This window comes from Furipterus horrens, unplaced genomic scaffold (assembly GCF_987537825.1).
Source record: "Furipterus horrens unplaced genomic scaffold, mFurHor1.1.pri manual_scaffold_3, whole genome shotgun sequence".
Taxonomy (NCBI): domain Eukaryota; kingdom Metazoa; phylum Chordata; class Mammalia; order Chiroptera; family Furipteridae; genus Furipterus; species Furipterus horrens.
Window position 1 is genome coordinate 26588670 of NW_028327173.1, and position 121896 is coordinate 26710565.

The following is a 121896-nucleotide window of genomic DNA, read 5'->3' on the forward strand; positions in this document are numbered from 1 at the left end:
TGTCTCCTCCCGTGTTGAATCGACATCTTGCGATGACGCTGGAGTGTCCTCTCCAGTGAAGTTGAAGCTACAGAGCCTGGGCAGGGTGATATGGAGGGTCTGCTGTTGCCCATGCAGCAGACCCCCCCTCTCTTCACAGCTGAAGGGTCCAAGGGAAAGACGGAGTCAATACAGCTTGGCTTCAGGTGCGCCGCAGGAGTTGTCGGTGCTGACTACAACGTCAAACCGCCTTAGGGACTCCGGCTCCGGATTTTCTGTCGGGGTTTACTCCCTTAGCCTTTCCCCTAAAGAGGTATGCCGCAAGGCAGCGGAGGTGAGGCATTATTACAGATTAGATAAATGAGGCTCAGAGAAGTTAAACAACTTGCAAAGTCACAGAGCTAGTGAGAAACAGGAGATTTAAACCCTGATGAGCCTGACTCCCAGCCCCACTTGTTAAGGACCCCAGCTATGACATTATGTCTTGCTCCTAATCAGCATGAGGATCACAGGATTACCACAAAATTTGAAGGTAGCCACCAAAAGCCAGAAGTCTCCACATGCCATAGTGCAAATGGAAGCAGCCATTACATGATGCTGAATTTTCCAACATGCTTTTTGGGCGCATGGTTAAGAGGAGGCCTGTGGTGTGGGGGGAGGACTTTAGGGCTTCCCAAGGTAGTCTCTGCTTCTGCTATGCTCATCTGAGCCCAGAAAATAATTTTTTCTGAAAGACTCTTCCATCTCTGAGAGGGTAAAAGCCAGGTGATGAAGACAGGGCCTCCATGTGATATGCCAGTGTGAGAAATGCTCACAATAAAAACTGGGACACAGGACTTGAGCAGCAAAACAAGGCGTTTATTCACGAGTCTGCAGAGTCGGGTGTACCCTCAGCCAAGAGAATGTGCGCGCCAGGTAGACAAAGAAAACTGATTTTATAGCAATGTGTTTAGCTCCCCCTCTCTAACGCAATTAGCTCCCCTCCCCTTTCCTTCTCCCCTGTTTCTCCATTACTTGTTACTCCAGAGTTACAATCTAATGTGATTATCTAAATGCCCCTTTTGTGATTTGTAAATATGCTAATGCTGTCAACTTCCTTCTCAGAGATCCTCTAATTACATTTGCCCTTTGTTACTAACAATTTTCTACTGGTTTGGGAGTCACTATTTCCTTGTTTCTTACACCAGGGCAGAGTCCTGGCCAGCCAGGGAGAGGCATCGATCAGGCGTCAGTCCCTACCCCTTCCTGTAACGCCAGGCTGTGGCTCCCGCCCAGAGTGCACCTCACCTGATCTTGTAGTTCCTGCAGCTACCAGGTAGGCTGGTCCAACCCCTGGGGCTCCCTCAGAGCTGTGCCAGGGCCTGAGATGGTGTGACTGTCTCACTGAAGGCTGACCTACACAGCTTCTTCCACTCAGTCATTCTTAATGTCTTCTCAGCAGTCAGAGTTTTCTTGGGGAGTAAGGTTGTTTCTCTCTTCTGGAAGGACCTTGAACTTTGGGGGAGTTCAGGATGAGAAGATGCAGGGACACTGGTTGGTGGGGCTGGGGTGAGGCACCAGGTGTTCCAAATGTCAAAATAAGGAACATCTGGCCCTGGCTGGGTAGCTCAGTTGGTTAGAGCATTGCCCCTAATACACCAAGGTTGCAGGTTCAATTCCTGGTTAGGGCACAGGAAAGAATCAACCAATCAATGCATATTAGTGGAACAAAAATCGATGTTTTTCTCTCTCTCTGTAAAAAAAGAAAGGAAGTGAAAGAAAGAAAGAAAGAAAGAAAAACTTTCAAACCTGTAGAGAATTTTTGAGTTTTCTGGTGCCAGACTGACAATATGTGCTGGGGAGCAAGATCTCAAATGCTCCAGAGAAGAACAGTTTTACAGCTTCTTGTATGCATTTGAAAGTCTTCTGAAATCCTCCAGAAGTCAGGATGGTAGGTCTGCCAGTTAAGGGTTGTAAGGAAGGTTGGAGAAAGCGAAATAGGGATTGGATTATAGGATGGTTAACCAGTTTATGTGCTTTCTTATGTGCTTTCTTAAGGGTGGTTAGCCTTTGAGGTATATTACTTCTGACATCTCAAAAGTGTGTTTATCTAGATGCACAAGAATAATGGACAGGTCTTGCTTAAGGCAAAAATAAACCTTTCAGTAAAAAGTCATATGCCTGGGACATGACTGCCCACCATAACCTGCCTAGTTAGGATAATCTGTGAAGTTACTTATCATAGAACCCCTTTTTCATCCACACAAGGAATCTCTGGGAACTCTTCATGTCTCTCTACCCACTGACAACCGAAGCTCAGGAGCCAGACCCATTACCCACGCATTCCTGAAGCCCAGGATAGGGGACCTCTTGTGAAGTGGCCTATAGCCTTGTGGAATAATGGATCAGCCTTGAGACCTCTCCTGCCCTACAATTGCCCAACCAACATCCAGGCAGGAACTGGCAGCCTCAGGTGACTTCAAGGGCTCTCAGCTGCTTCCCTGACAAAGAACCTCTCTTAGGATCTTCAGCAGTCCCTCCTTCCTACTTTCTGCCCTGCCTCCCTCCACAGGACAAACAAAAGGGATAATGGGAAACAGGCCGAGATATTCCCAACACAGCAGCTGTTCCAGGAAGCTCTTGTTTCAGGCACAGCCTTCCGGCCTGTACCTCTTTAACCTAGCCATTCCCTGATGTCAGCCTTAGAGTACTACCATGAAGAAAGTAAAAAACTTACCAGTGACTGCCCTGGCTAGTGTGGCTCAGTGGATTGAGTGCCAGCCTGTGAACCAAGGGTCGCTAGTTCGATTCCCAGTCAGGGCACATACCTACGTTGTAGGCCAGGTCCCCGGTTGGGGGCACACGAGATGCAACCACACACTGGTGTCTTTCTCCCTCTTTCTCCCTCCCTTCTCTCTAAAAATAAATAAATAAAATCTTAAAAAAAAAAAAAAAAACTTACCAGTGACTGCTGAGAAGCTGAGAAGCTGAGATACCTGTTGTTAGGCCATGGGCTGGGCTCCTGTTCTCCAGGAGCCAGAGTCACTGGAAGTCAGTGGTAGTAGGTCTGCCAATTATGGACTGAAGAAATCTTACCATTAGATAACAGACTGCCAGCTATTCTTGGCAACACTGGCATGTGACAACACCTTCACTTAGCAATAATTTCCTAGCACCAAACAGCCCAACAGCCCAATAGCTCTACCTGGTAATCCTGCCCTGGCAACATCAACATCGCACTCTATTAGAAATACCACCTTAAGTTCCTGTGACATAAAGCTAGCTCCTAGCCATTCATATAAAATTTTTTCTCCTCCAACTTAAGTGGTCTTATTTGGTGAGGTTTTACCTAAGGGTACTAATAATGATAATGATAATAATAAACACTTGCTTACTATGTGCCAAGCACTGTTCTAAGCACCCCACTTAATCCTCATGACAACCCTATGAGATAGGTACAATTATTATTCCCATTTGACAGGTAGGGAAAGTGAAGCTCAAAGAGATTCACTAATTTGCCCAAGAGTATACCCTAAGTAATGGCAGAGATAGGCTATGTAACCTGGTAATCCATCTCCTGGGATCTTTGCACTTAATTCTGCTGCTTTGCTTCCCAGGAAGCTCAGAGGACCTGGTGACCTCCCTCAGAGGCCTTCAGGGGAGTGTGCGAGGGCATATGAAGAACACCACAAGGCTGGGTATAGAGCCCTGTGAGGGTGCAGACACGTGGAAAGCAATAGGGGGAGCTCTGAAGTTTATTTACCCTAGGCCGTGAGACCGGGCTAGACCCAGGTAGGATCAAGGATGGCCATAAGGGTGTTCCCACCACAGAGTGGAGACCTCTTTGTCTGCTCCTCAGGAAGAAGCCCTTGTCACTGTCCTAGATGAAATGTTGCTATGAAGAATGGGCCCAGGTCTCTGCTCTAGGCTCCTGAGTTTAATAGAGCCTCAGCAAATCCCCTTGGGCTCCTGGCTTGGTGGTGTGGAGGTCAGAGGGTAGGAAAGAGAGTGACCAAGAGGGTGAATGGAGACACATGGTCAGGACTGTATGCACCTGGAGGACAACATCTCTAAGTGACAACTTTACTACTAATCCCATTGACAGAAAAAGGTGCCTGACTCTAGGGTTATAAAACTAGTCCCTGCTTCCCCTCTCTTAGCCTCAGGTTCACCATCTATAAAATGGGAGTAACAAAAACTAACCTCTCAGTGGTGTTGTGAGAAGTAAATGAGATGTTGTAAATGACAGGTGCTTGCCCAGTGCTTGCCCAGCATACAGTGAGTGCTCAATAATTGGGAACTGTTGGGCTAGCAGTGCCCTGATTAGGTTAATAGTAAGTGAGTGTTTGTAGTGATGTGTTATGGGGCTCTGTCCTGACCAACAGTATGCATGGCGGAGTTGAAGTTCCAAGGAGCAGCCTGGACCTAAACTTAGAGAGGGAAAAAAAACAGTGGGAAATACAACCAGCATTCAAAACAATTTTGGTGAAAACACAACATACAGATAATTTATTATAGATTGGTGCCTGAAACCTATATAATTTTATTAAACAATATCACCCTAATAAATTAAATAAAAATTTTAAAAAAGAATGGGGTTTTATCTAAAAAACAAAACAACAAAACAATTTTGACAGGCTGGAGTAAGCAAGATGACATTGTCCTTCTGTAGCTCCAAGACATTACACAAAACAGAGGCAGGGGGAGAGACCTGACTTGACCCCAGGCTCCAGTGAAAAGGATCTGAATGATTTAGTTGACCACAACTTGATGGGAACTAATCATGGGAGAGAAAGGCTCTGGAGCCCAGCAGCCTTAGGCTGCATTAACAATATGTTGTGTCCAGACTGGGGGAAATAATAGGCCTATTGTGCTGGCTTGGTCAGGCCATATCTGGAATCTTGCATTGCTACACTGACAGACTGGAATCGGGCCAGGAGCGGGGACCAGCCCAGCCTCAGCTCCCAGGCACTTGTGCTAAGCACTTCCTGTGCATTTTCTTATTTCATGCCATAATAACCCCATCAGGTAGTCACTCTTAATATCCCTACTTTATACACAGGGAGGTTAACTGAGAATCAAATGGAGGAGCCTGGGGCTTTTCCGAATGGGTCCCTCTTGTACTTGTACCTAAGGAAGACTGAGTATGCATCATTGAACACATGTTTATTAAGTTCCTACAGTGAGTTAGTTCACAAGCTTGTCAGTGGGAATATGGCAGCAGTGAAAAAGATGTAGTTTCTACCTTCATGGAATTCATGGTCTGGCAAGGGATCCAAATCACTTGCATTAGGTGTGATGCTATATGAGTGAACATTTTAGGGTTGGAAGGGATCATAGAATCCACCTCAGCCAATTCAAGACCAGAATGGGGAAGAGATAGACTAATGTCCCAGAACTCAGGAGGGATCTATGAGGCCAGCCTGTGCCCTTTTCACAGTACTCAGTTTCCTCTCTTTGACTGTCTTCTGCTCAGCAGCGGCTAAGAGCTGTGTGCCAAAGTGGGATCTGCTAGGGCGCATGAGGGAGCTTGGTGTGACCATACTGGGGAAAGCCAGATCTCTTATCTTCTCTTGGCAAGAAGAGATTTTACGGGGAGGAAGAAAAGGAGTGAGTGGCCTTTGAGGATCTGCCCAGCAGCCCATTCATGAGTGAACTGGTCTCCACCAGCCTCTTTGAGTGTCTGCCTGGGATGAGGTTGGCACAACAGACCAAGAGGTGAGAGAAAACAGTTTTCTGGCATCTATGTCTGGTCTCTCTTCTAGACTAATGTCCTCCCATCTTCTTTCAAGGACCAGATTACTCAGCACTCTTTTTCAAACCTTTCTTTGATTGCTTAAACCCAAAGTGCCATTGTAGCTTTGTATGCCCAGGCCTTCTTGTTCGGAAGACACATTCAGTCTTCTGGGAATTTTTGCTGAGAGGGATAGAGCAGGGCTCTTAAAATGGAAGGCTTTGGGATGGGACAAAACCTTTTGGGCCTGGTTCTGCCACATCTGTGAGTCTCCCTTTCTTTAACTGTAAAATGGAGCCCTCGTTTGGCGGTGGTGAGGGCTGAATACCATCACGTTGAGCATGGAGGAAGCTCTCCACAAAAGGCTGCTGTTATCATCACCGTGTAGCAGCAGTTGTTGTCCCGCATCTCCTTTCCACAATTTGGGAGTTCCCTGCTGGCAGGGGCACCGACTGCGGAGTGCGCTGCCTCATCTTTCTCCCCATCGCTGAGGGCCCCAAAGATGCGAATGGCAGGGAGAGGAAAAGATAGGTCTTGGAGGATGAAAGACGGACATAGGTAAGAAAATGCCAGCGCTGCATCCTACAGGTTTGCAGAGGAAGACTCAAGTGATTCCAGACTTTAAAGGGGCTTCTGACTCCCTCCCTACCTTTCCTAGGCTTGGAGGGTCCGAAGTCATGGGGTGTAGGCTGGACTCAGGGAAAACTCACTCTGGGAGACCACGGGCAGATCACTTTCAGCCTCCGGCCTCAGTTTCCCGGTGAGTGTCAGGTGGGTCTCCAGGCCTTTATCTGGGTTGCAAGATCCGGCCTTAGAGAACGTGGCTCAGGACCTCAGAGCGTCTGGGACTGGATGGGCGGGCCAGGAGGAGCCGGGGGGCCAGTGGATTGGCTGGAGGAGGGGCAGCAGGGCTCCGGGATTGGTCTACTCTGAGGGCGGGGCTCAATCTTTTAGAGGTGCGAGAGGGGAGTTGCCGGGGAGCGTTGCTTGGCCAGCCTGTGTGCAGGGTTTACTAGTGTGCGGCGACTGTGGCGGCGCCTGTGGCTGCTGCGGTTACGACTTGATCCCGGACGGAGCGGAGGCCGGCGGAAGAGCATCCCGGCATCCCGGTACCAGGCGGCGTGGCCCGCGGGTCATGGCCAAAGGAGAGGGCGCTGAGGGCGGCTCTGCAGCGGGGCTGCTGCCTACAAGCATCCTCCAAGGTGGTGAACGCCCAGGCCAGGTGAAGGTGAGAACCCGGCAACCAGGGTGGAGGGCAAAGGGCAGGGGTTGGGAGATACAGACTGGTGGGGCAGTTGAACGATAAGCCTGGCTCTGGAACATCTTGGGCTATCCGGTAACAGGCGGGCCCAGGGTCAGAAGAGAGCCCAGATTTGCCGTGGGGGCTCGGGGGGTGGGGAATGCAGTGTAGATGCCGGCGCCCCCTTTTGTCCACCCTGTTTCCGAATCTCTGCGGAGCTCCCTGCCGGCAGCTCCACGTGGTGCCCGGCTCTGGCTAGCTGTTTTTCGTTCTTCTGTGACCAGCGGCTTAGAAGCCAGAAAGACTCTAGAAGTTAGATAGACCCCAGAAATCTGGGAAAGGTCCCTTGGTTCCCCATCTCTTACCCTCTACTCCCCATCCCCACAGGCCTACCTATGCTTTGCCTCAACTCTGTGTGAGGGCCGGCCGCTCAAGTTCATTCATAAGAACAAGGACTCCACTCTTAAAGGAGCCGCATTCTTCAGGCGGTTGTGTGTGTTGGGGGGGGGGGGGGAGGGAGGCGGGTGTAGGGGCTTATGCCCGTACTTTGTGCATCTTGATATTCGGCACCATTCCCAGCTCTCTGGATGGACATAATGAAGGACCCAATGAAATCAGGTGGCCCCAGGGAGGGATCCCAGGCAATAGATTTCTGCCTGGAAAGTGACTGCCTTTTTCTTTTAATTTTATCATTTGATTCTTGGGAAGAGCAGGGGTGAGCAATTAAGTTGCCGCTGTGTATGAGTAATCATTGCTTTCCCCTGGGCAAACTCAACCTCCCTGATGGCACACCCAGAGAGCCCAGCCCTGCTTTTCCTCCCCTCTAAGGTCCCCTAGGAGCCAAGTAAGGGTAGGACAGCTCCTAGGTTTGCCTGAAACTCTGGCTGCCCACCGGGGCCAGGGATGCTCTGGGACAGATGGAAGGAACAGCTGTGCCCCTATAGCTCTCTAGAGCCTTTACCCAGTAGGCAAGTGGGTCCTGGACTCTGAGCCAGAGCAGGAGCTGGGACTAGGCTTAGGCAGCTCTTGGCAGCAAGAGGATTTTCAGGTTGTGGCAGTTGGTGCTGGGTAGAGACAGGTCCTCTGATGAAGCATGTTCCCCTTCTAATCTGGAAAGAAGCATGACTGAGACCTTGGGGAATTTTTTAGGGATGGTGGGCTGATAAGAACCTGGGGGTGGAGTTGGGTAGGTAGGATAGGGTGGTTTAGGGGAATCTTCCTCAGTATTGGTTCCCCTTTTTCAGGTTCCTAAGGACAGAGAATACTTTTCTTGTGAGAAGTGCTATCTCTAGCTGGGTGGAATTAGGTCAAGACCAACTTGTTCCTCCTGGAAGAAGTGGCTAGAAGGATGTCCTGCCTCTGGAAACTTTTAGGATAGAGGCCAGGATCTTGGGTCTCTTTTCATGTTTTTCTCTTCCTCCTAAAAGGAACCAAAGAAGAAACAACAATTGTCCATTTGCAACAAGCTTTGCTATGCAGTTGGAGGGGCCCCCTACCAGGTGACAGGCTGTGCCCTGGGGTTCTTCCTGCAGATCTACCTGTTGGATGTGGCTCAGGTGAGTGGACTGAGACCATCAGGGCTCCTGCAGTATCCCAAAGTTTTCCCCATCTGTAAAATGGGACTGGGAATCCCTACTTTGCTGCCTGTCAGAGTCACCATGGATGAGAAATAAGAAGGCTTTAGAAAGTTCTGGAATGGGAGTCTATCTGCCCCAGGAGTCTTAGCTGGCAAGGTCAGGCAACTCCTCCTTGTCTGGCAAGAGCAACAGAGTCTGGAGGAGTAAGCAGTGGTGTGAGGGAGACCGGAGCCTGCTGGTGACACTGTTCTTAGAAGAGACTGGCACACCATGTCCCCAGCTGGACAGCAAGCAGTCAGCTGGCTTGGCTCTGGGATTGGTGGATAATGCCAGGCATGTGGATGAGGTGCATCTCATTTTCACCTGAGGAATAGAGCCATGTCAGGGACCCTCAAGTGTTGGACTGAGTTGGGGTTCCCCAAGACAGGGTCTTTGACTAGGAGGGATACTTAGGGTGAAGCAGGGTTCCTCTGTGCTTTAAGAAGCATTGGCCAGAAGCCTGGCATCCTGAGAATTCACCTTGTCTGGATGGGAGAGTGGGAGGCTGAACAACCATGGCTCTCAGGGCTCCCACACTGACCATCTTTTCAATGTAATATCTGACTTTGCAAGCAGGGCGTCTTAGTTGTATCCATTTATAGGTCAGGAACACTGAGCCCCAGAAAAAACAAATGACATCAGGGCTGGGCCCTGAATGGGGTGCAAATATGAGAAACCTACAGCTAAAGTGTAAAACTATATTGTAGCAAGTGTTAAAGTTGGAATAGTGAGATTAGGGAGACTGCCAGTGGGAGAGGCCACCAGTTTTCCAGCTTCCTGGAGTAATAGTAACATTAAGGCCTTGATGGGTAAGAAAGGGCCCAGAGGAGCTGCCTGTTCAGACCTAGAAAGTTTGGGGGGAGGGAATAGCTTAAGTGGGTTGTGACAGGCCACTTTCTAAAAGCATCTCTGAGTTCCTTTTTCTCTGTCCTTGAACCATAAGATAGGGGTCATAATTCCAGTCCTGTAATATAGGGATCATAACTCCCATTATACAGATGGGGAAATTGAGGCCCACTGGTCAAGCAGCAAATGCTAACTCTGGTATTTGGTGGTTAGAAGCTCAGGGCTGTGAAAAGGAGGCAAGGAAATGATTCTGGATTCATTCTCATTAATGGGAGGTTTTCAAAGGTGGCAGTGAAGGGGAGGACACACAGTGCTACTGCTAACAGAAAACTGTTATTGTCATTATTACCAAGGCCAGTGAAGATGGTTAAGGCCTGAATAGGAGCAGCACAGACTGCCAGGGACTTGGCTGAGGTGGGGAGAGAGCCCTCTGCTTTTGCCTACCAGTGAGGGTTGAGGTAGGTAGGAAGATGAAAGGGTTGTCTTTTGCCTTTCCTCATTCCAGGTGGACCCATTTTCTGCCTCCGTTATCCTATTTGTGGGCCGAGCCTGGGATGCCTTCACAGACCCCCTGGTGGGCTACTGCATTAGCAAATCCTCCTGGACTGGGCTGGGCCGCCTTATGCCCTGGTGAGTAGAAGGGGCTCCTTCAAGGTGGCAGAAGGCAGACCTGGAAGGTCTACTACCCTTCAGTTTTTCCATGTGCTTTGTCACAGGCTGAGGGGTGAGGAGAAGGAATGACACAACAACCCTAGTGTTGAAATTCCAGCTGAGGTCAGTTACCCCAGACATAGGCCCTGGGGTGCCCTGCCAGTTCATTCCCAGGTTGGCCAGATTGCCAGATTGAGCAAGTCCCCTGCCTCTCCACCAAACCTTATTGCTTCCCAAGGTCCATTCCCTTCATTGAAGCTGGAATCCTAACTCTCCCCACTCAGTCATTTCCCACAGTGGGAGAAGTAGTACTAGGTAGTGGTTGAGAGGTTACACTCTGGAGCCAGCCTGCCTCATTTTGAAATCCAGCTTCACCACTTACAGCTGTGCAACCTTGAACAAGTCACTTAACATCTCTGAGTCTCATGTTTCTTCATCTGTAAAATGGGGATCATAATATGCTTATCTTACGAGGGTGTGGTACGGATTAAATGTGCATGTGTGTTTTTTAAATATTTTATTTATTTTTAGAGAGAGGGGAAGAAAGGGAGAAAGAGAGGGAAAGAGACATCAATGTGAGAGAGAAACATCGATTGGTTGCCTATCGCATGCACCCCAACCGGGTACTGAATCTGCAACCAAGGCATGTGCCCTGACTGAGAATCAAACCAGCAACCTTTTAGTTTATAGGATGACACCCAACCAACTGAGCCATACTGGTCAGGGCTGTTCTTTCTTTCTTTTTTTTTTTTTTTTGTAAAGTACTTAGAATAGTGCCTGGCACATATTAAGTAATACATAATTTGGCACCCCTTCAGAATGTATCCTGGTGGGTGGAAAGCAGTAGTACTAAGCAAGGGGATATCAGACCCGTAACCTCTGGCTCCTTGGTACAAAACCTGCAGTACTCAGCCTCAGGCTATCTGGTAAGGTGGGGGTGGTGGTTCTACAGATCAGACAGCAAAGGGAGACACATAGGACAGCCTGACAGGCTGGAGCTTTGGTTCCCTCCAGGACATCCTGCTTGGTAGTGGTGGGAGGGACATTTCCTTTCATCTCCAGCCCATCCATACTCAAGTGGGCGCCTTCCTGCCCCAGGGGTGTCCATACCTGGTCTCTGGCCTTCAGCCTTCAAAGCTCTTCCCAGAGCCCCTGCCTCTCCCCGACAGCTTCCTTTCTCACGAGGCCCCCCTCCTCCCACCGCAATCCTGCCAGCCCCTGGCTAAGGCCCAGGTTGGGGCCTTTGATCCAGACTTCAGGGCTAGAGGGCAGGGACAGCTTGCCTTACCTGTGCAGGCTGCTCGGAGCTCTAGCCACCTGGGAAGCTAGGCCCTGTGCCCGCCTCCCTGGCAGCTGCTGGAAGGCGGGGCTCTGCTGCCTCATCTCATGAGGCCCTGCCAACGAGAGGCAGGCGCTCTGGCCAGCGCAAAGCCCTAGCAGCCTGGGTTATTCTCAGTCACATTCGGTTCCTCGTCAGCTGCTCAGCTGCCCATGAGAAGAGGATGGAGTGTTTGACCAAAGCTGACGCCCTCGTTCTCTGAGGAGACATGTGGATTCGGGAAGGGTGAAGGAGGGCAGGGAGGGAGAACAGGGCCGGCCCTCCCTGTGGCCTCTCCCTGGACAGGTGCGGCAGCCAGCTGGGTGAAGTTGCTGAGGCCCTTCAGCTGGCCTCCGACTCAGTGCACGTCCTCACGTGTCTGGGTGATACCTCTTGAGTGGTACCACCACCTTTGTCTGAGGGCACACTGGACCACTCCTGGGCTGAAGGGCTGCCTTGTAGTGTATGTGACTTCCTCCCTATCCATACCACAGTTAGCACCTGGTTCCCTCCTCAGGCCTAGGACCCGACACCCCTTCTGTCAGTAAGGGAAGAGGCTGGGCCTTTCTGGGGTCGTGAGCACTGTGGCCCATTCCGCATTGGTTTTAGACCAGATCTGCCCTCAGCCACTATTTAAATCCACCCTTCGGATCAAGAAGACTTCGGCAGACACTTTCCCTGGAGTTCCCGAGGCCACCCTATGAGAGGCGGGATGTCAGCGGGGTCACATGGGGAGACTGGGATGCAGCAGGGCCGGACCTGAAGTCTCCGCATCCCAGTGGTCTCCACAGCTCCCTGGCTGTGGGCCTCTACTATCCCCCTGGGCTTTCCTGGTGTGATAATCACAGCAAACACTTACTGTATCCCAAGCACTGTTCTACATTTAAATACCAACTTATTTGTCTCAAAACTGCTTCAACCCTAGGAAATAGAACCATGGTTCTTACACTGGCCTGTATGGCCCTACATGACCTGGTGTCCCATTTCCTCTCCAAACTCATGTCCTAGTTGCATCTCCCGTACTCACTGTACTCCAGCTCCACTGGCTTTATACCTGCTGGGTCCTGCCTGAGGATGTTTGCACTAACTTCCCCTTGCCCAGCACACTCTTGCCTCAGACATCTGCAAGGTCAACTCCCTCCTTTCATTCAAGTCTTGGCATAAGTGTCACATCCTCCAGGAAGGCTACCCTGAATTGTGTGAATTGCACCCCATTCTTCTAATCCCTATTTAACCTGCATTATTTCTTTAACCCATAGTAATTAATCACCTTATAATATGTTTTTTTTAAGATATTTTTATTTTTTGAGGGAGAAAGGGAAACATCAATGTGGGAGAGAAACATTGACTGATTGTTTTCAGTACACGCCCCACAACCCAGGCATGTGCCCTAACTGGGAATAGAACTGGCAACCTGGTTTGTGGGACGATGCTCAACCAACTGAGTCACATCACATAGTATGTTTATATGACTTCTGTGGTAAAATGTAAAAAAATTAACCATCTTAACAATTTTTAAGTGTACAATTCAGTGGCATTAAGTATATTCTCACTGTTGTGTGACTATTATCACCATCCAGCTCCAGAACTTTTTCAGCTTTCCATACTAAAACTATACCATCAAGCAGTAACTATGCACTCCTTCTCCCCAGCCCCTGACAACCACCATTCTACTTTTTGTCTCTGAGCTTGACTATATAAAAATATAGTACAGCATTTGTCCTTTTGTGTCCAGCTTATTTCACTTAGCATCAGGTCTCAGGGTTTATCTGTGTTGTAGCATGTATCAGAATTTCATTCCTTTGCTCCTTTATTTTTTTTTTTACCTTAAAAAATATATACTTATTTTTAGAGAGAAGGGAAGGGAGGGAAAAAGAGAGGGAGAGAAACATCAATGTGTGGCTGCCTCTCATGCGCCCCCAAATGGGGACCTGGCCCACAACCCAGGTATGTACCCTGACCGGGAATCAAACTGGTGATCCTTTTGTTTGCAAGCCTATGCTCAATTCACTGAGCCACACCAGCCAGGGCCTTTTTTTTTTTCTTTCTTTAAACATTTTATTTATTTTTAGAGAGGTGAATGGAGGGAGAAGGAGAGGGAGAGAAACATCCATGTTAGAGAGAAACATCAACCTGTTGCTCCTTGCAGGCCCCCAGCCAAGGACCTGGACTGCAACCCAGGCATGTGCCCTGACCAGGAATCTTAACTGGTGGCAACCTTTAGGTTTGCAGGACGACACCCAACCCATTGGGCCGCACCAGTCAGGGCAGAATTTTATTCCTTTTTAAGGCCGAATATATATGTATAATATGTATCCTCCCCTCCCTCAGGATCATCTTCTCCACACCCCTGGCCATCATTGCCTACTTCCTCATCTGGTTTGTGCCTGACTTCCTATCAGGCCAGGTCCTATGGTACCTGCTTTTCTATTGCCTGTTTGAGACACTGGTCACGGTAAGTGTGGGCACCTCCCCTGGTTGTCAGGGCAGGGGTGAGGGCAGTCCCCTGGCACCTGCAGGATTGGTGCCCAAAGCCACACCTGCCTGTCCATCGTCTGACTGGCCGAGGGCCTCTCTTCCATGACAGTGTTTCCACGTTCCCTACTCAGCTCTCACCATGTTCATCAGCACAGAACAGAGTGAGCGGGATTCGGCCACTGCCTACCGTAAGTCTCCCTAGCCCACTGACTGCACCCACCAGGAATCCTGGGTCCCCTGCTCCCTGACCCTCCTGCCTCCTTTCTTCCCTTGCTGGGAGTGGGTATGAAACCATCTTAAAAGTAACTCAATCCCCTTATGGCTCTGGTAAGACCAGAGAGACACAGGGACTAGCCAGAGGTCACACACAACAAGGCCATGAGTTAAGGCCAATGTGCCATCTGCCCCACCATCCTACAGCCATCCTACTTGGAGCTGCTACCATCATCTGGGGCTAGAACTGGGCCTCTACTCATCTGACCTATCTTCCTGGGGGTCCACAAGCCTGGGTCCCCTCCAAAGGAGTTCCTTTTCACTGCCCAGGGATGACTGTGGAGGTCCTGGGCACAGTACTGGGCACAGCGATCCAAGGGCAAATCATAGGCCAAGCGGATATGCCTTGTCTTCTGGACCCCAATGGTTCAGCAGTGGCGTCGGAAGGTGCCAACCACACACACAGCAGCACCTCGCTCAGAGAAACGGTGAGGCCCCTGTCAGGGCAGGGGTTTGGGGAGATGAGGAACCATGGGATGGTTTGCAGTCATCCTCAAAATGCTAATAATAGCTAGTGTTTGTTAAATGTTGGGCATTTGATATATAAACTATTACTGTGCCCATTTTGTAGATAAGGAAATTGAAGCATAGAGAGGCTAAATAATTTTCCCAGGGTGACAGCTAGGGAGTTGTACAAACCAGATTTGGGGAGATTTAACTGGCTTCTCAGACTCCACAGCTGGGCTCCTTTAACATTTTGTTCCACTGGACTTTGCCCAGCCCGAGGAAACAGCAGCAGGCTCAGGACAATGCTCCCATTTCACAGAAGGAGACAGTGAGACCTCAGAGTAGAAGGGACAGGTCCAGGGTCATTGAGTGGAGGTGCTGAATTGGGATGAGACCAGACTGACTGTCTCTCTCTGTTGCCTTTATCCTCCTTCGTAGAAAAATGCATACATGCTGGCGGCAGGGGTCATTGCCTCTATCTATGTCATCTGTGCAATTATTCTGGTCTTGGGCGTGAAGGAGCAGAGAGGTAAGAAGCCCCAAGGGAGGAGTGGGGTGCACGCCCCAGCACAGGATGACCTTGTCCCTCTGCCTGGGCCTCAGGCTTTGGGAGGGGCTTCTGCTCCTTCTTTACGGTCCCCTCTGGCCCCCAGAACCCTATGAGACTCAACAGGCTGAGCCAATGTCCTTCTTTCGGGGTCTCCGGCTGGTCATGAGCCATGGCCCGTATGTCAAGCTTATTGCCGCCTTCCTCTTCACCTCCCTGGCTTTCATGGTGAGTGGGGGCCTGACGCGTTCAGCCTAGGGGGGTGGGGTTGGCGAAGGACTCAGGCTGTGACAAGCTTGAGAGAGGTGGAATTGGGGGATGTGGGTAAGCAGAGGTTCCCTGGAGCTTAGGAAATGTCTTGGGGAGGCTCAGCCCCAATATCACATCCTTCCTTGTGTTTCCTCCTCCCTCTCTTGCCCCATCTCCCAGCTGGTGGAGGGTAACTTTGCCTTGTTTTGCACCTACACCTTGGGCTTCCGCAACGAATTCCAGAACCTGCTCCTGGCCATCATGGTGCGTGTGGGGCCCCGAGGGTGGGTAGGCAGCCTGGGCTGAAGTGGCATAGACTGCAAGATGGCTCTTAGGAGAGTCAGAGGATATTTTCCAGACTGACCCAAGATCATGAAGAGATGAGGGAGATTTCTCAAAATCATTTGGTTGGATCTGACCTACAATGGCTTAGGTTGGAATATACAAGTTTGGGTGCATCTTTCAAATCATTAAACTACTAATATGATGTTATATGCCAATTATATCTCAATAACACTGGGAGAAAAAAAAGAAAGTTTGGGGTTAAGTGTTCAAGTAGAGAAGATGACGAGCAAAGAGGTAGAAGCGAGGAGCTTGGGAAACCTTGGCTCAGTTGTGCTCAGAGAAGGCAGGAGATGAGATTGGGACCTGCTCTCGGAACCCCCTGGTAGCCATAAAAAATGCCAGTCAACTTCCTCACTGCTCAGATGATGTCATCTGGTTGCTCTCAGGCAGGGCTGGGAAGGGCAGGAGGGGTTCCATGCCTCTAACCCACCTCCCTCACCCTTTTCCGTCTACAGCTCTCGGCCACATTCACCATTCCCATCTGGCAGTGGTTTCTCACCCGGTTTGGCAAGAAGACGGCTGTATACATTGGGATCTCAGTGAGTGGGACTGAAGGGGTAGTGCGTGGGCTGGCGGTTGTAGGTGGGAGCTTCCCAGCTGACTCGCCTTTCTGCACCCCCTTCCCTAGTCAGCAGTACCATTTCTCATCCTGGTGGTCTTCCAGAAGAGTAACCTGATTGTCACATATGTGGTAGCTGTGGCAGCTGGCATCAGTGTAGCAGCCGCCTTCTTACTACCCTGGTAAGTATATAGGCCCACCCGGGTATGTTCCCCAGTCCCCTGCCCCCCACTTCTGAAGCTCCTGTGGGAGAATTCTGTGGATCCAGGTTGGGAGTATGGGAGAGTCTTCCCATACAGTTGTACAGGAAAGAACACCTAATCAGGGTGGAAAATGGGAGCTTAAGTCTGGTCTGCATGCTACTTGCCCAGTGGAGCATCTGGAGGAGTGGGGTTAATTCACCATGGAGGAGGAGGCCTTAATCACATGAAGTTGCCATCTCCTCACCGAGCTTGTCCATGGGGCTGCAAGCTCCCAGAGGTGCCAGATGGGCTAGTAGGGGCCTGCGGTTGCCAGGTGAGTGGGTCCTCACGGCTGGCACTCTGTACAGGTCCATGCTGCCTGATGTCATCGATGACTTCCACCTGAAGCAGCCCCACGCCCATGGAACTGAGCCCATCTTCTTCTCCTTCTACGTCTTCTTCACCAAGTTCGCCTCTGGAGTCTCACTGGGCATCTCTACCCTCAGCCTGGAGTGAGTGGGTTGAGGGCCTGGGGCAGTGCTGGACAGGTACAGGCCCCAGATGCTCCATCCTCACCACTCACCTTCCCACTGGGTCCCACAGCTTTGCCGGGTACCAGACCGGTGGCTGCTCCCAGCCAGCACGTGTCAGGTTTACATTGAAGATGCTGGTGACAATGGCTCCCATAGTCCTCATCCTGCTAGGCCTGCTGCTCTTCAGGCTGTACCCCATTGACGAGGAGAAGCGGCGGCAGAACAAGAAGGCCCTGCAGGCTCTGAGGTGAGAGCGGTAGGGGACAGGGAGGTGGAGGAGAGGCATCATTTAGTGCTTAGTCCTCAGACTGTGCCTCCTGTAGCCATGTCCAGACTTCCTCTTGCACACCTTCCCTGGACGGCTCCTCCTCCACCCCTTCCCTCTGCCAATTTGTAAGTGGCAGCTGATATTTCTTGAACACAAAGTTCCGTGTCAAGTGGTTTTACATTTATTCATTCAGCAAACGCTTATTGGAAGCCTACTCTGTGGCAGGCATCACTCTAGTGAATGAAATAAACAGAAGTTCCTGCCCTCATGGAGTGTATGTTTTAGAGAATGTGTATTCATGATCTTCTGTAGTCCTCCAACAACCCTAGGTGTCACAGAGTTCTATGATTCCCACCCTGTAGATGAAGAAACTAAGGCTTAACCTGGGAAGAGGGACTGGCCTGGCTGATAAACGGTAGAGCTACATTTGAGGCGTGGAGTTCTGACTCCATGCCCTGCAATCTTCACAGTACTCCTGACATGGAGTACTCAGGTGTGGCCTGAGACCTACCCTTTGGGAGACTAGAGGGTAGGGTGGAGTAAGGCCTGCCAGCTCATCAGCCAGCCTAGGCAATAGCATAGTCCTTGGGCTTGTGGTGCCTTGTGTGTAGCAAGAACAGTGAACGGACCAACCAGCAGTTTCTGGGCTGAGATGCTGAGTGTTTTAGACTTGCCCAACAGCTGGCTAAGACTGCAGGGCTAAGATTAGGAGAGGACCAGGGCATGTGTGGGCAGGGGAGGGGTAAGGATGATTCTTCTAACTTATCTCCTTTGGCTCTTGCAGGGAAGAGGCCAGCAGCTCGGGCTGCTCTGACACAGACTCTACAGAGCTAGCCAGCATCCTCTAGGACTTGATGTGTTGCCTGAAGTCACCAAGCAGAAGGCCTGAGTCACCAGGCCACATGAGGAATCTGGGTCTGCTTGCCTGCTCACTTGACAGCTGGTCTCCAAGTGCCAGGAAGGGAGCCAAAGACGAGAGTATGCAGCCCAGGACACCTCCTATGCCCACCTTGGGGCAGGCTATTCATACAGCCATCTGCTCCCCTCTTCCCGCCCATGGGGCCGAGCCCTGGGGCTGCTACTGTGAATATGCCAAGGACTGATCTGGCCTAGCCCAGGATACTAATGTATCAACATTTTATACAGAGACTAATTAATAACTTAATGACTGTGTACATAGCAGTGTGTGTGTGTGTGTGTGTGTGTGTGTGTGTATGTCTGTGAACTATTAATGTTATTAATGTCCATAAAAGCTGGAAAACAGAGCTGCCTGTTTCTTTCTTTGTCTTTTGCCACTCACTGAGCCCTTCTGTGCCAAAATTCAGATAGAGAGGGAACAGTGAGCTGAAGTGGCTCTGGGCAGGGAGAGTGAGCCTGGAGTTGTGATAGTAGCATTAGCTAACATTTATTAAGCACCTATGTACCAGGCATGGTGTGGAGGCTTTACATTCACTTAGCTGGTATTCTCACTTAAACCTGGAAACTATCTTGCTAAGTTCAAATTTGTCCCTGTTTTAAAGGTGAGGAAACTGATCCTCAGTGTTGAGGGACTTGGCTAACATCACCTAGCCAAGAGGACCTAACTGGAATCTCATCTTAGATCTGTGAGATTCCAGCATGTTCACCACCAACCTCAGCTCCAACCCTACTGTTAGATGGTGGCTCTGCCTAGACCAACACTGTATTTCGCACCCTGTTTGTGCCTGAGTGTGTTCGCCTGGCTGTGCTGGGACAGATTCTGTGTGACTGGGGCCCTGTGGGTCCTAGGGACCTGTGATCCTTTCTTCACAATTGTTAATGACAGTGTTGAAAGGTGAGAGCGTACCTGGCTGGGTATATGTGTCAGGTAAAAAGTGGTCTCACAGGTGCACTAGTGACAATCACCTCTGGCTGGGAGGAGGTTGGTGTGAGGGAAGGCCTAGTTTGAAGAATTTGCCTATTTTCATGGTGTAAATACTCCCACTATAGCCAATTTCAAGTTATCAACCATTGTACTATCTTGCAAAATTCCTGAAAATTTAACAATTGGCTCTTGCAGATGGGTAGGAACCTGCCTTGACACATTACTGGGCTTTATTATATTTTATTTTTTCAAGTTTAATAAAGTTTTAACATAAATTAAGCTTTTCCCTTTTATATATACTTACCCAGTGGACCCTTATTTAATGAAGTGTCATAATTAAACCTTAAGTCATACCTCACTCCAAATAATTGGCCCCTAAATGACCACTTCTGAGCTAGGCTGCCTCCCATTCTTTCCTTGGAGTCTATTTACCTCTGACCATTTAGCCCCCATCCCAACTCTCTGTTCCTCATTTTATTCTTACAATGGTTAGAAAGAACTTTAAAAAAAAAACAATTTTTTTGTTTCAAAACCAAAAACAAAAGAGGTAATAAAAAATTAGTGTATTGAGGATTTCTGGCCAAGATGAAGGCATAGGTAGACATGCTTCTCCACCCTCTACAACAATAAGAAGAAATACAGCTACTTCAAAACTAAAAACCACTAGAGCTACCAGAAAACTGAATTGCATGGAAGTCCAACAAACAAAGATATAAAGAAGTAATATTGATCCAGACAGGTAGGAGGGGCAGAAAAGGGGTGGAGAGGATGCGGTTTGGTGGTGGTGGCGGCAGTGGCGGTGGCAGCAAGGCAGTGGCTGTAGCTGGGTGGCGAAAAGTGCAGTCACACATTTTAAAACTTGGGAGGGATACCTGGAGAGTGATCCCAGTCCCAGACCAGGTCAAAGAGCTCATGGCTCCAGCGCTGGGGAAAATAAAGCCTCATTGCTTCTGACTGTGAAAACCAGTGGTGGTTGGGGTGGAGGAAGAAACTGCAGGTCTCTCAGCAGAGTCCGCTTGTTTAAAGGGCCCCCACAGTCCTAGAACATTCACAAACCCACTAACTCTGGAAACCATGGCCAGGGCAACCGCTAGAGGGGTGCCAGTCCCACATGGGAAGTGGGAGAAATGCCTGGAAGAGGGGCAAATGCTGTGTAAGTGGCATTGTTGTCTCTCAGACCCATTACTGGGTTTTATACACTTAAACCAAGTTCCAAAAATCAAAAAAAGCAAAGCTGTCAAGATCAGGAGCTATCAGTCCAATCTCTTTATTTTATAGATGGATAAGTGAGTCCCAGAGAAGAGAAGCACTTAAGACTCTTTAGGCTTGTTTTTCTTTTTTTTTTAATTGATTTGAACCCCGGTTTCCTTCTCTTCATCATTGGTTTTGCGTGAATTTTTCCTTTGTTTCACTTATCATAGCCTTCACTTCTTCCCTTATGCATCTGCCATACTCAAGCATGTCTGTCAAGCCTGTGACCATCTTTATCACCAGTGTTTTGAATCCTGCATCTATTAGGTTGTCTATTTCCTCATCTGTGAGGTTGGCTATCTCCTCGTTGCTTAGTTCTCCCACTGGAACCTTGGTCCGTTCCCCCTTTTGGGCCATACTTCTCTGTCTCCTCATTCTGACAGGCTCCTGTGTTTGTGTGCCTCCGCGTCCCAGGAAGTGCTGTCACTCCTGTTACGTTGTAAGGGGTGGAACCTTAGGAATTCGTCAATACAGGGCGACCTGTTTCACCACGTTGTGGTGCTGTATTGGGGGAGGGGTCAGAGAGGGAACAATGGCACCTGACCAGCACTCCTTTTCCCAGCACCTCTCCCACTTCCGCACCAGACTGGTGCCCCTCTAGCTGCTGCCCTGGCTGTCATTCCCAGAGTGAGTGGGTCTGCGGATGTTCTAGGACCGTGGGGGCCCTTTAAACAAGCGGACTCTGCTGAAAGCCCAGCAGTTTCTGCCTCCACCCCAACCCCCACTGGTCTGCACAGTCAGAAGCAATGAGGCTTGATTTTCCATGGTGCTGGGACCGTGAGCTTTGAGGCCCAGTGAGGAGCTGGGAACATTCCCCAGGTGTCCCTCCTGACTTTTTAAAACGTGTGACTGCGCTTTCCGCTGGCTTACTGCTGCCGCCACTGCCGCCACCACCACACCGAATCCTTTCCGCCCCGGCTCCGCCCCTCCTACCTGTCTGGATGAGTATTTCTCCTTTATATCTTTGTTTGCTGGACTTCCATGCAGCTTCATTTTCTGGAACTTCTGGTTGTCTCTAGTTTTGAGGTAGTTGTGTTGCTTCTTAGTTGTGGAGGGAGATGCAGCGTGTCTGTCTACACCTCCATCTTCTAGGCTTGGTTTTAACTTTGGGTGTGTGGCTCCAGTTTTTGCTAATGAAGTTCTGCCAAGTCACTTATAAATTTATAAAATGATACTAATAGGCACTTAATAAAGATCAGTTCAATTAATTAATTATAACCACCAAGTACTGTTTTTTAAGATATTTAATTTCCTAAATCATTCACTTGCTTCTTTCCCATCCCTACAGTTACTCATCAGGTATTATTTTCTCCTCTTTCCCATCCCTGCAATTACTTATCAGGATGATTAAACCAGCATTCTCATTGATCTTTGTCTCTGATTTGATCTCACACTCCCTCTGCAAACTATCCAAGATAACCAAGTGACTCTCCCATTCAGAAACCCTTCTGTGAGTCCCTGTTGCCTTCAGGAGGAAGTTCGAGACTCCTTCTGACCTCACCAGCTCCAGATATAGATACAGCCCTTTTTGCAGGCCAGCTGCTCAGCTGGGGAATACATCTGGCTTCTAGTCCTCCTGGCAGATATTGGTCCAATGTGTCTGGGCTTCAGCCTGCCTCTCTAAAGCCATTTCTGCTTCCCTACCCCTAGGGACAGCTCTGAGAGTTCCATGCCCAACTTCACTGTGGTCTCCGGCAGGAGACCAGGGCCCAGGCAGAGTGGGATGGGGTTTGTGGAGCTAAATAAACATGAGCTATGACTAGAGGGCTTTGTGAGCCAGCCCTGATTCCTACTGACCCACTATGATGCTTCTCTCTTGGCTTCAGCTTCCCCCAACTATATGGTTGGGATTTTGAATGGAAAACCCTTGCCTCTCTAGTATCATGCTTTCCCCCACTCTTTTATTTTGTTTGTTCATTTTTTGTTTGCGTTTTGTTCTCCTTTTCAAGGACCTGCTGACTGGGGGATGATTTGGTACAGGTGGGAGAAGCGAGGATGCAGCCTGAGATGTCAGTACCCCCTTGGGTAAACTGACTACTCCAGGTTCCTCTGGACAGCTCATATCTACTCATCCTTGGGGAGAAGTGTTATCTTGACTTTCTTTACGCTTGGATCCAGCATTATTACAAAAAAACCCCTTGCCTCTTCCCTTTTGATTCTATCCTGCTGTCCTCAGCCAATCCACCCCGCCTTCTCCACCCCACATTCCTGCTAAAGACCAGCTGTGGCTTTGGCTCCACCTGTTGGAAGAAAGGGCAACATCTTTCAACATTGCAAAGAAGGAATTCCAGATCTGTCATTGACTGGCTTTGTGATATTGGCTATCCATTTATGGAACAAATATTTATAATGGGTCTACTATGTGTTGTGCAGTGGCTACACTCTGAAAATAGAGTGTCAAACAAAATAGAGCTTACATTCTCACTGGGGACCAATGACGAATGAATGGACATATAAATAAGTTCAGATTGTGATAAGCGCCATGAAAGAAAGAAGCAGGGAGATGGAATAGAGGGAACTGTGTGGAGGTTATTATTTTTTTAATCCTCACTCTAGGACACTTTTTTTTTCATTACTTTCAGAGACAGAGAGGAAGGGAGAGAGAGAGAGAAATATTGATGTGAGAGAGAAGCATCAACAGATTGGCTTCCTCAAACGCCCAGACCAAGAACTGAACCCACAACCTAGGTATGTGTCCTGACCAAGAATCAAACCTGCAACCTTTTGGTGTACAGGATGACACTCCAACCAACTGAGCTACACCAGCCAGGGCTATGGAGGTTATTTTAAATTGAGGGAACTAATGTTTGTCTTGAAGCACAAAGGAGGAGAATTAGCAGACATTTGAAGAGCTTCCAGAAAAGCATTCCATGTGGAGGAGACAGCTAGTACAAAGACCCTGAGGTAGCAAAGAGCTTGGTGTATTTCCAGTACTGAAAGGAAATAGTGTGGCCAGAATTTAGTAAATGAGAGGGCAGGTGGTATGAGGTGATTTTGGAGAAGTATACAGGAACTAGATCATCCAGGACCTTGTAGCCAACAGTGAGAGTTCAAATTTTATTTTGAGAACAGCCAAAGAACTGTTAAAGAGGTTTAAACAAAAATGATTTACATTATTTGAAAAATGAAGGCAGAGGCAGATGGCATAGGGCTTTGTAGGCCATATTAAGCATTTTGATCTTTATCCTAAGAGCAGAAAGAAGCCGTTGATGAGTTTTTAAGTAGAAGAGTCATATGCTAGATCATGATGTGGACAAAAAAGGGGATCTGTAATAAATGTGAAGAAAACTAGCCTTACTGGGTAACCTGATCATAAAATTCCTAACTGGGCAAGTCAGGGTGGGTAGTCAAGGGCCAGGCATATGAAAAGGTTAATCTTATTCTGACTGGTGTGGCTCAGTGGATTGAGTGCCGGCCTGTGAACCAAAAGGTCACAGGTCTGATTCCTGGTAAGGGCACATGCCTGGGTTGCGGGCCAGGTCCCCAGTGGGGGTGTGTGAGAGGCAACCAGTTGATGTTTCTCTCTCATATGGATTTTTTTTCTCCCTCTTTCTTTCCTCTCCCTGTTCCTCTCTCTTAAAAATAAATAAATAAAAACTTTTAAGCAAATCTGAGGAACAAAGCCTCATGTCTATCGATCACAGAGACAGAGTTTTGGTCAAATTAGAGATAACATCTAGGCCTCAGTGGTGTTTCAGCTCCAGGCCCAGAGGAGCAGGAAGGCCAGGCAGGGCAACACCACAGCTGACATCAGGACCAGCTGCAATGACTAATGACCCCCTACCCTAGTGCTGGCCAATCAGTAGAAACCACAACCCTTAAAGGATACACCTACAAAGCCAAGGACTATTCTATTGAGATCTTCCCCTGAGACCTCCCCAAAAGTCCTCACCTTTGGAAACCAGGTAAAAGCCTTTAAGACGAAGGACCCAGAGTGGTTCGCTCTCTCTGGAGCATGCCTGACCCTTTTCCCTTCTCCTTTCCCCAGGCCTGTTTTCTCTGCCTTTCTTTCTCTGAAACTCCAAGGGCCCTTCTTTTGCCTCTGTAACTTGTTTCCTGGGTCCACACAGCCCACCTGGCCCATTCTTCTATGGCTCACTTCTATCTCTGTGATTTTCTTTTTTCCTTCCTACTCTAAGGCTCCTGTCTGACAGGAAAGTCCACATTAGTCATTGTCAAAGCCTCATTTCCTGCCCCCACCAAGGACCCCCAGAACCCAAGTGCCTAAAAAGTTAGGGTGGCATCTAGTCTTCTATTCATGCAGACATATCATTTTCCAAAAGCCCAGTGGAAGAAACAGTGGCTGGGCTCTGTTACTGGAAAGGAACTGAGCCCTGCGCAGGTCTGCCTAGGGCCAGCTGGTTGTGTGTGGGTTCCTGACTTCGTGAAGGAAAGATTTCACAACACAAGTCCAGGTGATTTTGAGAGTATTATTAAAATACTGGGGACATGAAACAAGGAAGGGCTTAGGATAGAAGGAAGAACGGGAGAGAGCCTAGGTAGGGCTGCTTTAGTTCTCTAGAAATGTTACAGGAAAGAAATGAGCCAGGGTGGGGCTGCTTTGGCTCACTGAGAAGTAAGTCACAGTGACAGAAGTGAGTCAAGGCAGGGCTGCTATTGGCTCACTGGAGTCAGAGAGCCAGTATGACAGAGAGGTAATGAGCCAGAGAATGCGTTTTGGACTAGATCCAGGGCTTTCTTCCCCTTTTCCTCCAGGGTAGTTGGGCAGGGGAGGGTGGAGATCAAATCTCCAGGACAATCAAGGAAGTCCCTGATTTCTGTGGCCTGGGGCCCTTTCTGGGTGTCACTCTAAAGAGGTGCAGCCCAGAGTTAACTCTGATTGCACACCTTCCAGGAAATTGCCTCTAGTCTGGCAGAGATCTCACTGAAATGGGCCTAGGTTGGGTGGACTGTGTCCTCCCTCCAACGTTTTCCAAAATGACCTGAATAGCTTGGGGGGAGTCTGGGATGACTTGGGGTGACCTAGAGTCAGAAAAGCAGGGTCAGGGAGAATTATCTGCCTTTCTAGTGGTTCATTAGAGATGGGGAAAATGCAACCTAGACCCTCTACTGTCTCCCACTACAGTCATGACAGTCACTCATCCCAATACCTTCCTCTTTGGGGGTACCCTGCAGCCTCAAAGGATGCCTGTATTTGGGAAGGCAGGGGAAAACCCAGTCTAGCCCCCAGGCTCAGAGAGGACAAGGGATTTGCAGAAGGTACACAGGCATAGGCAGAAAAGGATAGAATCTAGGTCTCACTACCAAGCCCCGAGGTATATTTTTCCCCACCAAATTATCTTCCCCTCCCCCTTCACTTCCACCAGGGCCCAGATTCCATAGTTAGTTCCCCAGTAGTCTGTGGCTACCAGGTCATGGGCTTGGTCATAAATGGTAACACCAAGGGACAGTGCAGTGTCTGAGAGGATCTATGCCCCACTTTTCTTAAAGGGACCCAGTTGCAGATGCCACAAGGGAAGAGATATAGGTTTTCTAATACAATCCCCACCTGATGCTTGAATGCTGTCTACAACATTCCTGCCTTGTGGCTAACAGCTTTCTGCTCCCACTTGCCACTATTGGCAGACAGCTCATTATGGTTTAAGTCAGCCTGTTTCATTTCTGGAGAAAGGTCTTGTAACCAGGCAGCATGGGGTCCAGCTGCTTGTCACCGTTTACACACATAACACAAAGATTGGTGTGGAAGGCGATGGGTTTTTCTTTTTTTTTTTTTAAGAAACTATTTTTTAAAATTTATTGATCTGTTTGTTTATTTTTTAGAGAGAGGGGAAAGGAGAAAGGGAGGGAGAGAAACATCACTGTGTGGTTGCATCTCACTCGCACCCCCAATTGGGGACCTGATGTGCAACCTAGTAATGTGCCCTGACTGGGAATCGAACCAGCGACACTTGGCTCGCAGGAGCGATGGGTTTTTATTAACAGGGGTCCTAGTTTGAGGGGTCTGGGAGATTCTTGCTCTGAATCATTTTCTTTTGCAAGACATAGGACCTCCTTTACTCCCCCAAAGTATTGCAAACCAAAGCCACACCCAGAAGCTCCCCATTATTGCTTACCTGTCCTTTTGGAGCTTAAGCTGGCCCTGCAAACAGGTCTCCATGCTCTCCGGGATTTGTACTTGTGGGTTTTAGAGTCGCCACCATCTTGCAGCAGCTCTCTCTCTCTCTCAGGGTTTGGGGAGTGTTGCCAGATCACTCCAGATGGTCATTCAAGGGAAGCTCCATTTGTGGGGATCTTCCCAGCTCATGCCTCCATGTGTTGCTCTCAGTTTCCATGCCCTGCTCTCAGGGCGAGAGAAAGGAAGGTGTCCAGGAGCCATATGCCATGCTACACTGGGTCATAGCATCCCAAAGGCTGGAGCCTGGCAAGACATGAATCCCAGCATGGGATCCTGTCTACAGGGATCTGGCTTCCAACTGTGTGGGGCCTAAGTCCTAGGTGGGCCTGGCCTCTGCCAGTGTCATGAGTGCTCCCATCTGTGCGTGACAAAGGAAGAGCCCAGGAAGCCAAGAAGCCAAGAGAGCAAGAGACTCCGAGCAAAGAGGGTGAGCTTCTGCGCATCTTCTGTTTAAAAGTCCTCTTCTAGAATTCTATACATAAGGGGGTGTCAGGTTTTTCCCAAGGTGCATCAGTGTCCACCATTTTTGTGAGCTTCTTACTGTCTTCAACCCTCTTCAAGCTGCTATTTTGTGCAAAGGAGAAGTTTCCCAGCTGTGCACAGACGCACAGCATCTGCTTGCCCAGGGTGGGGCGTCCAACCCTCACATCTCAAGCAGGTGCTATATGAGCTCCCTCCCAGCTATGTGAAAGTAGCTCAGGTATGGCACTTTCGCACAACCACATGGCTGTCGTTTATTGTTTGGTTCCAGGGTGTAAGAAGGCTGTCACATGGTTTTGGTTGCAATTTCAATTCAGGGGGCTTCTGGTGCTTCCTGCAACCATAGAGCCCTGCAACTTCCTCCCTTCTGGGGGGAGGGGCTGGCCCTGACAGATCTAGGTTCCCCAGGGCTGGGGTCTAGCCCAGCTCCCAGCGATTTCTGGACAGACCTGCTGTTAGGGACCCCAGACTTGCAGAAATCCCCTGGTGTTGCGGATGAAATGAAGACTTCCCAGGCAGCTTGTGCTAGGGAAGAGAAGGTCGGCAAATGTCTGAGAGACAAATGCCTCAACTGCCTTCCTCCAAGGTTTTTATTGAGTGCAGTAAGCTTAAGGGCACATAGCATGCACGTAAGGCTCATCAACCAATGTTAAACAGTGCTGATTACAGAAAACAGATATTGTTCAGGGATAACAACTGAAGGAACACAAGATCTCCCTCGAGTCAGGGTGTGTCAGACACACAGACTTCAGATGGCTGTAAAATAGGGAGGGTAAGTTCATTTTGAGTTAAAGTTAAAACCTCTGCTGCTGGTATGATAAAGCGATCAAGAGAGGTTAAAGAACACGGCAAGCTTCAAAGGACATAAAGGATTTTCTCATGACCCAATTCCCATGGGGGCCCACTGGTTATATAGCATCGAGGAATGTATGCACCCAGCTTTCCTGGTTTTCTGGTCAGGTCTTACAGATTTCATTTTCTTTGCCTGGACTGCACAGGGCTCCAAGGCTCAATACTTTCCCACCTACCAATAGTTTCTGACAGCTACCCCATTACAGTCTTTCTTATCGTGAATGCAAACTATGTCCTTATGGCTTGCCCCCATAGATTCCGCACCCACCCTTTGTTAGCTGCACAAAACACCTCCTTCCTCTATCCCATTTCATACATACAGGAAGTTAAAGGTAGACTCATGTCCCCAGAAATGGATTTAAGGCTTTGTTTAATTCTTCTAGTTAAAATTGTTTTAATTTCCTGTAAAAAGCATGAATTTGTTTTTGTAATTAAAAAAGAAAATCATTTTAAAATATTTTATTGAGGTATAATTTTATATAGAAAAATGTACAAATCTTAACTATATAGTTTGACTCTTCTGTATGTAAGCAATTGGATTCAAGCAACCAGGACCTGAAAATACTGGAAAAAAATGTTGCATTGTTGCTGATGTGTACTATGTAGTTATGCACAGACTTTTTTCTTGTCATGATTCCCTAAACAATTCAGCATAACAACTACTTATGTAACATTTACATTGTATTAGGTATTATAAGTAATCTAGAGATCATTTAAAGTATGTGAAAGGATGTTCATGGGTTATATGCAAATACTATGCCATTTTATTTAAGGGACTTGAGTATCCTTGGATCTTGGTATCCATGAGGGTCCTGGAATCAATCCCCTGTGAATATTAAGAAACAATTGTACAGCCATTTAACCTCTACCTAGTTCTAGATAGTGAACATTTCTATCTCCCTGAAAGGTTCCTTGTGCTCCATTTAATCAATACCCATTCCACCAGTGTAACCACTACAGTAGACTCCCTTATTTGCAGAGGATATATTTCAAGACCCCCACTGGATGCCTGAAATCATGGACAGTACTAAACCCTATATATAGTACTAAACCCATTCCACCAGTGTAACCACTACAGTAGACTCCCTTATTTGCAGAGGATATATTTCAAGACCCCCACTGGATGCCTGAAATCATGGACAGTACTAAACCCTATATATAGTATTTTTTTCTATACGTACATACCTATGATAAGGTTTAATTTATAAATTAGGCACAGTAACAGATGAACAACAATAGCTAGTAATAAGATACAATAATTATAATATCATAATATACTGTAATAAAAGTCATGTCATCTCTTTCAAAATATCTTATTGTAAAGTATTCACCTTTTCACTTTTCACTTAAAGCACTTTACAGCTTCTCTTTGGAATATCTGAATTTCCAGCATCACAATTCTTGCACTTTGGGGTCATTACTAAGTAAAATAAGTGTTACTTGAACACAAGCACTAGGATATCGTGACAGTCAATCTGATAACCAAGACAGCTACAAAGTGACTAACAGAAGGGGAGTGTATACACTGGATAAAGGGATGATTCATGTACTCGGAAGGATGAAGTGGGATGGTTTGAGATGTCATCATGCTACTCAGAACAGCACATGTGCAATTTAATATTTATCAATTTTTTATTTCTGGAATTTCCCACTTAATGTTCTCTGACCACAAATGACCATGGGTAACAGACTGCAGAAAGCAGAACTGCAGAAAAGAGGGGACTACTGTATTCTGAGTTCTATCATTATAGATTAATTTTGCTCATTTTTAAACTTTTTATAAATGGAATCATATATTATGTATTCTTTTGAGTCTGGCTTCTTTCTCTTAGTACAATGTTTCTGAGATGCATCTGCATTGTCCTGTGTATTAGTATTTTTTCATTTTGAGTATTGCTGGTAATATTCCATTTTATGAATACATCACAAACTGTTTCATTCTCCTGTTGATGGATATTTGGATTTTGCCTAATTTTTGGCTAATATGAATAAAGCTGCTATGGACATTCTGTACAAGCCTCTTATGAACATGTGAACTAATCTTTCTTAGGTATATGCCTGGGTGTACAAGGTCTATCCAGAAAGTATTCAGCCAGCCATGTACTATGAAAAATAGACATTTATTAAAGAACATACAAGAAACATTGCATATAGGACAACGATGCCTTAGTCCCTTTCAAAGAAGGCACCTTGGGACCTCACACAGTTGTCCCAGTGTCTCTTCCACTGTTTAAAATACTGAAATATTCTCTGTTGGAATCGCCATCAGCTACCCTATCATATTTTCCTGAATCTCATCAATGGTTCTGAAATCTCTTCCCTTTCAGAGGTGTTTTTAGTTTTAGGAAAAGCCAGAAGTAGCAGGGTGCCAAATCTGGGCTGTAGGGGGGCTGAGTCACCTGGGTAATTTGATGTTTCGCCAAAAAACTCTGCACAAGATGTGATACATGAACAGGTGTGTTGTGGTGATGAAGCTGCCAATCACCAGTTGCCCATAGTTGTGGCTGTTTTCATCGTATTGCCTCAATGAAGGACACTGAAGAACATTGAGGTAGTGCTCCTCATTAATTGTTTGGCTTGGAGGGGTGTACTCATGATGGACCACACCTTCCCAATCAAAAACACAATTAACATGGTCTTGATCTTGCTGCAACTTTCTTTGGGCATGGAGAACCAGGCAACTTCCACTGGGATGACTGAGCCATTGTTTCTGAATCAAAGCCATACCCATGATTTATCTCCAGTTATGACCTTCTTGAGGAAATTTGGGTCATTGGTAGCGGTTTGAATCAAGTCATTAGCAACTGCAGTGCAATATTCCTTCTGCTCTGGCAGTCCATACACGTTCAACATTCTCAAGTGTTCTGCTTGTTGCAAGCTTTCCAGAACATGGGTCACTTTCAACAGATTCTCAATCATCTTTGAGGTGTTTGTGTTACACACTTTTTTCTTTTCTTTTTTAAAAAAGATTTTATTTAGTTATTTTTAGAGAGATGGGAAGGGAGGGAGAGAGGCAGAGAAACATTAATATGTGATTGCCTCTTTTGCAACCTCAATCAGGGCCCTGGTCCTCAACCCAATGAATCCTCTGGTTCACAGGCTGGTGCTCAATCCACTGAACCACACCAGCCAGGACTGTGCTACACTTTTATTTTCATTGCACTCTTTGCATTGTCCCCGAAAGCCTTCTGAATCATCCGAATTGTTTCCGTGGAGGAATGTTCAAGCTTAATGCGAAATCTGATGCAGATTCGGTGTTCTACTTGCTCAGTCATTTTGAACAGGCAGCCACACAGTACACATGCTCACTCAACAGGTGTCTACTGCTCCCTCTGACTTAGTACAGTGAAGTACTACCTCATTGTTCATGCATGCGCATTCCAGTCCACTCTCCTTGGCTGCCAGGTTACATTGACGTTGCTCAAATCATTCTCGGTGTATTAACAATGGCTTGACTTTTCCTCGACAGACCTCATATATTTAGCTTTATAAGAAATTGCCAAATAATAACATATGAGAGTTCCAGTTACTCCACATCCTCAGCAATCCTTAATAATGAGTTCTTTTTTTAAAAAAAGCTCTTCTGCTGAATATATTAAGTATCTTATGGTTTTCATTTGTGTTTTTTTATGAGATTATTTTAAGTACTCTCTCATATGTTTATTGGCTATTTATGTCCTTTTGTGCACTGCTTAAGTCTTTTGCTTTTTTTGAATTGAATATTTGTCTTTTTCTTAGTGATTTGTGGGAGTTTTTTGTATATTCTGGATATGATTTCGTTATTAGTCTATACCTTGCCTATTTGCTTTCTTAATGATATTGATACCAACATGGTGTCTGGAGTGAGAAAGGGGCTGCAGGAAACCCCTGAGGCAGCTCAGCAGAGGCTGCATGCTCCAGGTAAAGGGTAAAAAAGCCAGTGCTGCACATGGCAACAGATTTCCCTACCCACTGGGGGGAGATGTGGCAGGAGACCTTGCACAGAGTCTGCACAAGGATAGCAAGGGTGATTGTTGGAGGAGAAAAGCCCTCCTACACCCTTCCAAGATAGGGCAGCAGGGGGAGGTGCTAACTGCCAGTCTAGCTGGTAAAAGGATGGAATTGCCTAGGGAACCTGGATGCTTCCAGAGTGCACAGAATTTGGGATCCCAAGAGATTTACAATGGAGGGAGGGCAGGGACTCATTCACCCTGGCGACGGCCCACAGGACCCTGTGGCATCTTTCACACTTTGTGGATGGACTCGGACTGCATTGTTCTCTTCCTCTGAGATCTGCACATGGAAGTGTGGGCTGGAGTGCTCACCAGCCCCAGGTGCCAAGCCCACGGACAAAGCTGCTGCATGACCGGCTGCAGTGGTTGGCAGCACCTTCAGACCTTGGCATGGGAAGCAGCTGCAGTGTGGCGATGGCAGTGCTGGCCCCAGGCTCATGCACTCCAGGGTGGGGAGCCTGAAGCTAACAGCAGTCTGCATAGCAGCCTCATGCTCCAGAATGACAAGATAATAATGAAGCGGGATCTCTGGGCATGGTCTTGGGTTTCAGTCTTTTTGGGATTTCTGTGTTTTGAGGAAGAGAGGAGTCCCTCTCCTCTCTCAAATTGTGCAACCTTTTAACAAAGACCTTTTTCCTTCCCCATCAACCTTTGTTTTATGCCCTTGTTTGGCAGTGGGCAGTCAAACCCCATTTTTGTTCAGTAACAATATCTTTTGCTGATCAGACGTTTTTAATTTTAATTATACACAGTTCATCAATTTTTTAAAGTTTAGTGCATTTTCTGATTTGATGGAGAAATCTTTACCTACCCTGATGTCAAAAAAGTCTTCTATGTTTTATTTACAAGTTTGTATAACTTTGACCTATATACAAATTAATTTTTGTGTATAGTTTGAGTTAAGGGTCAGTGTTTGTTTCTATCCCTACATTTGCAATTGTTCCAACATCATTTATTAAAAGGTCATCCTGGGGAGGGGGGTGCTGGGTGGAGGGGAGCAAGGGGGAGAAAATTGGAACTGTTGTAACAATATAATCAATAAAAAACATTAAAAAAAAAAAAAAGGTCATCCTTTCCCTACTTAATTATAGTGACACCTTTGCTGCAAATCAAGAGAGTACATATGCATGAGTTCATTTCCGGACTCTTTTTTCTGTTACAGGGATCTATTTGTCTATCATTGCTCCAAAAGTGTCCTGTATTAATTACTATAGTTTTATAGTTAATCTTGAAATCTGGTGATAAGTCCTTCAACTTTTTTTCTTTCTTTTTTTTTTTACTGTGTGGTTGCCTTTCATTCATGCCCCTAACTGGGGACCTGATGTGCAACCTAGTAATGTGCCCTGACTGGGAATCGAACCAGTGACACTTGGCTCGCAGGCCGATGCTCAACCCACTGAGCCACAGCAGCCAGGGCTTTTTCAACTTTTTTTCATCAGAACAGTTCTTTGAGCCCTGGCCAGTGTGGATCAGTTGGTTGGAGGGTCATCCTGTAACTGAAAAGTAGGGGGTTCAATTCCTGGTCAGGGCACATAACTAGGTTGTGGGTTCGATCCCTGGTCTGGGTATGAATGATCCCTGGTCCAGGTGCATATGGAAGGCAATCAGTTGGTGCTTCTCTCTTGCATTGATGTTTCCTCTCCCTTCCTTACTCTCTAAAAGCAGTGAAAAAATGTCCTTGGGGGAGGATAAGTAAGAGTTCTTGGGTATTCTAGGTCCTTTAATTATTATATAAGTCAACTTGTCAATTTACACACACACACACACACACACACATACACAGCTTACTGACTTTTGATTGGATTGCATTGAACCTATAGACCAGTTTGGAAAAAAACTGATATCTTAACTATTAAATCTTGCAACTCATGAGCATGAAATACTTGTCCATATCCTGAGGTTATCTTTAATTTCTCTCAGAAATGTTTTGTAGTTTTCACTCTTGAGGTCTTACACACCTTTCAGCAGAATTATTCCTAGGTATTTAATATTCTCACGTAGTTATCAATGGTGTTTTGTAAGTTTCATTTTCCAATTGTTTTTTGCTAGTATATAGAAATACATTTGTTTCCAATAGTGACCTTGTATCCAGTCTCATAAAATTCAGTTATTAATTTTATGAAATACCCACATATTTAATTTAAGAAACATTTTCATTGATCTTAAAGTTCAAGTTAGTATTCTGATTGTTTTTAAGCATCCCCATTCTTTAACCATCACCACTTATTTTTCTGGCTCACTCTCTTTAGTATCCTAAATCCAATAACTTTTCAACCTCTTCAGGACATCCAGTCTGTTGACCCTACCACCTTTTTATTGCCCTTTACCTTGCTCACCTACCTATCTTAGGGCCCATGATTTCATCATTATTATTACTTTTTTGCTCCCTTTCTTGGATATACTTCTGTTTAAATCCAAATCTCAGGCACACTTTAAATGGGCCTATACTGCTACTCATTACCCTAGTCCATTTGTTTTCCCATTCTTAACCAACTATTTCACCCCCTCCGCCTCCTCAAACCTCCAAAACCTCTCCATTCTCATTTTCAACTGATGATCTTGCTTCTTATTTCATCAGAAAAATCAATCGAAAGGGAACCTCTACATTCTACTATCACCACATCAAACTATCCTCCAGCATCTCTCTGCCCCTATTCAAGCACATTCCTTCTACAATTATTTTATTTTTCTTTCTTGCATTTTCCATTTTTCCCTCTTTACTGATTCATTCTCAGCAACTTTCAAACATGCTGTTATCTCCTATCTTAAAAGCCAAATCCCTTCTCTGACAGCACACTTTTCTATCACCTCACTTCTCTAATCCACTTTATAGTAAAATATCTTGAAAATTTGATTCTATCCTTTTCCCTTTCTCTACTCTCCTTCTCTCCTGAACTCACTGCAATCCACTTACCATAGCCACAGGGAGTGCAGCAAGGGAGCAAAGAAAAGGGACAGTATCTAAAGAGATGGATGATGGATTTAATTCAATCAGGCTTTGTCCTCACCATTACACCAAAACTGCTCTTTTCAAAGTCACCAGTGACCTCCATGTTGCTGAATCCAATGGTCAGTTTTCAGCTGCCCTCTTTCTTGCATCATCCACAGCCCAAATGATCACTTCTTCCTTGAAGCACTCACTTGATCTCTTAGGGACACCCTTCTCTCTTTGTTTTCTTCTTCCCTCAGTGGATTTTCTTTCTTTAAAACATGTTTTAATTTATTGAGAGAAAGGGAGAGGGAGGAAGAGAGAGAGAGAGACATTGATTTGTTTTTCCACTCATTTGTGCATTCATTGGTTGATTCTTGTATGTGCCCTGACAGGCACAACCCACAACCTTGGCACGTCGGGACAACGCTCTAACTGACTGAGTTACACAGCCAGAGCCCCCTCAGTGGCTTTTTCTCCCATCTTCCCAACCTCTACCTAGAGTGCCCAGGAACCAGTCTTTTTTTTTTTTAAAGATTTTATTTATCTATTTTTTAGAGAGAGGGGAAGGGAGGGAGAAGAAGGGAGAAAATCATCAATGTGAGAGAGAAACATCAATTGGCTGCCTCTTGCACACCCCCAAGGGGGGATCTGGCCCGCAACCCAGGCATGGGTTTGATTAGTTTATGCCTCTAGTCAAAACTCTGCAAGGGTTCCTCATTTCACTTAGAGTCAGAGCTGAAGGCTTTGCCATGGCTGCCCAAGTCCTAGGCCAGCGGGTCCTCTTAGATCTGTGAGCTCGATTTCACTACCTTCCATATCTCTCGCATCTGTCCCCTTCCCTGTGTCCTCAGTGCCACCATTCTAGTCCAGATCTTCAACATCTCTGACCTGAGTCAGTACTATAGTTTCCTCAAAGTCTTGTTAAAGAAACAAAATTCAACTGAGTAACTTTAAAGATCAAATTGGCTTTATTCAACAATTCATGAATTGGGCATTATCCCATCTAGCAATAGAAGGGAGTGCCAAAGAGCTGTACAAAAATGGAAGGCTTTAATAGGCAGAAAGGGGACAAGACATGTCAGGCAACAAGAGGCCTTTTTTTGCAGAAGCAGAATGGACTTCAACCACATGTGCCATTACCTTTATAGATTCTGTTGCTGCTGCTTTTGCAAGAAAGTCAGCTAGGGCCTTTCCCTGATACGCAGGTTCAGCCTTTTTAGTGTGTGCCTCAAACTGATGATAGCAAATTCATAAGGCAAGAGAATAGCAGTAAAAATGTTGTTTACTTGTTGCCCATTTTTGACTGAGGTCCTAGTTGACATAAGAAAACTGCTTGTTTCCATCCCCTAATCATGGATGACCCCAAAAGCATATCAGCTACTAGTATACATACTATTTGTTCTTTTAATAACTAGCATGCTCTGGTAAGGGAATGGAGCTCTGCTTGTTGGGTTGATTTAGCTTGCGGGGGACTTTCCCTCTCAAGTAGTTCATATTGGGTAATAATAGCATAACCAGTTAAAGGATTGTCTTGTAAATCAGGGTGCAGTGTCATGAAATGAGATGTTATTATCTCATAGTCATGGGGTTCACCTTTGTCAAGCAGGAATAGTAGCAGTATTAAGAATGTTGTGATGTTTAAGAAGCAGATTAGGTGGTGAATGCAGAAGGATCTCATGGGAGGTTAGTCAGCTTGCAGAGTATTCAGTCAATTCAGAGTTAAGAAGACTCTGGGTGGAGTTTGTAAGTAAAAGTCATGTTCTTGCATGAGCATACCTGGAGCTTGGTCATCTCTTTCATGCACAAAAATGTGAGAAGTTTTGAATAGTTAGGTAGCCTTAGGGCAGGTGGTTCTTGCAACCCTTGTTTAATCTTCTGAAGGCCTGCTCATTGTATTATTATTATTTTTTATTTATTTTTAGAGAGAGTGGACAGGAGGGAGAAAGAGAGGAAGAGAAACATCAGGAGAACACTGATCAATTGCCTCTCACATATCCCCAGTGGGGGGCCTGGCCTGCAACCCAGGCATGTGCCCTGACCAGGAATTGAACAGGTCACCTTTTGGTTTGTGGGGACAACACCCAACCCACTGAGCCACACCAGTCAGGGCAGGCCTGCTTATTTTATTTTCTTAAGAATTTTAAGGACTGAAATTTTATTAAGTTCAGAGTGGAGAAGCCAATAAAGAAAAATTAGGAACTCATAGTCTGCAACAGCCAGACAGACCTAGAAATCCACAAAACTGTCACTTGGTTGTGGGCCTAGGAAATTCTTGGATTAGTTTAATTCTTTTTGGAGATAGCTGGATTCCTTGAGTGCTTCTATGACCTAGGTAATGAACAGTGTCTAGAGATAGCTATAATTTTTACTTAGATACTTTATGTCTCTTTTCAGCTCATTCTTGTAGCAAATAAAATCCTTTATGGACAGCTCTTTGGTAAATGAGCACAGCAAGAGATCATCTACATATGGTAAAGGGTTGATTTCTCAAGGAACTAGAGGATGCTTAAATCTTAGCAGAGTACTTGGGAGAAATAAGAAGGGTCCTCGGTGAACCCTTGAGGCATAACTTTCCAGGTATATTGTTGATTGTTCCAAGTAAAGGCAAGTACATACTGGCTGTTAGGGTCTCCAGGGATACTGAAAAAGGCTGGACAGAGGTCTACAACAGTTAACCATCTTGAATCTGGTGGAACTTATGACAAAAAAGGTGTTCAAGTTTAGAATAACTGGAAAACGGGGGATAACTACCTTGTTAATAGCTCTCATCTTGGACAAATCTCTATCCTTGCCCCTTAGATTTTTGGACTGGCAAGGTCATCCCAGCTTTTTGTTCCACATGACAGGCAGAAGATGGACAGCCCATAGTGCCCAAGGATACATCTCCTCTGTTCAAGCAACCCTCCCAGATTGGATTGAATTGGACACTCCTTGTTCTAATTACAGATGAGAGACAGAAAGAGACAGAGACACACACACCCTATACTTGGTACACAGAGCTGCCCAACTTGGGGGTGAGGGAAGCAGACACTTCAGGTGGTTCTTTAGTTACTTTAGCTCTCTTTTGACTATAGGGATATTTAGGTCCTATACAGTATATATCACCTGCTGAAGGATAGAGATATGTCTCTCTCCTTACGGGAAAATCTCTTTCTACTCTACTGGCAGCCAATCTCAACCTTCCATGGACAGCTCAGCCAATGTGGAAAGAGCATTATTTGCCATCTGAAGTCCAGGGATGGGATGGACCTCCAACTCACCACTGTTAGGAATAAAGAAGCAAGCCAGTGACTCTCAAACCACTAGGAGATAATTAATAGACGCATCATGGAAAGGGGGCAAGGAAATGACATTCTGCAGCTCCTTACACATATCTCTGGGATCAAAAGGAGGGAGATTGTTATCACCAGACACAGAGAAATGGCAAGATGTAGCTAGATAACTTTACAAATAAATTGGAGATAGACCTATAACTAGATTACCCTTAGTCACACCCTTAGTTAAGTAGTCAATCGTGTTAGATTGTGAACCCGGATTAACCAGTAATGGGGAAAGGGGGCAGAAGGAGAGGGGAGGTGGGGGGGGAGCTAATCGCATTAGTATAAAATCAGTTTTCTTTGTCTACTACACATGCACATGCTCCTGGCTGGCGGTGTGCCTGACTCTGCAGACTCGTGAATAAATGCCTCGCTTTGCTGCTCAAGTCCTGTGTCCCGGTGGTTTATTGTGAGTGTTTCTCACACCACTTACTAGCTGTGTGACCTTGGGCAAATTATATAACCTCCCTGAGCCTCTGTGTGCTCATTTCAGAAAAATCAGAAAATGCTAACAATTGTAACTAGTAAAAGGAAACCACACTCTTTGTCCCATTCTTTCTCCCTTTCACCGGGCGCCTTTTTATGTGACACACACAAGCACAGCCTAAATGAGTTTAAGGGTTTAGTTTCAAAGCTTTGGCACAGCCTTTGTGTCTTTGTGGTGAAAAGGGAGAAGCCATTAAGAGGTACCTGACTCTTCAATAGGCCTGCTCATTATTCCCAGCAGGCCTAAGAGAACACAGTTTAAAAGGCCAAGGATCAAAGAAATAAATACAACTGTTTTGCATTGCAAATAGAAGTCCTAAATCCACTGTGGGAGAGGCAGCTTTGCAGATTATGGGGGTAGAGGGAATGAGGTAGCTAAATTTAGTGAAACCCAAGAGTGGAGAATTGTATAAACCTCCAGGGGAAGATTAGGTGAGGAAGTGTTATATAGGACAGGTATGGGAGGCGTAGGTTTCTCCTTCCTGTTCTGACACAGCCAGTGGCAGCAGGGCTACCTCTATCCCACAGGGACCCTTAGAGGAAATTAATAAACAGTGCCCCCTCTCTGAGCAGAGGCAGCTCTGTGCCAGCATACAGAATCTGGTGCATGGAGTGTAGGCTATGCTCAGTGGCCCTGAGTGCCAGCCCTCACTGTAGACCAGTGGGGCTGCAAGGAAGATCTGCTGACAAGAGTGGACCCAAATGGAGACAGAACCAAGGTGATGCCCAGGATTCTTCCACATTTCAAGACATACCTTGTAGGATGAGAAAAGGAGAGGCCAAACACACAGATTTTATATGTAGCTCAGCTCCCTAACCTCTCAGATTACTTAAAATTGCCTCTAACAACCAATCCCAAAGCGTATGGAGAAAATATGCAGATTCCTTCAGAATCTTGTTAATTCCCAGGGATTACATTTTCAGGTCATCCCTCCGGGTTCCTGATTCCTTTCATATGTATGATTTTCCCTCTTTCTGCAAGTTTTGCAAAAGCTACTCTACCATACTTGCCCTGGCTGGTTTAGCTCAGTGGATTGAGCGTCGGCCTGCGAGCTAAGTGTCGCTGGTTCGATCTTCCAGTCAGGGTACATCAGAGAAGGAAAACTCTGACTCCAAAAAACCTCCACTGCCTTGCGGCATACCTCTTCAGGGGAAAGGCTAAGGGAGTAAACCCCGACAGAAAATCCGGAGCCGGAGTCCCTAAGGCGGTTTGACGTTGTAGTCAACACCGGCAACTCCTGCGGCGCACCTGAACCCAAGCTGTATCGACTCCGTCTTTCCCTTGGACCCTTCAGCTGCGAAGAGAGGGGGGGGTCTGCTGCATGGGCAACAGCAGACCCTCCATATTACCCTGCCCAGGCTCTGTAGCTTCAGCGTCATCGCAAGATGTCGATTCAACACGGGAGGAGACAGATACCATGTCACTCCCGAGTCGGACTGCACAGCCATTCTTGGCGGTGCAGATAGACTCTGAAGAAGCTACACCATCGTCTCTCGAGACGGACGGCTGCCGACGACGACGACGACGACTCTACCATACTAAGCATTCATGTGAGTATTAGGTATTATAGAAAATTGGGGGCAGGCAGGGAGAAAATGAAGGACGTGTTTACATTACAGTGATGTACACTTAAACTTTGTATAAGGGAAAATGCCAGCCTTAAAATTCTTTTCAGTTATCCTGCCATTCTCCAGGTTTCTCACCAACATTTAATTCCATGTACACCCAACCCTCCAGAATTTTGCTGGCTCCCATCTCTCTCCCTTGTCTACTTCCTCCTCCTTCTAGAATTGCCTTCTATACTCCAAACTTCTCTTCCTTTATTATGCAGACCAATTTAGCTCTCTCTGACTCTGAATCAGTAACCGAGCAAACTGGGGCCCAGCCATGTGGCTCCTTGATACGTGACCCAACAATTAGTGTTGAAGGAAACGGGTTTTTATTAACAGGGTTCCAACCCTGTAGGGGCTGAGAGCACTCCTGCTCAGATCCCTGTTCTCCCACAAGACCCAGCACTTCCCTTGCTTCCAACCAAGCTTCAAGCCAAAATCATGTCCAGAAGTTCCCCATATCCTTATCTGTTCTGAAGCTGACTGTGCAAACAGGTCTCTATCCCCTCTGGAATGTGTATTTGTGGGTTTCAGAGTTGCCATCCTCTCGCAGTAGCTCTCTCCTTCAGGATCTGGGGTACGTTGTCCTCAGCCTCCATATAGTAGTTTAGGGAAACATGTGCCATGTTACACTGGATCATGGTGGAGTCCAGGGAGGAGTGAATTCTCTGCATATCCTTCAGAGAAGCTGAAGTCTGTGCTTCAGCATTCCTGGTCACAGTTCAGTTCAGCTCCAAGCATCTCCCATAAACCCACGCTTGGTTAGGCAGGTCCCCACACAGCTCCATCAGCTCTCTCCTTACACCCTTTCCACCTGCATGGTTTCTTCCTCCTCTCTTTCAAACCTAATGGCAGAATCCCACTACTGACACCATGGCTGATGCTTCCTTTCTGCACCAGGCCAGGTGAAATCCCTACACCACAGATCCGTGTCTGCTTCCTCGGAGAAGCAGAATAGCGCCTCTCTCACTACACACAGCATGGCGGAATTCCCTTCTCTTTCCATCCACCCTTATTTAAATGCTCAGCCCGGAACTTCCGATGTGACCTTCTATGATGTGCTACTTTTGCCAGTTTCCTCGTATTTTTTACCTTCTTTTGGCTGCCATCTATAGTCAAGGCAAGAGTTCCCAGTGATATATGGACATATGAGGTGGGCATCCATCTCTCCTGGCTATGTCACGAGTCACTATAAGCTCTTAAAGTCAAGCAAGCACCTTTTTGCCATGGCAGCAGTCTGCTTCCCTTCAGGAAAGGCTCAGCTATAAACCTGATTAATTTGTCATTGTTATGCAAAGTATATTAAACACCATATTGTCCACTTCCCCATTCCCCCAACCAAGGAATGTGGGGAATATTTCAGGGGACCACCCCCACTCTGCACCCCATTACAAATCTGCAACATATATCTAAATCCAGCAAGTGGGGGGGGGGGCTTATATTTAAGAGCCCATCCTTCTTATAATACCATTATATATGATATTGTTGTAAGAACCTAAGGGAAAAAATGTTAGCTTTGTTCAACCATGAAATTTGCTGGTGAATCTCCTTAGTAATATGATATTTAATAAGTAGGAGGCACAGAATATTAGGTTAAATTAGAAGTTGAGTGATTTTTTTTCTTTTTTTTTAGCCAAGCTGAAAACTTCAGTTTTCACTTTGCACTTCACGTTTCTGGGAGATGTGGAATATTCTGCATATATAGTCGACTCAGGAATATATTGATCTTTTATTAACTTGATCTGTAAGTAGAAATTAAGGTCTCTCAATAGTGAAATCTTTGATTTGCCACTCCCTGAAGTACAAAAGAGACAAAGTTGGGTCATGTGGGGTCTGAGGATTATAAAGTTTCATGGGATGCTTTTTATAATGGTGGTTCTTAAACATTAAAAAAATTATTATTGAAAATGTAATCTTACCTAATATAAGAAACTAATGAACAAAACAAACAAACGAGCAAAATAGAACCAAAGACATGTAAACAGGGAACAGACTGACAGTGACCAGAGGGGCAGGGGGAGGGTGAAAAGGGGGAAAAGAAGGGGAAGGGCCTAGTCAAGGAACTAAAATGAATGATCCATAGACATGGATAACTAAATGGGGATGCACTGTGGGAGAGGGGGAGGTGGGTGGAGCAGGGGAGAGCGAATGGGGAAAAATGGGACAACTGTAATAGAAAAACAATAAAAAATGAATTCAAAAAAATAGTATTTAAAACACCTTAAAAAAAGAAAAGAAAAAGAAAAGGTAAACCCTGGTAGGGAGTTCATTTGGTTAGAGCATTGTCCCAATACGCTAAGGTTGCAGGTTTGATCCCAGGTCAGGGCACATACCAGAGTCAACCACTGAATGCATAAATAAGTGGAACAACAGATCAATGTTTCTCTCTCTCTCTCTTCCTTCCTCTCTCTCTCTCTAAAATCAATAAGTTAAAAAACAAACAAACAATAAAATTGTAAATCATTGAGACTTCAAAGTCCTGCTTTGGCAATGATGAAGAGGAGGGGCACTATACCTGGGAAGTGCTAAGACTAGTTCAGTTACTTTGTGAAATTTTGTGTAAAGACAGAGCTACCAAAGCAAATAAAAGTCTAGAGTGTTTTGATCGTCCATAACTTGGGTGCGGAGATCAAAGCACAAGGTCTTACTTCTAGTTAAGTTTAATAAGTCAGAGAGTCTGCTGTTCCAAGAAATTCAAATACATCCTGTCTGGACTTCAGTGAATCACAGCTCATATCTTAGATGGTAGAGAGGAAGGCCAAGTGGAACTACCTATATACTACAAAGTGGTGAAGAAATTATCAAGCTGACACAGTTTCATAATCAAGATACTTAAGATTATTTTTATCAATAAAATCTCACAAATTTCTACACAACTAGCAATATGCCAGGATTCTTGGGAAGGTGATTGCTGAGTTAAGGGTGTAGATGTTGAGCAAGTTGGAATGTTAGGACAGAAGTTTCTTAAGAAGTTAGGAAGAGAGAAGGTCACAGGGAAACACCATTTGCTGCTCTTTCCCTCCAGCTCCTCATATTATCAATATCCTGAATCTCCTTTTCTTGGCACTTATAGAAAACCTGGTAAAAGGGGTTGTAAAGTTGGTTGCACATAGGTGGGGTCTTTTTAAAAAAAAAAATGTAAATGTATGAATACAAAATTATGTACACAGGCCTTGGAAGGCTCTCATGAAAGGAAGGGGTCCTAAATCTTAAGTTTCATGATCTTTACAGTAAGTATGTTTCTCTTTCTGCTTGATATTTAGAAAACTTCTTTCTGTCTAGTATATTTCTGACCATTGGTACTTTGGGAAGGCATTGTGACAAAGGACTGAAATGCACCATATTAATTCCTGCTAAGTGATGGCATAACATCAGAGCAGCAACCCTGAGTCATCAGAGGAACCAGCTTTTCACTAGCTCACCATTGGTCAACTTTGTCATGAGAGAAGCAAGTAGAACTGCGGCAACCTATCTGGAAAACATTGGGTTATTATTATTATTATTATTATTATTATTATATTTTATTGATTATGTTGTTACAGTTGTCCCAATTTCTTTTCCCTTTGCTCCCCCCTGCCCAGTATCCCCCTTCCCTCCAGCAATCCCCCCACCTTAGTTCATGTCAATGGGTCATACATATAAATTCTTCGGCTTCACCCTTTCCTATATTATTCTTAACTTCCCCCTATTTTGTACCAACCAATTATGCTTCTTAATCTCTGCACCATTTCTCCATTTCTCCCCTTTCCCCCTCCCAGCTGATAACCCTCCAGATGATTCCCATACACATGATTCTGTTCCTATTCTGGTTTGTTTAGTTGGATTTTGTTTTTATTTTTTAGATTCAGTTGTTGACAGTTGTGACTTTGTTGTCATTTTAGTGTTCACAGTTTTGATCTTCTTTTTCTTAAATAACTCCTTTTAACATTTTATATAATAATGGCTTGGTGATGATGAACTCCTTTAGCTTTACCTTGTTTGGGAAGCACTTCAACTGCCCTTCCATTCTAAATGATAGCTTTGCTGGATAGAGTAATCTAGGTTGTAGGTTCTTGCTTTTCATCACATTGAATACTTCTTGCCAATCCCTTCTTGCCTGCAAAGTTTCTTTTGAGAAATCAACTCATAGTCTTATACGCACCCTTTGTAGGTAACTCATTCTTTTCTCTTGCTGTTTTTAAGATTCTCTTTTTATCTTGAAACTTTGGCATTTTAATTATGATGTGTCTTGGTGTGGTCCTCTTTGGGTCTAGCCTTTTTGGGACTCTCTGTGCTTCCTGAACTTGTATGTCTATTTCCTTAGCCAGATTTGGGAAGTTTTTCTTCATTTTTTTTTCACATAAGCTTTCAATTTGTTGCTGTTCCTCTTCTCCTTCTGGCACCCCTATGATTCGGATGTTGGCACATTTAAAGTTGTCCCAGAGTTCCTAAGCCTCTCCTAATTTTTTCCAATTCTTGTTTCCTCATTCTGTACTGGTTGTTTTATGTTCCAAATCATTGATTTGAACCCTGGTTTCCTTCCCTTCACCGTTGGTTTTGTGTGGATTTTCCTCCAATTCTTTAGCATAGCCTTCACTTCTTCCCTTATGCGTTTGTCATACTTAAGAATATTTGTCAAGTCTGTGAGCATCTTTATCACCAGTGTTTTGAACTCTACATCTGTTAGGTTGGCTATCTCCTCGTCGCTTAGTTCTCCCACTGGAACCTTGATTTGTTCCCTCTTTTGCGCCATACTTCTCTGTCTCCACATCTTGACAGGCTCCTGTGTTTGTTCGCCTCTGTGTCTTAGGTAGAGCTGTCACACCTGTTACATTGTAAGGGGCAGAGCCTTAGGTATTTGTCAGTATTGGCAACCCATTTCACCACGTTCTGGTGTAGTATTGGGGGGAGGGGTCTGAGAGGGAACAATGCCGCTTGCTCAGTACTTGCCCTTTTCCAGGCACTTCTTCCACTTCTGTATGGGACTGGCACTTCTCTAGCTGTTGCCCTGGCCATCGTTCCAGAGTATTTCTGGATGAGTATTTCTTCTTCTTTATATCTTTGTTGGACTTCCATGAAGCTTGATTTTCTGAAACTTCTGGTTGTCCCTAGTTTTGAGGTAGTTGCATTCCTTCTTAATTGTGGAGGGAGATTCAGCATGTCTATCTAGGCCTCCATCTTGGCTGGTAGTCAGGTTATTATTTATGACTATTTTTCCAGCATCCTTACACTGAATGCTCAGAGGTTGTTTGTGCTAGCTGCACAATGAAATTGAAGAAGAACAAGGTGATTAGGCTAACCTCTGCTATTTATAACTTCCCCCAGCAGGAACACCTTTCTCCTTTTTTTTTTTAATTTGCTAATGATGGAACATCACACCATTTCTATGAGATAGTCCCTGGTTTCCTATCGTGTGGCAGGGATGACACAGGAGATTATGTTTTCCAGTTATTTTTTAAATTGGCCCAGCACTATACATCTGATATGATCTGATTTATAGTTTGAAAAGTTCCCTCTAGCTGTTGTGTGGAGAGCTAACAGTGGGGACAAGAGTGATAACAAGTTCCTGGATGAGTAGCTTGGTTCGTTGTGGATCTTGTCCCTGGCCAGGGCACATACAAGAGTGACAGCAGGCAGATGAGTTAGGGGGCTATTGCAGTAGGTTAAGCAAGAGAAGATGGGAGTTTGGGCTTGGTAGGTAGGACTTCAGAAAAGAGGTTAGACTCTTGAGATCTTCTGAAAGAAGAGTCAACAGGATTGCTAATGAATTGGATAATTGGATATGAGGTGAGGACTAGGGATAAGGAACAAAAGAGAATGCAAAGTTGATTCCGAGGGTTTTGGCCTGAACTACTAGATAAAATTCAGAAAAGGGGGAGATGGGGGCAGGTACAAATTTGGAAAAAGAAAGTCAAAGAATTCTCTTTTGATCATGAAATTGACCAAGTCAAACTCCATAGACTATGGGACACCTATTCTAAACAATGCAAATGCTCTCTAAAATATTCACCCATTAAAGAACAAGCTCTAGCCCTGGCTGATGTGGCTTAGTGAATTGAGCGCTGGCCTGCAAACCAAAAGGGCACTGGTTTGATTCCCACTCAGGGCACATGGCTGGGTTGCAGGCCAGGTCCCGGGCTGGGAATGCATGAGAGGCAACCAATCAATGTATCTCTGGCACAACCATGTTTCTCTTTCTCCCTTCCCCTCTCTCTAAAAAAAAAAAGAAAAAAATTAAAAAAAAAGAACAAGCTCTATAAGTACCAATGCAAATAATATATTTACATAAATAAAATTTGTTTCTTTTGCCCTGACATAGAAATGTCCATGTCCTGTTAGTATTATACCTAGGTCAGCCTAACCAAATTCCACTTCCATCTACTTAAAAGAGTAAATACAAGAAGTAAATTCAAATAACCACCATGTGTGTCTAGCAGCAGTGTGGGTCTTCAGTAGACTACATGGGTTCCAAAAGACTAAGCTTTAATATAAAACAGAAACTGGCCTTTGTTTTGGCCTTGCTGAAGACATGGTTGGACTTTTTCCATGGTGAGACAAATGGGGATGGGACATTGGAAATCCAGGGGCAGATTTCACCTGAGTAAGCCTTTCATACCACAATCTCCTATGTGTGGGTCCATGAAATGCTTTTCTCACCATCCTGTGGAGAGCCTGATTTCCACTGGCAATAATTGTGGGAACCTTCAATTTATAGTTGGCTGGTCAGAAACACAAGTGACAAACTGGACTTGCAATTGGTGTCTAAAGGGGGTGGCAGTCTTGTAGGACTGAGCCCTGAACCTGTGGAATCTGACACTATCTCTAGGTAGATAGTATTTTAATCGAGTTAAATAGTAGGGCACCCAGCTAGTGTCATAGAGACTTGCTTGTTGGGAAAGAGGGAGCACACCTGGTGTCAGAAGTGTGACTGTAGGAGTAAAGGAGAAACACTAAGTTTTTTCTTCTCAAACTTATTTACGTACAGTAATATGAAGAAAGTCAGACATATTTAAGAGTAATTATCCTTCTCTTTCTTTTTCTCTTCCCCTAGAATTGCATATGGTGTAGGTTGGTGATAGTTAAGTTTGTCCTTTTGTCCACAAATTTTACAATATGCAAGGGGATCCTGATGGAACCAGGGGAGGAATGGGTGCTATAACTGGGCCTGGGTTATCTTCTTTTGGAAGGAGTTGAATGTATTTTTTGTTTGCATGTCAGGTAATTGTATTGTTGGACAAAGGCATTTAAAAAATTGTGTATGTTACAAAAAAAAAAAAAAGTGGGAGGATGTTGCTTGGCAACCCATGACTGGAATGCAGAAAACATCTGTTGTTTTTCTCTATTAGTATTCTATCCCTTCTCTTGTAGACTGCCTCCTCCTCCACTGCACACTGGCTTGATGGGCTGTCAGTCATAGTTCTCTGCCTTTCCCTAGTCAAAGAATGGCATCTAATCTCTACTAGGACAATTGGAAGTGGGAGAGAGGAGGACAGAAAACTCTTGAAGTAGATTCATGCTGGGGCAGCATCCTGAAAAGACTTCATTCATTTCTGTTACTTACATAGCCAGAACTTCCTTGAATTCTAGCTGCTCAGATTGTCTTTTGACTTTATTAATGTTCATATTTTACTTCAAGAAATTCCTCCAATTTCCCCTTAAGTTATCCAGAGTAGGTTCCTGTTGTTTGTAGCCAGAGGACTTTATTTTTCATTTTTTAAAAAGATTTTATTTATTTACTTTTAGAGAGAGGGGAAGGGAAGGAGAAAGAGAGGGAGAAAGGTATCTATCAGTTGCCTCTTTCATGTGCCCCGACTGGGAGCTGAACCTGCAGCTTAGGCAGTGCCCTGACCAGGAATCAAACTGGTGACCTTTTGCTTTGCAGAATGATGCCCAAACAACTGAGCCACACTGGTCAGGGTTGGTCCCTTAGCATTAAGCTCGATTAGCAGGATTTTATAGCAAAAGAACAATAAACTCAGAAGAATACCATAGATAGCAAAGAGGATCCCCAAATGAGATGATATTTAATGATCCAACTCTTTCAACATATTCATATAGCAGTTTTCTCCCCAGACCTACCACCACAGTGTCTGGATTGGAAAGGTTTCAGAAAGCGTCCCAGTAGTTACTGATATATTGTATTCAGAACCACTACCTACATATGGTTTTACAGGTTTTGTACTATAAAAAACTCCAGGAACTGCTATTCACATAGATGATGATGAGAACAGCGTCTTTGGTGTTGTATAGCGCATTGACCTGTTACTCCCCTCTCATAGTCCCTTTTGCTGGATTTGGTATCTTGTGACAGCCTTATGTAACCTCCTTATTCTCTTGAATTTTCCCTCAAGTGCACAGTTGAGCTTCCCTGAAATCAGTCAGGGTAATACCAGTCCATCAGATGGGCTTTTATGTGTCAGAATCAAATAGTGGACATAGATCAAGACTTTGTTTCTCAGGAGGTTCCTGGGAAATCAACTTATACACTTAATGTTTGTGTCCCCCTCCAGATTCATATGTTGAAGTCCCAACCCCCAGTGTGGCTGTATTTGGGATATTGTCTCTAAGGAAATAATTAAGGTTAAATGCAGTCAGGAGGGTGGGTCCCTGATCTGATAGTATGAGTGTCCTTATAGGAAAAGACACCAGAGCCCTGACCAGTGTGGCTCAGTTGGTTGGGCATCATTCTGCAAAGTGAAAGGCTGCCAGCTGATTCCCAGTCAGGACACATGCCTGGGTTGCAGGTTTGGTCCCCAGCTGGGGTGTGTGTGTGAGAAGCAACGGTTCAATGTTTCTCTCCTACGAGAGGCAACTGATCGATGTTTCTCTCTCACATCAATGTTTCTCTTCCTCTCTTTCTCCCTCCTTTCCCCTCTCTCTAAAAATAAATAAATAGAAAGAGACACCAGAGGCACACTCCTGGGAGCACACCTGTGTCTTTCCTTTCCCCTCTTCTTCCCTCACAGGCACTCATCTCTCAAATTCTAAGGGACCCCACAAGACTTTCAACCAGGGGGGCAATGGGCAGCAGCAGCTCATCCTGGATTAACCCCTGAACATGTCTTCAAGGCCCCCTTTTCTCTGACTCTCCAGTGAGCTGACAGCAGCCCTGCCTTGGCTCATTTCTTTCCCATAACATTTCTAGAGAGCCAAAACAGCCCCACCTAGTCTCTCTCCTGTTGCTTCTTCTATCCTGAGTCTCTCCTTGTTTCACTGTACTCAGTTATAATAAATGTTTAAAAAAAAACAGGCACCAGGAAACTCTTATTCTCCCTCTCTCCCTCTCCCTGTCTTCACACACATGCACTGAGGAAAGTCCACGTGAGGACATAGCAAGAAGGTGGTTGTCTGCAAGCCAGAAAGAATGTTTTCACCAGAAACTGAACTGGCCAGCACCTTTATGTAGACTTTCTAGCCTCTATAAGCCTGGGAAAATTAATTTCTGTTTTTTAAGCCACCCAGTCTCTCATATTTTGTTCTGGCAGCTGAAACTGACTAAGACAGATTTAAATAGAGAAGTGGAGATGGCAAGAAGGGTATTAATGAATTTCACTCATCAGGAGCACTGACTGCCAAGCTGTGTCCAATCTAGTCACCTTGCTACAGGTGTTCGTTGTGAGAACAGATGAATGAAAAATTGGGGAGAGAAGAGACCAACTCTTTTTATGTTTTGTGTTTTTCAATATATAATCCATAAATATCTGGTCACTATAGCAAAGTAATTATCACACCACCACCACCACACACACAAACACACACAAAAATTAAAACAAAAATCATATTAATTATTAGGGAAATACAAATCAAAATCACAACAAAATACCACTTCACACCTACAAGGATTGCTATAATCAAAAAGACAAAGACTATACTTTCAGGGATCATTTCTATAGTTTATTACTAGAGGAGTTTTTCTAAATGTATAGAGCACCTGAAACCATGAGGAGGAGATGCAGCATCCTTTCCTGAATGTTAAGCCAGCTTTTGGTGTTGGTTTTGCAACTGCTATTGGCCATTGATGATCATTCTTCTCTTCCTCTGGGAGAGTAAGAGGGAGAGGATGCCATCTTAGTGGTTTCTGTTTTTTTTTAAAAAGACAAAAACAAGTGTTAGAATGTGGAGAAATTGGAACCTTGAAATACTGCTGGTGGGTATGTAAATGGTGCAGCTACTGTGGGAAATAGTTTGGCAGTTCCTCAAAAAGTTGAACACAGAGTTGCCATATAACCCAGCAATTCTACTTCCAGGTATATATATATCCAAGAGAACTGAAAACATATATTCATACAAAAACTTGAACCTGAGTGTTCATAGCAGCATGACTCATATTGGCTGAAAATTGGAAACAACCTAAATGTTCAATACCTGATGAATAATAAACAAAATGTGGTATATCCATAAATTAAATAGTATTCAGCCATAAGAAGAATAAAAGAATAATATATGCTGCAGCATGGATGAACCTTGAAAACATTCTGCTTAATGAAAGAAACCAGACATAAGAGGTCACATACTGTATTATTTCATTTATGTGAAATGCACAGAATAGGCAAATCCATAGCGATAGGAAGTAGATTAATGGCCGTCAGGTGCTGCGTGGGGGATGGGGAAATGACTGCTAATAGGAATGGGGCTTCTCTTTGGGGGTGATAAAAGTATTCTGGAATTAGATGGTACTGATGGTTGCATAACCTCCCACGCATACTAAAAACAACTGTACTGTACACTTAGGGGAGTGAATTTTATGGTATGTCAATTATATCTCAACAAGGAAAACTAGAAAGGATAACAAGCTGACTACTGTGTTTATAGACCTTGAACAGACTTTTGATAACACCACCAACTTTAAATTTTCTACCAAAATGCTAAGCAAGAAACAATCACTCAGAGAACAAGGAGAAAGAGTTGATTATAAATTATGAAATGTTAATTTTAAAAAATCTATATTGGATATAAGGCTAATAGTAAATGCAAAACAAAGTTTTACAAAATGCAAGCAATACCCAAGTGCATAATGTAAAGTCAAAGTCTCCTCTAACCTTATTGTATGAGCTAATATATGTTATCAGTTTAACAAATCCTGACATCTCAAATGCCTAATAAAACAAAAGTTTATTTTTCACTTCTGAAGTCCAAAACAAGATTTCATCACTCATCAATAAACTGCTCTCCTCTAAGCAATGATTCAGGGACTGTGACTCCTTTCATCTTGTGTCCTCATTTTGATTAAACAAAGAGCTTCCAAAGTTGATACAGAAGGAGAAACAGCATGGAGAATTGTCCACAATTCCATCGGTCAGATCTCAGGCACATGGCTATAGCTATCTGCAAGGGAGGCTGAGAAATGCAGTGAATGCCCAGTAGAAAGAAGGAAAAGATGTATTGAGTTGTTGACCAGTCTGCTACACCCACCCCAAGGATAACTCTGTCGACAGTTTACAGCAAAGTCCTATAACCTTTTTTGTATGTAAATATTCATATAATAGTACTTAAAATATTTTTTTAACCTCACGCAAGGACATTTTTTTTTTCCATTGCTTTAAAGAGAGAGAGGAGGAGAGAGATAAACATCAATGTGAGCGAGAAGCATTGATTGGTTGCCTCCTGTATGTGACTGGACCAGGGATTGTACCCACCTGGAGGGGGATGGACCCAGCAACCTAGGTATGTGCCCTGACCAGGAATCGAATCTGCAACCTTTTGGTTACAGGATGACATTCCAACCAACTGAGACACCCAGCCAGAGCTAATAGTCCTTTTTAATGAAAATTGAATCATTCTATGCATACTGTGCATGAGTAGGCTGATTCAGATATAACTTACACTTATTTGTCATCCCTATACATTCAGAATTCTGAATACACTGATTCAAACCTTGGTTACCTCAAACAGACAATACTCACTGTTATTCAAATGTTTTTCATGCTGACTTGGGTGCTGCTCAGCACACCCTTTCACAGGCTAGCCTGTGCAGATGGCTAATCCCAAGCAGGAAGAATTGAATGGGGGGTTTCACAGCTCTGCTGAGGTTCATTTCCCTAGAGAGTTGCCTTCTTTACCCCTTCAAAAGAAAAATTTATATTCATATGTTATTTTTATTTTAAGCTCTGATGCAGTTAATTATTCTTTTCATGGCACACTGTCATCATTAATCTGTGCACCAATGTTCTCTCTCTCTTTCTCTCTCTCCATATACAGGGTGTCCCCCCAAAAATGTATACACACTTTAAATAATTATAAAATTGGTGTTTATTAAAATACATTTCATTTTCAAAATGTAATAGAACCTACAGATATTATTTAATTGTTTTGTCAACACCTGTTTTCAAACTGACGTCCGTTCTGGTCCAGGCACTGCTGACAACGTGAAGCAATGGAATCGCAAACATCACGAAACAGCAAGACGGGGCACACCCACACTACCATCACTATGTTAGATCCTACCTTGATGAGATCTTGCCAAACAGGTGGACTGGATGAAGGGGTTTCATAGAATACCCCGCGTGTTCACCAGACCTCACACCACTAGACTTTTTTTATGGGGATACTTAAAAGACAAAGTCTGTGCTATGAAACCTGCAACAGTCACTGAATTGAGAGCAGCCATTGAACAAGAATGCTCACAAATACCAAACGAAATGTTTCGTGATGTTTGCGATTTCATTGCTTCGCATTGTCAGCAGTGCCTGGACCAGAACGGACGTCAGTTTGAAAACAGGCATTGACAAAACAATTAAATAATGTCTGTAGAGTCTATTACATTTTGAAAACGAAATGTATTTTAATAAACACCAACTTTATAATTATTTAAATTGTGTATACATTTTTTTGGGACACCCTGTATGTATGAACTTTGTGGTATGTGAATTATACTGTCTGTCCATCTGTCTATCTATAGAGAGACATATAATTTAATTCCATAACACACTTCCTTTCCGACCCCTTAGAAAACCACTGTATTGCACTTAATACTATCTTTGTGTTTGTATTCTTGCAAAATGTATTGTTTTATGTCCATAAGTTTTAAATTTGCTTAAGTGATTTGTATTTATAACTTATTCTCACCTTTAAAAATCAGCACTGTTGGTAGAATGTTCAAAGTACCAACTGGTTTCTCCTAGTTGTCAATGGTAACAAAAAGGAAGAGAGAAGCTAAATAGGGAAGTGTTCAGCTTTCTAGGAGAATTTAGAGGACACGTGAAGGGCTCAGACAGTCTTTCTAGCTGTCAAAAGTTTTTCAAAGGAAGAATACTCTTAAGATAAAGATGAAGTAAAGAGTGCATTGTCAGACTCTTTGTTAAGACTTTAGGCCCTGGCTGGTATAGCTCAGTGGATTGACTGCCAGCCTGCAACCCGAGGGGTCACTGATTCAATTCCCTGTTAGGGCACATGTCTAAGTTGTGGACCAGGTCCCCAGTTGGGAGTGTGTGAGAGGCAACCGATTGATGTTTCTCTTACACATCGATGTTTCTCTCTTTCTTTTTCTCCCTCCCTTTTCCTCTCTCTGAAAATAAATAAAAATCTTAAAAAAAAGACTTTAGAAAGTATTAAGTGCATGTTTCATAGAGCTGTTCTCTTCTAAGATTGCTAGAATGCCCCTTAGACTCTTTTTCTTACTAGACAAGAGAGCTTTTAAGAGTCTTAAGGGTGTTTCTTATAGCATACTGAATCTCGGACCAAGGTAGAGAGAGGCCTATCTTAAAGACATTTGTGGGTGTGGTTTTTTGAGAACCTAAATAAAAGTCATAGGAAACACAAAAATTTAGGAGAACTGCATTTGTAGAAGCACCACCAACATCAAATAAAAAAGTTCAAAATAAAAAGATCCCTTAGAACTACCCACTTTCTATGGGCAATAAGCAGGCTGTAAAAGCTACACAGCAGCAAATATGAGCCACTTCTTATGGAAAAGAACAAAAAAAGAATGGCTCAAAATGAAGAACCAAGAGTGCAGAAGGCAGAGATAAGAGCCACAAAGAGACTTCTGGACAAGATGGAGGCATAGATAGATATGCTTCACTAACCTCTACAACAATGAGAAAAAGTAAAACGACCTCAAAACTAAAAACAACTAGAACTACCAGAAAATTGAACTGCATGCAAGTCCAACAAACAAAGACATAAAGAAGCATTCTAATCCAGACAGGTAGGAGGGGCAGAGCTGGGGGTGAGAGGACACAGTATGGTGGCAGTGGCAGTGGTGGTGGTGGCAGTGGCAGCCATGGCAACAAGGCAGTGGCTGTGGCTGGTCAGCAGAAAGATCAGTCACAGATTGTAACAGTAGGGAGGGACTTCCAGCCAAGATGGAGGCCTAGGTAGACACCCTGCGTCTCCCTCCACATCTAAGAAAGAATACAACCAGCTCAAAACTAGAGACAACCAGAAGTTCCAGGAAATTGAGCTGCATGGAATCCCAACAAAGATATAAAGAAGAAATATTCATCCAGACAGGTAGGAGGGGCGGAGCCAGGGCAGAAAGGATGCGTTGTGGTGGTGGCAGCAGCGGTGGCAGTGGCAGGCCAGTGGAAAGCTCAGTCACGTCTTAAAAAGTAGGGAGGGATACCTGGGGAGCGCTCTCAGCACAGGCCAGACTGCACAGCTCATGGTCCCAGTGCCGAAGAAAATAAAGCCTCATTGCTTCTGACTATGAAAACCAGCGGGGGCTGGGGCAGAGGAAGAACCTTCTGGTCTCTCAGCAGTCTGCTTGTTTAAAGGGCCTCCATGGTCCTAGAACGTCTGCAGACCCACCCACTCTGGGAATGACGACCAGGGCAACAGCTAGAGAGGTGCCAGTCCCATACAGAAGTGGGAGAAATGCCTGGAAAAGGGGTGAGTGCTGAGCAAGCAGCATTGTCCCCTCTCAGACCCCACCCCCACATACAGCGCCACAACATGGTGAAATGGGTCACCCTGTACTGACAAATAGCTAAGACTCCACTCCTTACAATGTAACAGGTGCAACAGCTCTACCTAAGACACAGAGGCAAACACAGGAGCCTGTCAAGATGTGTAGACAGAGAAGTATGGCCCAAAAGAGGGAACAGATGAAGTTTTCATTGATACAACTAAGTGATGAGGAGATAGATGACCTAACAGATGAGGAGATAGCCAACCTCACAGATATAGAGTTCAAAACACTGGTGATAAAAATGCTTACAGGCTTGACAGATATTCTTAAGTAAGGCAAATGCACAAAGAAAGAAGTAAAGGCTATGCTGACTGAAATGAAGGAAAATTCACACAAAACCAGCGGTGAAGGGAAGAAAACCAGGGTTCAAATCAATGATGTGGAACATAAAACAACCAGTACAGAATGAGGAAACAAGAATTGAAAAAAATGAGAAGAGGCTTAGGAACCTCTGGGACAACTTTAAACATGCCAACATCCGAATCACAGGAGTGCCAGAAGAAGAGGAACAGCAACAAATTGAAAGCTTATGTGAAAAAATAATGAAGGAAAACTTCCCAAATTTGGCGAAGGAAATAGACATACAAGTCCAGGAAGCACAGAGAGTCCCAAAAAGGCTAGGCCCAAAGAGGACCACACCAAGACACATCATAATTAAAATGCCAAAGTTTCAAGATAAAGAGAGAATCTTAAAAGTAGCAAGAGAAAAGGGCAGACGAAGTGCTCTCTAGACAAGGTAGAGCTAAAGGAGTTCATTATCTTCCTTTTTTAACAGAAGCACTCAAGGTTGGTACATCCCACCAGTTTCAGTATATAGTATTTTTAAAGTCACTCAGTTTTAAGTATTTTCTGATTTCCTGTGTAATGCCTTCCTTTGATCAGTTTAGCAGTATGCTTTAAAATTTTCCAAACATACAAGGTTTTTTAGTTGTTACTGTTATTGTCCTCCAATTATAATGTAGACATTCAATATGGTAAGTATAATACTGTTCCTTTGCTATTAGAGACTTGTTTTTCTTTTTCTTTTTTAAATTGAATTTATTGGGGTTATACTGGTTAATAAAATTATTTAGGTTTCAGGTGTACAATTCTATAATACATCATCTGTATATTGTGTTGTGTGTTCACTACCCCAAGTCAAGTCTCCTTCGATCACCGTGTATCCTTCTTTACCCTCTTCTACCTCCCCCCACCTCCCTTTGACTCTGGCAATCATCGTACTGTCGTCTGTGTCCATGATGTTTTCATTTTTTTCTTTGCTCAAACCCTGCATCCTTCTCACTCAGCTCCTAACACCCTTCCCTTGGACAGCTGTCAGTCTGATCTCTGTATGGATGAGACTTTGAAAGCTTAAAGCATCAAAGCATATAATTGATATTAAAAATTTTTGTTCACACTGAGTTACTGTGTACACAAAATGCCTTACTTTTCTTTTTTAAAATAGATTTTCTTTCTCTCCTTTTATAGAGAGAGGAAAGGAGGGAGAAATAGAGGGAGAGAAACATTGATTGGTTGCCTCCCTCATGCCCCAAATGGGGACCTGTCCTGCAACCCAGGCATGTACCCTGACTGGGAATCTAATTGGCAACCTTTGGATCTGCAGGCTGGTGCTCAATCCACTGGACCACATGGGCCAGGGCAAAATGCCTTACTTATTTTTTTTAAAAATGTGTATGATACTAATCTCTCTTTAAAAAAATTAAAACCAGTCCTGGCTGGTGTGGCTTGGTGGATTGAGCGCTAGTCTGTGAACCAAAAGGTCACCGGTTTGATTCCCAGTCAGGGCACATGCCTGGGTTGTGGGCCAGGTCCCCATTTGGGGGCATGTGAGAGGCAGCTGATGGATGTATCTCTCATACATGGACGTTTCTTCCCTCTCTTTCTCCCTCCTTTCCCTTCTCTCTAAAAACAAATCTTAAAATAAATAAATAAATAAAACCAACCATGCTTTTAGCATGATAAAATTATAGAATTAAATCTAGGGTTTCCATTCATGTAGAATGTTACTGTTAAAACTTTTTCCCTACCATCTTTAAAACTTGAGAATATTTTTAATATCTTTTACTTCTTTTGCCAGAATCATGATGTCATGCATATACGTATTATTAGTATATTAAAGAAAAAAGTGAATATGTGTTTGTATGAATGCTTAGCTGGAAATGTTCAGAGTTGACTAATTTATATTCACTTTCTATTGTATATAAACTTCTAATATTTTCAGTGTTGTATCATTTAAGTTTTCTTCATTTGAGTAAATTTACTCAATATTTCCCCAAATGTGCAACAATGTAGGAATGGCTTCATATGTTTCTCCAGTAGTTTAAAAGTATTGTCTAATATAGCTTTTATTTTTTTCCTTTTCAAATTGAACCTTGCATGTGCCTCAGTATGTAAAATCCATTAAAGTGCTGCTATTCTAGTTGAGTGGGGATGGGACAGAGCTTGATCTCTTAGGTTTCCCCAGCTTTTCCTTCCCCTTTCTCCTCCCCCATTTTTCTGTCCCTCCTCTCCTCCACAAATCTTGAAGGCTTTTCAGTTCTTGGCTTTATTCTCTCTCCTAAATCCAGGGCATTGTTTCTACTTAGGTTTCCATGAGTCACTCCCAAATGTTTTGCTGTGCTCCTGTTAAGCTGGCTCAAGTTGTCTTTTTGTTACTTTCAATTAAAAAACAAAAACAAAAACCTTAAATAATACTGTTGCAGTTTGAGATTCACTTATGTAATGGAAAGAGACTTTGGAGTAAGAATGTTGATTTCAAATCTAGGTCTTGACTTCGAGCAAGTTAACCATTTTCAACTCAATTTTCTCATTTGCAAAGGGGATTATACTTAACTTTTGTGACTATTAAAAATGCTAATATATTGAAAGACCTGGTATTGAGTCTTAACAAATGTTATATTAATAATATTAAAGTCTTATTAGGAGTCACTCTTACCCCCTCCAACTTGAAGGAGTAGATTTGGTGTAGCCAAATTAGAAAGGCTGCCATCTTGTGGTGATTTACTGACACACTATTCAAAGTTATTTAGCATATTTGGGGAATTTCTTGAGGTGTTTATTTTATTTTATTTTTTTCCATTATCATTTAGTCCCCTTATAACCCCCTCTACCTCCCCCCACAGTCACTACACTGTTGTTCATGTCCATGAGTTGTTTCCCTTTGTGTTCAATCCCTCCACCCCCTACCCTACCCCACCCCTCTTAGCTGTCATCCTGCTGTTTATGAGTCTTTCTCCATTTTGCTTGAGTTTATTAGATTCCACATATAAATGAAATCATACAATATTTGTCTTTTTCTGAAGAAAACATAAGCAGCAAAATCTCGGACATAGCTCGCAGCAATATTTTATCAGGTATACCTCCTCAAGTAAGGGAAACAAAAGAAAAAAATAAACAAATGGGATTACATCAAACTAAAAAGTGTTTGCACAGCAAAGGAAAACATCAACAAAATAAAAAGACAACCCACAGAATGGGAGAACATATTCACCAATACATCTGATAAGGGGTTAATATCCAAAATTTGTAAAGAACTTACAAAACTCAATACTAAAAACCAAACAACCAATTTAAAAAATGGACAAAGGACCTGAATAGGCACTTCTCCAAAGAGGACAACAATAAGTGCTGGTGAGGATATCGAGAAAGGGGAACCCTTTTGCACTGTTGATGGAAATACAGATTGGTGCAGCCACTGTGGAAAGCAGTATGGAGATACATACCTCAAAAAATTAAAAATGGACGTGCCTTTTGACCCAGCAATGGGTATATGAAGGTCTGTTCAGAAGTTATCCAGTCATGTAATATGAAAAATAGAGACATTTATTGAAGGAGATACAAGATACAAGATACAAGAAATGTTATACGTAGGACAATGGGATCTCAGTCCCCTTCAAAGTAGGCGCCTTGGGACCTCACACAGTTCTCCCAGTCACCATCAGTTGCCCCATCGTATTTTCCTGAATCTCATCGACGGTCTGAAATCTCTTCCCTTTCAAAGATGACTTTAGTTTTAGGAAAAGCCAGAAGTTGCAGAGCACCAAATCTGGGCCGTAGGGCAGCTGAATTACCTGGGTAATTTGATGTTTCACCAAAAAGCTCTGCACGAGATGGGATATACAAGGGGGAACATTGTTGTGATGAAGCTGCCAATCACGAGTTGCCCATAGCTGCAGCCTTTTGAATCATCCAAATAGTTTCCATGGAGGAATGGTTCAGGCTTAACACAAAATTTGATGTAGATTCATTGTTCTACTCACTAAGTCATTTTGAATGCAATGGCCATACAGTACACATGCTCACTCAATGGAGTCTACCATCCCCACTGACTAGTACAGTGAAGTTGTCATTGTTCACCCATGTGCATTCCAGTCCACTCTCCTTGGCTGACAGATTACATCGATGTAATGCAAACTGTTATCATTATATTAACAATGGCCGGCCTTTTTCTGGACAGACCTCATATATCTGAAGGAACCCAAAACACGAATTCAAAAGAACTAAAGCACCCTTATGTTCATTGCAGCATTATTTACAATTGCCAAGATATGGAAGCAGCCTGAGTGTCCATCAGTAGATGAGCAAATAAAACAACTATGGGATATTTACACAATGGAATACTACTCAGCCATAAAAAAGAGGAAAATGTTATCCTTTGTGACAGTATGGATGGACCTGGAGAACATTATGCTAAGTGAAATAAGCCAGTCATTTACACATTTAACACAAGATATTCAAGAACCTAAAGCTACATGAAAGAATGGTAGACACACCAGAAAGCCACTGGGATGAAGGTATGTAATAACTAAAGACATGAGACAAAGCTAATTCATCATAGGAAAGCATAAGAAATAAAGAACCTAAGACTGAACTTTTAGAAACTGTAACATGCAGCAGAGGAGTCAGGAAAAGGGACAAAATAAGTGACTTATGAAGGAGAAGTAAACAAGTAGTTCAGTGTATCACTCAAGCCAGGGTTGACATATATATTTGTGTTGAAAGCTAACCTGGTCCTGTCTTTTGTTTTTTAAGACTTCAACAGCCATTAACAAAAGCTAACTGACCCCATAATCCTTGTAATACCTACCATTGTCCAGGCTATTCAAATGCTACCCTTACTCTTATATCAATGTTTCACCCTCCTTTTATATCTTATTACAATGGTATATAGTAATAGTAATTATGAGGCTACTGCATGTCAAGGATTATCATCACTCCATTTATTAGCAAGATGGGGTCCTCAATGCTGTCTGATCCAGTTTCAGAATCCCATCCTGACATTCTGCTTTTTAAGGTCACTTGTACTACCAAATCTTTTAAACTTAATTTCCCCCCAAAGTAAAGCCTGAGACAAGGACTTGCACACAAGTATTTTATTTTCAGAAGTGATCTCAAGGAACATGAGTCAAAGACTAGGAAGAGCAAAACAGGTAAGCCAGAAAAGCCAGTCTAAGGATGAGTGATCTATGTCACTGCTTTGGGCATATGGGGGTCTATTTCTCTGGATATATTCTGAGGCCATGTAGAATGTGCCTCTCAACTGTCCAACCAAGGTAAGGAAGAAGGAAGTATTCATTCACCAGCCCCTGTCTTCACTGATCAACTTGCACTTTCAATTTCGCACTTTCATGGTGACACATGAGTCACATGGCTGTACAAGTTCTCATGGGCATCCCATGAGGTGAATGTGAAGCCCTGAGGCAGAAAGCAAGACATATTTGGAGAAAGAAGTTGAAGTTTTGAACTGTCAGGTCACACATGCATGCACCTGGTAGCCACAAAAATGGCTGGAGTAGAAAGGGAAGCAAAGAAGCATAAAAGTGCCCATATATGACCAAAAGTAAGAGACAATACCTTGCTAGATTGAAATTCTAGCCTATATGATGCACTATAAGTTCTGAACCAGTAACTAATGTGTGGTGGTGTTTCACTCATAGCCAAAATATAGAGCCCAGAAGAAAAAGAGTAGATGTGGAGTGGTAATTCTATTATACTAAATTGACTACTTTTAAAATGTTTATTTACATGTCTATGTGATTCTGAGCACGGCTAGTCATGTGGGGTTTTTAAAAACTTTTTAGTCATATATTTTATTAACTTCTGGAGAAATGCTTCCACCAGAGGACATAAAAATAGTTTTATTGGATTGGAAACTAAGGATGGCAAATGCTGTTTTGGGCTTTCATACCAATAGATGGAGGGGGGGAAAAAGTGAATTAAATGGTGTGCTAGAGGCATATATAGACTTACAAGAGTTGACTTTGTGCACCTATTAGTTTTGTTGTTTCTATAACAAATTACCCCAAATTTAGTGCTTAAAAACAACACAAATTCACAATTTTTTTTTTCTGATACAGTTCTGCAGATCAGAAATCCAAAATGAGCTAAAATCAAGGTATCAACAGAGCTGAGTTCCTTTTGGAGGCTCTAGGGGAAAATCTGTTCCTTGTCTTTTCCAGCTTCTAGAGGCTGCCCACATGCCTTTGTCACACCACTATGACTTCTGTTTTCAACGTCTCTTTTTCTGACTCTGCTTCTCCTGCTTCCTTCTTTCCCTTATAAGCATCCATGTGATTGCATTGGGCCTACCTGGATAATCCAGGATAATCTCCCCCTCTCAAGATCCTTAATTTAATCACATCTTCAAAGTCCTTTTTGCCATGTAAAACAACATATTCACAGATGTTCAAGAGATTAAGATGTGGACATCTTTGGGGGGACATTATTCCATATACCACAGTGCATTTTTCTCAATTCTGTATTCAGTGATATAACATTCATTGGTACTTTAAAATGGGCCCTGGTGGGAATATTTACATAGTAGGTGCTGGTTGAAAATAGAGAGTATGGACTGGGTAGTGGATATGTTAAGTCAAAACTATCAACTAAGCCCTTGTAATCAGCTATAGAAAGGTTTATTGCCATGTCAGTTCAACAGTTACATACTATATAACTAGTATTCTTCTCCTTTCCTTTCCATCCCCACATAAGTAGGGTGTGGAATGTTGTGGTCGTTGAAGTGGTTGACTTTCAAGTTCAATTTATAGACTGAAGAACACTGAAGCAGGATCATTATGGAACTGGAGGAAGAATAAACATTATTCAGTAATCCTGGACTTGAAGCAGGATCGTGTAATTGATGAGGATTCAGTTGATTCAATTTGGGGGTGGAAGATGAGTGTAATGATGACAATTTAGGTGAAAAAGGAGGGATGTTTTAGGTAGGAGTTCTGTTTAATATTTTTGAAGTGTAAGTATAGAAAGAAGGTTATGTGTTGATGTTGGCCAGTTCCAGGGGTTTACTACTGTGGACTTCTATCATTCTTATTGGACATCAGCATCTGCGTCCCCTTCATATACTTGGGCAATATCCCAAACACAGAGAGACTGCACCTTATGCTATTAAAGATGACACCGCTCACTGTCACTTTCCTAGTATCACAGACCCAGCCAATCCTATCCTCTTTAGTTTGGATTCCCTGAGGCAAGTAAAGTGGGGAAAAGAGAAAAGCTAATCAAAGTTCATTAATGAGCAGTTACTGCTGTGGATAACCGGTGGCTGACTGAGTCCCTATGGGACTTTCAGAAAGTGTGAAATGAAAACCCTGAAAGTGTCCCTCTGAATAACAAGGAAACTGAAATGTTTGTTGACTGTTGCTTCTGGCTATCTGGCTATGAGACAGAAAGCAGGATATGGTTTGTGGAGTTCCTCAGAAAATTTAGCTTTCTAGTTTCAGATATTGTGCCTTCCCCTTCCTCTTTCCTTAACATGATATGATGGCTTGGTTACAACAGCCAACTTGCAACTGTAAGTCAAACTACATCACAGAAATACCAACTCTGATATTACTGAGCCAGTAAAACTGTCTACCTCCATTCTTCTTGTGTAGGAGAAAAATATACTTTGTTTTAAATGTCACCAGTCAAGTTTTCTGTAATCTGCCACCAAAACATTCAGATTCCTAACTGATTTATCTAGTCTTACTTGCATCCAAGGCACACGCCACAACTTGGAATCAAAAGGCAATGATATAAAGAAGCAGACATTGTGGGCAAACTTTCTTGTTATGGGACAGTAGTGGCAGTGCTTAATGGTGGTACCATCCCTTGTGTTGATACTTCAGACCTTATTTTGCTTCCAGGTGGTCTTCTCCAGGGACACAGACAATGGACTCTATGTAGTGAATAATAATTTGTTACTATTCCTTGAGTATTTACCTTGAACCAAGTATTTTGTAAATTTTCTCTCCTAATCATCATATCAACCATTCAAGATGGATATTAATATTCTTTGAGGTTAACTGACTTGATCAAGATTACAGTTAGCAAGTGGCAGAGTTGGGATTCAGGTTCAGGTCAGAGTGACACCAAAGCCGATCTTAACCACTACATTATATTGCCAGTATTTCTTTTGCCAACTTGTAATTTTTGGACTTGAGACCCTAAGACAGGCTGGAGCCTGGGGCCCAGCCTAGGAGGGGAAGCATGATAGACTTGCATAGATTATTGTCTGTCATCAGCCCCTTCTGGCAGGGGGATATAGGATCTGCCCAAATACAGACAGGCTCTGAGCCAGGCTGCACAGATGCAGGCAATCCTCTGCGCCAGGCCGGGAAACACTCCAGATGAACCGCCAGACTTCTGTGTCTGAAATTCTGAGAGATAAAGAAGAATCCTGGGTGGTACTCTCAAAGACAAAGCAATTCTGCAGGCTTAGAAATGTGCTGAAATCTAGGCAAAATGAGAAAATGGCAAAGTACATTACCAGGGGCAAGTTGAGAGTCAATCAACTCTGTTGTCAATTCTTGTTTAAAAAAGGATTACAGTAACTGCATTCCTTTCTCCCTGTCTTCTTCCCAAGGCTGGATTTTGAAATCTGAGGCTCAAAACCCTAAAACCCTGATCCAGTCTTCCTCCCGCCTGCCATTCACCCATGCTCCAAGCCTCAGAGCCACCTTGGCCCCTCTCACCCTTTTTATGCAGTCAGCATTTCCCATAAATATCTACTGAGTATCAATTTTAAGCCAGAGAGGCAAAGACACTAGCCTACAGGTACTTACAGAGAAATAAAACATTCTAATTGTGCAAGTAATTAATTTGGATTGTGAGACCTGCCAGGAAGGAAAAGTAGTATTAAATGGGAGTATATCCTAGGCAACTAGATCTAGACTGAAGGTTCAGTCAAATCATTCCCTTTGTCTTACTTCTTAACTTCCTCACTATTCTCTTTATAAGAATGGTGTCTTTTGCATTGTCCCTTCTCCTCCATCCTCATATCATAGCCTTGATTCAGGCCCTTGATACATTTTTGTACCTGCTTTCTAACAGGTCTCCCTGCCCACCCCCTCCTTTCTTTTGCCTACTCAAGCCCCTGCTCTACACCACAGCTGGAGTTGTATTTCCAAATGAAATCTGACCAGCTCTTCCTTGCTTTCACATTAAGGTTTCACCTCTCCTGCCTGGCACAGCTTGTTCAACCTCTCCCCAACTGCCCCCCAAGCCTTATGTATTCCTCTCCTACAGGAATCTCTTACCTCAGCCAGTCACAGACTGTCATCTCCACTCATGTTTGCTCTGCAATGTTCTACCCATCTTTCTCAGCCCAGTAAATGATTATTCCAAATTCAAGGGTCTCACTTATCATGTACTTGATGAGAACCCAACGTGGATGAGGCATTGGGTACTGGGCACTGGGTAAGATCAGAGAGGAGGAAAAGGCTGGAAGCCAGTAGTCAGTCCATGTTCTGATAACCACCCTAGATGGCAATACCTGTTTCCACAATAGACTGGAAACTCCATGAGGGCAGTGACAAGGACTGAGTTGTCCACTGCTGTTAAGCTACTTGTGCCTGGCACAAAGTAGAAGGGTGCCTAGCAGAGGAAGAACTCAACAATTTTTTTCTGTGTATAAATAAATGAATGAATGAGTAAAAGTGACAGATACTCTTAAACTGCCTCCCATTAGAATTATAAGTGTATATGTTTGGTCCTTAAAAGATTAAGTTTCTTCGGGGCAGGCGTTGTGCCCACTCATGTGTGCACTGTTAACAAGAACAAAAATCACTTAATTTTTAATATTTACAATTTTATTTATTTATTTTTAGAGAGAGGGGAAAGGAGAAAGAGAGGGAGAGAAACATCACTGTGTGGTTGCCTCTCACACGCCCCCAACTGGGGACCTGACATGCCACCTAGTCATATGCCCTGTCTGGGAATCGAACCAGCGACACTTGGTTCGCAGGCTGACGCTCAATCCATTGAGCCACTGCAGCTAGGGAAAAAATCACTTTATAAAGTGGTTTCACATAGGCTATTGCTTGTTTCTCATTACAACCTTATGGATTAATATCCCAATTTTATAGTTGAAGAAACTTTCTTCCTTCCTTTCCTCCTTCTGTTTCCTCCCTGCTCTCCTCTTTCTTAAGATGTATATGTGGTCTAGGTATTTCCTGTCTCTGAGATTTAGAAAGGCTAAATGTAGAGGTGATTACAATGAAGGCCAGGGAGGCTATTTGCTCTGGGTTGCACATACATGAAGCAAATATAACCTTTTGATGTTATGTCTGAATAAAGTCAAAGTATGTGTGTATATGCTGGTGACAGTGTTTTCTGTTAAATGTAAATATTTTAAATATACAATGACAAAAATATTTTATTTATTTAATTTTTTAGAGAAAGGGTAAGCGGGAAAGAGAGGGAGAGAAACATCAATATGTGGTTGCCTTTCAGGTGCCCCCACCTGGGGACCTGGTCCCCAACCCAGGCATGTTCCCTGACTGGGAATCGAACCGGTGACCCTTTGGCTCGCAGGCCGGCGCTCAATCCACTGAGCCACACCAGCCAGGAAAATATACAATTTTTATACAATATTTTATCTTGTCATTTTTCTTTTAAACATACCAGGAGTCATAAAACTGAGAAGAGGCCCAGGTTCAGAGAAATTTGGTAACCTGATTAAAGTTTGACCCCTAGTTAAGGGCTTAAACCGGGACTAAAACCCAGGATGTCTCCTTACCCAGAGAAGCAACACTACCTCAAAACAGCCTCAGATGATTTCAGGATGGTCTATATAGAGAGGTTAAGCTCATGGGATTTAGTCAAATGAGTTCCTTTCAAAGGTACAACAGTTACTTTGTGGTCTTGGCAAATAATTCAGCTTCTCATTATAAAACTGGAGGCCATAATTGTACCTACCGCAGAGTGTTCCTATTAGGATTAAATGAAAATGCATTTGAAGCATTCAGTACAGGCCTGGCATGTATTCAGTGTGAAGTAAATGGCAGTTCTCTTAAGTGTGTCTGTTGTATGAATGACTGGCATATAACGCTCGCATTCAACTTGAAGCTTGGAACTATCACAGTTCAGCTGAAGGGCTGGGAACTATAGTACTCGTCTTTTTTTTTTTTCCTGGAAATAAATCTTTGTGGGAGGATAATCACTGGTTGGAAAAATGTGAGCCTTAAGGGAACAAAGCTCTGATCCCCAGGCCAGAGGAGCAAGAAAGTCAAGCCTCCCCTGGGGAGTCACAGTGCAGAACCTCTGCTGAACTGAGTGGCGGCTGGCTGGGCACGCCCAGCCTGGGGAGAGGCTGCTTCAGAGGCCGGGTTGTAGTGGAGTGGAGCAGTGTCTCCTATAATTCCGCTCATCTTATTCTCAGAGACCAAACCCTACGCGCCGGAGGAAGGACTCCAAAACCGCAGGGCGGAGGCTTCCGCGAGGACCCAGACCTGACCATCTATGGTCAAAGAGCGCACCGAACAAACAGGAAGTGGGGCGAGCTTCCACCTTCCCCGCTCAGGCAGAGCTACCGAGGCAGCGGCGGGCACGCCCAGAAAACCGGGGCAGAGCCCACCACGCTCACTCATCCTTTCCCCACACCCAGCTTCTGCAGACCCACCCAGAACACTGTCCGAGGCCCATGGCCTCCCGACGTCACAAAAGGGGAAACCAAGTTATGCATGCCCAGAGAAAGGCAGAGTTTAGCCTCCATCACCACGCACAGCTGACAGCCGCCGCGAACTCTGGCCCTCTGAAAAACGTACCTAGCCTCCAAGACCCCTTTCGAACCGCTGTAAAAAGGAACCAGACTTTACCATTGGGCCCAAACTGATGGGAGAGGTAGCCACTCACCTATCCTCCTTTTCCGGAGGTGGAGCTTAACCAGTAACTTCTTCCCTTCATTAGTCCTACTGGTTGCGGTAGCTACAGTTGAAAGGAGTGGCTAACCTAGGGCACGCCTCCAAGGTAGCTTCCGCGCTGGGGGCGGGGCTATTTTGCATGCGCCGTCCCGGCTAGCGAATAGTCTCCCGGGCGTGGTGAATAGAGGGTGGAGTCACGAGCGGGGCAACCAGACTTTCTCCCCGGCCCTCCTCTAGGCAGCTATTTCAGCCGGCCGTTCATTTCCGGTGGGGGTGCCGCGCCCAGTGAGGGCCCGGAAGTGGGTCGCGCGGAGATTGCTGGGCGGTTCTTGCCGGAAGTGGAGAGCGGCTGCTCGCAGTCCTGAGGTGAGGCAGAGCTCTGAGGTGAGGGTGCGCGGCCGGGTAGGGACTAGGGTCCCCTCAGCGCCGCACAAACTCCTAGTGTGGTTAATGGCCTATGTTTCTCGCCTATTCTCGCGTGGTGAATCCTGCTGAGGGGGCTGGGGCGGAGGCCCTCAGGCCGACCTGGGATCTTGGGCGCTGTCTCTTGAGGTGGGGCCGGGTGACCAACTGAACCGGGGTGTCCTGGGGAGGACCTTCCGCTGGATTTCTCAGTCCCGGTCATCAGCCTCAGCGGAGGCCTGATTCCTAAGGTGTTCTAACTGGAAGGAATCTCCGAGACCTCAGTAATCTTCCTTATCCCCATCTCGGTCCCAGTACACAGATGGGTAAATTGATCCCAGAGAGAAGAGGCTGGTCTACGATCACATAACGAATGAGGGAAGGAATTGGAATCATCACCTCAGTTTCTTAAATCTAAGCTGCAGATCCTTCCCTCATTCATTTCCCGGGAACCCCTTTCTGTCTTGGAGTGGTCTTTCGGTTGGTGTCCTCTCTTGGGCAACTGCAAGTTAAAGGCCACAATATAAAGGCTGCTTGGAACTTTAAAAAAATTTTTGTAATGCAGCGTGTTTGGAATGCCTGGAGAAAAGAGAGAGGGGCAGGTGGGGCAGGTTCTTGTATTTGCACTCAGATAGCCTTCCCTTCTACCTAGTCTGTTGCTCTTATTCTGAATAGCCGAGTTAACTTTATTGAAGTTGTTGCATACCCCTGGTCCTGAAATCAGATGGCTCAGGTTTGGTCTTACCTTACTGCTAAGTTTATCTGTGGCTATAGAGGCCTTGTTTAACTTATTTTTAAGTCATTTAAAAAAAATCTTTTTAAGAGGAGATCTCTATTCACCTCACAGGATTAAATTTAGTACAAGTTGTGTTTATTCTGTCTCAGGCACTCTGCCACATCCAGGGAATGCAGTTTTGAAACAAAAAACCAGCTAGAGCCTGCCATCACGGAGCTAACAGTGTTTGCAGGGATGTTTAAGAAGTAGTTTATAGCCCTGACTGGTGTAGCTTAGTTGGTTGGGCATCATCCCACAAAGCAAAAGGTCACAGGTTAATTCCTGGTCAGTGCACATGCCTGGGTTGCAGGCCAGGTCCCATTTGGGGCATATGCGAGAGGCAACCAGTCGATGTTTCTCTCGATTTCTTTCTCCCTCCCTTCTCTAAGAGTAAATAAATAAAACCTTTTTAAAAAAAGTAGTTATAAATGCAATGAGTATTAGGAAAGAACAACAAGGTACTATGGAAGTATGGAACACAGCTCAGGAAAATCTCTTCTGCAGAAGAAAAGTTTAAGGTGAGTTTTGAAGGATGAATAGGAATAAACTCGAAGAGAGGATGGCACCCTTTTAAGGCAGAGGTTAGTATCAGAACTGTTGTCAGCTGAAGTTTTTTGTAGGGATCCCTGTTAAAGTGAAAAATGGCACAGCCAAGCACATTTGTCATTCAATTATTTCTTGAGCCTTTAATATGTGTGAGGCACATATTAAATGAGGCTCTTGGCCCTGGTTGCTAAGAATGCAGTTCTCATCGAGTGGAGGAGGGTTCAGACAAGTAAAGCAGGGATGGCTTACACTGTTAGAGTGAGCACAGGGTTATGAGACAACAGGGGAGTAATATCTGAGCCAGGTTTTCAGGCTTTGAGGAAGAAAGGGAGGCTACGTCTTAGCCATGTGGTGAATCTGGAAAAGGGATATCCATGCAAAGAGCACAAGTGCAGGGACATGGAGATCTGGACAGATGAAAGACATGAGTAGTTCAATGTGACTGGAATTCTAGTAATGCTTGGAGGAGTGGAGGAAATGGGAAGTGGTGGGGGTCAAATATTAAGATCTTGTAAACCATGCTAAGGTATTTGGATCTGACCCTGAAAACTATGGAGAGGCTTTGAAGGGTTTTGTGTAGGAAAATGATGGGATCAGATTTATGTTTTAGAAAGTTCAGTCTGTTAAGTGGGAAGAGATATGATAAGGAAGTAGACCAGTGTTTGGAAGCTGTTGCCATGATATTGACTTGAACTAAGACAATGACAGTGGGAAGAAGAGGAATCAGATTTGAGCAATATTAAAAAGATGGGATCCATAGAACTGGAAGCTGATTGTTTATAGGATCGAGGAAATAAAAATAGTCTAGGATGATTGCCTGGTTTTATGGCTTACGGAACTGGGTGGTACCGTTTACCAAGGTAGGTAACGTGAGAGGGAGAGGTGAGTTTGGGAGGTAGCATGGAAAGAAAATAATTTTGGACATACTGAGTTCAAGGTGTTTGCAGCACATCCAAGCAAAGATGACTAATAAAGTATCCCAACTAGTGGAAACAGAGCAAAGATGTGGAGGCAAGAGAGGGCTTATGTTCAGAGAAGTACTGGAACCTGGAGTTTGTGGCAGAAGATAAGACCAGAAAAAAGGTAGATGCCTGCCAGCTTATGAATGGCTTCTGATGCCTTATTTGAATGCATTTGTATTTTATTCTGTGGTTGGCAGTTTGCTTATTGTTTGAGTTGCTGCAGTCCAGCATGAAGAAATTTCTGTAGGAATTTCCTGCCCTGGCTGGATAGCTCAGTTGGTTAGAGCTATCCCCATATGCCAAGGTTGTATGTTTGATCCTCCGCCAGGGCACATACAAGAAGCAACCAACAAATGCATGAGTAAGTGGAACAAAGTCGATGTTTCTCTCTCTCTCTCTGCCCCACCCCACCCCTGCCTCTCTCCCTTCCTTTCTCTAAAAATCAATTTAAAAAAAAAAAAGGACGAAGGAATTTCCTGCCTTTTTCATCCTCTGAAAAACTTTATCAATCAGGTGGACATAATTTATGTCTCAGAGAAGTTTAAATAAAATAGTAGTAGTGAAAGTACTTTGTCCAGTACAACTAGTCACGCAAACTGAAATGGTGGTGTTAAGATTTGTAGAGTGTGTTTTTGCCTTGAAGAGGTTAGCTGCTTAGTTTGTAAAATGTTTTGTTTCCAACCTGAGGGAGTGATCTTTATGCTCATCTTTTTTCTTGGTTATACATACATTTGTTTAGTAGCAATTATTTTTTTAACCAGGGACTAAGCCTTTTAAAAGTGACTTCCTCACCCTGGCTGCTATAGCTCAGTGAGTTGAGCGCCAATCTGTGAACCGAAAGGTCGCCGATTTGATTCCCCTCTCTAAAAGTAAGTAAATAAAATCTTTTAAACAGTGACTTCCTCATTTCAGTTTTCTGTGAAGCATTGTGAATCAAAGATGCATTTTACTTAAATGAGCAAATGCAAAGTGTCATTGGAAGTTGAACCCTCTGGTTTGAAATTTAATCCTGAGATTCAAAATCTGAGGATTCTCAAGCCATATCTTCCCGAGTTCTGATTATTTCTTTGAATTGTCACCATCAGTTTCTTTCTTTGTTTTTTACTAACCTGCTTTCATACCTATACTTCCAACTTCTCTACCACAACCAAACCAAACTAACCTTAAAAAGAACCATTTTCATCTTAGTACCCTTCACTGGCTTCATATCTCCAAAGAATCCAGTCTAAACTGTTGTTTGGTTTACAAAATTCTCCACAATCAGAACTTTATCTTAATTAGTTTTCATTGGGTGTTGCAGATTGCCATTCTAATTTAGAAATTACTAAACTGCCACATTAGTATTTTATTTGTACCTGTAGCACTTCCTTTTTGCTCCTCATTACATTAGGACAGTTTCTCAACCTTGGCACAGTTGACATTTTGGGCTGAATAATTTTTTGCTGTGGGGTTGTCCTGTGCCTTGTAGGATTTTAGCCGTATCTCTGGAGTCTACCTATTGGATGCCAGTAGCACTCCCTGAACTGTGACAATCAAAAATGTTTCCTAGAGGACAGAATTGTCTGTGATTGAGAACCACTGCATTAAAATGTATCATAGCTGTGATTGTGCAATGTCTTATCCAACTAATTTCTCTGAGAACAGGCTCCATGGCCATGCTTAGCACAGTGTATGGCACATGAGAAGCACTGGATACCTTGCAGTAAATGAATCGCGTGTTTCATTGAGACGTCAAGAATTAGTGTTTATTCAAAGAATTCCTGGGTGATCCTTGAAGGACTTGCTTTTTTGTTTTGTTTTTTCATCAGGGGATGTAATCTTAATAGAGAAATGCTACTGATTTAGGCACTTACTAGTAGAAAGCTTTGTGTTAACTGACAGTGAAAGTTGGGAGATTTATGCAGGATGGGGAAATTATTGTATTATTTTTCATACAAACAGCTGTAAACCTATATTTGCCCCACCCTGTATATCCTCTATATTGGGAAATATATAAATTCCTGTTTTGTTCATGTTGTCTACAGTTAGACAGCTTGGTTTAGTGGACAGAGATTATAATTTATTTTAAATTTCATATAGTTTATGATTTATTCAGTGTTTATTTTTATTAAGTCATTTTAGTTTTATCTTTAATGCAGCTACAGCATCCACTGTAAAATTATTTCTTCTTGATACACTATCATGTAAACCCCATAAAAAGAATTGTAGCTCTGAAAATATTCCTCATGTACAATGCAGCTTTGTTTGCCTTGTGTTACCAAACCTGTTGTGTCAAACTTTTCCATCCGACTGGAAAATAGTTATAGTTGAAATGCTTTATGGAAGGAATGAGCTTGCTTTTCTTGTTTGTTTTTTCTTTTTTTCTCTAGAGGTCATAAGAATTCCTGTACTTAAGTTAATTATAGACTTATAGTCACAGACCTTTTCATACATTTAATTGTAGCTGAATCATGGCTAGGGGCAAATGGCATCCTTGAATCTATCTTTATACATGAGAATGGGAAATGCTGTTCTGTTTAAAGCAATTGCCCAGTTGAAATCAGCCAATGCAGTTTTTCCTTATACAATGTCAAAGATGCCTGCTCAATGCTCTCATGCAGTTAGTCTTCGTAATCCTTTAATGTAAGACAGAAAGAGAGAGGAACCCATTGCCACACAAAATTATCTGCCCCAGACCATTGAAACAGCTAGTTCTCAAGTCTGACTTCAGCTTGTACACTATTACTAGCTTTGCTTACTCCTGGAGTTTCAGATAGAGGACCATGTTAAAGAGGGAACAGGAGACTAGTGCTGATATTGAATTGGATTCTTTCCCTCCCTAGAAGATAGGCCTTTCTTTCTCTTAATCTAAGCCTTAGGTGGCAATGACTCAGACACTAAATGTCATTGGTTTCATCAGTGAAACCAAATGCTTGGGGAAGAACAGTGGCTCCTGATTTGGGTTAGATTTAGACGGCATCTTTACTGGGGCAAAGTGGTGTCTGTTCTTTGGTTTCTGGGTTAAAACAGCCAACTTGTAAGTATCTCTTATTGGCATGTCTAAGTTTTGCTTTGTGACATGTTAGAGCCTAGTGATGAGAATTTCTATATTGTTAAGAGTAGAACTAACTAATGCCTTATAGCTCAGTGGTAGTTTAAGAGATAAGCCCTGGCTGGTTTGGCTCGGTGGATTGAGCGTCGGCCTGCGAGCTAAGTGTCGCTGGTTCGATCTTCCAGTCAGGGCACGTCAGAGAAGGAAAACTCTGACTCCAAAAAACCTCTGCTGCCTTGCGGCATACCTCTTCAGGGGAAAGGCTAAGGGAGTAAACCCTGACAGAAAATCCGGAGCCGGAGTCCCTAAGGCGGTTTGACATTGTAGTCAACACCGGCAACTCCTGCAGCGCACCTGAAGCCAAGCTGTATTGACTCCGTCTTTCCCTTGGACCCTTCAGCTGCGAAGAGAGGGGGGGTCTGCTGCATGGGCAACAGCAGACCCTCCATATCACCCTGCCCAGGCTCTGTAGCTTCAGCTTCACTGGAGAGGACACTCCAGCGTCATCGCAAGATGTCGATTCAACACGGGAGGAGACAGATACCGTGTCACTCCCAAGTCGGACTGCACAACCATTCTCGGCGGTGCAGATAGACTCTTAAGAAGCTACACCATCGTCTCTCGAGACGGACGGCTGCCGACGACGACGACGGAAAGTAGGGGACAAATTTTCTGTTGTGACAAATACTTTAAATTTTGTTTTCTTCAAGTTTTTTTGTTCAGTGCATTTAGCTATCATGCTCTTATCAGAAGTCTAAGCTAACCTTGTAGTGAACATCTTCCCACCTATCATTTTTCCCACATTAGGATTATTTTCTTAGGATAACATCTCAGGAAGAGAATTACAAAGCCAAGGCCAAGAGAGGCATTTTGAAGCAGATCAGTTGTGCTACCGTTGCATATAAAGCTGACTTGTATAGTTTCTTTCTTTTCATTTTCACTTAAGGTTATGATTTAGAGGAACAACTACCAGACAAAGTAGAAAACATCTATTCTAGTAGAAATTCATACAACTGGCTTAATTACCTGATGAGATGAGAAAAGAACTGCAGGAGTAATCTGGTTCTACTTACTTCTGAATAACTTCCTTGAAGAGGCAGAAAGAATTGGGTTGCTTGAATTGTTAGAATGATGAGAGTATGAAGCAGCCTTGACAGGTATCACTAGCCATTTATGATTTATCTTGGTTTCAGACCACAAAAGAAATTGCTGGAGAACCAAGGTTCTAGGAATTTTTTTTTGCTCCACATGATATCCCTCCAAGAGTTTATTCATTTCTTTGCTGATGACTTGCAGACATTGATCTCCAGCCTTGTTCTTCCCCAAGCGTTATTCCTCCTTACTGGAAATTTCTATTAGAAGCTTCGTCTCTTCACACTCTATACATCCAAAACCTACCTCATCTTTTTGCCCTAATTGGAACATTGCAGAACATGTATCTGCTTATAGTGTCATCATTCCCTTAGGCTACTGGGTTTGCAACTCTGGAGTCATCTTGGACTCCCTTCTCTGTTTATTTATTTATTTATTTTTAGAGAGAGGGGAAAGGAGAAAGAGAGGGAGAGAAACATCACTGTGTGGTTGCCTCTCACTCGCGCCCCCAACTGGGGACCTGACGTGCAACCTAGTCATGTGCCCTGACTGGGAATCGTACCAGCGACACTTGTCTCGCAGGCCAATGCTCAATCCACTGAGCCACAGCAGCCAGGGCCTTGGATTCCCTTCTCTGAATGCTACTGTACTTGGTAGTCAGTGCTACACAGTTATTACTTGTTCTGTGTTTAATGCACACTTGTTTTGTGTGACCTCCAAGGGCGAACCAAGATCAGTGGGTGGAAGTTGCAGGGAAGCCAATTTTGTCTCCATATAAGGAAGAACTTTTAAATGCTTGAGCTGTCGGAGTGGAATGGGCTGCTCCAGAAGTCTTGGGCTCTCCACACTGAAGGTATTTGAACAGAGGCTACCTGACTAACTGCTGGGAATGTTGAAAGGACTGTTCCGGCATCAGATGGTGTTTTTTACAAGATTATTTCTACACTCCTTATTAATTCTGAGAGCCAGTGATTCAATGGAAGGTAGCTTTGTTTCTCCTGCTAGGCTCCTTTAGGGTAGAAAAACTGTTTTACCATTCGTTATATTTTTATAGCACTTAATTCAGGTGCTGGTCTCTTAGTTGCCTAAAACTGGTTATTTGTAGATTAATTGATTCTTTTCATTTGGTTTCTAATATCTGGTTAGATGCTAGATGTTGTGGATTTTTAACTTTGGAATATAAAAAATATTTTTTGTAGTAGCTTTCTTCTGTTACAGCAAGCTTTCAGGGTTAGACCCTTGTATCTTCCCCTTTTTTCCAAATCCCATTCTGGTTATTAGAGACTATTTGTAAAATTTTACTTTCATTGTATTATTCCTTCACTCAGAATTCTTGAATGGCTTAAGATTTATCACAACCTCAAGTTCAAATACTGCCTGGCTTTCACTGCCCTCTATAACTTATCCAGCCTTACTTCCCATGGTACTTGATGCTGCATGATCTATGCGGGCTAACTTACTTGTACTTTCTGTACATAGCCTCCTTGTTCTCTCTTTGCTTCTGATTGCTCTGGACTATCTTCCCTTTGTTCTTTTACCTTTTTTAGCAAGATGTCCCACTTCCCTCCATTGATTTCTTCTGAGCTCTCCAACCACCTAGTCATTTACACTATATAATTCAGAACTGTACAACATTCTTCAAAGAAAAAGTTTTAGTATGAAGTCTGATATTTTAACGTTCCCTGATCCAGGTGAAATTGGATAATCTAACAAAACTTTAAAAAATATAGTCTTCAGTATTTGTTACATTGACATTTCATCTGCATTGTCCTTCCCAATAAGAATAAAAGCTTCTTCTATTTCTTCAGTAGCTGCCACAGTGCTAAGCACTTTGATTTTATGAGCATTTTCTGTGTGCCAGGTTCTTTTAGATGCTACAAATGAATGGGGTTGGAGGAAGAGAATGGATAAATATCCCTCGTCCTGGAGGCCTATATTCTAGCACACAGTATGCAGTGTTAACATTTTACATTTGAAGGCTCTCAAAGTAACTATTCATCTATAAAATGTACTCCTTTCATCCTTACCTCTCTGTGTGCTAGGTGAGGATCCCTTATATGACTGCCCTAAAGTAATACAGTTAATATATGGCAGAGTTGGGACTCAGACCTTGGTCTCCTGAATCCTAGTTTTATTTAGATTTGTGAAATTAGGACCATGTCTCTTTCTGAAGCTTTTATCATAAGTGCTTAAATAGTTGAGAATCTGTACATTCATTTATGTAGCTTACATATAGTTCTTGGCTTTTGCTAATCAGAAATTGCAAGGAGCAATATTAGGTAGTCTTTTTTGCTCTGGCAATTATGTATTTTTTTTTTGGAAAACCCTTATTTAAACATTTGCCTTCCAAACATGTGTCATCTAGCCTAAATGTGAAAAATATTGGCCTCCATGGAAAAAATTGAAAGCTGCTAATAATATAACTAAAGACACCATGAAGAGGCTTTGAATTCACTGTACTGTGCTCAGCAAACAGAGGGGACTGGATGCTCTGATGAACCCCATAGTCACTTGACTGCTTAAAAGCCATGTGGGGTGGTAGGAAGAGCCTCAGACTAGGATTCAGAAAATTTGTGCTTCAATACCTAGGTTCTCTGCCCACTGGTTGGTTGATATCTGGTAAGCTTTTTCACTTCTGTCAGTTTCTTCATTCTAAAAATGGGGATCAATTACTTCACAATATGCCTCATAGAATTGTCTTTTTAAAAAATGAAGTCTTGAAGCAACAGATTGGTGATATAAAGCATATCAATAAGGGAGTATTATTTTAAATTGATGTTACATAATCTAATAAACAAGCTTATTTTTCTATAGAATTGGTCTGAAAATCTCTATAGCAATGTTATTTTTTTGCCCAGGAAGGCAGAATTTATTTGAAAGATCAGGGTGTTGGTAAGATGCTAAAGCAGACAAACAAACAAGAAAGAAAGGGAGAAAAACCACTTCTCCCCAGATTTGTCAGGGAGAGAAGGCAGCTAAACTTGTGTTGAGGGTAGAGGCTATTATTATTATTATTATTCCCACCCGCTACCCCCCCAAGGACCCTTAGACCAACCACAGTATTTATAGTGCCTAGTACATTTGTAGTACTGTACTGGAATTACAAAGACAAGACATGGTTCCTGTCCTAGGGCGGCTAATTGCCCGTTGACTATTAAATAAGTGATTTTAAACCTATGTGTTCCATGTGTGGTAGAGATAAGTGCACAGTGTTTTGAGAGCACATACTGGCAATGCTTCTTGGGGAGGTGATACCTTAGCTAAGGCATAATGAACGACAGGAGTTGTGGAAAGGGGGAAAAGCATGCCAAACTGGAAAAGCTTCTTGGAGAAGGTAACACCTCAGGTGAGTCTTAAAAGGCAGTAGGAGTTCTGAGACAGGGCAGATTGGGAAGGAAAGCAACCAGGCAAAGAGGATAGCATTATAAAGGCTCAGAAGTGAGAGAAAGCACGACTCTTTCTGGAAAATGCAAGTACAGTAGTCCCTCTCTGTATCGCGGTTCACTTATCACGGCCTCACTGTATCGTGGGATTTTTAAATATATTTAATCATTTACCGCGAATTTTTCTCTATCGCGGGATTTTGCGGTACTTTATACATATATTGTTAAAGTTACATAGGTTTAAGAGTGTAGAATATGTTTAAGAACATAAGTAGTGTTTATAAAAGTGTGGAAAAGGTTAATAAGGGAGTGGGAAAGGTTAATAAGGGACTGGGAACAGCTTATAAGTGTGTGGGAAGGGTTTATAAAGCCTTAAAAATATTTAAAAATACTAAAATAAATGTAAGGTTCCTACTTCGCGCATTTTCACCTCTTGGGGGGAGGAGGGAGGGGCGTCCAGAACGTAATACCCGCAAAAAGTGAGGGAATACTGCAGTTTTGGATTCCCGTGGTGTGCTGAGAAAAGGTGTGGCAAGAGATAAAACGGGAGGAGAAGGATTCAATAAAGCAGGGCCAGATTGTGGAAACCTTGTTTGGACTTTACTCTGCATAGTTTAAATAAAAGCCTATCATTTACATTTGCATTTAAGAAGGATCACTGTGGTACAATAATATGGAGACTGGATAAAGAGAGTGTATTACTGGAATTAGGGGAGACTGGCAAGGAGGTTATTGCAGTAATCTAGGCAAAGTCATAAAAAATTAATTTTTATCAGTCAGGATGAAGGCAAGAGGTAATTCTTTAAGAGATATGCAAGATGGAGCCTGTGGATTTTGATGACTGATTAGATTTGGGAAGTGGAGAAGAAGGTAATTTAGTTAACATTTCTGGAATTCTTGCTATTCTTTCTGACTGAGCCAAGTACCTCTACATGTATTTCTTGTTGATTCTCACTGCAGCCCCTTGAATTTTGTATTTTTGTTCCAATTACACAGATAAGGAAACTGAGGCTCAGAAAATTTGTTAACAGTCATAGTCACAGAGCCAGTGAGTGCTGTTATTCAAACCCCCATCTGTCTGACTTCTCTAAGGGCAATGCTCTTAACCCACTATACTGCCTAACGGTTCCCTGGTTACTAGCTTGGTCAGTCAGGTGATTGATGATAATGCTGGATTACTGAGACAATGCCCTGGCTGGTTTAGCTCAGTGGATTGAGGGTCGGCCTGCGAGCTAAGTGTCGCTGGTTCGATCTTCCAGTCAGGGTACATCAGAGAAGGAAAACTCTGACTCCAAAAAACCTCCGCTGCCTTGCGGCATACCTCTTCAGGGGAAAGGCTAAGGGAGTAAACCCCGACAGAAAATCCGGAGCCGGAGTCCCTAAGGCGGTTTGACGTTGTAGTCAACACCGGCAACTCCTGCGGCGCACCTGAACCCAAGCTGTATCGACTCCGTCTTTCCCTTGGACCCTTCAGCTGCGAAGAGAGGGGGGGTCTGCTGCATGGGCAACAGCAGACCCTCCATATTACCCTGCCCAGGCTCTGTAGCTTCAGCGTCATCACAAGATGTCTATTCAACACGGGAGGAGACAGATACCATGTCACTCCCGAGTCGGACTGCACAGCCATTCTCGGCGGTGCAGATAGACTCTTAAGAAGCTACACCATCGTCTCTCGAGACGGACGGCTGCCGACGACGACTGAGACAATGGGGCGGGGGGTGGAAGGTGATGAATTCTTTTCTGGACATTTCAGCTGGAGATGCCTTTGGGACCTCCAGGTATAGATATCTAGGAAGATGCTGGATCTAAAATTCTGAATCCTCGAAGAGTGGCCGACACTGGATTTGCTGCTCTGGGAGTTGTTAGTCCATAGGTGGTTGTGGTGGTATCAGTCGGCAAGCAGGCTGGATGATACTACCATTATGATAGGAGAAGGTTTGGGAGCGGACAAGCCCAACCACCTAAAGAATGTGAATGTGTGCGTAAAGAGACAGGCATGTCTTTTGGTTCCTTTAATTCTGGACATTCTTTCCCATATCATCTCACATTTCATCCCACCCCTGCCAAGAACAAAAAAGCAGCTACTGTTCTATACAGTAGTCCCTCTCTATATCATGGTTCACTTATTGTGGCCTCGTTGTATTGTGGGATTAAAAAAAATATGATATGTAATTATTTATCATGGATTTTTTGCTTTATCGCGGGATTTTGTGGTACTGTATACGTATGTTGTTAGAGTTACGTAGGTTTAAAAGTGTAGAATATGTTTAAGAACATAAGTAGTGTTTATAAAAGTATGGAAAAGGTTAAGGGAGTGGGAAAGGTTAACAAGGGACTGGGAACGGTTTATAAGTGTGTGGGAAGGGTTTATAAAGTCTTAAAAATTATATAAATACTAAAATAAATGTAAGGTTGCTACTTCGCAGATTTTCACCTATCGTGGGGGCGTCTAGAACATAATACCCACGATAAGTGAGGGAATACTGTATTTGGTTAGTGGTACAATGAGATTAGCTATAAATGATAGTCATATTGCCCTTTTCATTTTGCTTAAGTTAGCAGAACTGTAGCTCATTTAGCAATTAAAACTTATAAGTGAAATAGGGAAGAAAAGGGAGCCAAAATCCTATGAAGCTATATTAAACTCCTAAGATTGGTAAGTATTTACCAACCCTGGCAGTCCCTAGAGACATTTGTACTGTGTTTCCACGTTAACACTGGTCTCAACCTATAGCATCCATTGTGTATGAAGAGAACGTGTTTTAGAATAGGTGGTATCTGTTAATGGAAGATAGCTTGGTAGTTTATTGCAGTTGCTGCCTTTTCTCCTGGGATTTATCAAGTATGGTAAATTACATGTGAGTTTGTCCCTGGACAGTATGCAGAATGTGTAGCATAACATAAGGGAGAATATATTGGCTGTTCCTATATAGTTGTCTCCATTTGTGAGTGGAGCAGAGAGTTGGAGGCTTCTGCTGCATCTCCAGCCCAAGGGAATGGAAAAGTTTATTTGGTTCACATTCTCATTTTTTTTCTTTGATTCTCTTTTAAACAACATTCTCTGGCAAGTTGCAGAGCCCAGAGAGACCAGAGCACATACACAGAAGAGAATGAACTGGATACTTTATTCTGTGAGCTGCTTATATCTTCCACATTGAGGCCAGTGTGTTAAGTTGAGATATTCTGGCATGTCACCTTTGGGGGAACTGTAATTGCGATGGTCATTTTACGTAGAGTCCAAGGAGTTGAGCTGATTTGGCTTCAGTTACCTGAACTAATTAATGCTTTGAAATGGAATATCTCCAAGTCATGGCTTTGATTGAAATTTCACTGATATTCATGAGATTACTTATGGTCTCAAGCATTTTGTGTATATTGATAACATTTAACACTTATTTATATATATATATAATATGGGCAGCTTTCAGAACACTTGTCCCTTTGGAGTTTTGGGTTGCTATACTTCAGGTTCATTAATTTCATAAATGTTTATTGAACACCTTCTGCCTGTCAGGTAGTGTCTAGATGGTAAAGCATAATAGGGAACAAGTCAGAGAAGGTCCCTTCCCTGGTGGAGCATACTGTCTTGAGGATAGTAGACACTTAATGAGACTATTTCAGATAAAATAGTACTTATGAAAGATCTGTAAGTGGCTCTCCTGGATGTATATTCTTCCCTATTTCATATCCAGACCCCACCCACTCTTATTTGAAGCCTGGCTCAAATGGTAGCCTCTCCATGCTGTGCTTATCTGATCATTTCAGCTGTTAGTTTCTTCCCCATAAATTCTGTTATTCTTAGGTCACCTTCATTTTTTAAATTTATAGTTGTTAGTTAAGGTACATGGTAAGTCTCATGTATTAGATTATAAGTTATTCAGGGCATGATAACTATCATACTCATCTTGGTTTTGGGCATTCACATGCAGGCAGCAAGATGTAGGAAAAAAAACTGAACTTTGAGACAGACTTGAATTTGAGTACTGGCTTCCCTGTTATCTAGTCATGTGACTGACTATAGGCAAGTCATTTAACTTCACCAATATTAAGTTTCCTATCTTTAAGAGTGTAATAATTTTCCTTCTATCCCTGAATAGTTTTTGGAAGGCACAAACTAAGATAATAAATGTGACTATACTTTGTAAATTCTAAATTCCAAATTTTGTGGCATCATAAAAATTCAGTAAGTCTTTGAGTGAGTAAACATTTGCTTTCAGTAAATACCTTTTCCTGGATAGTTTTCTTATTTAATGAAGTTTTTATGATTTTGCAGATATGCTAGACTAATCTGCAAGACTACTTTTCCATCTTATTTTATTATTAAATGATTCTGTTCCTCAGAATTGGCATCCTCTTCACCCCAAATAGTTATCTGTCTTTTCTCCTTAGGTAGGTACTATGTAATGTTAAAACAACAAATGACATTTGTCCTATTTCAGCAGGTGGTACGTTATGGCTGACATGCAAAATCTGGTAGAAAGACTGGAGAGGGTTGTGGGCCGCCTGGAGGCAGTATCTCACCCCTCCGACATGCACTGTGGGTATGGAGACAGTGCTCCAAAAGGTAAGCAATGCACAGCCCAGAAGAGTGCTCTGAGTGAAGACTCAGTGTCTTGCCCTGAAATTTTCTCTCACAGTGTATTCTATCTTTTGGAGCTAGCTTCCCAAAGTGCTTAATCTAGAAAGTTCATTGCCTGTAATTTCTATTGCTGTGAACAGATAAAGGAGGAAGAGACTTGTGCAGGGAGGCCTGTGGTTAAGTTATTTTAACGCAAGAACTTCCTGCTTGTGTGCTATTTCCTGTTCTTTCTTTAGCAGGATGACTCCAGTGTAAGACAAATGCCAAGTGCTATTAAACTTTTCTCTCTTAAAATGATGGGCAAATGGGCGATTTTGCATATGCCCCAACTGAATCATAGAATGTTGGAACTGAAAGGAACATTTTGTTTATTTTCATTTTATACATAAAAGTAAGCTCAGAGAGGAAAAAAGTCTTAGTCAAGGGAACACAACCAGTAGTGCTGGTATTGAAACTGGAACCTAGGTTTCTTGACTCATGTTCTAGTATTATGTTTACTGGGTAGCCTTGCCTTTTAATAAAAATTGAGTTTCGGATGTATAACTGATTATTTGTGGTGGGTCTGTCTGCAGCTGGAGCAGTTCCCTATGTGCAAGCATTTGACTCCCTGCTTGCTGGTCCTGTGGCAGAGTACCTGAAGATCAGTAAAGAGATTGGAGGAGATGTACAAAAACACGTAAGGATGTTTTGCCCATTTTTCCCGCTTTTATTTTTATTTTTTTAAAGATTTTATTTATTTTTAGAGAGAGGGGAAAGGAGGGAGACAGAGAGGAAGAGAAACATCAATGTGTGGTGGTTTCTCACACACCCCCAACCAGGGACCTGGCCCACAACCCAGGCATGAGCCCTGAGTGGGAACTGAACCAGCGACCCTTTGGTTTGCAGGCTGGTGCTCAATTTTCTGAGCCACACCAGCCAGGGCTTTTCCTCTTTTAAAAAGGACTGATGGCTTTCTTCAAATTCTATTCGTCCTTGGTTTAAGAGCCTCTTGCGAGACTCCTGGCTCCTTTCTAGCCAACTCCTGCCTGGAGTTCAGTCCAGGCACTGGAACCGTTCCTCAGATTTTTCTAGGCCCCCTGCTTTTATCACATAATCTGTGTGGGCTTCTTTTATACAGATAACTTGCTTGGTGCATAAAATATAGCTCCGTTCATCTTTTTAGTGAGAACTTCATCCCAATGTGTTATGTAACCAAACTTAGGGTGGCTTATTCAAGAGAGTCATTATCATGACTTAGCATTTATGAAACTATGTTTTATAGTTATTGGTTATGCTAATATGAGTTATTTTCATACTTATCACACAGCAAGAATATGAAGTAGGCAGTGACAGGTGCCACTCCACCCACCTCCCTTCATGTACTGTTGCCTCTACCCACTTCCCTTCATGTGCTGCCATCAGCCTTGTCACCACCACCCCACACTCACATATATATTTATTCTCTCTTTGGGACCCAAAATCCTATTGCTAGTCTTCTGAGTGATTCATTGTAAGCAACAACCATGTTTAGGATCTTCCTTGACCCTTCAGCAGGACCGCTTGCTTGATCTTTGAAAGCTCTGTTTTGAACCTCTTAGATACTATGTGTTGGCAGTAGTGTTAACTCTAGAGAGTGGAACTGGGACTTAAATAGGAGTGTTGGAGGCTTGCATTTTTACTTTATACAGTCTATAATGTTTGAAAAAAATTAAAAACATGTATCACTTTTATATTTTAAATCCAGAAGAAACAGGTTAACTTACTCGAATTTTTATATTTTAATAGTGCTCATAGCCCATGTTTCTTAAACTTTTTTTGACCATGACCCTAAATAAGAAAATACATATGTATAACAGATATGTTTCACAAAATAGTGCTTATAGTACCTGTACTGCACTTTTTTGGGGAAAATAATTTCAAGTTGATGTACTGCACTTATTACTGTTTTATTTTGATTATTTTATTTAATAATGTGCAGGTTATGGCTCACTAAGTTGATTTGATTAATTGCCTGTGAATGGATCGTGACCTGAACATTTGAAAAATAGCTAAAGGAATAAATACCTTGAGAATTCTAGGCATAAATGTAGGTCTTTGCCTTTATCGTTCTCTCTGTTTTTTGGTGATGAGATGCAGGAGGGGTTTTTCAGTGAACTTCATATCACACTGCATGTGCACTTGCTAATTTGATTTCATCTAAGGCTAGCCCTGATTATCTTGATTTCCTGAATAGGCGTCCCTGACTAGTTCCAACAGGAACAGTTGTATATGTAATTCTGCTATCAGTCCTGGGATCTGAAATACCTGAGGAAAGCAACATGGAGTGCCTAGGTTGCTACCAAAGTCCATGGAAGTGGAGGTTTCAGGTTATTCTTATCAGTACCTCTCCAGCTGTAATGTGTCATTGAGAGCTGATTTTCTCTTTTCTGGCAGGCGGAGATGGTCCATACAGGTCTGAAGTTGGAGCGAGCTCTGTTGGTTACAGCCTCTCAGTGCCAGCAACCAGCAGGTGTAAGTTCACTACTAGTTGGGTTCATTTTGGTTTGATGGTCAGGAGAAGTTAAGAGGTTTCTGCTGTACTGTCACAACATGCTTTTAAAATAAGCCTACCAGCCTCATGTATGAACGCAGCAATTTCCAGAAGTAGAGCAAGACTTAACCATTCTGGGCATGTGCCATTGAGTATTTATTGGGATCTACTATCCTTTCATTTTACTTAGGATTGTAGTTACCTTTGGGACTTTGCTGCTTCTCTCTCTCTTCCTCTCTCTCTCTTTTTTAAGAGAAAGTTTATTTAGAAAGTCACAGAGGTAGAAGAAGTGAACTGTAGAAAAAATGGGCTCAGAAAACAAGTTACAAGGCGAAAGAAGGGCCCTTGGAGCTTAGGAGAGAGAGACAAGGAAAATTTGCCTGGGGGAGGGGATGGGGAAAGGTGTGGGTGGGTGTGCTTCATAGAGAGGGCCTTGCTGCTTTTCTTAATAGACAGCCTCTTTTTAGCCTCTTGATCAAGGCTAATGTCATCATACTATTCCCTAAGCCCTTTTGGTTATAGAGAGTGGTTCCCTTGCTTTAATGTGAAGTGGGCTCTAATAATGCTATGGAGATCCTAAAACTTCTCAAGTACTGCTTCTCTCCTTTAACTACTTCTACCTCAAAATTTTATGCTGCCTAGGCGTAAAAGTGAATTGGAGAAAGTTTAGATTTTTCTTGGAGCCAAAGCTTTTAGTTTTGTTTTTTCTTTTGGCATTTGGCTTTCCTAGGCAGAGGGGTAGTAAAACTCCTGCCAATGCTGTATTAAAACCTTTGACTCCAGTGGGGGGAAAATGGGACAACTGTAATTGAAAAAACAAAAAAAAAAAAACCTTTGACTCTTGGCATGCCTAAATGATGTAAAAAATAGCAGAAGATAATGTTAAATATGTTAGACTCTAATTTTTAATTTGTCTTGAGTGGTTAAAGCATTTTGTTTAAACCTTTTCTCTAAAACAAAAGAGGCAGCTGAGACACTATTATTTCCCTTGCTTTAGACTAGGGATTGGTGAACAACAGCCTGCAGGCTAAATCTGGCCTTCCACCTATTTTGTAAATAAATTTTTTTTTTGGAACACAGCCATGTCCATTTTTTTAAGTGTTCTCCATTGCTGCTTTATGCACTATGTACAATGGTAGGGTTGAGAAATTTCAACAGAGACTGTATGTATGGCCTACAAAGCCTGAAATGTTTACTGTCTGGCTTTTTACAGGAAGTTTGCTGACTCCTGCTTTAGGCTGTTGTCATGCTAAGAGCTGGTAATTGAGATGTTCAGGAAACTGAGCTTTGGAGAAAGGATAAGAACACAGAAACACAATATTCCTTTTTCTTTTTTTTCTCTAAGCTGCCTGTTCAAATGTCAAACCCCCTAATTACATTTGTTCAATAGATCTCTACTCAGCTAGCAATGTGTTGAAGGCTATAAGGATTATAAAAGAAGTCTAAGACAAAGCCCTTGTTTTTGAAGAATTAATGAGGAGGGAAAAACATATTCACGGGGGTTCGTTAATAGTTTGTGCTAGTGTGTGATACGGTGCCAAAACTGGGTATGCTGACAATAAATGCTCTAGGAGGACACTGTGTCTGGAGCTGGAGGGGCTGTTCCTCACGAAGTGTGAAGAACATTTGGATAGACCATCATGAGTAAAAGCCCAGGAATGAACTAGTATCTCCTATTTAGTAGGACAAAAAGAGACTGAAGAGGTAGAATTTTGTGATATAGTCAGAGTGTGAGTCCTGATCACGAGGAACCATAAAACCCAGCCTGAGGGGTTGGAACCTATGAGGAGAAAAAGATGATGAGCAGTATTTTAGCCACATGACTGTGGAGGAGGAATACAAAGTTTATATGGATGCTCATTGTAGTCCATAAAGAATTCTTGCCTTCAGGATCAGAGCTGATCAACCTATAAAGCTTTTATGGAAAGACTAACATGAATCTTTCCCTTCATTTCTTCCTAGAATAAGCTTTCTGATTTGTTGGCTCCCATCTCAGAGCAGATCCAAGAAGTGATAACCTTTCGGGAGAAGAACCGAGGCAGCAAGTTGTTCAATCACCTGTCAGCTGTCAGCGAAAGTATCCAGGCCTTGGGTTGGGTGGCTATGGTGAGCAGAACAGCTTCTATGGGAGGGAGGGAAAGGATGAGAAAGGTAAAGAGATAGGGCTGGAGAGGCTCTGAGTCATTGACAGCTTCTCTTCCTCTAGGCTCCCAAGCCTGGTCCTTATGTGAAAGAAATGAACGATGCTGCCATGTTTTATACAAACCGAGTCCTCAAGGAGTACAAAGATGTGTAAGTCCAGCTGTTCCTCAAGGGATAAAGGATAAACCCAGCCAGATACTTGCTAGAATAGTGCTTTGGGATTAAGGCAGCCCTTGACTGCTGTGTTGGGTCTCCTATCTCAGGGCTGCTTTCTGGAAAGTGGAAAGTGTGGCAGATATTGGCTTATAGAAGGGGCACTCGCCAGCAGCAAGTGTTTCTCCTTCCACTTCTGCTGCTTCTCCAGGCTTTGTAAAGACCCATTTAGTCTTCTAATGCATACCCTTCCAGGTTTAGGAGGTTTTGCTGGAGATAAAATGGACTCATGCCTTTTCATTAGCCTCTTTAGATGAGATTTTATTCCTTTGTGGAGGATTTCCATCTGGCCCAGTGGCAAAATTTTCAGTAAGATTTACTAGGAAATTACCCTGACAATTGATGTGGTCAGGTAAAGAGAGAAAGCGGCTACCTGGCCAATGCAGGTATTAAGTAAGGGGAGTCATTGTATGGAGTGACTATAGGTAGCTATTACTTAGCTGCATAGCTACCCACACCCTTTCTTTTGTTCATCGTCAGTCAGCCAACATTTGTTGAGTAAGTACTGTGAAGGAGTAAGCCTTCATGTGTGTGAAGTATGTTCCAGAACACCAGGCACCTCCTTAATTCTTCCAGGAATCTGGAATTAAGCATCACATGTTTTTATTATACCCCCACACCTACAGTTGAGAAAATTAGGTCTTACACTAAATAACCATAAAGTAAGTCTTCCAGCTCATATATAAGGAGAGGAGACTTGAACTGTACTGCAGGACTATTTCTATCATTTAATGCTGATTATTTCCTCCTAAATGGAAGTTTTTTGGGGAGGAGGGGCATATTTTGATATAAGGCACTGTGCTGTAGCCTTGGGAGTCCTGGAGTTCCACAGCGATGTTCGAGAAATCACCTCTACCGTGGCTTTGTGCACAGAATGACTGCTTTTATCAGTTTTATGTATTAGGTTCTTCCTAAGGTCTACTGTGAAAAAACAGTTTGCTACTTAAAAAAAAGGTTTGAAGAATACTGTTATAAGAAAGAGAGATGATCTGAAGTCCCTATCCTCATGGCCTTTGGTCTAATTAGGGAATAGCTTTAAAAAAGAAGAAAAGCTCAGTGATGATAGAAAAGCTGCTATTGAGCATAGCCTAAGTAACACCAGGCAGGGGGATGTGAGCTCACAGATAGGAGGGGTTCTGGAATCACTGTTGTAATGTACCCTGCCTGCCTGTGATGAGTTCTTTAATTTTTCCAGGGATAAGAAGCATGTGGACTGGGTCAAAACTTATTTGAGTATATGGACAGAGCTGCAGGCTTACATTAAAGAGTTCCATACCACTGGACTGGCCTGGAGCAAAACGGTCAGTGAATCTGCCCTCTTTCCTTTTGTCCTTCCAGAATGGGGCCCACAGGTTTCTTAGACTTTGGTACTACCAAGATCCAAGAGGAATGCTAGTCTTTTCAGTGGAGTGTAGAAAGAAAAAGGAGAGAAGGAAAGGGAAACAAGAAAGACTAAAGAAAGCAAGGGTCAGAGAAGGAATATTCATTTCTGTTCAATTTAAGTAAATGTGGGACAGGGACAGTGATTGGGCTGTAGGAGAGACAGCTGAATGAGTTACATTATCCCAGCACTCTTGAAGCTTAAAAATATAGATACAAAACCACAATATAAATGACCAAGCTAACTGCTATAATAAAGATACACTGCAGAGTATGAGGAAGAGGAGTGAATATCACTGGGACAGATTGTACTGAAGGGATATACTATGATCTGAGACTTTTTGCAAGTATAAGGCAGTGAGAAGTGGGAGAAATGGGGATACTAGCAAACAGCACAGCTTAAACAAAGTAAACGCAGAGTAAATGTAAGATAGGTCACCTCTGGCTTCAATAAGGAGAGATAATCAGACTTTCAGGAGAAAAGGCAGAGAAAGAAGGTAGGTTGAGACTTTCAGACTTTATAGTAGACGATAACTATCATAGGTATTTGAGCAAGAAAGTGAAAGTGATCAGATTTGTCCTTAAGAGAGTCTCAGTTTATAGGTTAGGAATAAGGGTGCATGCTCAGACTATGGAAGTGCTCATGGAGCTAGGGGCTGATACAAAAGAATCTGTAGGACATATAATCAAAATAAAAGAAAGATTTGATGAGATTGAGGGGGTTGAAAGACTCAGACAAGATGAATAGTTCTAAGCTTGGGCGCTGATTTGTTTCACTGAAATAGAGACAAGGGGGTGATTGTACAGGTAGAGGAGTGGGCAGGAGATGAATTCAGTCTTGGACATTTGAGTCAGATACTGCTGACACATGTAAGTAGATTTTTAGAAGTATGGATTTAGAGCTGGAATTATGTAGAGGCCAAAGGAAAAATGTGAAGGTTGAAAAGAGTTGAGTTGGATCCTTGGGAAATGGTGAGAAGGAATAAAATCAAGCTTTATTGGATAGGTAGCTACAGTGGGTACCCTGTGTACCTTAGACACATGTAGGACACAATTGGAAATTGTACAGAGTGGAAGAGAGGATGACTGTGTTGTCTGCACTTATTTTTCCAGGGGCCTGTGGCAAAAGAACTGAGTGGATTGCCATCTGGACCCTCTGCTGGATCAGGTCCTCCTCCCCCACCACCAGGCCCACCTCCCCCACCAATGCCTACCAGTTCAGGGTCAGATGACACTGCTTCACGCTCAGCACTGTTTGCGCAGATTAATCAGGGAGAGAGCATCACACATGGTAGGTGAATACTATGGCAAGAATTGATATAGTAAGTTGCTTGTTTGGGTCTGACTTTACCAGCTAGAGACTGGATAGCCTGTAAACCAGAATTCTGGTTTGTGGAAGGGATAATTAATTTGAGGTGTCATATTACTTTACGTTGCCCGAAAGGACAGCAAAGTTGGCTTAAATGAAAATTGAAATTGGGGAATTGTAGTTGAAGGAAGTCCTCTACCTCATAGGTATGTTATGCCAAGGCATGGTGCCAGCAGTTTTTCCTAGAGCTTTTTGCATGTCACTACATGGTCCCTTTGGGACATCATTGTGTTAGGGGTTAACTTCCTCAGAGGATATATAATAGTCATGGAAATTTTGCCTAAGATTTACTTAATGTTAGTATAGAGAAAGTAGGTACCCTCATATATAGCAGGTGGCAGTCTAAACTATACAGCCTTCTTTTAGGGATCTACCAATAAAAATATCTGAAATAAAGAACAAGTTTATAATATTTATGGTAGCTAAAAATGGTGTAACAACCTAAATATCCAACAGTAAGGAAATGGTTAACTGTAGTGTGTCCTCTTGGTCAAATGCTATGTAGCCATTAAGTATCGTTCTATCGGGAACCAAATAGTGTTTAAGAAAAATCTACCAGAATTGGTAGAGCTAAAAAAGTCACTCAGTGTTGGTTATATAGTATGTTGGGCCATGTCCAGGAGCAGGAGCAAGGAATGGGTCAATCTGCTCAAGGTAATAATGGAATCTTTTCCCTAAAATTAAAAAAAGAAAGAAAGAAAGAAAAGAAAAAAAGATACTTTTAGAAACTATAACATGAAAATTTTTTATTAAAGTGTCAACTGGTTAAACCAAATTTAACAGTGTATGGCTATAACTACAAAAAGCAACTATTCAATAGAAAAAATTATTGAAAGGAGAGTCCCAAATGTTAACACTGATTTGGAGGGGCAGTAGGTTAGCTGTGGGCAAGTTTTGTGGGGTTTTTTTTTTTTTTTACTTATTTTCTTTACTGTTACATGTTACTTTTTCTTCTTTTTTGCTTTAAAAACTACATATTTATTTTTTTAGTCCTCATCCAAGGACATGCGTATTGATTTTTAAACAGGGGAAGGGAGGGAGAGAGAGAGAGAGGGAAAAAATCATGAAAGAGAAACATCAACCAGTTGCCTCTTGGACACTCCCTGACCGGGGATGGGACCAAACCTGCAACCTGCGCATGTGCCCTGACCAGGAATCAAACCTGCAACCTTTCGGTTTACAGGACAGTGCTCCAGCCAACTGAGTCACATTGACCAGGGCTATATCTTTTTTGAGTATATTTTTGGTATATGTCTTTCTAGGTCTTTTTCCGTGTTTACATACTCATTATCCCATTCATACACATATACCATGTTTCTTTTATTTTTTTGTAAGAACTATATGTTAATCTTGAGGTAAAAGAGAAATTATGAAAGTGCTTCTTTAAAATTGCTTTTGAGAAAACATCTCAAAGGCTCTAGTTTTTGCTTTGACATTTTCGTTAGGATCAGTCTAACTTCTCATAGCAGAAGTTAGTTATTGCCTCAGCCCAAAGCCCTGATATGAAGGACAGAAACATGGCAGCTCATTTTTATTACAGCCCTGAAACATGTATCTGATGACATGAAGACTCACAAGAACCCTGCCCTGAAGTCTCAGAGTGGTCCCGTACGAAGTGGCCCCAAACCATTCTCTGCACCTAAACCAGGAGTGAGCCCATCCCCTAAACCAGCCACAAAGAAAGAGCCAGCTCTACTTGAACTGGAGGGCAAGAAGTGGAGAGTGGTGAGTAAATAATGCCGGGACTTGGGAAACAAGGAGCGGACAGGGTTTCAACAGAGCACAGCCAAGTGAATGCAGCATTCTGGCTTAGACTGCAAGGAGGAAAGTTTGGGATAACCTGTTTTGGGGGTGGTGTGTGCTTGGTGATGAGATTGCTGAAAGGGGTGTCTCTTTAACAGGAAAATCAGGAGAATGTTTCCAACCTGGTGATTGATGACACAGAACTGAAACAAGTGGCTTACATATACAAATGTGTCAACACGACATTGCAAATCAAGGGCAAAATTAACTCTATTACAGTAGGTGAGTTTTTGTTGTCCTAGGCAGGCTCTGTTTTAGAGCCTGAGTTCCTAAGATTCTTAAATATATTACTTTCCTTTAAAGTTACACTGTTGACTTGCTCCCTTCCTTCTAGATAACTGTAAGAAACTCGGTCTGGTGTTCGATGACGTGGTGGGCATTGTGGAGATAATCAATAGTAGGGATGTCAAAGTTCAGGTAACTTGGTATCTTGGCTCCTTTCTTTGGTCCCTGAGGAATTAATTGAGAGAGAGACACAGCCGACCCACAGATGTTGCTGTGGTGGGAATCTGATTCTACAAAGTCTGTAAGCTGAGCTGCTTTGGATGCGGCAGGAGAGGAGTTGGCTCTAAGAGTGAGCTCTCTCCAGCATCCATCCCAGCCTGCCCTCGGTATCCAATATCTGCTGTGCACCTGTGAGCTTTTCATGTAGTTGCTGAATCATGTGAAACAGTGAAAGCTTTCCCTGCAAATTACTGTTGTTCTCCCCAGCTGCTGGGACTTAGTGTTTTTGGTGTTCTCTGCAGGTAATGGGTAAAGTGCCAACTATTTCCATCAACAAAACAGATGGCTGCCATGTTTACCTGAGCAAGAATTCCCTGGACTGTGAGATAGTCAGTGCCAAATCTTCTGAGATGAATGTCCTCATTCCTACAGAAGGCGGTGACTTTGTAAGTTTCTTGCTCTTTTTAGTAGTATGATCTAAAAACAAGTGACTGAAAACCTCATACATTAGACAAAGGTAGTTGATGGGTATTCTGCACTGAGCGGGTCAAACCCAGCAACACGCACTTCAAGCACAGAGAAGTGTGAGGTAGTCCCACAAAGGAGCGCTCCAGAGGAGGGTGGTGTCTGCCTTTCTTGGGTTGAGCAGCTGCTCAGGGTAGTAAAAAGGAAAGGAATTGAGTCATAGCACCCTACTGAGTTGGTGCCATGAGGCCATACATTCTCATCTCTGCCTCATAGGCTTAACAGTCTGTCCAAGATCACTGGTCAGTGAACAGTAGGGAACGGATTCACACCTACACCTGTCTGGCTTTGGAGCTTTTGTTCTCATTCCTACACTGCCCTGCTCCTTTGTTGTGCTGGTGGGAGGGGAGGTGGTAGTGGGCGATGTGGCACTGCCACTGACATAGCCATGCTTTTTCAGGTGGGTTCAGTTTCTCACTACAACCTACCTGCTCTCGGAGCTTAATGGATGCAAGAATTGGAAGAAAAGTCTAAGATTGAACCCCAGCTTATTTTTTAGCTCACATTTAAACATGTTTCTTCTTTATTTGCAGAATGAGTTTCCTGTCCCTGAGCAGTTCAAGACCCAATGGAATGGGAAGAAGTTGGTCACCACAGTGACAGAAATTGCTGGATAAGCGAAGTGCCACTGGGTTCTTTGCCCTCTCCCCTCACACCATGGGATAAATCTGTATCAAGACGGTTCTTTTCTAGATTTCCTCTACCTTTCTGCTCTTAAATTGCTTCTCTGCTTTGAGAAGCACAGCTACCTGCCTTCACTGAAATATACCTCAGGCTGAGATTTGGGTGGGATAGCAGGTCAGTTGATCTTCTGCAGGAAGGTGCAGCTTTTCTGTATCCACTCAGCCACACTGCCAGTCCATTCTTAAGGAACTGCAAACCAGGACTGGTGTGTTTTAGCTCTCAGCCTTTGGGTTTACTCCAACAACAACAACAACAAAAACAGTTTGGGGGGAAGGATAAAGCAGTCCCCAGGAATTAACAGCTCAGAAAGTTCACACAATTTAATCTTTTCCTAACAGTGAGTATGAAGGTAACAGAAGCTGGTGTGATTCCAGCTGGTTATTCTAACCAGACTAATTTTTTGCTGTTGGCAACTGAGGCAAGGGTTGCACTGGACCAAAGGCTGAGGCTTGGCCATCTAGCATTCCAAGCAAAATTGTTTCCTCTAAGTATTCCTTTCATTCTGCATTCCATCCTGGCTCCATCTGAACCTGAGACAGTGGGGCTTTCCTGTAGTGGCTTCTGTGGCAGTGCCCTGCACCAGGCCAGTTACAGGAGTCTTGGGCCCTTTCTTTCTTTGGGATGCGTGCCTTGCACCTCCCTACAGAGATGACTTAAAAAGAAAAGAAAGAAGAAACACCACACCATTCCAAGGAATCTGGCATTCCTTCCTCCTTCCATGATGGGTGTCTGTCATCCATCTTCACTGTCTCCTTTGCCTTGTCATGCTCAACAGCTTTTGGCTTCTGTCCAGGCACCTGAACAAAGGACTAAAATCTCAACTGCAGGCTGGTTTTAGGTCTGTCTTATGTAAGAATCTTGCACAGCATTGCTAATATAATTCTCCCCCTAGGACAAACAGACCAAAATATGCAACTTTTCTTGATGGGAAGAGAGATTGTCCTGTGACTTCTACCCATTTCCTGAGGCCTGTAGAAATAAACCTTTATGTACTTAAAGTTATACAGAAAATAGAATAAAATTAATACCAAACTTGCTTAGTATTTACCTATATTTGCTATACAGAGATATTAAGAATATTGAAAACATGACGCCAAGGATAAGAAGCTACTCTTTATTTTAGACAACCTCATACAATTCTTTTCATATTCCCCCCACCTCACCCCCGACTTCTTGCCTGTACACCTCATCTTTTAGTTGAAAAGGTTTGAGAGGTGAAGGAAAAAATCATAAAGAGCAAACTTTACAGTACTAACAAGGTACTTCTCTCATGCATAGCTAGTCAGTTCCTCAAACTGGCATTCTGTACAAGTCTTACAAAAAGTGATAGGTTTTCATAGGTGGGGTGTGGGGGCTAAGATGTCTGCTCAAATAGTATGGCAAATTCTCAAGAGTCCCTAATATTCTAATATGGGTTGATCTCCAAGAGGAGAAAAGGGGTATGCAGCATTCTCCCAGCTTTTTGAATAAACAATCTTTTTCACAGAACACATCAGAAACAAGTTTGGAGTGTGCTGGTAAAATAGGATTTCTTCACATTTTTCCTCCCATTCCCTGCTAATGCCCATAACAGTGACTTAGAATCAAGACCACTAGTCATATTAAGAAAAGACAAGTTAATCAGGGATGGAATGAAAAAAACCAGCCAACACCTCATTTTTCATTTCCAATTCTACATTTTCCACCACCACCACCACCCCGCCCACCCCCATCTAAGTTAAGCAATATGTTCACTTCCTCACTTCCTCCCTTAAGCAATCCAATTGGGTGTTACTTCCCCCACTTTTGTGACAGAGCAACTAGTTTATCACTACCTGAAGAGACAAAAAGTACTACTGAAGCAACATGGTGGGCTAGTGGAATTGCTAAGATACCACAGAAGACACCAAACTCAAAGAGGAGGGCAGCCTCAGGTTATGCAGCAACATCCAAGGGACATTTTCCGTGCACTGCTTAAATCCCCATCAGCAAAACCGTATTGAATACCTCAGGCCTGGATATTGGCCGCCTCTTGGCTTGGAACGTGGCTAGATTTTTGTGAGAGAGATGTTTGTCCGTAGAATCTATGTCATTGCTTTAGTCTGTTCAGTCTTTTCTGGCCCTGGGCATGGTCTTGGCACTGACTTGCAGCAGACTGATTCCTAAGACAGTCTGACTACATCAAATGGTTGTAAAATAATCTCCATGGTTATTAACTAATTAAATTTGCATTCAACACCATATGCTGATAGAATGAGACAAAGGATAAGATTTGGATCTTAGATCTTTCCGAGCAGGGCATGTTAGATGATGACTAGAGAGAAGGGTTAGTTGCAAGTTGGATCAGAGCTCAGGCTTGGGCATGAAGGGAACAGTCTTACTGGTTTGGAAGCGCTTGGGGGCTCCCTGAGCTCTGGTGCAAATTGCAAAGGTTTCACTCAAGGAAGGGTATGATGTGGGCATAAAACCATTCTTCAGACAGTTGAAGATGGTCCCCTTCTAGAGCCAGGAATACTAGTTGTCCTGCATTGTCCATTTCTTTTAGTCCTAGGCGGTCCTGGGGAGAGGAAGGCCTTAATTAATCAAAGGGCTTAATGAAAAGGTTTGGAGTAAAATAAATAAATAGAATGTTAACCTGAGATATGCAAAATGCAATCTTCCCTAAGTATTGAAATTTAGGTGTATTGTCTAAAATGCCAAAAAGGATACCCCTCTTATTATCCCCCCCAAGCATTAAAAATATATGTAGTTGAGGTTATTCTGTAGTTTTATACTCCGCTTTCTCAAGTTTCCCAAAGCTACTGGAGGAACACACTCCCTTAAAATGTCAGTTAAGTGGAACTGATCCAAAGACAGGAGAGTACGAGCTTGAGAACTTAAAACATCCAACCTTTAGATACCAATCTGGGACACTTTTGTCATACCTTGCAGTTGAAAATGTCATTACCCATAGCCTGTGTGTCACAGAACAAATATGGTGGGAAGATGAGCAGTTATGACAGTGCCGGATCAGGTTGAGTTCCATGAGTCCTTAGTTGTAACTTCCAAAACTTAACAGACCCTAGCTTCCTTTTTACCTCACCCAAGAGGAGTACCAAATGCAAGAGAAAAGCCAAGAGAAGAGATGATAGGCTTCTGAAATTTGAAGAAATTCTGGCAGAAAGTTGGTTCAGGCATGGGTAACACTTGTGCATTTTTGGGAATCTATCACCAATGTAAAATCTTCAGTGTGGAACTGGAGGGGGTGAAATGCAGCCAGCTCTGCTTGAGAAACCATTACTGCTAAAAAAAAAATTAACTCTAGTCCCATTCACTCCTGTGGGGGGGAGCTCCTAGTAGATGCATACTTTAAAAACAGAACTTCCACATCTAACACCATCTCTATTTTCCTTATGTCTGGGGGCTTCTTGGATTTAATCCAGTCTGCACCTCAGCAAAGGAAGCCAGTTCTAAACCTTTTTATCAGAAGAAAGGAGTGAGAGATGATGTGTCCCTTGGGTATGCTTGAAAACCATGAGGTACAGGTCCTTTGACCTTAAGGATGTAGATTTCTGTAAACCAGCACCTAACAGACTAGTGCCACCAGTGAGCAGCCTACCCAGCCTCTCCCCTAGCAGACGTGGGTCAGACACCTCATGTGCGCTCACTGCTCTGGAGTGTACAGGACAGAGTCTGTCACCTAAGAACCCAGCAGCTTCAAGAGCTGGGAGCTGAAAAGGACAGCACCTCTTCCCACCCAGTTACCTGTGTGTACAGAGTGGTCTTCTGTAAAGGAATAGTTTCCTTGTCTTGGCCACTTCTGTAAAATCCAAACCACTGTAGGAAAGGAGGAAGAAATATGCAGATCAGACACATGGCACATACTGCCAACTAATTTAAGACTGGCTGGAAGCTAAGACTACCAACAAACTAAACATCATGAAGCTGTAATAAGGAGGAAAAATAGAGTATGTCTTGAGTCATCTCTTTTTTTAAGGGTAGATCTTGAGAGATGAGTTAATTTTTCCAAAGAGCTTTCCAGTTTCCCGAAATTTCTGCTTCCTATGATTATGGAGCAGCTACCTTGTGAAAATCCTTGTGCTGAACTCTAGAAGACATTCAAAGATGAATATATATGGTCACTGTTCAAAAAGCTCTAGTCTCATGAAGTACAAAAACAACTAATTGTTTAGCAGGGGGTCACCAAACTTCTATAAAGGTCAGATACAAAATATGTTCAGATGCACATGGTTGCATCTACTCAGTGCTGCCATTGTAACGCAAAAGCAGCCGCAGACAGTATTTTTAAAAAGCGTATGGCTGTGTTCCCCTGGAACTTTATTTATGGATACCAAAATCTGAATTTCATATAATTTTCACGTCATCAAAAAAATTTTTTCAAATATTTAAAAATGTAGAAACCATTTTTAGTTCAGGGGCTGTATGAAAACAAGTGGCAGGCTGGATTTGGCTCGTAGGCCGTGGTTTGCTGGTCCCTGGTTGTCTGATGTGATGAGTGTGATAATAGAGGCTGATTGGTTCTAGAAAAGGAAGCAAATTCTACTTGAAATAGGGAAAGCATCCATAATGGAGGAAGTGATTTGAGTTTGGCCTTGGAAGGTGAATAGGAGCTTGTCGTGTGGAGAAGCCCAGGGAAGGACATTCTAAAAGACCAAAAAGCTTGAACAAAGGCATGCAAGAGAAAAAGCATACGCCAAGTTTGGGGCATTTCAAGCGGTACAATATGACTTGATCAGAGAGTATGAAGTGGATAGTGAAGAGAGATTAGGTTGGAGAAACAGGTTGAAGCCAGGTCAAGGCAGACCTTCAATGTCAACCTTAGGGATTTACAGACTTCAGGCTGGTGGTTCTGAACTTTTTGTTGGGTCACAGGTCTCTGAAAATCTAATCAGAATTATAGACCCTGCCCCAGAGAATGCAGCTATATCGTTTTGCACACAATTCTGAGTAATGGGGGTTTACAACCTTCAGCGTCCCACTTACAGACCTCAGAGGAAGAACCCCTGCCCTACACCAAAGTTGGTGGGAGGCACTAAGGATTTTTCCCCAACAGGTAACTGTATTTTAATGCCATTTACTCCTCTGGTCTCCTGGCATGTGGTGGCCTGCCCAAGCATTGCCTCACCTCAGAATCCACAGGGTCCACAATGGAATCGTTGAGGAATTTCACCATTACAAACTTCTTCAGGGCCATCAGGTTTTTCTTGTAGGACTCATTAATACCCTAGAGGGAAAGTGGCAGTATTTCAGAGACATCACCACCAGGTTCCAGCAGGGGGAATGAAGACTTTCAGGGCCCTGGTCTCCCTGACCCTAGACCATCATGTTTCTTCCCCATGATACGGGCTGCTTTTTCAGCTTCTGGTCCAATGTATACCTTGTACAGTCTCTTCTTACCATCCTCTCTGCTGACTAAAATGTCCCTACCAACCATGGTGCCACCATTAATCTGTCACCGCACTCCACGGCACCCCTCATACAAGTTAAAGACATCTAGCCAGAGAATGCCAAGGCAAAGTAAGAACCTGCAATTTCTGAGTGGTTTTGTTATACAATTGTTTTATCCCCCTTTCAAAAAAAAAGTGTTTTAAAAAACCTCCAGATAATTACAATATAAACTGAGCCATCTACTTTACCAGGATCTCCCAAACGACACTTGTGTTTGGGACACAGTCTCCTTTGCAGTCTCTCATCTAAGTAAAATCCTTTTCTGAGAAAATCTGACCCAAAAGGGACCCACCAAGAAGGCTTCCCTGAGTAAGACAGCAGCTGTGAAGTCCCACGTAAGCCAGCCAGCAACCCACTGAGCTGACCGTGTTTCCACCCTAGGAAAGGGAAAGGACCCAAGGGAAGAAAGCCAAATGGATTTCAGCCTCCCTAAAAGGAACTGAATCTCAGAAGCACTGGCTCCCCCACCAAAAACAGCACTCTTGTTTCCCAGATTCTGCCTGGGATGTTTTGGTATATAGTCACTGCTGATCTTTTGATAAATGCCCCAAATAGAAAAATGAAAGCATGACTACGGGAAACTGGGTTGGGTGCTTACTCTCTCCTGATTAATATCTGCCAAGAAGATGCTGTGGTTGCGGTACATGTCTTCGTTTATGGGGTCATGCCAGTATTCAGCTTGCACCAGGCTGTAGGAAGAAAAAGGAATCAAGGTGACGAAGCTGCGTATCAGCATGTCCCGGAGCATAGGTCACCAAGAGACTTCAAAAGGACAAAGACCGGAGCCTTCTAATAGGGAAGACAAGATTTCCACCTACCAAACAGTTCATCACCTAGACGCCAGAGGCAAGGATATGCTACTTAACAAAGTACAGAAAATGCTAAAGCTTAGGAAAAGGGCTCATCAGCGTGCTTCCCCTGTGGCATTGAGCTTTATCACACTTATGCTTCTAGGTCACAACGGCACATGTTGTCCCCTCCCACAACCCCATTCCTTCACCCCACTTTACTTCCTACTTATCCTTCAAGACTCAGCTCAAATCCCACCACCTCTGGCCCCTCTTCACCCGTCTATCTCCTCTTCATCCACCTTGCCATCTTCAGATTGGGAATGGAGGTCTGATCTTTCAATCACAAAGCAGTTATATTATTGAGTGATGATACTAGTTTTCACGATTCAGGTACGTCATGTAATTTTTAAGGACAAGAGGCAGATATTTGGTGGTTATAACACTATGATTTTAGACACAGATTAGCAGTTCTTGTCACACTTTTTTTACTTTCCAGTCTATCTCCACTTCCCCTTCCCTCCCCCATCAAAACTAACACCTTTACCCTAAATCCTTCTAGCAGCTAGTTCCCACTTAGTTCCTGCATCCACACAGCAGCATTGCAGCTGGGAAAAAGGCTGAGCATGGACATAAAGGGAGAAGTCCTCTGGGGAAAGGGAGGAATTAAAACAAGTGTGGGACTCAATGCCAGTTTGGCAGGAAAAGAAATCAAAACTTCTACAACAGGAGCCCCCAGCCAGAGTGGGAGAGCTGCCCACTGGAGCTAGCATGTGACATCAGAGATGATAGCAGCTCCTCACGCCCAGGAGCAGACAGGACGGAGGTTAAAGGAGGCAGCAGTCGGACTGTCAGCAGTCAGTGTGACATTCTGTAATCTGTTTTTAAATGTACTTGAAAGCTTCTAAATGTTTAGTTTCTCCAATTTAAAAAAAAATGTAATGAGCTCTGAACACTTATAAAATACTAGTATTAGTAGTGGTCTTATTTTGTTTTAGCATTGCTGTCGCTTACTGTGTGAGAGTATTGGTCCCTGTCTCCCCTCCAAGACTATAAGGTCCTCAGCAGTGACTGTCTGTCTGGCAGAGGGCAGATGCTCAGTAGTAAGAGGTTGCCAAATGAAACAGCATGGTGTTGGGATTTCAGACAAGCTATGAAAGAAACAGGCTTGGCTGCAATGGAAGGGCAGGATTTAGGGATATGACTGGAGTAGAGTTAGAAGAACAAGGGAAGAAAAAGCCTCAGGAGTGGGTGGTCAAGTTTCAAGTGCTGAGAAATGATGAGCACTGAGCACACATAGGAGGCCAGTCAAGTTTCTTCAGAAAACGTAAGTGAAGTAATACAATGCTCTTTGGATCTTGCCAGGCCAGGTTCTGGTGACTCAGGATGGCAGTGGGGAGGCCTAATGGCTAAGGATAAAAGAAGGAATGAAGGCAGTAGTCATAGGTCATCTTTTTGTGTGAAAAGGAAACAGAGCTAAGAAGGGACAACAGGAAGAAATGAAAGACATTTTGTTTTGTAAGAAGCCTGGTGCACATGGGACAAACCGAGGGGAAGGACATGAGGAACAGAAGCTGGAAGTGCTACAACAGGTGGGGTGGTTGGGGAGGAGGTGAACAGAGAAGAAACACAGGTTTGTACTATTACCTCCTTTTTACCATGGAGGGGCCAGATTCAAAAAGGCTAAGTAAATCTCCCAAAGCTACATAGCATTAGAAAAGGCAAGATATGAGCCTAAATCTGTCTGAGTCTGCACTCTTTCCAGTGCAGCATGCGAAGAGGCAGGAAAGAACAGCTCCAAAGCCAGCACTTCCCAATCACAGGCCATCCTTGTTAAGATAAGCCTCCACCCTCTGAGGCTTTAGCCATCATAGCTTAGAGATAATAATAGTAACACATAGCACTTACCATATACCAGGCCTATACTTTATATACATTAACCTATTTAATCCTTACAATAATTCCACAGGGTAAGTACTATTATTATACTCATGTTTACAGATGAGTCAACCATACTCAAAGTGATTAATTAAGTAGTTTTCCCAAGGTCAAAGTCAAAGTGTTAGTAGTAATGGAGCCAGAACACAGGAGGGGAATACTGGGCTTTTCAACACAATGTTCTCTGAAAGTTGTTTGTTATAATGAGGAACTGGAAATGATGAAATGTTTGCAACATGGAATCAATAACCTATGAAGTCATATAATAAAACGCCATGCAACAATTAAGATGAATCAGCTTCATGTCTGAGATATAACATGTTTATATCTCAAAAACATAATATTGAGTGAAAAAAATCATTTGTAGAATGAAATATACAATAAAATGTCCATTACATAAAATTTGAAATATATAGTGTAACACTACATATTGATTGATTATGGATAGATATGTACCATATATAATATAAAATTTTTAATGGACAAAAAAGCAGTTTTTGTCTGATTTTTTGGCAGTGGTTATCACTGTGGAGGGAGGACAAAGAATGGAACCTGTGAGAGATATGTAGAAAAATTCAATTTTATCTGAAATGTTTCTGTTCTTAAAAATATCTGAGGAGAGCCCTGGTTGGTGTGGCTCGTGGACTGAGTGCCAGCCTGAGAACCAAAGGGTCACCAGTTCAATTCCCAGTCAGAGCACATGCCTGGGTTGCGGGCCAGGTCCCCAGTTGGCAGCACACGAGAGGCAACTATACATTGATGCTTCTCTCCCTCTCTCTCTCCCTTCCCCTCTCTCTAAAAAATAAATAAATAGACATTTAAGAAATAAATAAAGTTAGAAATTCCCTTTGAAAAAAGAAAAAGAGGATCAAAACTTATGAACATTAAAATGACAACAAACTAACAACTATCAAAACAGAAGATAAAAAAAATATATATCTGAGGCGAAATATATATATCTGGGCAAAGTGGACAACTGAAGAAAAGGACTCTGAGAGCCATGGACCAAGGAGAGGGTCAGCTGGGAGAGCAGAGCTGGCACAGGGGAAGACGAGAGGCCAAGGCCGGGGTGACACTGGGGCGTGGGGGATGGCAGGGAGAAAATGAGGAAGGAGATATCAGCAACAGCTACCAGAGGGGAACTAGAGAGCAGATTTCACAGTCAGAAGATGAGGGGGTGTTATTATTACACTCACCATTACTCATTGTCCTCACTGTGCCTGGCCAGGGCCTGGAGTTTGAAAACACTTCCTCACTGGCTACTCAGGGTATTAAGACATCAAATCTACTTTGCTACAGTTAAATTATTTGAACAGTGTAGAAGACACCTTCTGGGGTCTCTGCCTAAATTAAAACCATTGTTTCTTGTGTGGGAACTGCATTCTTCCTGCCCCCATCTACCAGTTACAGGGGCAGGTTTGGTTGGCCAGCTAATGAGAAGTGGGAACCTGACCTGAGCTGGGGCCTGGTCCCTTTCCCAGTAATTTGAATTGGGCCCTGGCTGGTGTGGCTCAGTGGATTGAGTGCCAGACTGTAAACCAAAGGTCACCGGTTCAATTCCCAGTCAGGGCACATGTCTGGGTTGTGGGCCAGGTCCCCCGTTGGTGGTGTGTGAGAGGCAACCAATCAATGCATTTCTTGCACATCAATGTTTCTCCCCTTCTCTTTCTCCCTCCCTTCACCTCTCCTTGAAAATAAATAAATAAAATCTTAAAAAAGAAAAGAATTGGAATTGGAACGGAGTGTCTAGCCTCAGAGATAATCCCCTAAACAAGCTGTGCCAGGTCACCTCTCACCACGACAAGAGAGGCTGGTCTGCATGGAGAGAAAAAGAACTAGTCCCTGACCAATGTGGCTCAGTTGGTTGGGCATTGCCCCCAAAAATGAAAGGTTGAAGGTTCCATTTCCAGTCATGGGGTCAGGGCACATGCCTGGGGTGTGCATTTAGCTCCCCACCCACTTCTCCAGGTGCTTAGGAGAGGTAACCAATTGATGTTTCCCTCCCTCTCTTTCTCCCTTCCCCTCTAAAAATAAATTTTAAAAACCTTTGTAAAAAAAGAATGATAAAGTGTATAGAGGCCATAGATATCCATGAGAACAAGAAATATGTAGGACATAAATGCAATGGTTTGAGCTGCTTGAGAGGAAAGATGGAAATATAAAGTATCTCAGTTTCCTTCACTGACCATCAGGTGGTACTATGGACCTAAGAGCTTTATGACTGTCAGTATAGCAAATGGAAGAAAAGGAAGAGATTGTTTCTCTATGTGAGTCATTCACAAGGCTATACCTTGGAAAATTGCTTCAAAGAAGTGTTGTGTTGAAGTTATTATTAGAAAAGAATGATGTACTTGGAAAACTCATAGAATAGATACCATAAACATACTAGTTGATCCCAAATCTCAGTTATCACCTAAAATACTCTAGACCTACTGACTCTGAATTTCTAGGAATGGAGCCCTAGAATCCATTTTTAATGAATTTCTCAGGGGGTTCTTATGTATATTTTAGTTTAGAAACAGCTGAACAAGAACACATTCCAAAAGTGATTCTGTAGGCTTTTCAATACCCCAACACACACACACGAGAGAGAGAGAGAGAGAGAGAGAGAGAGAGAGAGAGAGAGAGAGAGAGAGAGAGAGAGAGAGAGAGAGAGAGAGAGAGAATAAATAAATACCCAAACACATTTGAGTAGTCAGGGCCACTGATATAGGAGACTAACCTCTCATTGCTGACAACAGAAAGAATCTGTCTCCAATATTAATAACACTTCCTTGAGCTCGGTACTTTGAAGGCTTTTCTGTTTATTTGTTTGTTTGTTTGTTTTTAGAGAGAGGGAAAAGAAGGGAGAAAGAAAGGGATAAAAACATCAATGTGTGGTTGCCTCCCACATGCCCCGAATGGGGGACCTGGCCTGCAACTCAGGCATGTGTCCTGACTGGGAACCAACCGGTGACCCTTTGGTTCGCAGGCCAGTGCTCAATCCACTGAACCACACCAGCCAGGGCTGTTTGTTTGTTCTTAAGATGAATGTTTATTCTATTTAAATTACATTCTTCCTATAAAAAAATATGCCCTTCCATTTTTAATTTTTTTAAAGATTTCATTTATTTATATTTAGAGAGTGGGGAAGGAAGGGAGATAGTGGGAGAGAAACACCAATGTGAGAGAGAAACATGAATTGGTTGCCTCTTGTATGTGCTCACTGACCAGGGACAAACCTGCAACCCAGGCATGTACCCTGACCAGGAATGGAACCGAAGACCTTTCATTTTGCGGAACATGCCCAATCAACTGAGCCACAATGGTCAGAGCTGCCCTCCTTTTCTTTTTAAAATTAGTATTAAAGCAGTTTTAGGTTTATAATAAAACTAAGCAGATAGTACAGAGATACTTATGAAAAAAGCTCATTTGAAGATTACGAGCAACTATTCCTGGAATCACTGTTAGCATGAAAGTCAGCATGATATTCCCATGCAGTGACACTTGTGTTCTTTTCAGCTAACCATACATACCGTTCTTGAATAGCTTTGTTGTAAGCCCCAGCATTCAGTGTTTTTCTGATCAAGTCACAGATGTGAGAGCTCTGTCCTGGGCACCGTGGGAGTCCAAAAACACCTAGAGTAGTAGAAGACAATTATCCATTCCTACAACACCTACGTATTGGATACCTACTATGTACAAAGCACTAAGAGAAACAAGAACAGAAAGAAACCACAGCTTAACTCTGATTTCATTCATGTATTCTTCAAGAAAATAATGTATTGAGGACTAGTGCTATAACCAGCTACTTCCTGATATGCCCACACTCTTTTCTGCATGAGGACCGATGCACCTGTTCCTCCCTGGAGGATATAAAGGCATACCTCAGATCACTGCAATAAAGCAAATATCGCAATGAGTCATTCAGATTTTCTGGTTTCCCAGTGCATATAAAAGTTATGTTCACACTATTTTTGTAGTCTCTCAAGTGTGCAACAGCCTTAGGTCTAAAAACATAATGCATATACCTTAATTTAAAAATATTTTATTGCACCCTGGCTGGTGTGGCTCAGTGGATTGAACACCGGCCTGCGAACCAAAGGGTCGCTGGTTCAATTCCCAGTCTGGGCACATACCTGGGTTGTGGGCCAGGTCTCCAGTTGGGGGTTAGCAAGAGGCAACCACACATTGATGTTTCTCTCCTTCTCTTTCTCCCTCCCTTACCCTCTGCCTAAAAATAAATAAATAAATAATCTTAAAAAAAATATTTTATTGCTAAAAAATGCTAACCATCATCTGAAACTTCAGTGAGCTGTAATTTTTTTGCTGGTGGAGGTTGTTACCCAGATGTTGATGAAAATGCAGTATTTGTGAAGCACAATAAATAAAGTGCAATAAAACACGGTATGCCTGTTGGTATACCTGTCCTTCCCCTGCTGCTTCAATGGCTGGACTCACTTGCATCTCACAGATCTTAGCTTAGAGAAGTCATATCCAACTACCCTAACTCAAGTAGCAACCAACCCTATCTCCTTCTCCTCTTCCAGTTACACTTTCATCCTCATTATCTTCCTCAATTAACATTTTTTGGGGTACCAGGCATAGTTCTGAACACATGTTGACAATAACTAATTTAATCCTTACAATCACCCTGTGGAGTAGAAATCATTATTTGCCCCATATTACATATATGAAACTTTAAAACAGAGGGTTCAATATTTTGTCCAAGGTTAGATGTAAGTGATACAGCCAAATGAACACAGGTAATTCTTGCTCCAGAGCTCACACTTTTAACTGATATGACCACAATTCTATCAAGTAGTAACCCATTTTTTTTCCTCCTCTTAGTTACCACCGTCTGTATTTATTTGTTCAATGTCTATTCTCACGCTGCCCCCGCCCAACTAGAATGGAAGTTCCATGATGGCAGGGACCTTATCTGTCTTCTTTCTAGGTTTTCAATGAGTAGTTTTTGAATGAATAAATGATAAAGCTGTTTTTACCAATTTGCACTTGAATAATATTTGCACCTTTAGAAATTATTTTCCTACCTATTACTTCACTTCATCCTTTGAAAAATTCCTGCAAGAACAGCAGGGCCTTATTTTTGTTTACTTCATCTGTGAAAGAGACCTAAGATACCAAATTACTTGCCCATCAGTAATAGTTAATTGGGCGAATCCTGTTTCCTGATTATAAGGTGACTCCTTCCACCCCTACACTATACTTCCTAATAGCTATACTTATTAGAACAGAGATAAAGTTCTATTCCAAAGACATATCCTTCCTCAAACTCTATAATTCTGTCTAAACAGAAAACTTTGTTCTTCAAAGGATTTAATCACTACTGTTCATGTTATAGACAATAAAAGCTTAGACATTATTCTTTGCCTAAACCTAAATTCACTAGACATCGCCAATGTCAGAAAACAGAAAAAGTTGTTAGACTTTCCTAATTCCTTAACCTGACCACTTGCTATGTGGCTGCAACCATCTCACCTCCAGGAAATCATGTCAATTAAACTAGACAAGTAGATGGCAACTTAATGATTCGCCTGTGTTCAGGCCTATGGAACTCTAAGTCTCTTCCTGTCTCTTCAGGAATGCTGGCTAGTTTGTTATAAGCTGGGAAAACAGAATTTTGCACAAATAGAGCTGCTAGAATTTTGGTTTTTTTTAATCAAGCAGTCATGTGGGTTAGAACATAGAAAAAAGGAGGCAAAGAGGCCAAAGTTACCTTGCTGTTGTCCCCCAACTGAGATCAGATTGCTCATGGGAGGCGAGGGACATCTCTGAGCCACTGCTCTCCTAAAGGGGTGGGAAAAAGATTATCAGCTCCGACTGTCAGATGGAAATGTATCACCAATATGCAACTTCCCAGATTAAGATACTTAATTCTCTGCAGTTCTCCAAAGCCACAGAGTTTCAGGATTTTCCTCTGATATGACCAAACACATATCTTTATTCTTCCATAAAAAGTAAGTTCCACAGCCCTGGCCAGGAAGGGAAGGGAAGAAAAGTTCCATAATGCTCATTCGTGGAACTGTTTTAGAATCACTTCCAGGCGGCTCTCTGTGGAGGACACTCAAACCTTTCCCCACCCTCTCCTCCTAGACAGGTTTTCCTTCTCTCTCTGCTCCTAAGCTCCAAGGGCCCTGCTTTTGCCTCTGTAACTTGTTGCCCGAGCCCATTTCTTTTACAGCTCACTTCTGCCTCTCTGAGTTTCCAAATAGACTTTCTCTTACCGTTTGAAATTAAGAAAATAATTTTTTCCCTCCCAGAATAGATGAAAATCCAAAAAGAACTAGAGGAGCCCTGGAGAGTGTGGCTCAGTTGTTGGAGAGTCATCTCATAAGCCAAAAGGTCACAGGTTCAATTCCTAGTCAGGGCACATGCCTAGGTTGTGGGTTTGGTTCTGGGTTGGGGTGTGTATGAGAGGCAATGGATCAATGTTTCTCTCTCACATCCATATTTCTCTTCCTCTCTCTCCCTCCCTTTCCCTCTCCCTAAAATCAATAAGCATGTCCTTGGGTAAGGACAGGGAAAAAAAAAAAAAAAGAAGAAGAACTAGAGAGTGTATCTATCTAAATAAGAGAAAAAGAAATCAATTCTATGTAATTGGTATAACAGAAGGAAACTCACAGAAATTGGCCTCCCTGGGAGAATCCCATAGCATTGTAGCCTTGCTGCAATTTAGGATCTTTAGCAAGAATCTGACACGCTGTTGTTACTTGGGTATTGACATTCAAGAAGAAGCTGTTCTCCACATCCTAAAAGAGGACCCACAGAGAAGTGAAAAGATGGACTGAAAACAAACACTGTTGTCTTCTCTAAGAGGTGAACTGGTTTAGGTTGGTGTCCTCACATAAGCCACTCAAGAGTTAACAATGTCCTTGGATGAATGCTGCTAAAAATACAAGGTAAAGCATTTTAATAGTACATTCAATGAAATTAGTCAGCAAACATTCAAAGGAACAGAGCTATAAAGAGCCTTACCTCTATCAGGGTCTTCCCAATCTCTAGAGATAAGACATAAATTCCAGGTATTTTCTTCTCAACCATTTTTTTGATAGCACCCATGCTTAAGGGATTACAACAGCTGTCTCCTAGACAATAAAGACATTGATGAGAACTCATGAATCACAACATTATTTTTTAAAAACTTATGTGCTTCAGGGGATCTGCTCAGAGGAATGGTGCTATTGGATGAGGATTAGACTTCCAGTCAAGATAGAGGCATAGGTAAATGCTCCCACCTCCTTGTACAACTACAGAAAAATTACAACTAGAGTACAAAACAAATACCACCCAGAAACATCAGAAAATCGAGCTGTATGGAAGCCTGACAACCAAGGATTTAAAGAGGCCACATTCATCCACATGGGTAAGCTTTTCTACAATAGGCCACGCTACTAGGACAGGGAGTCAAAGCAGCTCTACCTAATACACAGAAACAAACACAGGGTGGCTGCCAATATGAGGAGACAAAGAAATATGGCCCAAATGAAAGAACAGAACAAAACCCCAGAAAAAGAACTAAAAGAAATGAAGATAGCCAACCTATCAGATGCAGAGTTCAATACACTGGTTATCAGGATGCTCAAAGAACTCATTGGGTACTTCAACAGCATAAAAAAGACCCAGGCAGAAATGAAGATTACATTAAGTAAAATAAAAATCTACAGGGAACTAACAGTGGAGGGGATGAAGCCAAGAATCAAATCAATGATTTGGAACACAAGGAAGAAAAGAACATTCAATCAGAACAGCAAGAAGAAAAAGGAATAAAAAAAAAAAATGAGGAAAGGCTAAGGAGTCTCTGGACCATATTGAAACGCATGAACATCTGAATCATAAAGGTGCCAGAAAGAGAAGAGGAAAAGCAACAGATTGAAAACTTATTTAAAAATATATTGAAAGAAAACTTCCCTAATTTAGTGAATAAAATAGACATGCAAATCCAGGAAACAGAGAGAGCCCCAAAGAAGATGGACCTACAGAGGACCACACCAAGACATAACAGAATTAAAATGCCAAAGGTTCAAGATAAAGAGAGAATCTTAAAAGTAGGAAGAGAAAAGAAGAGTTACCTACAAAGGGGTTCCCATAAGACTGTCAGCTGATTTCTCAAAAGAAACTTTGCAGGCAAGAAGGAACTGGCAAGAAGTATTCAAAGTGATGAAGAGAAAGGACCCACAACTTAGATTACTTTATCCAGCAAAGCTATCATTTAGAATGGAAGGTCAGATAAAGTGCTTCCCAAACAAGGTAAAGCTAAAGGGGTTCATCATCACCAAGCCATTATTATATGAAATGTTAAAGGGAATTATATTTAAAAAAAGAAAATGAAAACTACGAACATTAAATGGCAATAAATTCACAACTATCAACAACTGAATCTAAAAAACAAACTAAGCAAAAAAGCATAACAGAAATAGAATCATAGATATGAGGATCATCTGGAGGGTTATCAGTTGGGAGGGGGAAGGGGGAGAATGAGGGAAAAGGTGCAGGGATTAAGAAGCATAATTGGTAGGTACAAAATAGACACGGGGATGTTAAGAACAGTATAGGAAATGGAGAAGCCAAGGAACTTATATGCATGACCCATGGACATGAACTAAGAGGGGATGACTGCTGGAGGGAATGGGGGTACCGGTTGAGGGGGGCAAAGGGAAAAATCGGGACAACTGTAATAGCATAATCAGTAAAACATATTTTAAAAAAACTTTTGTGCTTCAAAGGGCATCATCAAGAAGTGAAAAGACAACACAGCATGGGAGAGAATATTTGCAAAATATGTATTTGATGAAGGTTTAATATCCAGAATATACAAAGAACTCCTGCAACTCAATGACAATAAGAAACCTAATAAAAGCTTTTGTTTATGGGAAAAACATGGCAGATCAGCTTATGCCGCTGCAGGATGCCGTGAACTTGCTTGCAGATCAGTTTTGTAATGCCATTGGCATGTTGCAGCAGTGTGGGTCTCCTTTAGTAATACTCAGACCACAATTAACAAAGATCAGCCAGCTAATCCTACAGAAGAATATGCCCAGCTTTTTGCAGCACTGATTGCACGAACAGCAAAAGACACTGATGTTTTGATAGATTCTTTGCCAAGTGAAGAATCTACAGCTGCTTTACAGGCTGCTAGCTTGTATAAGTTAGGAAAAGAAAACCACGGAGCTGTTACATGACTGGAAGATGTTGCTTATCGAGGGGACGTTCTCCTGGAAGAGATACAGAGTGCACTTGCTGATATTGCGCAGTCACAGCTGAAGACAAGAAGTGGTACCCATAGCCAGTCCCTTCCATACTCATAGTACCCACATATACCATGTGGCTGAGAAAAGAACTATTTCAGAGCCAGCAGGAATTTTGCATCAGATTTACATGTAAGCCTTATCCACAGTTAACAGAAACATTAAGCACTATAACACATGTTCTCTTTTTAGCTATTTGTAATAGTCTTCTATTTTCACTCTTGATAAATTAACTTGTAAAATTGTGATTGAACCAGCTTTAAATCATTATACCATCATTTTTTATTATCTGAATGAACTTGAGGAAGCTATTGCATTAATGGTTATAAGATAATTAAACAAATGTACTATTTTTTTAAAAAAAGGGGAACAAAAGGAACTCTAATAAAAATTGGGGGGAAAAAAACCCTGGCTGGTGTGGCTCAGTGAATAGAGCACTGGACTGAGAACCAAAGGGTTGCCAGTTTGATTCCCAGTCAGGGCACATGCCTGGGTTGCAAGCCAGGTCCCCAGCTGAGGGCATGCAAGAGGCAAACTGATCCATATATCTCGTGCACATCGATGTTTCTCTCTCTGTCTTCCCTCTCTCTAAAATTAAATAAATAAAATCTTTAAAGAAAAAAAAAGGACTCAACCAATAAATGCATAAATAAGTGGAACAAAATCAATGTTTCTTTCTTTCTTCCTCTCTCTCCCTTCCTCTCTCTAAAATCAATAAATAAAAGTTAAAAAAAATTACAATGAGGTACTACTTCACATCTACTAGGATGGCTTTAATGAATAATTTTATGTATTTATTTATTCATTTATTTTTAGAGAGAGGGGAAAGGAGAAAGAGAGGAAGAGAAACATCACTGTGGGGTTGCCTCTCATGCGCCCCCAGCTGGGGACCTGACGTGCAACCTAATAATGTGCTCTGACTGGGAATCGAACTGGCAACACTTGGTCCGCAGGCCAATGCTCAATCCACTGAGCCACAGCTGCCAGGGCTTGAATAATTTATTAATTAAGTTTAAAAAGGGAAAATAACTTTTGGCAGGATATTGAGAAATGGGAATCCTTGTACACTGCTGGTGGAAATGTAATGCTATACAACTATTGTGAAAACAGGTTGATAGTTTTTCAAAAAGTTAAATATATGGTTATCATATGACCCAGCCATTTCACTTCCAGATACATGAGGTCTGTCCAGAAGGTATACAGTCATGTAATATGAAAAATAGAGATACTTATTGAAGATACAAGATACAAGAAACATTGTACATAGAACAATGACGCCACAATCCCATTCAAAGTAGGCACCTTGGGACCTCACACAGTTCTCCCAATCACCATCAGCTGCCCTGCTGTATTTTGCTGAATTTCCTTGATGGTCTGAAATCTCTTCCCTTAGTTTTGAGAAAAGCCAGAAGTTGCAGGGCATCAAATCTGGGCTGTTAGAGGGGTGAGTCACCTGGGTGATTTGGTGTTTCGCCAAAAAACTGTGTAAGAGGTGATGCATGAGTGGGCCGTTGTCATGATGAAGCTGCTAATCACCAGTTGCTCATAGCTGCGGCCTCTGAATCATCTAATAGCTTCCGCGGAGGAACGTTCAAGCTTAATGCAAAATCTGATACAGATTTGTTGCTCTACTCGCTCGGTCGTGTTAAATGCGATGGCCACACAGTACACATGCTCACTCAATAGCATCTACCACTGACTAGCACAGTAACATCGTCATTGTTCACACACGTGCACTCCAGTGCACTTTCCTTGGCTGCCAGGTTACATCTATGTCATGCAAACAGTTCTCTTTATATTAACAATGGCTGGACTTTATCTGGACAAATCTCATCGCATACCCAAGAGAAATAAAAACATATGGCCATACAGAGATGTGTACATGAATGTTTATAGCAGCATTATTTGTAATAGTCAAAAGGTAGATATGATCCAAATGTCCATCAATGAATGAATGAATGGATAAACAAAATGTTATGTATACTCATATATATATATAGAACAGAATAGTACTCAGTCGTAAAAAGGAATGATGTACTGACACATGCTACAATGTGGATGAACCTAGAAAACATTACAAGTGAAATAAGCCAGATACAAAAGGTCACATATTGTATGATTCCTTTTACATGAACTATCTAGAAAAGGCAAATCTGTATAGACAGAAAGCAGACTGAACATTTTCAGGGGGTTGTGGGAGAAGGGAAATGAAGAATGATTGTTTAGTGTGTACTGGTGTTTTCTGGGGTGATAAAAGAACATTTTGAAACTAGAGAGAAGTGGCCCTGGCTGAGTGGCTTAGTTGGTTGGAGAGTCGTCCCATACAGCAAAGGGTCGTGGATTTGATCCCAGGTCAGGGCACATACATAGGTTGCTGGTTTGATCCCCAGTTGGGGCATGTACTGGATCCAGTCGATGTTTCTCTCTCTTTCTTTCTCCCTCCCTTTCTCTCTAAAATGATAAACACATCTTTTTTTTAAGTATATTTTATTGATTATGTTGTTACAGTAGTCCCAATTATTTTCCCCTGTCCTCCCCTCTGCCCAGTACCCCCCTTCTCTCCAGCAATCCCACCCATCTTAGTTCATGTTCATGGGTCGTGCATATAAGTTCTTTGGCTTCACCCTTTCCTATATTATTCTTAACTTCCCCCTATCTGTTTTGTACCAACTGATCATGCTTCCTAGTCCCTGCACCACTTCCCCATTTCTCTCCCTTCCCTCTCCCAGCTGATAATCCTTCATATGATTCCTGTACCTATGATTCTGTTCCTAGTCTGGGATAAACATGTCCTTGAGTGAAGATTTAAAATATATATACATAGAGAGAAAAGTGGTGGTTGCACAACACTATAAGTACACTAAATTCCACTGAACTATATACTTTATTAAGGTTAATTGTATGCTACATTAATTTCACCTCAATGAAAAAAAAAGTTTGTGCTTAGCCAATGTTTATCAAATAATAAACTTCAAAAGCCCATACAATATAATTGGGATACCAAATTTACAAATGAAAAATAAGCAGAGGTGCAAATTCCCATTCTTTATCATTAGGAACATTTTGGGTTAATGGACTTGAAAGTGCTTTGGAACTGAATTTCTCTTTAAGCCAGGACTAGGGTAAGACAAGTAAGCACCTAGGACTCAAAATTTAAGATTCACTCTTAGGTTCATGAACTTGTACATACTAGAGTGTTTCTTTAAATCTTACACTCTAGGGCAGTGGATTTTCAACTGGTGTGTTGAGGCATGCACTCTGGTGTGCCACAAGAATTTTTAAAACACGCAATACCTGACTATTTAGTCAGGGGCACTGACCTCTTTTCCCTTAGATTGTCAAATTAAAAAATGACAACAGCCAACACAACAATAGCCATCTGATGTGAATGAATCAAAATTATAGCTATTTTTTTTGTCAAATAGGCAAAAAACATATTTTTTGATGTGCCACAGAATTTTAGTAATTAGTTTTTGTGAGCCATGAGATGAAAAAGGTTGAAAAATCACTGCCTAGGGACTTCCTTATTTCACCCAAGGCCCAGCCCTGTTTCTTTTCCTGTTTTAAGGAACCAGAACTAAGAATGGGAAACAAAGTGACTGGCCACTGAGTAGGAGAAGTGGGCTGAGATCATTCTCCATTTTAATTTAATCATCCAGTTGTCAACCTGAGAGGGAGCTTAAGAATTAGTTTTTACAGAAGAAAAAGCTAAGGACCACAGTATCTTCAATTTCTCCCGTAAAAACATTCGCCACACTGAACTGTAACTGTTGGTTACTTCCTTGCCTCCTTACGGATTGACTGCTCTGGGAGGACATGGAGCACCTTGTGTTTTTAACTCCACTGTAGCAGCCCCAGGACCTGGCACAAAGCCCTGAAGGAACTATCTGTATTTGCTGACTCTTAATTCCTCTCTGAACACTTTCCTGCAACCCATTCCAGAAAGGCTCTCCCTCCCACCATTTTGTCTAGGTCTTTAGTGATATTCAGATTGCTAAATGCAAGGACCAGTTCTCTGCCTTTATCTTGCTTGACCTGTCAACAACATTCCACACAATTGATTACTCCCTTCCTCTTGAAACTTTTTCATCTACTCCCCAGGACATTGTACTCCCCTGACTTTCCTCCACCTCCCTGGTTGTTCCATCACTGTCCTCTGCTCGTTCCTCCTCATCTCCTCAACCAACCTCCATATGTGGGGCTCATTCCTCAGATCTCTTCCCTCTTCTGTGTACACTCCCTAGGTTATACCTCACCCAGTCTCGTGGCTTTAAATACCAGTTATATGTTGAAGGCTTCCCCAACTTAAATCTTCAGCCTCTATCTCTCTTCTAGACTCCACACTCCAAATGCCTCTACAACATCTCCTGTATGTCTAACAAGCATCTCAAATGTAGTAAGTTCCAAAGCAGAACCTTGGTCTTCTCCCCACTCCAAATGTGCTCCCCCACAGGCTTCCCCACTTTGGTAAAACAACTTCACCCTTCTAATTGTTCAGGCCAAAACCCAGAGAATCATCCTTGATTCCCTTCTTTCTCTCTTATCCTGCATCTCATCTGATAGCAAATCCCATTGGTTCCACCTTCAAAATACACCAGACTTTGACCACCTCTCCAGATTACTATACTGCTTCAAGTCATCATCATCTCTTGTTTAAATTACTGTAATAGCTTCTTAACTTGTTTCCCGGCATATCTCCATGACCTCCACAATCTATTATCAACTACAATGGTCCTTTTAAAATGTAAGTTAAGATCATGTCACTCATCTCAACTCTCCCGTCCAAGGGTTTCCCATGTCATTCCAGCCAAAGTCCCTACCGTAGCCTTAGTAGGCCTAAAAACATTTGCAGCCCCTAGCCCTTGACCTAAACCCCTATTTTCTTCTTGCTCATGCAGTTCCTACCACACTGACCTGCATATAGTCTCCTTTTTCTTTTTTTTTAAATGTTTTATTTATTTATTTTTAGAGAACGGGGAAGAGAGGAAGAGAGGGAGTGAAACATCCACGTAAGAGAGAAACACTGATCAGCTGCCTCTGACATTTGCCCTGACCAGGAATCGAAACCCACGACCTTTTCATTTTGTGATAATACCTAACCAACTGACCAATACCAGGCAGGGTGAATGCAATTTCTTAAACATAATGGACATACTTTTGCCTTAGGGACTTTGCATTTACTGTTCCTTCTACCAGACAGCCACATGGCATCTTCCTTGTCCACTTCAGGTCTTCATTCAGATGTCACTTTCTCAGTGAATTTTTTCCTAATCTTGCCCTATAAAATTGCAAGCTTCTGTCTTTGGTTTCTATACTCCTCTCTGTTTTATTTTTTCCACCTCACCTATCACTATTTGACATACTATATGCTTTACTTAGTTATTTCTTTATAATCTGTCTCTCCCATTGGGAAGTAAGTTCCAATAGAGCAAAGAATTTGTTGTGCTCACTACTGTATCCTCTGCATCTACAGGTGCTCAATAACTATGTGTTAAATGTATAAATAAACTATAGGTGCCTAACAAATCTCTGTCCAATGTGTGAATGAATAAAAGGATGGATGCCTGGGTCACGCAGCCACAGCCCAGCTCTCCTTGAGAGCAAGCGCCAGATGCTGCATCCTGACGCCAGTGCTGTGAGGATTAAAGTTGTTCAGCACGTGAAACCTGTATGCAGTGCCTAGGCCTCTGTGAGCGCCCACCAAAGGACAGATTCTGGCCCTTCTCCCTCCCCAGTGCAGAGAACCCCCAAATCCTAACGTTGGGCCAGCCGGCTGCCGCGTGCTCACGGTCCTCGCCCTTCGCACTCGCACTTGGCAGACGCGAACCCAGGCTGAAAGAGGGAGAGTCCCCAAACCCTTTGGATCCTCCTCTCACTCACTCACCCATCCCATGCCAGATCACCAGCGGCAGCGGCGCGGGCGGGTCGATATGTCCCAGCTCCAGGGCAGTGCCGGACGCCCGCAGGAGGGTGACAGCCAAGAGCCACAACGAGCTGGGCGACGCCATCTTGGCCCAATCACGTGAGCGCGCTCGCGAGCCGGGAGCAGGTCCTGCGCGCTGCGCTTACTCCTCGCCTTCGCCAGGGCCGCCCCCACCGTGCGGGCATCTGCTCTGGCGTGATGTTGTAGTAGGCTGCTCGCTAGGGTGAGTCAAAATGAATTATAGCATTTATGCAGCACCTACTTCATATCAAACATCCTTCTAAGTGTTTTAAATCTCTTCCCTGATTTATCCTCATAACAACTGTATATACTTCTCCCCATTTTATAATCAGGACACTGAGGCACTGAGAATTTGGGTAAGGTCCCAAGGTTGCAGAGATAGCAAATGGGAGGTTCCAAAGTCGTTGCTTTTAACCACTGCACTGTACTGCCTTTGGAATAAAAATACTTTGAGGAAAGAAGAATGGAAGGGAGAATTTAGCTGTCTATTAGAAATGGAAGGGGAGGGATAATTTCCAGCCAGGGCCAATCAAGGCAGGGTGTGCTGTAGCTATTAAGGATCTTGAAGGAAAGGTATAGTGTCAGCAAGCAAAGACAAAATGTGGGAGAAAGATTGGAATGAGCTAAGGGAGAGAGGAGGAAAAGTATAGTGTGTGTTCAGGAACTATCAGGGCTTCCCAGACTGTTGGATGCTTAAGAGTGATGAGAAGAACCACTGCCACTTCCCGGTCTATTCTCAGAGCTGGATTACTGCAGAGCCTCTCATCTACTGTTTTCCCCTTTTCCATCCCCTTCCCCTTTCAATCCATTTTATGTTCTATTGCCAGATTCACTATTTCAGTCCATTTTCATCATCTTAGTTCTCTGCTCAATTCCTCCCACCCCTTCGCCCAAGAAAACATTTACATAGTTTAAATAGAGAATTTGTCAAGTACATTAGGGTGTATCCACTATGCAACGGAATATTATGAGACAGTTTTTATAAAGGATAATGTAGATCTATATATAGTAACATGATAAGTATTCTCAGTATATTGAAAAGGGAAAGCTAATTATACACTCAAAAGAGACCCTTATTATCAGATACTTTTGGGACTGGTGGTAGGTTAATTGAAAAAGCCAGTTAAAATGCATAATTTAAAAGCATTATACAAAATGCAGTTTTGTTTAAGAAAATAAGTTTATTGTATGTTATAAGCAATTTATTTTAACTTGTAAATGTAAATTCCTTCACCAATCTTTTTAGATAGCCTCAGGCTTTTTTTCTGTAACTATGGGGACTCTGATTGAAGTGTTTCTTGGAATGACTTGTGCTTCTTTCCCTTAACAAATTATCTATGATTTCTTCAAATATTTCTTTAAAGTAGAACAATAACTGAAGACACTTCTTAAGCAATCTGAATGCAAAATTCTTATGGATTCATAGTTTTTCCAATCACAGATTTCTCACACATGTCCAATTTATCATTTTTTAGCAACTTCCCTTTAATGAGCCTTTCCAGAGCATTCAACTTAGTTTTCATAGGAACATCTCTTTTATCTTTACACTTATATTTTATAAGTTTTCAAAAATTTAATTAAATTATAACAGCAAATATCACTGATATAAATAAGTAGAACAAACCCCTCCTGACATTTGATAGTCAAGCTCAACTGACAGGAACAGAACTACCCAGAAGATCCCAAAAGTAGCCTCCAAGCCATATTTAGCATACTGTGGGCATCAGTGAGTACATTTTAGAATTGGGAGAGTAGGTAAGTAGGAATCAAGAAAGTAACTATTTTTTGCAAAAAGTATAATGTTGCGGTGATGATTGCACCGCTCCATATTTACTAAAATCACTAGATTGTACACCTGAAATGGGTGAATTTTATGGTATGTAAAACATACTTTAATAAAGCTGTCCTTTAAATATTTATGTTTTCACATATTTCTCATGATGTTCACTGAAAGGCCAAAGCATTGACAAGAAAAAAAGAAAATAAATATATAAAAAAGATCAGGGAACTGTCAAAAGTGATATTCTTGGGAACTGTAGTATAAGGAACTTTCACTTTCAACTTTATACATTTCTGTATGGTTTGAAATTTTACAGCAAGAATACATAACTTTTATTTTATTTTCCCAGCCTTTTCTCCCCAGTTTTATTGAGATATAATTGATATACAACATTGGATTCGTTTAAGGTATACAACATAATTATTTGATATATAATTATAATCAGAAAAAATAAATATATACATTAAAATGTATTGTACTTCTGGGTTAAGATGATGGAATAAAGCCTTCTCATAGGCTCTGTTTCTACCATTATCTAAGAAAGTGTGAAAAGTTAAAGTTTCATCCATAGCAAACAAAGGGTAACAACTCAGTATCTTAAATGTCAACAAGTGGCAGTCAGGAAAAGAAACAGAAGATTCTGGTCTGGAGCATGTCAAGGCTTCTAGTCCTGCCTCCATTCCAACAAAATACATACTAGTAGGTACACAGAATCCTGGTTTTTAGCACATATACAAGGTCTGTCCATGAAAATTTAAAGAGAACAGTTTTCATGACATTGATGTAACCTGGCAGCCAAGGAGAGTGGACTGAAATTCACATGCATGAACAATGGCTTCACTGCACTAGTCAGTGGAGGTGGTAGACCCTTTTGAGTGAGTGTGTCCTGTGAGGCCACCACATTAAAAATGCCTTGAGCAAGTAGAACAACAGATCTGCATCAAATTTTGCATTAAGCTTGAACGTTCCTCCACAGAAACTATTCAGTGATTCAGAAGGCTGCAGCTATGGGCAGCTGGTGATTGGCAGCTTCATCATGACAAATGTACCTGCTCATGCATTACATCTCATGCAGTTTTTTGGTGAAACATCAAATCACCCAGGTGACTCAGCCCTTACTTGGCGCCCTGAGACTTCTGGCTTTTCTCAAAACTAAAATCATCGTTGAAAGGGAAGAGATTTCAGCCCTGTCTGGTGTGGCTCAGTGGACTGAGCATCAGCTTGTGAACCAAAGGGTCAGCGGTTCAATTCCCAGTCAGGGCACATGCTTGGGTTGCAAGCCAGGTTCCCATTTGGGGGTGCATGAGAGGCAGCAACACATTGGTGTTTCTCTCCCTCTCTTTCTCTCTCCCCTCTCTCTAAAACAAATAAATAAATAAACAAACAAATAAATAAATAAAATCGTAAAGAAAGAAAGGGAAAAGATTTCAGACCGTCAATGAAATTCAGGCAAATACAACAGGGAAGCTAATGGCAACTGGGAGAACTGTGTGAGGTGCCTACTCTGAAGAGAACTGAGGTGTCTTTGTCCTATGAACAATGTTTCTTGTATCTTCTTCAATAAATGTCTCTTTTTCATATTACATGGCTGGATACCTTCTGGACAGACCTCATAGTGTATGCATATATATTCCAAGAGAAAATAAAATTAAGTGGTTTCTTTAGCTTTCGTCTCTTCTCTCTGGAAAATGGGTACTGGGAGAAGAAAGTGAAATGAGAAATTAAGAATACACTAATTCTTTTGGGTAGCAGTGAAGACTCCAGGAAAGCATACTGAACTGGGAGAGGCCCCAATACTGAGGCTCTTTCCCATAGGAATAGGACATACCAATCCCTATAGAGTGAACTCTGGAATAGACACTTAAAACCTCAGAAGTGATTGCAGAACTTTGGTATTCTAACAAAGGCTGCACACCACCTCACCTGAGTTCTGCCCCTTCCCCTTCTTCAGAAAAGCTTAGAAATCAGAAAAAGTGCATACAGCCTAAAATAACAGCCCTCAAGTTACAGTTTATTAGGAAAAACAAACCAGTTTCATATAAAATGGGAGGAAATTCAGGAGGCAGGGAGAGAAACAAAAAAATTATCCCAAGCTCTTTGAGCTCTAAAAATATCTAAAAAGAAAATTAGCTAGTAGACTAAGAACCCAAAAATGAGGAATAAAACAACTGAAAGAGATTAATAGGGAAATTAAGTATCTGATAAAGCAAAGACCTAAACAATATCACTATAGAACTAATAAATACATCAAGAAAGCAAGGAACAGAATAGGCATGGCTGGAAATGGAATTATTGATGGGAAATAAAAGGCTTGAAAAAATCATGAAAAACACAAAGATTAAAACAACCAGGAAGAAGATAGTAGATATGGAAGGCAGAATTATTGGTGTCACTGGTGTTGAGGACTCATGAAGTGGAACAAAAGTATTCAAAAATATAAAAACAGAAGTTCCCTCTAAAATGATGAATTAATATGTAGCTTCAAAGGTCAAACAAGACATTTTTATATAAAATATTCAATCATGAGATGTATTTTAATTAATTTATAGAAATTTAGGCATCCAGGTAGAAAAAAGAAAATCACCTACAAAAAAGAAAAGCCAGGCTGTCCTCAATTTTTTTTTTTTTAATTTAAGATTTTATTTATTTATTTTTAGAGAGGAAGGGAGAGAGACAAAGAGGACAGAAACATCAATGTGTGGTTGCCTCTCGCATGCCCTCAGCTGGGGACCTGGCTTGCAACCCATGTGTCCTGACTGGGAATCAAACCAGTCATCCTTTGGTTTGTAGGCCGGCGCTCAAACCACTGCGCCATACCAGCCAGGGCTGTTCTTAAATTTCTCAACAGCAACATCCAAAGACAGAAGACAAGGGAGCATTCTGAGTTCTGAAAGAACAAAAGTGTTATCCAAGAATTGTATATCCAGCCAAGAAGTCATTCAAAAATAAGGATACTAGGCATCCCACCAATATAAAACAACTCATAGAAAAATGAAATACTTGAAAGTGAATCAGTCAATTAAGAAATAGGACAAATTAAGACTTTAAGAATTGAGAAGTTTTGGTAAAAGAATACATGATGATCAGTGAATCCATTTAAATACAGAATTAATACTGAACACTCATGTAAATTTTTGTTTTAGAGAATAAATGTATTATACAAATTAACAGTGTAAAATAATATGACTAAGAAATATCCCACCCTGTGGGGAGGTTTTATGGAGATAGTGTGAGTATGCTGATGACCTGATCTTCCATAGCAGGATCAATTGATTCTAATTTCAAACATATTTTTTGAAAGAAAAGGAAAAATAATCTCAAAATTGCTTTTGACAAACCTTAAATTAATATTTTAAGAAATAATATCGCATATAGTAAATAAATCCTTTCTTAATGCTCAGCTTTTCTTTTAGTTTTTTAAATTCCCTTAAAGTGAGCTTGAACTTAATACTTTTTAAAAGTATATTTTATTGATTATGCTGTTACAGTAGTCCCAATTTCTTTCCCCTTTTCTCCCTTCCATTCAGTACTCCCCTTCCCTCCAGCAATCCCACCCCCCTTAGTTCAAGTTCTTGTCCATGGGTCGTACATATAAGTTCTTTGGTTTCTCCCTTTCCTATATCATTCTTAACTTCCCCCTGTCTATTTTGTACCTACCAGTTATGCTTCTTAATCCCTGCACCATTTCCCTATTTCTCCCCCTTCCCCCTCCCAGCCGATAACCTTCCAAATGATCCCCATACCTATGATTCTGTTCCTATTGT

General features: G+C 42.8%; 3 protein-coding genes, 1 long non-coding RNA gene, 1 other non-coding gene and 1 pseudogene across 10 annotated transcripts; 4 read left to right on the top strand and 2 right to left on the bottom strand.

The window, feature by feature from the left end:
- Positions 1 to 6656: 6656 nt before the first annotated feature.
- MFSD2A (MFSD2 lysolipid transporter A, lysophospholipid) lies at positions 6657 to 18445 on the top strand. The gene is made up of 14 exons (XM_090269181.1): positions 6657 to 6920; positions 8360 to 8488; positions 9900 to 10024; positions 13695 to 13818; positions 13951 to 14029; positions 14385 to 14542; positions 15000 to 15090; positions 15215 to 15336; positions 15538 to 15621; positions 16158 to 16241; positions 16331 to 16443; positions 16812 to 16955; positions 17047 to 17223; positions 18029 to 18445. Exons 1-14 carry the CDS (start codon positions 6828 to 6830, stop codon positions 18090 to 18092), a joined length of 1587 nt encoding a protein of 528 aa, XP_090125307.1. The 5' UTR covers positions 6657 to 6827; the 3' UTR covers positions 18093 to 18445.
- A 16315-nt stretch (positions 18446 to 34760) lies between these two features.
- Positions 34761 to 67399, bottom strand: LOC150014679 (uncharacterized). 3 transcript variants are annotated; one of them, XR_016509682.1, is made up of 4 exons: positions 67161 to 67399; positions 52027 to 52184; positions 50055 to 50201; positions 34761 to 34999 (listed from the first exon to the last, which is right to left on the bottom strand). It is a non-coding gene; the product is annotated as an uncharacterized LOC150014679 (long non-coding RNA). The 3 variants fall into 3 exon arrangements; XR_016509683.1 differs by lacking the exon at positions 67161 to 67399 and adding an exon at positions 58754 to 58823; XR_016509681.1 differs by lacking the exon at positions 52027 to 52184 and having other exon boundaries at positions 67161 to 67374.
- LOC150014680 (small nucleolar RNA U3) lies at positions 49986 to 50199 on the top strand. The gene has a single exon (XR_016510249.1). It is a non-coding gene; the product is annotated as a small nucleolar RNA U3 (small nucleolar RNA).
- A 14-nt stretch (positions 67400 to 67413) lies between the features above and the next one.
- On the top strand, positions 67414 to 94043 carry CAP1 (cyclase associated actin cytoskeleton regulatory protein 1). 4 transcript variants are annotated; one of them, XM_090269183.1, is made up of 13 exons: positions 67414 to 67552; positions 81799 to 81923; positions 82511 to 82614; positions 84351 to 84428; positions 86410 to 86553; positions 86654 to 86739; positions 87998 to 88103; positions 89296 to 89473; positions 91092 to 91276; positions 91453 to 91576; positions 91689 to 91771; positions 92101 to 92244; positions 92857 to 94043. In XM_090269183.1, exons 2-13 carry the CDS (start codon positions 81812 to 81814, stop codon positions 92938 to 92940), a joined length of 1428 nt encoding a protein of 475 aa, XP_090125309.1. In that variant the 5' UTR covers positions 67414 to 67552; positions 81799 to 81811; the 3' UTR covers positions 92941 to 94043. The 4 variants fall into 4 exon arrangements, with proteins under 4 accessions (XP_090125309.1, XP_090125312.1, XP_090125308.1 ...); XM_090269186.1 differs by having other exon boundaries at positions 81802 to 81923; XM_090269182.1 differs by having other exon boundaries at positions 67414 to 67534.
- Positions 94044 to 94107: 64 nt separating this feature from the next.
- Positions 94108 to 116448, bottom strand: PPT1 (palmitoyl-protein thioesterase 1). Its single transcript, XM_090269187.1, has 9 exons — positions 116293 to 116448; positions 108139 to 108248; positions 107785 to 107912; positions 106880 to 106950; positions 104676 to 104778; positions 99033 to 99123; positions 98112 to 98210; positions 96731 to 96802; positions 94108 to 95543 (listed from the first exon to the last, which is right to left on the bottom strand). Exons 1-9 carry the CDS (start codon positions 116414 to 116416, stop codon positions 95421 to 95423), a joined length of 921 nt encoding a protein of 306 aa, XP_090125313.1. The 5' UTR covers positions 116417 to 116448; the 3' UTR covers positions 94108 to 95420.
- On the top strand, positions 110041 to 110468 carry LOC150014683 (mediator of RNA polymerase II transcription subunit 21 pseudogene; annotated as a pseudogene).
- Positions 116449 to 121896: the final 5448 nt, after the last annotated feature.

Excerpts from the sequence above, each read along its gene's own strand:
- PPT1 (XM_090269187.1), bottom strand. The coding sequence starts at position 116,416 with ATGGCGTCGCCCAGCTCGTTGTGGCTCTTGGCTGTCACCCTCCTGCGG. Across the intron at positions 104,779-106,879 it reads AGTTGGGGGACAACAGCAAG|GTGTTTTTGGACTCCCACGG; the intron begins GTAACTTTGGCC and ends CTACTACTCTAG. Across the intron at positions 99,124-104,675 it reads AACAAAGCTATTCAAGAACG|CCTGGTGCAAGCTGAATACT; the intron begins GTATGTATGGTT and ends TTCTTCCTACAG.
- MFSD2A (XM_090269181.1), top strand. The coding sequence starts at position 6,828 with ATGGCCAAAGGAGAGGGCGCTGAGGGCGGCTCTGCAGCGGGGCTGCTG. Across the intron at positions 6,921-8,359 it reads AACGCCCAGGCCAGGTGAAG|GAACCAAAGAAGAAACAACA; the intron begins GTGAGAACCCGG and ends TCCTCCTAAAAG. Across the intron at positions 10,025-13,694 it reads CTGGGCCGCCTTATGCCCTG|GATCATCTTCTCCACACCCC; the intron begins GTGAGTAGAAGG and ends CCCCTCCCTCAG.
- CAP1 (XM_090269183.1), top strand. The coding sequence starts at position 81,812 with ATGGCTGACATGCAAAATCTGGTAGAAAGACTGGAGAGGGTTGTGGGC. Across the intron at positions 89,474-91,091 it reads GGGAGAGAGCATCACACATG|CCCTGAAACATGTATCTGAT; the intron begins GTAGGTGAATAC and ends TTTTTATTACAG. Across the intron at positions 92,245-92,856 it reads CTACAGAAGGCGGTGACTTT|AATGAGTTTCCTGTCCCTGA; the intron begins GTAAGTTTCTTG and ends CTTTATTTGCAG.